The following is a 142,841-nucleotide window of genomic DNA, read 5'->3' on the forward strand; positions in this document are numbered from 1 at the left end:
TAATGCACCTGAAAGCTACTCAATGAGCTCATTAGACCCTTAACCACATTTGTCATTAATCACCAAAATCCACTAGGAGGATTAATGCACTTTTAATCTCCCCCTTTTTGGTGATTGATGACAACATGGTTAAAGCTTACAAAAGATTGATAAGAATTTTGTTTTGAATGGTTAGAGGTGAATGAAACTCCCCCTTAATGTATGCATATGGAAGATATGAGTGGAGCTCATATGCATATATATAAGGGAGCAACCGAGGAGAGTTTCCTTCGTCCCTACTCATTCGTGGGATGCAAAAAGCAGTAAGAATAGATATTATATGCAAAAGATACGACACGGTGAGCACTCAAAAAGATAAAATCAACATCACATCACAAACAACAAATAAGACACGCATAGCATAAATGAAGAGCAGTATAAATAAAGGGCAGCTAAGAGCATCTAACAGACATTACATTCACACAAATAGAGAATTAGAACATGTCTATGAGTTCATAAGAGTAGGGGCCAAAGGATTGCCAGGTCCGGAACTTCCGGATAAAATACTAGGAACTTCCGGACAAGCTGACATGACAATAAAGCGAGGGAGCTGCCAGGTCCGGAACTTCCGGATTAAACAGACAGCAGGCAGCAAGCATCAAAAACAAAATTTTGACCCCCTTCGATTGCAATTTTCTCCCCCTTTGGCATCAAGGCATCAAAAAGAGACAAAATCACAAGGGAAGAAGAGGATCAAGCCTCATCATTATCGCCATTAGAAGGAATGATCTCAGTGTCGCCGGAGTGAGGAGAGTCGATGTCTTGCCCGGCGGCATCCACTGCCTCATCGGGATCTGTAGGAACATTCTCAGTAGGGGCATCTGACTCCTCATCATCACTGCTCTCCTCGGAGTGAGAGGACTCCTCATTGAAGAAACAAGAAGTGCCAGAGGGACCCTCAGCACTAGCATTGTCTCGAGCAGTCTCATAAGCAGCAAAAGGATCAACAAACTCCTCATCATCAGAAATGTCAGAGACATCCTTGCCTGCTGCAATCCAATCTTCCTTTTGACGCCTCTCTATCTTCTTTACCTTCTTAGCTGTCTTGGCACACATGCAAAAGATAGCCCTGAGAGCCTTCTTTATGGGAGAAGAAGACTCAGAACGCTGAGGTGCAGCAGAGGAAGAAGGAGCAGCTGAGGTGGAAGCACGAGTCACTCTGGTGGTAGGAGTAGCTGAAGTAGTGGGAGCATGAGGATGGAAAGGCTTGTGTTGATTGTCCTTGAAATAACAAATCTCAGTCTTGGCCTCAATCATCTTCATGATATAAGGAGCATAGATGCAGCCCCTCTTTGGCTCACACACTGTCTCATAGATCTCACTCCAGATAAGCTTCATGATGCTGAAATCGGGCTTGTTGTAGCGCATGCGACTAAGGAGGAGCGCATGCCTACCTGGAAGAGCTGTAGCATCTCCCACTTTGGGGAGCAAAGACCACCTGAAGATAAAGTACATCACTCTATAATATGGACGCAACCCTCGAGTAGTCCCCAAACAATCCTTGGGAGCATCCTTCTCATACATAAAGGTAGTGCTGGTCGGTAACAGCATCCTCTACAAAGATATGTGGACGACTCAGGTCATCATCATCTAACCCCAAAGCTGCAGCAAACTGTGCCATAGAGACCCTATACTGCTGCCCCTGAATGGTCCACTTCACAAAATCAAGCCCCTTCTTGGTGGTGCCAAAGAAAGCAGTGGAGTAGAACTTTCCAATCACTTCCTCATTCCAGGAATACTGCAAGGCCAATAAATCTGCCACGTGCTTGCGCTCACACACCTTGCATACCTCATTGAAGACTATGTTGTTCTTTGAGGACCTGTACTGCCAGTCTAGCCACTTTATCTCTACCACTGGATGAGATCTTCCCATGATCACAGAGTTATACCAATCAACCTACACCAAGGTCCTGAATCTATCATCCTGAGAGTCAGCTGGCAGAGTATCAGGACTAACCATTCTGTCCTTTCCACACTTGAGTAGATTCTTTAGATAGTTCACTCTTGGGCGTTTAGGATCAGGATCAACAGCCCTTGTCTTGTACAGCCTCAAAGGATTGCTTTCAGAACCAAGCTCATCCTCATTGCCACCATCATCTGACTCAGATGCAGCTGGAGAGGGAGAGCGGGGTGCATCACGAATGACAATGCTACCAGCCCTCCTGGAATGGATCGGAATCTGACTCTCACTGTAAAAATCTCCAACTTTTTCTTTGCCCAATCTCCCCCTAGGACCACGAACTAGGGGCTCGAGTCAGCAGGAACATCTTGAGAAAGCTTCTGTCTTTTCTCACAAGGCATAATGACCACTACAACAAGAATCAACAAGGTTGGAGTGCAATGGTTAAAACAAACAGTAGCAGAATCAAGGTTACTGGCTGGCTGGACAGAGACCAGAAGTTCCGGGCCAAGAACACCGGAACTTCTGGCTAGCAAAACTGAACAACAGAGCATTTAACCAGGCCAGTGCATGTGACAAAATCCTATAGATCGGCAATCTACAAGGTAGCAGGAACAATTCTATCTAAAAGGTTTTCTCCCTAGGTTCACATATATAGAGATCGGGGCAAAAACATGATGAACCAAAAGAGAAGATCAAAAGTGCTACCTTGAAAGGGGAAATCGCAAATCGATCACGGGATGAACCTCCTAGCCACCAATGTGGTTGATTCCACGAAGAGGAATCAAATTTCCACTGTTGGAAGAGAAAATCGCCGAGAGGAGCATTGTAGCGGCGGCTAGGGTTTGGGAATCGGGGAGGAGAAGAAGTGAGGAGAGAGAGACCAGGCTTGGGCTCCCCCTGGGTATTTATACCCCCGACCCCCGGAAGTTCCGGACTGGAGTGACCGGAACTTCCGGCCTGACAGAACAGAGGGCAGTCAGGCCCAAGTTCAATAGAATAGATGAGAATTCAATGATTTGGAAATGAAAACCTATGGACATAAAGAGACTTATGATGTATATGACCAGCCAACAATCAACATTACATAACAATGGTCAATATACATCACAAGAAGGGATAAAAACCAAATTTTCGCAATAAAAACACACACAAAAATTTTCGCAAAATTTCACAAAAGGGTTTTTGGATAATAGAGGGAATGTTTGAGCTTTATTCCTGGTATCAAGATCATCTTCTACACAAGAAGTGATCTCAAGACACAAAAACTCAATTTTTTTTTAATTTACATTTTAGTGACACATGTTTGGCTATGAATTAGCCAACCACCCATCACCTAATGTTACGAGAGTCTAAGATATTGAGCTCACTCCTAAGCTCGCAAAATCTTTTCTCATCTAAAGGCTTAGTGAAAATGTCAGTTAATTGGCTTTCGGTTCTCACATGGGTAAGGCATATGTCTCCTTTAGTCTCATGATCTCTCAAGAAGTGGTGGCGAATGTCTATGTGCTTGGTTCTTGAGTGTTGGACGGGATTGTTGGCTATTTTGATGACACTCTCATTATCACATAGAAGTGGGATCTTGGTGAAGTTGTAGCCAAAGTCTTTTAGGGTTTGTCTCATCCAAAGGAGCTGGGCACAACAAAAACCGGCGGCAACATATTCGGCTTCGGCGGTGGATAAGGCAATGGAATTTTGTTTCTTAGAGGACCAAGAAACAAGGGACCGTCCAAGGAATTGACAAGTCCCAGTTGTGCTTTTTCTATCAACCTTACACCCGGCATAATCCGAATCGGAATAGCCCAAAAGCTCAAAGCCACAACCCTTAGGATACCACAAGCCAAGATTAGGAGTGTGAACTAAATATCTTAGAATTCTCTTGACGGCAATCAAATGGCACTCTTTAGGCTCCGCTTGAAAACGGGCACACATGCAAACACTAAGCATGATGTCGAGACGAGATGCACATAAGTAAAGTAAAGATCCTATCATGGAGCGATATACCTTTTGGTCCACACATTTACCATTATCGTCGAGGTCTAGGTGTCCATTAGTAGGCATGGGCATCTTGATAGGTTTGGCATCCTCCATCCCAAACTTCTTGAGTATGTCTTTCACGTACTTGGTTTGAGAGATAAAGGTGCCCTCTAGTGCTTGCTTCACTTGTAGCCCGAAGAAGAAGGTCAACTCGCCCATCATAGACATCTCGAACCTTTTAGTCATGATACTACTAAATTCTTCACAAAAAGAGGCATTAGTAGAACCAAATATTATGTCATCGACATAAATTTGGCATATGAATAAATCACTCTTAAATTTTTTTAGTGAAGAGAGTAGTATCTGCCTTTCCAATTTCAAAACCATTTTTCAAAAGAAAATCTCGGAGACATTCATACCAAGCTCTAGGGGCTTGTTTGAGCCCGTAGAGCGCCTTGTGGAGCTTGTACACATGGTTTGCCAACTTTGGATCCTCGAACCCCGGACTTTGATTTTGTACTTTTTGAGGGGTCTCCAAGCATCCATCTTTCACACCTTGGACTAATGCACCTGAAAGCTACTCAATGAGCTCATTAGACCCTTAACCACATTTGTCATTAATCACCAAAACCCACTAGGAGGATTAATGCACTTTCACCCATGACCCCCTGGGAAACAGTATTGGTGTTGTCTGAAAGCTGCTTCTCAATGTTTTCTTGTCCAGAAACTGGGTTCACCTCAATGCCTGCAATTTTCATCGCACGGGGAGCTATTCTAAACAATTCTCTAGAAATTCTATATAATGGACAATATATAAATTTTTGAATACGAAGTTTTTGGCCTGTTTAGGGGAGCTTAAGATTCTGATAAGTAGCTGGTTGGTAGCAGCTTCTGAGAATCTGGAAAAGCTAGGTTTTCCAACTTCTGACTTCTAGTTCATTATCTGGATTCTACAACTACAGCTTCTCAAAATTTGGACCAAAAGCTGGACTGTTTGGGGGAGCTTTTAATTATGGGAGAAGCTGCAGCAGCTAGAAGCTCCCCAAACATGCCCAAATGTGTGTTCTGGTAGAAAAGTTTGGCTGTTTTGAGAAAAGAGTTCAATAACCGATCTTTTTGGAGAAACAACTGTACAATACTAATTGTGGTGAAAGCTTGACAAACATATTTATACTTGAGTTTGCTATGTATATCCCTGATTGTGAGTTCATCACTTTTCCTCACCAGTAATATATCCGTGCTAATACAACAGATACGATCAATATTGTAAATGAGCAACCACAAAGTTGGTCATATGTAATACATTGAAGCCGTGAACTCCAGCATTCCAGCATAATATAATCAGTTCGAGTGCAAAGGTAATCACCGAGGAGTACGATGTGGCCGATTAAGTTCATCTGATCCATGGACAATCGCTATCACCATATAAACCCTCTAATGTAATATCGTCTTCTTCCCTCATAGATCAAATGGCTTCTTGTGGCGACTATTGTGGAGACGACAACTTTAGTGTGTATCGAGGCTGGTAAAGTTGTTAGAGGTGTATATTGAAGCTGATTAATAGAGGCAGTGCGGAGCAGAGTTCACCAAACCGTTTTGGGTGGGGTTACCGTCACCCCACGGTTTGGTGGTTATCACGGTAACCACGCGGTTACCGCGATGCATACCGTGATTTTAAAAACTGAGAAGCTTACTGCACGCGATAACCATGGTGATCGCACATTTTTGTAAACCTTAGCGTGGAGTAGATAGGTTGTGGAATGGAGCTCCACCACAACTAGGAAAAAGCGAATGGAGAATGGTGTCGCAATAGATATGTAAGGTGGAATATAGAGGACAGGAGGAGAGGTAGATATGCAAATTGACCGAAAGGAATAGCGGTGGATATGGGATTTGAGAGCAACACCTTAAACTAGTATAAGGCAAACTTTCATACTTTTATATGTCATTGATATGCGGGACCTACATGACGTGAAGGAATCTTTGATAAGCGCATCATAGACTAAACGAACCTCTAACTCAATCAAACTAGATTAACTTGACAAGGTAATAAGTGACATGAAGTAAACTCTTGGAGACGACCTTAAACTAATCAATTGGATCCTTTATAAAAATAAGGAAAAAAAATCAAATACCCCTTATAAGTCACGGTCTTTCTACCCTCTCCCTACATCTTACTTTTGTATAAAACTTCCCCTACAAGTTCAATTTTTCTTCCAGTTTCTCAACTTCCATTACTTTTCAATGATCTTATCATCATTGGCTCAATCCCTCGTGACGCGTGGGCTTCTAGCAAGACGAGATGAGGTTACCCCATGTCACCTCTAAAGGGCACCTATCTCCTTACCAACCATGAATCGCACTGCGCTGTATATGTTTCGAACACCACCATTGTGTTTTGCATCGAGGTTTGCCGCCATGCTCGCGGGAGGTAGGTGGAACCCACCCTTGCAAAAGATGACACGAGGTAAATCTATTATTTTTCCATGTCGGTTGCCCACTAAGGCACGAGAAATTGGAAAAAAACAAGTGAAAACTAGCGGCAAGTGGAAAGCAAGAAGAGATGGATCAAACTTGGGGGGGAGGGGAGTCTTTTGTCCAAAAGTGAATTTTATAGGGGTATTTGGATTTATTTTTTATGAGAAAATAAAAACTAATCGATTGGGGACCACTTGCCAGCTCCACGTCAGCCCCCATCCCCGGGCCCACAACCCGACAAAGATAAACCCCATGACGGAGAGGAATCAATCATCAAGATAACGAAGAGTCGAGGAGAAGAGCAAAAAAGCAAAACAGCAAAGCGAGGAGAGAGATGGCGGCGAGGCGAGGTCGAGGGCGCGGGCGCGAGTGGGAGGACGACGACCTCGGCGTCGGCGGCGGGCAGCCCCCGCACCTCGCCGCGCCCGTCGTCTGCCTCGCCCGCTCCGCCGGGGACCTCGCCGCCGGCGCCTTCGTCGGCTCCCTCGTCGGATACGGTCTCTCTCTTCTCTTCTTGCCATATCCTCTTTGTTTGTTGATGACTTGATATAGTCTAACTAGCGGTTAGTTTTGAGATGTTAGCTCGAGTTTTATTATAGGAAGAATTCTGGCTTTGTTTCTTTCTTCTTCTTCTTCTTGTTTTTTTTTTTTGGGGGGGGGGGGATTTTTTGGGATGAACAGCGAATCTGTTCTTGGTACTGGGGGTTAACTGTAGATGGCATGGAAAATGTACTTCTTTTTATATTATCTGGAGGTTCTAGTGCCGTTGCCTGGACACGGATTCTCAATTGAAATGGATAAAAGCTTGGAAATGACAATGCGAGTTTTTTTCTTTCCCCCAAAGAACATTGTCATAGGTCTGTTCTTAGTCTATCTGAAATGTCCTGACAAACCTGACCAGTAGAGAGTCCTACTGAAACTGAAGCAAGTTGAGGGGGGCATGTAACTAAAAAAAATTTGAGGATTGTTGTTAACCTGTGCCAGAATCTGGATAGCTCATTGGAGAAGAGGTGAGTACTTGCTTGTTTTTCCTCTTCAATATCGCAAGTAAAATAGTAAAGTGTACGGGCGGTCCTTAAACTTGTAGGGGTGTGTCATTTAGGTCCCTAAACTCTCAAAATGCATATCCAAGTCCCAGAACTTGTTATAGTGTATCATCTAGGTTCCAAATCGCCACAACCCCTTCAGGATCCTATGTGGCATTGATGTGGCATGCCACATGGACATGACGTGGTATTATTTTGACTGACAAATGGGACCCATTTAATTTTTTTCCTTTTTCTTTTTTTCTTCTCTTTTTCCCCTTTATTCTCCTTTCTCTAGCATAAGAAAGGAAAAAAAGAAGAATGAGAAGAAAATGGAAAAGAAAAAGAAAAATAAAAGAATAAAAAAAAAAGAAAAGGACACGTCACGTCCATGTGGCATGCCACATCAGCGCCACATAGGATCCTAGAGGGGATGTGTCGATTTGGGACCTAGATGATACACTTTGATAAGTTCTGGGACCTGGATATGCATTTTGGGAGTTTAGGGACCTATATGACACAACCCTACAAGATTAAGGACCGCCAATGCACTTTACTCCAAGTAAAAGTATGAGAGCACCTGATAGAACTATCTAGAGCGAAAATAACTTGGTTATAATTCCAAATTTTAGAAGCAGGATAAACATGAACTTTAAAAGGAATCATGTTGTGCGCTCAAACTAATTATGGTATATGGAATGTTAGCAAGACTAAAGAAAAAGATCCTTAGTTATATAATTGGAAAAAGATTATCCATAATGGCAATCAAATAGTAAAGTCTGCAAAATGCCATCGCGCAAGGTTCTTTTAAATCACTTTCAATTTGGATGCTAAAATATGCTTGAGTATTTAGTTTTTATTCTACAAGTGTTTACTTACAGTACCTGTATGACTTTTTCCCCAGGGCAAGGTTTGCTCACTAACAAAGGTATGAAGGGTTCACTCAGCAGTGCTGGATCTTCTGCCAAGGTTAATTGATCATAATTTATTCAATATTTGGATATAGAATTAGTGCTGTCCAGCCGTACATAAGGTTGCTCATGACAGAACTTTTGTATTAGACTTTCGCAGCACTGTCTGGTGTCCAAAGTTTTATCCTGTGCTTGCTGAGAAGATTGCGAGGGAAAGATGATAGTATGTGCTTAACTTTAATTTCATTACTCTGTTAGCATATAAAGAGTAAATATTTAGTTATGACTATCCCTTCTGTGGCAGTGATCAATGCTGGCGTGGCTGGTTGTTGCACAGGACTTGCTTTGAGCTTTCCAGGTAATTTACATAGAATTGTCTTTATTCAGTAGCTTATTTGTAGCACATTTATTGTCTGAAATAGTACTCCAGGACCCCTCAACAATTAGATGATTGATGATACTTTATATTATTTCTTGGAGATATGTCTAATTTCATCTACTGCTGAGTTTCATCAAGTAAATCTTTTGATATCTTCTTGCTGTGCAGACCTTTCTGTATATGATGGTCCCTAGAAAAATATTATTTCAATTACTGTGAATTCTGTGTCACTGTGTGTTACACATAAGTGGACATTAAAAAAAATCCTGTTTAATTACATGCCAAACCACATAAAATTTTATAGTGTTTAGGATGTCCATAAAATGCTTTACTCACATCATAACAAATGTCTTCGTGTGCTCTGATATTTTACATGATATCCTAGAAAACTGTCAATGCTTATGCAGCTTTATCAGTAGCCCATGCTCCGTTCATCAATCTGTTGTTGTTTTTTTTTACCAACTGTAAATCTGCCATTGATTCGGGGTGAAAATTGCACATTTGTCACCTTTTGTCTAAACTAGTGGATGAATAGATAGCCAAAAAAGCAATGGCAGATCTGCAAAGTCCAATAAGTATCATGGCCACTTGTATAGATTTCCCTTTTTGTTAGATTGCTTGTATGCTTTACTAGAGCCACTCAACAGAATTGCAAGCCTGCAATTACTTGTATCTTATTCTTCTGTAATTTTAGCCGAGTTAATGTAATTTCAACAGAGTTAATGGGTTAGGGAATGTGGACCTAAATCCATGCAGGCTGCCCTTCATCACACACCATATGCATCATCAGTCCAGTATTTCTCTCTCATTAAAACAATATGCCAATGGTCCCTCTGGTTTTTGATAAAGCCTTGCAGTCCATGAACATTCATGGAATATTGAATTGGTTTTTAGTCAATCTAATGAAAGACAATAATATAGTTCATGAGTTGATTTCTGAGTGGTCCTTTTGATGTCATATTTTGTTAATAGATTTTGCCAAAATGCATTTTCCATTAGTTTTGTACTACAGATTTTAAGTTGTAGTTTGGTTAACTTGTACAATTGTCTTTTATATTTTTACTATTGTGAAAAACAGGTGGGAGTGGTTCTCTTATCCTGGGTATTTATCCTATCTAAATGAATATTCTTTTAGGTTGTTAGAATCTCAATCACTTTAACAACAAATCTTATTTTTTGAACTTATGTGAAAATTTGATGTTCAAAGTTCAAACAACCCCTTAGAGAAAACCATTGACATTAAAAAAGTTGTACAGCTATTGTAGTAAAATTAGTTTTCCTACTATGTTTTTATAATTCCTATGTGGGTAGTTACTTTTGCTAAGCAAAGCTATTCATGACAATTAAGACACTCCAGAGCAAGTACATCATTTCCGTACATCAGGAGGAATATAGGACTGATGTGGACCTAACCAACTAGATAACTACCTCCATAAGAAAGGTGTAGTGTTATGGCATGTCATGTGCATGGAACAGTAGCAAGGCCCTTGGTGGTGAAATATCCTCATTGCCTGCCATGGTGGAGAGTGCAGTGAGCAATGTGGGAGGGCTGACTAGCGGAGATAGTGAGACATGAGGTGGGCCTGAAATGGAGGTTGATGTGCCTTACGGAGTGAGGCCAGGTCTGCACCTGGAGCGTGCCCTCTAGCTGCTGGTAAAGCAGATGGCATCCTGTGTCTGATGTGTGATGCGAGTCACATTTCTTCCTCCAATGTCCACTGCACCTTGAAGAATTGCTCAAAGCGATTCGTGCATCCCTTGCCATCAAAGGTTGGATACGACATGTAATTGAATCATGAAGCTCAGGACTTCATGAGATAGATGGTGCAGCACTTGACTCTTACACCAATTTTCTGTGGGCCAAGGATTAGATGCTAAATGGCATGGCTTGAGGAGAAAGCACCAGGGTAAAGAAGAGTCTCTAATATCCGTGCCTGATCTAATACATCCAAATCAGCCCCTTTCAATAGATACCCGTAGGGGATATCTTACTTATTGTATCCTTCAGGGATACACCCTCTGTCCTGAAAAAAACCAACTTCTGAGAATGAATTTGGACAAGCACTAGTCGAGGTTCATCTCCAGAAGTTGTCCATTTTTTTTTTATTTGGTATGGAGGGCAGTACATGAAAAATTATAACCAGAAATAATACTAACAACTGCCTTCATGACTCATGAGAAACCCATGCCTACTAGCTGTTTCCTGTCATGCTAGTGTCACGGCTACCATGTACTTGTGCAACTCCTTTATTGGTGCAACACCTAGGTCCTTGCTTCTGAACCATGCACATGACATGCCGCATAACAATAACAAGAACAATAATGTAGTACTGTGCTGCTGCTTTCTGTTTCCGAAATAGCTCATTAGGAAATCATTCGACTGTAAAAGAAGTGGAAAAACATGGGGATCTAACTTTTAAGTCAAGTCACCTGGAGAATGATTGGGGTCACTACTTTTTGGCTGACAGTATCTAAGCTAAAAGATGAAAGAATGGCAAGATTTGTTTCATTGCTTTCCACTGAATCACTGTAGGCCAGTGAACTCTGGCAGTTGTGGTGATCAAATACCAAAACCATAATATAGAATTACAAGGATATTCATATTCCCAAATTTGTTTCTTATTTCTCAATCTTCAATCCTCGCTCTGTTTCAGTACATTCACTTCTGTTTGACTCAGGTTACATGCCCCTTTTTATTGAATCATGAAGAGTAACAGTCACTATATGCTCATATGTTTTTCTTCATTCTCCTGAACCAGGTGCGCCGCAAGCGATGTTCCACAGCTGTGTCACCTTCGCGGCATTCTCTTGCATCATGGATGGACTCAATAAGCAGCAGGCTGCCATGGCAGCGACACTTGCCAGTAAACCTTCAACCATTAAGCATCAGGAGGGAGACGTCCTCCCACCGTTCACTCTTCCACCGCTGCTGAACGCTTCGGACGCTTTAGCTTCATGCTGCCAAGCCTTCCTCAAACCGAAGGACTAGACTGCTGAAGAATAATCACAAAGAAAATCTTGCTCCATTAGTTTTGTATCTGCCCTTAGTATTCGGAATTCATGCCCAGTTATGTGCTATGTTTTCCTGAACTTGCTTTAACTTTGATCCTGTTTTGGTTCTGTGGGTATCATACTCCCAATTTTTGTATCTATTTTGTTTACGCACTTTGTAACAAGCTTAATGAAAAAAGATAATAGCAATATGAGTGCTTATCAGGCTATCTGCAAATGTTTATAATTTATTTATGTCCTGTTTTCTAGTCAAATATGCAGAAAGGCACATGATACTGTACAGCTGCAGTTCAAACATAGTTTTAGCTTCAATTATGTGCCTGTAGCTCAAAGCCAGCAGAATCTGGCTTTTGACGTTTGTTCTACTATTTGTATCATCATTATTAAAACCTCACAAACAGGGGTGGATAATGAGCCAGCTCAGCTAGTTTGAGTCGTTAATTTTAATAAGCTAAAAGGTTAGCTTGGTTCAGTTTGCGAGTTGGCTCGTTAAGCTTATTAAGCTCGTATGCTGTGAGTCACAAATGAAGCAGACATGAAGGTAACACAACATTATCAATTATCATCACCACCTAGTACTTGATTGGCCCATTTCACTGATGCTGGTACAATTAATGCCACACTGACACACTGTTCAAGTTGACCTGACATCAATGATCACACGCTACAGAGGTACTAGTAGGAACAGATAGACATCCAAATTCCTAAACGTACTCAATAATTGCGAAGTATCAGTCCCAACAATTGTGAAATATCAACCATCTGAATCCTGATCCTAATGACCCCAACCCAGCAGCAGTGGAGGTCGTTTTTTTTGGCCCACCAGTTTGCTTTTTCCACCCTCCACTTGGAAAAAAGTTCAGCAGCTCACCACAGTGCAAAGTCACAGAAAGATTTGTACCATATCCACTTCTAGCTCTTCAACAACAATAATTCAGCCATTTCAGGAAGCAAAAGCTTATCTCCTACTTGCTATCAGTAGTAATAGAGACTAGAGAGAGACCAGCTAGAATATTCTCACTGTTCCAGAAAAAAAAAGGATATTTGCATATCAAGGGCGCATATAAAGCTTGGATGAATACCTGGAAGGGATGAAGCCATAAACACAACTCAGTTCCATGAGCATGTATGTATTCAAAGTACATCCAGAAAAAAAGTTTATTCAGACCAGGAAACTTTTTCTGAATAAGTTTATTCAATGAGCTTGTGACTCATGTGACTTGATCAGTACTTATTCTGCTGTCTGTTTTCTATGCCACCTTTTAGTCAATTGTTGCTGGCTGTAGTAAGGAGCGCATCAATTTAGGGCATGTTCAGATTGTAGTCAAACTAAACCTTACCAAGTTTTGGCAATGCCAAAATTTTGGCAAGATGGTAATATTGCCAAAATTCTTGCTAAAATTTTAGCAGGATTTCTTATGTATTGACTAAATTTAGCAACAAATTAAACATAGACATTTTTTTGATAACTTTGCCAAAAAATGGTATGGTTAAAATGACATCAAAGTGAACAGGCCCTTAATTATCTCTCTCATCAGATATATAGCAAAATCCAATAGCTTTTTATTAATACCACTTGAAATCCAAATCTCCTCAAAATTTTGACCAGATATTTCATCCCCTACAAGGAGGCTCTACAAAATCCCTACATATAGAAAATATTAGCCATGATATCTCTGCATGCCATGTGCCCATGCCTTCCTGCAAAACAACATGCCATTCAAAATTGCACACATAGTTACCTACCTTACCTACCTCTTCAGGACATGTTTTGAAGGTGGATTGAACCCAATCCATTTGGTTTGGCAGGGACTTCAGTTCTCAATTCTCTACCAATCCAAAGAAATTAGGTGCATACCATATTTCCAAACAAGGCCACACACTTGATTTCCCCAATTCCCCCACACAAGATACTACACAAGACAACTTTTTCAGGGAATCTAACATCAATATTTATTTCAATATGCAAACACATTTAAACAGAAGTCAGCATACCATATCTATGTTGTTTGGTCCCAAAGATGACCCTTTAGAAGGAAAGTGATAAATCACAAGTCACAATCTACACAAACACCAGGCAGGCAGGCAGCAAATTCAGGTGAGCAAGAGGACAAGTGTCCATTTTGAGTCTTTTTAGACTATTTTCTTTATTCTTATTATAATGATGCGCAGCCCTCCTGCGCATTCGAGAGAAAAAAAAGAAGAAAAAGGCAAGTGTCTGAACCCATCCAACCCAAAGCCCAAACCCTGTACTTTGCCCACAGGTATCCCAAAACCATCTCCAACTCAACTCAGGCTCTGAATAATTGGAGCCCCCAAAGTCCCCCTTCAGTGACACCTAACACCTTCCACCAAAAGAAGATAAGCCCACAGATATAATACTATCAAACATGCAGTGCTCCACCACCCCCAATAATTCAGGCTCTCACCTATAAATACACAGGTTGATGCACACACAGATCTCTACCCAAACACACTTAACCACAACAAGTCTGCATCATTCTTGTCCCTCTAAATCAGCATGGCTTCCATAGGATTCAGCTATGCACAGATTCATGTGCAGCAGGACAGGTGCAGGAGGACCAATGAAGAGAAGATGAAGAAGATGATGGCAGAAGAGGAGGAGAAGAGCAAGAAGGGCATGTGTGAAGGAGAAGAGGAGGAGAAGAACAAGTTCATGGCTGCTGATGAGAAGAGTTGCCACTCATGGACCAGTGAGAGGGTGCACCCATGCTCATCTCCGGCTTCAAAGATTGGCCGGTGAGGTCGATCGGCTGTTGGCCATGGAGCTAAGCTAGTAAAGCCGTGCAGGAGTCTAACTTTAGTTTGTGCTTGCGTGTGAGGTTTCTTTTTCTAAAAAAAAAAAAGCATTTCCTTCAGTCTTGTTAAGGAAATAAAGATGGTTTTTGTTTGACCTTACTGTCTTGTCCTTGGGTGTAATTGTCATTGGAAGGAACAGAGAAATGGAGAAAAGACTGTTGGGAATTGAGACATCTTTACCAGTTTCTGTACTTTTCTACCTGAGTGCAACCTTTATTAAGATTGATTGGTAGCAAGGATAAAAATGAAGGCCAGCAACTCGAAAGGCGGATGATGCACAATAGGCCTGACCATGTATCTGGAACACCCCCATCCGTCTCTAAAGTCTTGTGGGTTGAGGATCACCGTATGCCCAGCCAAGCTCACTGACATGGGAAGAACGATGGTCGACAATACTTTTCCATATATTCCTTCTGAAAACGGCTGAGGTGGCGCACATGAATGTATTATTTCTGAAAGGTGGCGCACTTGGGCCTTCCTTGAGTTCTCAAAAAAAAGAAAAAGGTGCAAACACGTCGTATTATTTTTTGGAGGAAAATACATTGTATTCTGAAATGAAGTAAAACAGGTCGCACGAGTTCTAACACGTGTATATATGGTACAACACACATGTATCCATATTACCTTGTAAGTCGTATGTAATAAAATCAATTTCTTGCTACAGTTTGGAAAGGTACATAATATAGATGATACCCTGTGTGTTGTTTGCATGGACTTTTAGTAATATAAAGCAATACAAGTTGTATATGTAAGATGCCTGCGAAAGGGCATGTAGTCTAGTGGTTGCAGTGACTTGCGTTGCACCGCAAGGTCCTTAGTTCAAATCTCCATAGGAGAGAATTATTAGGTTGTTTAATGGGCTAAGTTCCCAATTTAAAATGGCTACATACATCCGGTTGGATGTAGAGGCTAGGTAAAAAAAAAAAACCCTTCTCTAAAAAAAAGTAATATGGATATTTATCTAATTTGTTATGCATAATAGAAGAAATATGAAAAGTACTTTTATCCAGGTTAATATGAAAAGTATTTTATATTACTGTAATTAATAATGATTTTTATGTAAGATGGCTATTTATCTAATTTGTTATGCATAATAGAAGAAATATGAAAAGTACTTTTAGCCGGGTTAATATGAAAAGTATTTTATATTTCTGTAATTAATAATGATTTTTGGAAGAAGAAATTTTATGTTTGAAAGGAAGGAAATGTACGACAATCATAGAAAAGGAAAAAGAGGTCATTGCATGGCTATGGAACATTGTGGTCTTTGGGCTAGATTGTACTACATGTTATTAACATAGGAAGAACAAATGGTTTTTCATGAGGCTGTTTTGCCCAAGGAAATCCCCTTGGTTGCAAGAGGATTTTTTGGCTGAAACAGTAGCTTCACTAGACAATCACTTATTTAGATATATAATATTTTACATGTGGATTTGCACATTTCGGGATCACTTGTTCCATCATAAAACATGCATAATTTAATATTACAAAGATTCTGTTCCAGGAATGGTTGTCTAGCCAAACACCATTATGTTTGAGGAATGGCTGTCTAGTGAAACTTCTTTTGGTAGTGCAAAGGCCATCGACTGATATCAGCAGTGGAGGATAGGAAATGACTTCAATTATAAAATTCAAGGTCAAAGGACAATTAGGGGAGTGCACTACTCTGGTAAAAACCAGTTGATATTGGTCCAGTGCTTGTACTTTCAAAGTGCCAGTACCTACCAAATTTAATTTATCCATCTTTTTTTTTAGCCAGTAGCTCTAGGAGAAAGCAATGGTACGTTCAGGATTTGAAGATAAACAAATCCAGAATGGGTTAGCACTTAGCAAGAAATGGAGTGCATGGCAATGGTGAGCAGAGCACAGCCAAGCAAGTAAAGCTCTAATGGCGTGGTGCCCTGTCATGCTCTCACTGATGCCACTTGACAAGCTGCAGATTATATTGCAGTGAAAAGCTCGATCACTAGCTAAATTTTATTTGAGTTATGTCATGAACTACATTATAATTCGTACCAAGTGTATTACTAAAACTTCATAGAATCACAAAAAGCCTTCATTGGGTCCCCAACACAATCACCTTCTTAAGGATTTGGAGTATATATGGTGAAATACATAAAAGCATAAACAGTTTGGGAACGAGAAAGCATTGAGCTAAAAGCTTAATGTAGTATATGTGAATCTGGAGATGGAAAACAATCCATCTCATTAGAAGATTGCACCATTTGATTTTATTAAAGCTGGAGACTAGACCTCCAGCGTAAAACAATGTAAACATCATTTTGCCATATTTCCATGAGAAAATCAACTACATTTACCGGAGAAGCAGAGACTGCTATTTACCTTACGAGTTTGCTCACAATTTTCCTGCACATCTGTTTTTCTTTAAAAGAACTGCCAACATATGACATTTGCGTTTGCAGATCCATATTTTGGTAGAGCTGATCAGGCAGTCAGCAGAGTTGATGCCTACAAAAAAAAAGGATCACATATATAAGAAGAAAAAGGCGTTCAATTAATTCTACATCATGTGAATTAATTAAGCACTAAGCACTCTGACAGATACTTACCTGAAAGATATGTTTGAAAATATAGCAGTTGTGTTGTTAACTTGCGTGCTCACCAGCCTGGCGCACCCTGCCAAACATCTTGTGCATAAGAAATTGTAAGTTTTTAAACTAAACAGATTGCAAGTTATCATAATCAGTTACACATGCATCAATAACTATGAAAGACAGATATGCATGATAAAAATATTGACAAATTAAATGCTGAAGATTTAATGATCATTTTCCAATGAAATGAACTTGAGGTGTGCTTTGATCATTGAAGGGCTTACATGGCATGCACAATGTTGTACTCAATGTACCAATGCAAAGAAGTGCCACAGTACAAACACTAAGTTTGTTCTTCCCTCTAGTGTTTAGCACCCTTTAAAGTATAGAACCCACCTTTCACTGACATATGGGCCCACTAACACATTTTTGTTGGTACCTGTACTAGGTGTATTTCCTTAGAACACTCCTCCCCCATTTCCTGGTCTGATATATACTAGGCCACCATGTTAGCCTTGGTAGTGGTTGGAGAGGTACACTAAAGATAAAAAAGTGGGACAGGTTCATCCTATATCCTGGCCAGGGTATATTTTCCTCATCACCTCCATAGTTGACATGAATAATAACAAAATGAATAGTAAAAATTCTCCCTCTTTATAAGAAAGCTCTTCATTAAGGTATTTGAACTCTGAAGAACATTAACAGAATAGAACTAATAAGTTGGTTTCCCTATCAGAGAACTACTGCAATGCCTGCGTTGTTGTAGCCATATAGCATGGACTAGTCCAAGGTGGATCTTACCTGAAAAATACAAAGCAGTAGAATAAGTATCTGTTCTGTTTAGTATACTGATGCTACTTTTGAACATGCATTGGACTACAATAGCAATATTATAAGCTAAGGATGGCCTAACTTTCTCCATAAGGTCAAATTAGATTTCCAAAAGCCAAAAATAAAGTAGTTTGTGCCTCTACATGGGCTTCTACAATATTTACAATCACCTACAATACAGATGACTTCAGGTTATAAATCTCCAAACTGACCTAAAACAGCCAAAAGATAGGTCAATGTCATTTTGACAATTGCTAGCAGTAAAAGTTGTCTCCAAGAAACTTGCAGTCTCATAGTGTTTGTTAGGCATCCAATCCTCATTTCATTATCTAAAAATCCAATCCTCATTTCATTATCTAAAAATCCAATCCTCATCTAGTGGCCCAGGCAAAATAGACTCAGAATTGAATCTTTCCTGAAGTTATTGTCGATAAATCTTAACTGTTAGGATATCAATTATGCAGAAATATAGGAGGCTTAAGTAACACAAGAAATATACACACGCTTGCACTTATATGCCATAAGATAAGTGAAGTTTAACTGAACTTAGAGCTTATATTTATCCCCTACCGAAGGAAACATTCAACTTTGCCACAACTCGCAAAAGTAACCAACAACATGAATAAGAACATATTACCATGTTGCAACGAATGTACACGAACAATATAATTCTTATTCATCCAAGTCATTTATATTTGCATATTTTACAAGAATCTACTACTAAGCTAGATCACTGTATCTTAAACACGCTATTGACAGACATTGTGAAATCAAAGGGAGAACTAAAATCTGTACAGAATGTCGAACCAGAGCAGAATAGCCAAAAGAGAAGTCAATCTCATCATGATCCCTACCAGAGTAAGTTATCTACGAAAAGCTACACAATATTTAGTGTTCAAGGCTCAAAGAGTACACAATCCTCATATAATGGATTGCTGAACTCTTGAGCAGGAATTCTCTTACAGAAATAGGCATCACCTTCATGTTGAGCCAGGTGCCCATAGAAATCTTCGGTGTCAGGGTGCACCAGATTAAACCCTTCAATCTCACAGCCATAGCAGCCACCTAATTGCAGGAGAAGAGGAAGAACATGGAACCAAGTCGCTGTCATTGATTAGATCAGCCAACTCCATAATCTAAACTGGATGAAATCGATTAGAGGAGATAAACATGTACTACATACTAGGTGCTTTGGACAATGGCACTGGGCAGCATAGCATCAAATCAGTGATGAGGTACTGAGCGCAAGGATGAGCTGCAGCTATGAGCAGAGTGGGATCCCGGCGTGCTCGTCGATCATCCGCATGGCGTCCTCAGCCGACAGGTAGGACGGTGCGTAGTAGGCACGCAGGAATGCGACAAGGGCGTCAAGGGACCGGCACCGGCGGAGCAGCAGCGCCCTGGATGTCTCCCCGAATCACTCCGTCGCTGCAACGCGCCGCTCTGGGACGGACTGACCCCCCCCCCCCCACCCCAGCCGGGGAGGCATTTCGTCGAACACCTCGGCCGCACCATGATCCCGAGTGCGCATTGGCTTCATTCTACCTAAGCCCCCTCGGCCCGTAGGCCCCGAACGAGAACGGTGGAAACGTCGAGAGAGTTCGCCGTCCAAGCCACAGCGACGACCTGCCGTGCGCGGCGGGGTGGCGCAGTGGCGGCGACGACTGACGAGGCGGCGGCGAGGACGATGAGACACCGCGGTGGCGGTTTCGCGATTGCCGTAGCTGTGTACTTGCAAAGGATGCAAGAGGGCCTGCGAGTGTGTTAGCAGGCCGGCCCAGTTCGTATTTCTTGGACTTTCACGTGTCTTTCACCGTTTGAATAAGTTTACTCTAGGTCTCTCACCTTGACGTCGAATTTGAATAAGTTTCCTTGAACCACGAAACCAGACAAAACATGCCCCTCATTTTTTAAAGCCGGTACAAATATAGTCCCAAGGCGGTACTCCCTCCGTCCCAAAAATAACTCAACCTAGGAGGGGCATGTTTTGTCTATGTTAAGATTTTTTTGGAACGGAGGAAGTATTGTATAGGTGGTTTTGGCTGACACGGCATCAGAAGTAGAAGCAAATAATAAAAAACCTTATGGGGATGAAACATCTTCTTCCTCGTCTCTCACATTCTCCTCTCTCTTCCCCATCTCTCCAGTTCTCCGGCGTGCAAAACTGACGGGGGGCGGTTGCTGGTTGGTAGAAGGGCGACGGTTGGTGGAGAAGAGCTGACCGGCAGCAATAACTTCACCGAGCTCTATCGCCGCGGGGAGGTCAGGGACCTCCGCTCCCATTGCTCGTCCTCCAAGAACCACCGTCAACATTTGAACGATGCGTTCATGATGCTCGCCTGCAACTACATCCTTGTCGACGACCACCCGCTGTTTCCGAAGCTATAGGGGCTCGTCTCCTAGGTCAAGGTGATGCCGGCGGGTGGGTAATGGGTGGTGGGCCATGGCCCATTTATAGTAAGGCGATAATAATTTTGCAAAGATAGCTCTTTAGATACTCAATTTTCGTTGGCGGTTGCTTAATGACCACGAGCGAAAATCTATTTTTGCTAGCTGCTCGTGCCCTAAATCCCTGTGATAAATTTTTTAAAGCACTTGTTTTTTAATCCGTAAGTAAAAATAAAAGGATGGCGCCATGAGCCCATGAAAAATCGTTTAGTAGTATGAATTTGAAGGCAAGTAGCATCGTCGTTGCATCAAGAACAGTCAGATGATTCAGTTTTTTGCTCCGAATTTCCTGTGAACCGCCACTGCGCTTTCTTAATCTTTGATTATTTTGGTTTTCTCCTAGTTAGGAACTAATTTGGGATGATTGATTTTTTGTTTCAAACAAATTTTCGGCCAGTTGATTGGTTTTACAAATTTTTTTGGGTGATTACTGTATTCGTGATTGAATAATCTGTTCTCCACTTGCATTATGCAGAGTACACAAACTGATTCAGATTTCAGCAATGTGTCATCCATTATGTAGAGGAACACGTTAGCTAGGACCAAGATGTACTGATTTCAGCAATGCATCATCCACTATGCGGCGGCGAGGCGGGAGCGGAGGTCGCTGGACCTCCTCGTGGTGGTCGAGCTCGTAGATGTTGGGGCCGTCACCCATCTCCTCCCCGCCTGTTGCCGGCCACCACCCGGTCCATTCTACGAGCTGGAGACCTGGACAGAGATGGGGAAGAGAGGGGAGAGGGTGAGAGAGGAGGAAGAAAACATTGTATCACCCGCATGTGGGGCTCGTAAGATATTTTATTATTGGTTTTTGTTTCTGGTGCCACGTCTGCGGCCAAAAAAAATGCCTACTACTTGGGACTATATTTATACTGTTTTTGAAAGATGAGGGACGCATTATATTTGGTATTATGGTTTAAAAACATAGTTTAAACTCGATGATAGGATGAGGGGTTAAAATGAACATTTTCCTTCACCGTTTATATGCTAATTGGACTCGGTTTAAGAGTTGAACGTTGTAGAATGGACCTTTCCCTTTCCAAATCTCAGTTCTCATGCCTTGTTTAGTTCCAAACTTTTTCTTCAAATTTCCAACTTTTTCATCACATCAAAACTTTTGTAGACACATGAACTTTCAATTTTTCTATCACATCGTTCTAATTTCAACCAAACTTCTAATTTTGGTGTGAACTAAACACACCCTCAGTTTAGAAGTTAGAACATTGTGATTTCAAACCCCTAGAGGCCCAATCCCCTAACCATTTTGAGAGCCATTCAACCTCTAACCATTTTAAGATAACAAACGGAGATTGCACAAAGCCAAAATGCACCACGTGCATTGCAGCATTCCTGTAAGATGATGATGATGACGACAGTGACGCATTGGAAGATACATTCGCCTGTCCTGACATCACGGATGACGCAATCCACCCGCGGACTTCCCACTCCAGAACAACCATCTCGATCCAGCACCCGTCTATAACTAAAAATCCAATCCGCCCAACACGTGATCGCTCGATCGGCAGAGGCGCGACGACGATGGCCGCCGCCGCCGCCGGAGGAGGAGGATCACCGGATCACGAGCTGAAGCTGCTCGGCAGCACGAACCCTAGCCCGTTCGTCACCAGGGTGGAGCTCGCCCTCGCCCTGCGAGGCCTCACCTACGACCTCGTCGCCGTCGACCTCGACCGCAAGACCGACCTCCTCCTCGCCGCCAACCCCGTCCACGCCAAGGTCCCCGTCCTCATCCACCGCGGCCGCCCCGTCTGCGAGTCCCGGGTCATCCTCGAGTACATCGACGACGCCTTCCCCTTCCCCGGCGGCGGCGGCGCCCCGCTCCTCCCCCCCGCCGACGACCCCCTCGCCCGCGCCGCCGCCCGCTTCTGGGCCGCCCACGTCGACGACGAGTTCGTGGCGTCGTGGAGGCCGGCGTACCTGGGGAGCACGGAGGGGGAGAGGGCGGAGGGGATGGCGCGGATGGCCGCCGCGGTGGGGGCGCTGGAGGGGGCCCTCGCCGCCGCGGAGGGGAAGCCCTTCTTCGGCGGCGACGCCCCGGGGCTCGTCGACGTCACGCTGGGGTCGGTGATCCCGCGGACGAGGGCGAACGAGGCGCTCACGGGGACCAGGGTGCTCGACGCCGCCAGGACGCCGCTGCTGGCGGCGTGGGCGGAGCGGTTCGGCGAGCTCGACGCCGCCAGGAAGGTGCTCCCGGCCGTCGGCGACGTGGTCGAGTACCTGGAGACGAGGCTCCGGAGGAGTAATGTGGTTATCGCTAGGAAACAGTAGTGGAGGTTGATCGATTAAATTAAATTAGCTGCTGCTGCTGATTGGTTTTGGTTGACTTGGTATGTGAGTCGGATTAATAATGCAAGGGGGATATATATATATATATATATACATATATATATATATATATATATATATATATATATATATATATATATATATATACTGTTCTTGCCGCTCTGTGTTTCTTCTGGCTGCTCTGTTTATCCGTTTCTACGGCAGATGAATATATACTGTTCGTTCCAGTTATTCTATGGCTAAGAGTCGTGGTATAAAAAACCGGACCGGACCGGCGGTCCAACCGAAAGAAACCGGAACCAGCACTCCCACCGGTTCGGTTTGCTTTAAGGACCGCTCATGCAATCGATCCGGTGTGAACCGGATGAACAAGGCTATATTGAACTGCCGGTTCGCTAATGCCCACTTGGATTATTGTGGCCCAATTACCTTTTATTCCTTAAAATAGGAAAAATGGTGCGTCACATGGGGACCGATCCCTTTTATTCCATAAAATGGGAAAATGGTGCGTCACATGGGTGTCGGTGAAATGGGCCCGAGGGTACGCACAGTAGAGGGAAGTGTTCTTCCCATCTAGTGGCGTGGCTATGCGACCTCGCCTCCCCCCGCCCCTCGGTTAGCGCTGAGGTGGCCAGGGGGCCTTGGGGTGCCACGTCGCACCCCTCGGGCTTTCGGGGTGTGCTACCCCGAGGCCCTCGCCTGACCACCACGTGGCGGGGAGAGCGGGCGAGGCGAAAGGCGCTGCTCCACGCCTTCAATACGCGGCGCCCCAACCGCGGCGTGGAGGGACGTGCGGCGCCGCTCGATTGACCCATGTCAATCGAGCATGATCGGCCTGTGACCGGTCACAGGCGACGGGACGGGGGCAGTGCCCCCACGATCTGCCCTGTGTCAGGCGGAGTGGGGGCGGGTATGCCCTGTCCCATCGGCACGCTGCCAGGGACGCCGCATGCGCGTGGTGAGCCGCCAAAGTCTTCATACAATTAATAGGGAATGATAGGGATGTCTCCCGTGTCAGGCGGGGGGCGGCGCCGGGCCCCACTTGAAGCCAGGCGACCATGTTGCTTCCGGTTGAAGCAAAGGATAGCGGTATGAATAGGGCCATGTGGGCCCCCCTCCCTTGGAGGGGTAGGTGCAAACGGTGCATGTGGTATCCTTTTGAACTATAAAAGGAGGACCTTGTCTACCGAAAAAAGGGACGACTCTCAGACAACTTGAGCTCGGGAGGAAGGACAGCTAGGTTTCCCTCTGGAGCTCAAAACCTCTTGTAAGAATTCACCATAATCCCACACACAGAAGTAGGGTATTACGCTCGAGAGCGGCCCGAACCTGTATAATCCTTGATCTCCCACACAGCCACGCAAGTGATCTAGTGATTAGATGGCCAAGCGGAAGTTGACCCTTGATCATCGCGCCATTTCCCCCGGCCGAACTCACAAAGGGGGGGGTCTCACGACCGCCCGCTAGAGAGGATTACTCTTCGACAATGGGGATTGATCCTTGGCTGATGGGCTATAAGAGCATCAACCACACCACCAAGCTAAGTTGGTCACCTTGTTTAAGTAAAATTATGTATGATAGATATACTTTCCGGTTCAACAATTGAACCGTTCGACCTATCGGTCCAACCGGTGACCCAGTGAACCAAGAGCTTAAGCGGTTCAGTGTCCGGTCCAGTTTTTTCTACTATGCCGAGAGTATGTGACACAGCTACTCAAAACATATCTCAAGTGTGACCAGGGGCTTGTTTAGTTAGAAAAAAAACTTTGCCCCTCCATGTCACATCGGATATACGGACATACATTTAAAATATTAAATATAGTCTAATAACAAAACAAATTATAGATTTCGGTAAGAAACTGTGAGACGAATTTATTAAGCCTAATTAATTCGTCATTAGCAAATGTTTACTGGAGCACCACATTGTTAAATCATGACGCAATTACGTTTAAAAGATTCATCTCGTAATTTCTTGGTGAACTGTCTATATTTAATACTCCATATATGTGTCTAAACATTTGATATGATAGCGTGAAAAATTTTGTTTGTGAACTAAACAGGTCCAAATTAGAATGTAACACCAACCAAACATCCTCTTACGAGTTACGACAATACGGATCCAAACTCTATGTTAGCCAAGTTATGATTTAACTTTGCCCCTGCATGCCACATCGGATATACAGATATACATTTAAAATATTAAATATAGTCTAATAATAAAACAAACTATAGATTTCGGGAAGAAACTGTGAGACGAATTTATTAAGCCTAATTAATTCGTCATTAGCAAATGTTTACTGTAGCACCACATTGTTAAATCATGACGTAATTACATTTAAAAGATTCATCTCGTAATTTCCTGGAGAACTGTCTATATTTAATACTCCATATATGTGTCCAAACATTCGATATGATAGCGTTAAAAAATTTTGTTTGTGAACTAAACAGGTCCAAATTAAAATGTAACACCAACCAAACATCCTCTTACGAGTTACGACAATACGGATCCAAACTCTAAGCTAGCCAAAACGTTATGTTAGGTGTCAGAGTTTTGAACTACGAATTCAAATTCTGTAAGTCAAACTAAAACCAACTGGTGGTATGCTACCAGACTGTACTCGACGCTCATAATTCTGGTCAAACCAGTTTTAGAAAAAAAATGATGGTTTTTTCGTGGTATGCTACCAGACTGTACTGGACGCTCATAATTCTGGTCAAGCCAGTTTTAGAAAAAAAAATGATAGTTTTTTGCCAAGCGTATGTGTCACACGCTCGCACGCATGTCGCAACTGCGGTGGGCTTGATTTCTTCCGGTTATATTTGTTTTTGGGATCGCTACATATGCCTACCGCCGGGTGTGCCCTTCGTTTCGGCACGCCTCACATCCGGACTGTCGCTCTTATGACCCCGCGCCCGTGCGCCAGGCTCCCCGATGTGGGACTAAATAACGGAGAACCAAGACTTTTGCGTACGTCGCTAGCTGCTGATTCGAAGTGGCCGGTGCATGAAGTGCATCCCGTGCATTGCTGCTGATATGTGAAACAACAAACCATCATTCCAGTAGCACGTATGAGTCATGCATAAATGATTTAAATGGTGATGCACAAATGTATTGCCTCTGGTTGATGATGAACGGGTGAGCGTCACTGATCAGGTCTGTCATCGTAAGCAAAATACACCGCTGGGGAAAGGGACATTAGTCCCAGTTAGCAACCCTTTTGCATCCTGATTGTGCAACCGGGATGCTCAATCAAGGCTAATGATGGATATTTTTAGTCCCGGTTGAAATAACCGGGACTAAAAATCATCTTTGGTAACATCAAGGCTACCGTGTGGCTAGGGCGAAAGGGACGGTCTCCGGCCAAATTGATGGGCGCGGGAGCATCTACGACGGCTGGGGTTTCGGTTTTGCTAACTAGATGGAAAGGGGATAGCCCCCGGGATGCCTTGCCCACGGTGAGCTCAACGGCGGCATGGTGGCGGCCGGGGATGGCATAGCCACGGTGGCACGCACCCCAAATTGAGGAGGCCGCCAGCTACTAGGTCACTAGGAGGTGCTCAGGGCGCGAGGGCTTACCCCGAAGTGGAGCAACAGCGAAGGGTGGTGGCGCACGGTTGTGGTGCGGTCAACGCAGGGGCGAACGACGACGGTGGCTGCCGGAGGTGTTCGACGTGCGGTCCTTGGAATCCAACGGTCTTCGGTCTCCTTCCTCAGTGGCAGCGAGCTCGTGTGGATGCCTCCACCCTACCCCGCCACCGGCTTCGGTTGATGGAGTCACATGATGACAGCACGGCGCACGCACTCCACGTGCTCGACGCCGGGCGTGCGGCGCGGCCCGGCGATTGCTCGCGTGAAGTGGGAGGGACAGGAGGGTGCGAGTGAGGGAGAGGGTTGAGAGGGATGAGGCTGAGCCAGAGAGGGTTAGAAATGGGGGGGGAGGGAGGAGGGGGGGCGAGAGGGCATAATGGCGTCGGGTAGGGCGTTCGGCAAGATGCCCTAGCTGGCAGGTGAGCTGGAGGGGGGTTGGGGTACGGCGGCCGTGGTGTGGCAGGACGACGGGACATTGGCGCGGCACGGGGTCTTGGCTAAGCGCGATGCACGCGCGTGATTCGGTGCGGGGGCGCGGGGCTCAATGCGGGCGTGGGAGAGGCGCGGGTGCGGACGGGCTGGCTTGGTCGGGCGCAATGCGGCGCATGGTTGCACGTGTGCGGTTCGCACAGCGGCTGGAGCGGCACGGCTAGGGTGGGGGACCAACTCGAACAGATGGCGGATAATGAACAGTGCGCCTAGAAAAAGAAAAGAAAAAGAAGAGAAGGAAGAATGGAAAAATGAAGGCATTAATATGAAAATTTACCAAGCTACCCAAATTAATATTTAGTGTCCAAAATCTAGATTTTATCCAAAAGTCCATTATAAATATAGTGATATATTTGCTCAATTTATTAGTGTGACCAACTATTTTACATGAGTTGATTTTATGTCACAAGGGACTTGATGAAATGTTCCAAATATTAACTTACATATTCCAATGAAATACTCATTTACAAATAGGATCATTATAGTGGTGATCATCATTTCATTTCATGTGGATGGGTTGTCCTTTTTAAATTGGTTTGACCTCTATACAGCTCATTATAATTTAATATTTGGAACTCATATAATATATGTAATATCAAATTAATTATTCCTAGTGAAACTATTTCATAGATAGAGATCCACTTATTTGAATGGTTATTTCATATGCACTTAGATGTCATGACACACATCACATAATCCAAGTATTTAATATTTTATTTGTAATTTGTATCACAAGAATTATTAATTAACTTGTACTTTATTTGGCTTCATGTCTTGTGCACAAATGATTAATAATAAATATAATTGTAAGTCATAATTATTGCTGGGAGTATATCTTTAATTTGATTCCTCATTTTGACAATTCATGGTTTGGTAGGCAATCGCAATCTTAACAACCAACATGATGCAAAAGTATTAAAATGTTCGAAATTTTAGTGATTTTTATTGTCAGGAATTTTCAGAATGTTATGCCCCTGTAGTGGGTCGGCTTTACACGCTCCAAGAGGAGCACCACGTCGGAGTTGGCCTCGCTTGTGTTTCCCCTGGTGGAGAGGGGGAGGAGGCAGCATCGATCTTATCCGAGATGCGTTGGCAGCGACGCCGATGGAGTGCGAGCAATAATAATTGGCGGCAGTGGCGCTGGTGGAGGCGGTGGCTCCCTTGTGGTTCATGGCCGGTGCGGTGTGGAGCTTCGGGTTGGAGGGAGTCTGGTCACCGCCCGTCTCGTCGGCAGCATGTGTCCTCCGGGTTGGAGAACGTTGAAACAGAGGGAGGAGAAGGAGAGGTTGTGTCACTGACATGGGATCGACCAAATTTTATTTGTTTTTAAAGACCAAAACGCCCTGACATATGGGTTTCACACTGATTCAGCCACCACGTCAGCCAAAATAGAGAGTAATACTACCTTGGAACTAAATGTGACCAGGTTTTGTATGTTGCGAGATGTGTTATACCTTGTAGTGAAGGGACCAAATTTCAAACTCGGTGATAAATTGAGAGACCTGAAATGAACTTATTACTTTCGCAAACACCCATGGCCGAGCAGCCCATCATAGGTCACAGCCCAGAAGCCAACACTTTGTCTCCCACATCCTCTCCTCTCCCCCTGCCGCCTATCACGATTCACGCACCACCATTCACACGAGCGTTGCATCACGCTGCCTCGTCCTTCCCTCTCCTCTCGCAGCATCGATCACATCGGTGGAAGGGGGCGGCGGTGGCGCGCATTGGCATCGAGCCGGCGATGGGCCGACGGCAGCAGCCAGAAGAGCCTGATTCCTCAAATCCAGGTGAGTCTCCTCTCTAACCTTCGACCTGCATTCTTATTCTGCATTTCATAGCAATTAGTCAATTAGAAATTTGTTTGATTTCCTAGATGAAGAGGACCTGAACATTAATACCATTATTTTCTACCAAGTCCGGTGCAGTGAGTCCATCCAACCCCTAGAAACAGCAGGAACCGAGGCTAGTAACAATTGGCAAAATAATGTTGTGCTTGCTCCAAATGTGATTGTTGCTGACCCTGGGATTCTCACTCCAATCGAACAATTGGATGTAAACATTAGGGATGCTGCTACAAGGGAGTATTTGTTGTTGGGTCCATGTTAACAGGTTGATCATTTCAGCAATGAAATATTTAATGTGGTACTTGATCAAATTATTGTTGATTTAAACCATCGTGCTGAAAGGTTTACTCAGCTATTGAGATGCATTGTTTGCCTTGATCTAGGGAATTCTTTCGCCAATTATGATGAAGATAAGCTTATTGAACTTGCTAAGATTTATGTCACTTTTCTAAATATGATTGTACAGTCATTAGAGACCAACTGACACATTTATCTGTGACGGGAGATCTGATTTGGATTTCTCAAGCTGCTCTGACCTTGGTAGCCTTATTGCGAAGATGGTAAGAAGTGATAGACACGAGTTTTTCCATTGATATATATATATATATATATATCTCTTAATTGAATTAGTTTTGATTTTGCTCTTTTATTTTTTCTGTACTTTGTACTTCAGCATATGAATTATCATGGATATTACTTCGATTTGAGCCCTAAGCGTACTGAGATCCTGACTCCGCCATTGTAGACGCCGCCGTCCAATGGCTAGCAAACGAGTTCGCCCCATCGGCCGGTGCCCGATGTGAGCTCTGCCGGCGGTGGAGGCGGAAGCGACAAATCGGTGCTGAGACGACGCATCGTTGGGTTCTACAGCGCTGCAATTGAGCGCCTCCCCCGTGGACGAGAAGCCGGAGCTGCTGCCCGCCGTCCTTGACGGCGGCTTCTGCTTCGGCCCCCTGGATCCCGTCTCCAACATCATCACCAACGCCATCAGGCACCTCACCACCGGTGAGGATTCCGGTGCAGATGTGGATGAGATTGAGATGCGGCGAGGCTTGAAGACTAAGGCGCGGGGGTCACTCAAGGCCCTCGTGGGGTTCATGACCTCCTGCTTCCGCTACCTACCCACACTAGAGGCGCTAAACTTCCTGTGCGCCGCTGAGGGGGACCTCCTCGCCGCTGTCCACCTCGTCGAGGCAGAACGTTGCATGTCGTGCGCGTTCGACATCGGCTCATGCACCGCCAGGACTGCCCTCCGGTGCGCCGCGGGGGCCGCGGGTCACCGCGACCCGAGCAGAGTGGCCTCGGAGATGCTCTCGCTCTTCTCCAAGGCGTACAAGATCGCCTCCCATCTCCTCTCTAGGACGGCGGATCGTCTCACCTGCTCAGCCGTCGAGCATCTCCGCCACTTGCTCCTAGAAAAGAAAGCAATGACCAAATTTGTACTCAACGACAGATATTGGTTCTCGTCCCTCCACGGTTGCCACCCGAGCTCGCCGCCTTCTCCCCACTTGCCTCACTAGGTGTCACCGTCAAGGACGAGAGAACACTCGAACGATGCACCAAGTCTCTCCAAAGCGTGCTCGTCGACAAAATCCACGGCTTCTACCTCGAGGCACTCGCTCTCCTACCTCAACACCTTCTCCGCGGCCGTTACCACCGCAGCGTTGTCATGGCCGGCCACTGCTACGGCCCACTCGACCCCGTCTCCAACATCATCCTCAACACCATCTGGTACGATGCCGCGTTCCCGGTCCCCAAGGAGCAGCACCTAGACTTGGACATGATTGGCAGGTGGGCGCTGGTCCGTGCTGAGCGCTATTCCGTTGCTGGCCTCGTCGCTGGCCTCATTGCCTTTGCCGGGGACTACAACCTCTCTGAACTCCAAGCCATCCGGTGCCTCCTCTACGCCAACGGGGACTTTGCCACTGCCATGAGCGTACTGCAGCAAGCACTCCTGAACCAAGAACTAGAATGCTGTCTGACTCCGAGCTGTGCCGCTTGATGGATGTTATGGCTAATAAGCGCTTGGAGCTGTACAGCGTGATGGCCATCGCGGCTCAGCACCCGAGCGCTGATGGACTACTTGATTTCCTCGTGTCTGAGCGTGCTCGTGCTATGCTGCCGAGGGAGTCTCGCAGATTCTCCCGAGAGGATGTGCGTTCCGTCATCGAGTCGCTGTTACAGGAACCTCCACCGTCGCTTGGGATGCCATCGGAGCTGGTACGTTTGGGGCTGGTGGCTAACGCACCATTGACCAGTTCCCTGGTGCTACCAAGCGCTTCTGGGCTGACATGAGCTCTTTCCACAGCAAGGCGAAGGCCGCATTGGAAAACTATGTTCAGGTTGTGTGTGGAGTCTGGAACAAGAAACTCCGTCTTAACACTACCTTCCCCCATGAGACAGTTTCCCTCACACAGACAAAAAAGTACCTATGTCTAACATTAACGCCTATCATCTAGCCACCTGGGCAGACAGTGCCAAGACTCGGAATCTTATTGAGCCAGTTTCTTTCCATGAGAACAATGTGGTTGCATGTTAGGCTCGGATTAATGGCTTATGAAGTGAAGTCCTAAATTGACAAGACAACTTGCCAAAACTATAATAGCACACAATATAAGGTAACGGCTTAAGAACACGAAGTTGACCCTTTGAGCAACTAAATAGCACATAGCTTGATAGTAGACTCACACAGGGACCATACTTGATAATGATCACACATATACATCATCACCTAACTAGGTTCACACACAGAACCACCCATCAGCCTAGTCCAAATCATTTTATCCACCTATTGTTTATTACACGGCGCAACACATAAAACGGGAAGATATCACACAATCACATAGTTCATATAAAAATAACTATAAGTATATGATTAATCAAAATTAGATTTTGCTTATAAAACAACCTAGAGAGTGGCTAAGCATAGCTACTCTATCTTGAGTTGAGCCCAAGATAGAGGTATCATAGTGAGTCAATATTAATCAAATACGGGATATTATAACGATTAGGTCATCAAGAAGTTATAAATAAAATCATGCATGTTCAAAACAAAATATTTTATAAACTAGGTTCAATACGTTCAAAGAGTGCACTTGCCTTGCATCCAAAAACTGTCCCTACACTGCGTCTTCTGCAACGAACAACACCTTTGGTCCAACGTCTACATGATGACAAACGAGAAACAAATAAAAAAAAAGAAAAGACTAACTAATTAACATCAAACAAAACAACAAATGTAACCAGGAGGTATATCTCAATTTTAGAAGAATTAAGAAAGAAGACTGGTTGAATCGGAGTTCGGACAGAAAAGTTGTGACCTCCTGAAGTTTGAATTTGGAGAAAATCTTTGGATAAGAAAAAGAATATCCCAATAATATTCTCTGGATATTTAATTTCAGAAATTTAATTACTTTTGTGAAAGAGAATATATGTGGGCCCATTAGTCAGTGGTATGGCTCACGGTGGACTCGGTGTATGATGGACCGGCTGATGTGGATGCCACGTGGGGATGAGATGGATGACATGGTGATGATGTGGATAGATCTAGGGCTGAGATGGATGGGATTTCGTAGATCCCATCGCTAGGACTCGATCAAGGGAATTGGATGGTTGAGATTGCTTTGAATGGTATTGGGCCTATTTAGGATGCCCGGGCTCGGGGCTTGGCCTCCCCGGGACGGGCTGGAAAGGGAGAGAGGTAGCTTTGGCTCCATGGCCAAAGGAAAAAGGTGGAAGAAAACAGAAAAGGGAAGAAGAGGAGGAGGAGGAGAAGAAGAAGAAGAAGAAGAAGAAGAAGAAGAAGAGAAGTGGTAAAGGGAGAGAAAGGAAGGAAAAAGGAATAAGGGAAAAGTCTGGAGACTTTTCTGGAATATTTGAAATTTTTAAGGAGAATTTAGGATATTAGGAATTGAATTTGGGTGGAATTTTGATTAGGTATTGAGCTCCACTTTTAAAAAAATTAAATCCAATTAACTCCAATGAAAAACAACAAAGCCAACGATGTAATTAATTAATTAATCATATTAAACCATTTTGATTTAATGAAGTTTTCATTAAGCTATTTAAGACGAACAAATCAAATGTGAATTTTCACAAACAGGCAAAAAAAAACGGAAGACACAAAAGTCAAGGTGTGACAGGTGTTGCAGAGCCAAGGAGGCAAGGATGACATCAAGCACGAGGAGGAGCACATGGTGGGTTGACACTAAGGCGGTGCCTGAGGGTGGCGAATGAGGGGATCGGCCGATCGGGATAAGGAGTGAGGAGGACTAAGGGGATGCAGTGTCGGTTTTGCTAGTTAGCGCATACACGCCAGATAGCTTATGCGCGCATACGTCCACCAGGGGCGGAACCACCCATTAGGCAGAGTGGGTTGGCCAGCCCTGCTACGGACTGTGTCGCCCCACCTCCCCCATATCCCTCTTGGACCGCCTACCACCACATTCTATCCACAATTAGCCCATAAGTGAGCAGTTAGCAGCCCAAGTGTCCAACTTAATTAACTTCTGCACGGAGTCATGGTCAGGCGGACGCCGCACGCGACACTTCGTCTTCTGAACGCGAAATCGTGAATCACACCGCCGAGGCACCAACGCTCGATGCCGCCGTTGAAGCCCGAAGCTGTCTCGCCAACGCCCCTCGCTGCGTGGTGCTCGGCGCCTCGACTGCTTCTACACCAACATCGTTGCCCATAGCGCCGCCGTGACGCCGTGTCGTCGTCGCCGGTCTGCCGTGCCCTAGCCCCGTCCCCGCGCGGCGCGGCCAGCGCTGGCACGCTGCATGCCTGTGCAGCGGCAGCGACACTGCAGCAGGCCGGCAGCAGCCAATAGCTCCACTGCTCCTGCCGTTGCCCGGTGGCTAGGGCTAGCCACCAATCCCAGCGCCTTCTTCATCTTTTATCCTAATTTCTAAGGTATATCATGAAGTTTATGGACGAACGGTGAATAATAGATTTGCCTAGTGATTTATTAGAGGTGCATCTCCTTATATAGTTATATATCAACCAATTTTTAAAGAGATTTGATGATTATTTCACTATCTCCCATGTCTTATCAATGGACTTGTGTTTGCAAATTGACAGGTTTTCTGTTATCAGCTTGGTGTGTGATGAATTATAAATGGTGGAAAGGTCATTTCTTTCTTTTAAAATGAAAGGTACCATCCTGAATTTCTTTGTTGCCCTTAAATTATTGAATGTACTATGCTTCTTATGCAATTGCAATATAAATATAGTACGTGGTACGTATTGTGTTCGATTGTTTTTATCGAGTGAATATTTTTGCTCCTTCTTTTTTTAAAGCTGCATCCGCCACTGACCGGATCCACGTGTCGTTAGCGCGGTGGTCAAAATCGGAGTTCGAGGAAAAAAAACGCGATTAGCACGGTAATAGGAAACGCACGTCATGATTAGTCTAATTTTTCGCTTTTTAATCCGTATCAGAATTAGACTAATCACGTTGTATTTTTTTTCCTTTTTCATTCCGTTGCACTTTCAATTAGAATTTTTAAAAAAAACTCTACCTGAAACTTAAAACTTTATATCCAAATTTAAAAGTTTCAACATGAATTTGAAAACTTTCAACTTAAAATTTAAAAACTTTTAACTCAAATTAAAAACTTTCAAGACAAACTTGAAAACTTTCAAGTCAAAATTTTAAAACTTTCAGTTAAATTTTAAAAACTTTCAACTCTAAATTTGCAAACTTTGAACTCAAATTTAAAACTTTCAACTCAAAATTTGAAAACTTTTAGTTAAATTTGAAAACTTTCAAGTCTAAATTTGAAAACTTTCAACTTAAACTATGAATACTTTTAACTGATATTTTAAAATTTTCAACTCAATTATTATTTATTTTTTTATTATACAAATTCCTTAATAACACTATTATTAACGCTAATCACACTATTAATAGATTCGTACTTGACGTACGGGCCACGTGCCGGTGTGGGGAGTGCATGCCGGTTCCGCTCCTCGCGCGTACGCGCTGATTAGGAATCCCCATGCAGTGCATGCCTAGGGTTCTGCTAGTTAGGCTGATGTCTTCTGTATATTGTATTGGGCCTATTTGGCCGAATTTAGTTTATTCGGTTAACCAAGGGTGGTGGCCGAATTAACGGAATAACATTCGGTCACTTAGCAGCTAGGACCAAACTATTAAGGACATGTACGATGGTTGTCAATACATTGCTAATTAAGAATACTTGTTGACATGGAAGAAAGAAAAAAGGAGAGACAAAACATCGTTGTCATGCATAACAATAGCTTAACAACGACTCTTAATCACTATAATATAATATAGAAATATGGTTGTATGAGGGTAAAAGAATGGAAAGAATATTAAAAAAATAAATATTTTTTGAGTTAATGATTGGAACCTTTGTCGTCTCAACTATTGTAAAGACATGGTCTCTAAATAATCTTGTATTGTTTAAGAGACCATACTCATCTCTACCATTGAACATGCCCTAACCGTGTTTCTTGGTTGCGGTTTATTTTTCTCTCGATCCTGATCTTTTTAACTTGTTCTAATTTTGTCTACCACTCCCTTAGATCGAGCATGGATGGAAGCTACGGGGAGAAACAAGTGGCAAAGCCATAAGGATTATATGCATACTATAAGGATAAATTGAATATTTTAGGAAGTAAAATTAATAAGGGATTGTCTACATATCTGTTGACAGAAAATCCACCTCCTATCTTTCAAATTTTGGACCATTGGATATGCTTCAAGATTCGTGTAGACCCCTTAACCCTAACTCCTCTCCTCCTCCCCCGTCCAGATCACACTGCCACCACTCCTCCTGTCCCTCGCGCGATCCCCCTCCGCCACCACCCCATCGTGCCGCCACTCGCCTCGTCGGTTGGCCGGAAAGAGTCAACGGCACCGGCGAGCCCCCTCCCCCTCCCCTCTCCCCCTCCCTCGTCTCTTTCTCCTCAAGGCGGCGATGGCAAGGTGCCCCTGCCCCGCCGTCTTCCCCGTCTCTGGCGGCTCCCCACCGCCGGATCCGCAACCACCGCCACCACCGCGCCACCACCCGCCTCGTCGGCTGGCCGGAAAGAGTCAACGGCACCGGTGAGCCCCCTCCCCCTCCTCTCTCCCCCTCCCCCGTCTCTTTCTCCTCAAGGCGGCGATGGCGAGGTGCCCCCGCCCTGCTGTCTTCCCCATCTCCGGTGGCTCCCCGCCGCCGAATCCGCAACCACCGCCCGCCGCCTTCCCCGTCTCCGGCAGCTCTCCGCTGCCGGATCTGCCGGATCCGCAACCATCGCCCGCTGCCTCCTAACCAAATGCTTGCTTTGCCCCTGCCACCAACGCCGGCCCACTACCCTCCTCCATCCCGTGGCTCCGCCGCCGCCGCCTGCCCGATCTACCGCCCACCGCTGGGCTGCCGCCTCCCACGGCCATCCCTCTAAAACCAGCGAACTCCTCCTCTTCCTCCTCCCCCTCCCACCCCTCCCACCCCCACCCTACCACGAGACCCTAGCCCGTAGGGTCCTATGTTAGGAAACGATAGGCAAACAAACGATAAAGAATAATAGATCAATAACAGAAGACACGAGATTTTAACGTGGAAAACCCTTCCAAATTAGGAGAGAAAAAACCATGGGCGCTAGCCAACAAAATATCTTCACTATATCGGGGTGAGGTTACAACGTCGCACGGCGGCTTACAAGAGATATATATATATGAGGTGGAACCCTAAAAGGGAAGACGATCCGTACCGCGGGGGCTCCACACCCGCACCCCTGGGCGTCTCTAGGTGCACAACCCAATGGGCCAGCTTCAAGGCCCAAGCCTCCGGCGATGGGCTTCCGCTTTGCTACGGCAGAAGTTGTCATTTATTAAGTGCAAATGAATTTGGATCACAACTCAACATCCTAGGGTGTCGCCAGCGCTGGAGAAGCAGCAGCTGGAGCACGAATCGCGAAGCATATCTAGTGAACCAAAATTTGCAAGATTTGGAGGTATGTTTTCTGTCAACTGAAGTTTAGCAATTCCGAATTAATAAATGTAATAATTTAGAACTCAAAAAAATAGAACAAACGAGGGGCCTTTAAACAATAATAATGTAATAGAAAAAGTTTTTTTTGCGAGAAATCGTATTTGTATTTTTAGTAGCAGATGGAGGATATGGAGCAAATACTCCACGAAACGACAATATCGGTTCATCAAGGGTTTGTTTGGTTCCTGGTCAAGGTTGGATGGGATATGGTGGTCCATATTTTGTTGGATATGGCGGTCCAGTTTTTTATTTGGTTGTGTGAATATGGCAATCCAGTTTTTTATTTGGTTGTAGGGACGAAGGTGGATTTGGTGATCCAATTTTTTAGTGTGTGGTCACCTCTCCACTTGAGATGGTGAATATACTCCATCAAATTAATACATAATACAATTTTACACCACTATTTCCATTATAAATACACGTAGAAAAAAGAAAAAAAGAGAAAAGAAAAAAGAAAAAAAAACACGGCCGGATCTGGGGCTCGTCGCCGCCGCCTCTTCCCGCCGCTCGCCTCCTCTCACCGTCGCTTCCTCCCGCCAGCCGCCTCCTCCCGCTGGCGGTGGCCGCCGCCACCTCCTCACGCCGACGCGGCGCTCGCCGTCCGCATCGTTGTCGTCGTCGTCGTAGCGGCTGTCGAGCTCGTCTCCTCTCTTGTCGCCCGCGGCGGCTGCTGAGCTCCCCTTCTCTCTCGCCGACCGCCGCGCTCGTCACCCACACCGGCCGCCGAGCTCGCCTCCTCTCTTGTCGCCCACACCGGTTGCCGAGCTCTCCTTCTCTCTCGCCGGTCGCCGCGCTCGTCACCCCCGACAACCGCCGTGCTCGCCTCCTCTCTCGTCGCCCGCGCCGGCGCCCGCGCCGGCCACCCTATCCGCCGTCTCGCTCGCGTCGTCGTGGTGAGGGGTGACGCGAGTCACATGACTCGCTCGCCCGGCTCGCCCGAGCCTCGGGCGGCTGCATCCGGCCAAATCGGCCGGATCCCTCTATCCAGCATCTGAGGGGAATATTCTCCTCCGGGCCGCCCTATCCCACTTTCGCCCAGCAACCAAACAACCTCCAAAAAGCGGCGGCCATGTTCTATCCGGGTATATCCCACCAACCAATCACACCCCAAGCTGAGCAAATACTCCACGAAACTCAAGCTGAGCCCAATCCCAAGCTGGACCACCATTGTAGAGGCTCGGCTCAAGTCTAGGTCCAGCTCGAGCTCGGCTCATCAACAGGCACACACAAAGCACACTTGCGGATTCGTCGCCCATACAAACTGGAGAAAAGGGCCTCTTCCCAAATCCGTAGGCAAACCGAAACCCCCCGAATCCAAATCCGCCAATCTCTCGCCGCGGACGCCGTCCTATGGCCAGCAAACGAGTTGGCCCCGGTCAGCCGGTGCCCGATGCCGGCGGCGGAGGCGACAAATCGGTGCTGAAACGATGCATCATTGGGTTCTACACAAGGGCGATTGAGCGCCTCCCGGTGGAAGAGAAGCCGGCGCTGCTGGCCGCCATCCTCGACGGCGGTTTGTGCTTCGGCCCCCTGGATCCCGTCTCCAACATCGTCGCCAACGCCATCTGGCACCTCAGCACCGGTGAGGATTCTAGCGAACATGTGGAGGAGGTTGAGATGCGGCAGTGCTTGAAGACGATGGCGCGGGGGTCTCTCAAAGCCCTCGTGGGGTTCATGACCTCCTACTTCCGCTATCTGCCCACTATGGAGGCGATGCACTTCCTGCGCGCCGCCGAGGGGGACCTCCTCGCCGCCGTCCACCTCGTGGAGGCAGAACGTTGCACGAGCGCGTTCGACATCGGCTCCTGCACCACCAAGACCGCCCTCCGGTGCGCCGCAGGGGCCTCGGGTCACCCCGACCCGGACAGATTGGCCACGGCGATGCTCTCGCTCTCCTCCAAAGCCCACAAGATCGCCCATCTCTTGTCTAGGAAGGGTCGTCTCACCTGCTCAGACGTGGACCACCTCAGCTACCTTCTCCTAGAAGAAGGAACCAATGACCAAATTTGTACTCAACAACTGATGGCTCTTGTGCCTCCAAGGTTGCCACCCGAGCTCGCCGACGCTGCCGCCACCTTCTCCCCACTCGCCCCGCAAGGTGTCACCGTCAAGGACGAGAGAACACTCGAACGATGCACCAAGTCTCTGCAATGCGTGCTCGTCGACAAAATCCACGGCTTCTACCTCGAGGCACTCGCTCTCCTACCTCAACACCTTCTCCGCGGCCGTTACCACCGCAGCGTTGTCATGGCCGGCCACTGCTACGGCCCACTCGACCCCGTCTCCAACATCATCCTCAACACCATCTGGTACGACGCCGCGTTCCCGGTCCCCAAGGAGCAGCACCTAGACTTGGACATGATTGGCAGGTGGGCGCTGGTCCGTGCTGAGCGCTATTCCGTTGCTGGCCTCGTCGCTGGCCTCATTGCCTTTCCCGGGGACTACAACCTCTCTGAACTCCAAGCCATCAGGTGCCTCCTCTACGCCAACGGGGACTTTGCCACTGCCATGAGCGTACTGCAGCAAGCACTCCTGAACCAAGAACGTACAATGCTGTCTGACTCCGAGCTGTGCCGCTTCATGGATGTTATGGCTAAGCGCTTGCAGCTGTACAGCGTGATGGCCATTGCTGCTCAGCACCCGAGCGCTGATGGACTACAAGAGTTCCTCATATCTGAGCGCACTCGTGCTATGCTGCCGATGGAGTATCGCAGATTCTCCCGAGAGGATGTGCATTCCGTCATCGAGTCACTGTTACATGAACCACCACCGTCACTTGGGATGCCACCGGAGCTGGTACGTTTGAGCCTGGCGGCAGAACGGACCATTGACCAGTTCCCTGATGCTACCAAGCGCTTCTGGGCTGACATGAGCTCTTTCCACAGCAAGGCGAAGGCCGCATTGGAAAGCTATGTTCTGGAGAACGGGGTATGGCTCACTTTTTTCTCTGATTCTGTGTTCTCATCACTAGTTTTTTTTTTTTTTTTTTTTTTTGTGCTTACAAAATTGAACTGTTTTGTATGTTTGCAGGGCCCTCAGTATGTGATCCATGTCATCTGTGGTGCGAACGAAAGTGTCGCGGACCGCAATGGCCCAGAGCTTAGCAGGATTAACTGGCCAAGATCGCACAACAAATTTCACTATTCCCACATTAACTTCTTGGCGAGCCCTACTGGGCCAAGTGCTGTGGGTGTGTTGCCAACCCTTTTCTTTGCAGAGTGCGTAAATCACAATGAAGAAAGCGACCGTGCCAGGAAGAACAATTGCTACCCTGTTGTCGTGCCACCAACAAATGCTGGTGCGTCTCTCATTCGCTTATCGGTGATCGGTGCTTTTGGTTTGACATGTCTTTAACTAGTCTCATTTGCCAAGGAATGTTGCTAGTAACTGAACTGCAACTGGTACCCCCCCCCCCCCCCCCACACACACACCCAGAAAAGAAGTCCACCTGCATGTTCTAGCTTACACATGTGCTTGCTTTGCAACAGTTGTCTCTTGAATGTTCGCTTAATCTTCCTCTCATTCATTGCAGAGAAGGTCCGGTGCTTCTACTGTGAGTATAAAGGCATTAATATCATTCACCCGGCTGATGGGAACTACCATGGGTGCGACACAGACTTCGAGAAGATGGCACGCCGGAAGCACGTTTTGACCAATAGCATCGAGAGCGTCTTCAACAATGGCCTCTTGGTCTCTAATTTCAGGGGTGCGGTGCAAGAAGATTTCTTCTACTTTGACCATGCCAGGGACCATGCCAAGGGGCCATCATCTTGTTCAGATGGTTAAAAATTCATCACAACATCAGACGTGGTCGCGTCCTAGTTGCTAGTTTAATCTGTTTGTTGTTTATGATTAATGATGATGCTTGCGCAACTGAGTAGCCCAAATTAGCAGGCAGCGACTAATTAACTTTGACTCTTATTTATGGTCACTGGTGTAGGTCTGATGGCAGCATTTTAAGTTTGTGTTGATACTGAAATATTGGATGTGTTTTTCTAAATGTCGCATGCTGGCTACTCTGAAATTTCAGCTGTTTCTATTTTTCTGTTTACTACTTTCTCCCCAGGAGTAGCAGTAAGGGGATGTTTTGGTTCTCGGCCATACTTTGCCATTACTTGCCAATAAAAGTTGCCACACTTTGTCTAAGGTGAAGTGATCAAATTGTTAGCCACAACTACTAAGCCTAATAGAACCTTGCCACACTTTTTTGAGCCATTGACACGTGGGACCTAATTTATTGGAGGGGAATCTTGCCACAACTGTGGCTACAACCAAACACCTGTCAAATTTGCCTAACTTTAGGCATGGCAAACTGTGGCAAAGTGTGGCTTGCAACGAAATACACCCTAATTCTTTTACTAGGTATGCTTGGTTTGTTCTTCTCCTTACCCTTTGGTTCAATATATGTTATGGCAGGGGTCCAGCTCCAACTGCAACTTGTAAGGCCGCTTTATGTTGGAGTTGGAGTTGGAGCTGATGTGTAGAGTGTTTGGCTCGATATGCTGTGTAGCTCTCTTCAAATAACTCTAGAATGCGGTCTTGACAGGTAAGTAGAAAGGATCACGAGCTGCGACACGTGCGCGAGTAATGTGTTTAGTGCGATCGATCAAAAAGACATCGCAGAAAGTGAAAAGCATATATACGTGACTTCAAATAGGGCGTGCCCAAGATAGATATACTTGTGATGAATATCAAATATGATTTTTTTTTTGATCAGTTAGTTCAGACTAGAAGGACATAACATAATGGCATAATACGGGTTCTGATGGTTTTGATAAAAATCATAGTTATCACCACTCGAACAGAAATGTACTTAATAAAATTAACAGTGCGTATATAACCTAAAATGAGCACACATAATCAACAAATTACCAATCGATACAGTGACATATTTTTGCAAAATATACACCACAATTTTGATCAAAACATACACTACAACGATGACTTGTTTTTGCCAAAACATGAATATACAAATAGTTATCATCATCAAGATTACATAACAGAGGTAATGCAAGTGTCTTTAAACATGGTAACAGAAGTATCATGCCATTTGCTCAATATTCCATGTTTCCAACAGAAGATGATAAGTCTTGTCAGCTTATTTTGCCTATTAGGTCCATGTGAAGTCACTCTACTGCAGGCAACAATGACATGGGTACAAAAATGAGCTTGCCTCAAGCGCAAATTGTCACATATATTTCTTATTTCTCCAATGTGTTGATCGACCTGGCATTTAACAATGTGAAATGTAGCATGTATGGAAACTAAAATCATTGCAATGTTGTGATGCAATGTTTAATGTCAGAATGTAAATTAACTATCTAGTCTCCAATTCTTCATCAATATATAGTGTACTAAACATATAAAGTAATGACAGTGCAAATCCTCCGGGGCTCAAAATAACCTGGGCTGGTGAGTCACTAAACAACTTTACTTCATGCGTCTGTATTGGATTCATACAAATGATATGGATTGGCTGATTTGGACTCTTTTAAAAAAGGAGCAAAGAATCATTCTAAAAAAACAAATAAAGTGTACTCCCCTCATCGATGTCAACCAATCAAGTTCAGATTTGAAGGAGGGGGGCCGCGGCGGGGGGGGGGGGGGGGGTGTTACTTGTTAGTGACTCTGCAACTACCATAAATCATTCCATTTATGCCACACATTTTTTGAATGGAGTCCTGAAATCAATTCCAACCATAGAAGTCCTGCAAAAATCAACAGAGAAGACAAAACAATATGGTATTTATAAAAATATTGCTTTTTCTCATGCATCTAGTGTACTACTCCTATATATGCTAACAGAAAATCTACTATTATACCTGCCAAAACAAGTGTTCTGTATGTTTCAGTACAACGAAGGTAAAAGGAGATGGCATCATATTAATGACACGTAACCCAGGGGGACAACATGGCAGCATACGCAGTTTCTTAATCCAAAGCACATATTATAGTAGGTAAAAACAAAACCATTTCCCAATTACACTCTAACCGCAACGAAAACCAGTCCACACAAGTTGATTAATTTTCGAATAGCAACTCCATGAGTAGCCATAGTAGAAAAAAATAAAATTAATTTGCATTTTAATGACCTAAAAAGTCTGGAAAAAGGCAAACTAATCGATATGCATCTAAACTTGCAAGCAGAAGACAGCATGAATGAGCATGCTCACAAGCTACTTCATAAATGCCACCACTTCTTAATGCCAAAGCCTCAGAGAATTCTTTTACATCAGAGTGACAGGGGACATTTTCCATAGTCAACTTGGAAGCTGCTGGCCTGAAAGCATTTGTCAAAAAATATCAGGCGGCTAAACAAGCAACTGAAGAGACAGGTTGCAATCAACATGAAAGAAGATTGTAAGGCACTTACGAGCCACAATATGTTACACCCTTGATTTCAATGAAATCAGATTGGCCAAGGCAGTAACTTTGCATAACCATCTATCTCTTCTGCATTCTAGCCTTTAACCAATGTCAGCCGGTAGACTGTTCATTGATCTTTGTGATGCAGAGACTTCAGTGAATCCTAGGGCAACATCATAAAATCAAGGTAAATAGCACGGAAAACAATACAGATCAGTATACGCAAACCTTATGTTCATGGTGTACATCTGGAAGTACTTTTGAATTACCAGAAAACGCTCCCGGAATTCTGAAAATAATAGTCTATCGACAGTTTTCAAGGTTTCCTTTGTAGCTGCGTCCACACTGACATACAGTTGCAACCATATAAACAGATATCTTTAAAGCTTGTTGCTTTGAGCACTTAAATGCCAAAACATATCTTAATTCGAATATGACATGATTGATTGGTTTCAATGTCTTAATCTTATCAGGAAACTGTGCATTACTGACAAGAAATGTAGATATGTGCCTACGGTGTAGATCAACAATCAGAACATTTATCTCTGGATACATATTTGGTTCCACAACCAGAGATAATGCACAATATCTAGGAGATAGACCCTGTACCAGCCTCTCTGGCTTTACTCCTGAAAAAGCATGAAGCAGCAATTCAACATTTTTATTTTCAGCCAAGAAGGACTGCAGTAATATTGCTTGCAGATCCATCATGACTGGCAAACCAATTATCTTACCAGAAACTCGGTGTATTTCATCCCGTTAGAACTTGATAGGCTCATCCTACCATAGGAAATTTATTGCCTGCAGGAGCTCTCCGCCTGTCATCTTTCATTGATACGGTGATACATATAAGGATACAATAGGACTTAAATCGGCCTAAGCACGCCAAGGTAAAAATTAAGCATCAATAACCCTATCTAAGCACAATTTCTACTTCCAATCCATGAAATATGGCGCATGCAAGAACCGAAGCATGATACTAACCATGAGAGAAGTTATAAGGGCATATAGTTGAGAAAGTTGTTCTCGAACAAAAAAAACTTGTTTGGTTCATAGAGGGACCAAATCCATCCTTGAAAGGAGGATGTATATGGTGGTCAGTTGGTCCATGCGCCTGCATGGATGATACACCTCCAGCAAATGTGGTCATCTAAAAGAAACCGTGTAATATTATAATAGGAAAATCAGTAGGAGAACAAAAGTAAAAAAAAATGCATGAAAATTATCTCAATCTATACGTATTTGTTTGCAAATGGGTAACAATTCAACCTCTTTATGAAACATCACATGGGAGGCTCCCTTAGTGGTTAATCAAGTGAAGTGCCAGGTTGATATCTATGGTCGACCAAATATAGTAGTTGGCAAAGAGGTAGAGCTGTGAATTCTTTACTACATAATAGTCGACCAAACAATTATTGTCTAAACGATGAATAATAACTGTTAAATATACAACCTACTCTAATTATGTAGAACAAAGGGCCATATTGATAAATATTCGAAAAATCTATGTTGCATCACATTCACTTTAGGAGGTACGGAAGCATTACTATTCTCAGTTGCATATATCATAGGATTTCCACATCTCTTTCCTACATAATTAAGTGATTTCCGGTGGTCCCAATGAAAACCGCATTGCACAAAAATACTGAAGTGGTATCTAGGATTTTGTCTGAAATGAGAGAAAGGATTAATGTTTGTTTAGAATACGTTCCATAGGAAAAAAAAACTAGTGTTGTTACCTTGAACCAATGGTAATGAACTGCAACTTCTTTATCCACTGCTCCCATCTAAGATATGTCCTGAGAGCACAAACTTTTAAACATTACCTAATTAAATCAATAGGCACCAAGAACATCATGAACCTAGATCATAAAAAAAAACCTTTGTTTTCTGTGAAAACCTCCATTTACCTCTTTTGCCTCCCTCCCCATCTCGCCCCTCAATCTATACAGTAGAAGATTCTCATGCATAATTTCCAATCTAAGAGAGTAACACTGGTGGAGAAGTGCTTTTTACTACCGGTTCATAACCCTTTATAGTCCCGGTTTTCCAACCGGGACTACGAATCCGAGACTAAAGATCGTTATCTTTAGTCCCGGGTGAAATAACCGGGGGTAAAAATCCATTTTTAATCCCGGTTGGGGTTACCAACCGGAACTAAAGATAGAACATTTTTAGTACTAACAATAGAGCTAGGCTAGCTAGATCCGGTTGCTCCATTATTCTATTCTTTTCTTCGTTGTTTTTAATATATTGATTTCACTCCATCCCTATCCCAAAATCCTAAATCAATCATCCCCAAATCCTCAAATCCTCAAATCGATCATATAAAATACATCACAAAATCTTAAAAAAAATTACATCACAACTTCTACAAAATTCATCACAAATACATCACATATTCACATCACACACAAATCAAATACATCTCAGATCCGAATCACGAATTCTCAAAAAAAAACAAAGAAACGCCTGCTGCTGCTGCTGCGCCACCCGCTGCGAGGCCGCCCGGCCCTCCACCCGCCGGAGCGCCGACCGCCGCTGCGAGGTCGCCCGTCCCTCCGCGCCGCTGTGAGGCCACCCGGCCCTCCGCCCGCCGGCGCACCGCAGCAAGGCCGCCAGCCGCCCGGCCCTTCGCGCTGCCCGGGCCTCCGCGCTGCAAATCAAGAGTGGGGAGGATGGGGGAGGGAAAGGAGGAGAGGCGCCGCCGGGCCTCTGCGCTGCAGATCAAGAAGTGGGGAGGATGGGGGAGGGAAAAGAGGAGAGGAAGAGATAAGGTGTAAGGAGTCAGAGGATAGGAGGAGCCGGGAGTTAAAAGGAGAGAGGAGCGGGAGGGAGGAGGAGACCTCGATCCAATCCGCGCGCACGGTTGGTGTTACCAACCGGGACTACAAATAGATCTTTAGTCCCGGTTGGTAACACCAACCGAGAGTAAAGTGTATGTCGATCTTTTTTCCCGGTTTGTAACACCAATCGGGACTATAAATAGATTTTTAGTCCCGGTTGGTAACACCAACCGGGAATAAAGATCAAAAAAGTACCTCTGAGATTTTAAACCGGGACTAAAGATATTTTTAGTCCCGGTTTTTAATACAACCAGGACTATTGTGAAATCTGTCCGACCGACCAAAGATGGTTTCTCCACCAGTGTAAATAGCAGGACTGTTCTTCTTCCTTCCATGAAATGAAACAACAATGAAATACATTTCTTTATTCTCGCCGGGCGAACAAACTTATTTATTAAATGTTCCTTCTCTTCTCTTTAGTGAGTCAAAGTAAAATACAATGATTAAGTTGAAATTCTCCCATGCTATAGCCTGCATTTACCATTTTCAACTAAAGCTTGCACACCAATTCTATTTTGTCTACAAACTTCGATTTTTTTCTCAAGTATCTTTCTAACCCAACCACCTGGTCATTGAGTATATGACCAAAAGCAAGGGAAAACAATGAACATTACATCTCTCACAAGAGTTATTACTTCGATTGAGGTCGTATAACGCGTTCAATCCGTCCTCATGATTAGAGTGAACAGCCAAGCTGCCATAGTAAAACAAATCCATACTTTTCCATAGCTAGGCTGGCCGGCAAGTAGAAACCGGAAGATGAAAGGCAAAAGATCCAAAGTGATGGCGCTGTCAGAACACCAGGACCTACAGTCCAACCAAGCAACAATAAACACAAATACTACATGATTCTGAGCCAGAGAGAGAGAGACCACCATAGGCTAGAAAATTAAGATTATGCCATTATTAGAATTGGGTTTCACCAAAATGCCATCCTCGGGAGATGTGTTCGCTAAAATTCCATTTTTAAACAGTGACCAAACACTAGAATGCCATTTTAGACGAAATTACCCCTCCATCCACATCTTCTTCCCTTCCATCTGACTCCTTCAACTTTGCTCGCTGGCCAGCAACCACGACATGAACGGGGCAAGAACTTTGGCCAGCCACCGCGTGATTCCCGACGATCCCGCCGGCACTTGTGCTCCGCCACAGTGGCACCGTCTTTTCCTCCTCGAAAATCACAGTCCCCATCTCCCTTTGCTCTTCCTTAATTTTTTTTTGTCAATCTCCAAATCACCTCGCATGATGTTGTTCTTGCTCAATTGTTTGGTTGGTGTTTCTTTTGTCTCTAGTGGGTGGTGGCAACTTTTTGTGACAAGTTGACAACCACGATCGCAGCACCTAATGCTAATGCCTTGCGGTGATCCTAGAGTCATCAACCACCTCAATCTAGCAAAAACTAGACCAAGATGGGTTTTGATAACTAAACCGGCTAGCAAAGCCGATTTCTAGGTAACTACCCGTCTCGTGGGCAAAACGGAAGGTTTTCAGGATAAATCTATAAAGAGGTGTCAAAAAATCGTGTTGGCAACTTTTTGTGACAAGTTGACAACCACGATCGCAGCACCTAATGCTTTGCGGTGATCCTAGAGTCGCCAACCACCTCAATCTAGCAAAAACTAGATCAAGATGGGTTTTAATAACTAAACGGCTAGCGAAGCCGATTTCTAGGTAACTACCCGTCTCGTGGGAAAAATGGAAGGTTTTCAGGATAAACCTACAAAGAGGTGTCAAAAAATCGTATTGGTAACTTTTTGTGACAAGTTGACAACCACGATCACAACACCTAATGCCTTGTGGTGATCCTAGAGTTGTCAACCACCTCAATCTAGCAAAAACTAGACCAAGATAGGTTTTGATAACTAAACCGGCTAGCGAAGCCGATTTCTAGGTAACTACCCGTCTCGTGGGCAAAACGGAAGGTTTTCAGGACAAATCTATAAAGAGGTGTCGCACTCTCGCAGCGTCAGCGGATGGTTTACGGCACAAATCGACAAAGATGGACAAACTAAGAGAAAACTAAAAGCAATATGAAAAATGATTCGATTGATTGTAGATTGGTTAGTTACAATTGAACCGGCCATATCCCTTATACAGGGGTTGGTCTTGCCCTCTACAAGCCCTCCTCCACGTCCAACTCGGGATAGAATCCAGAGGAAACCTGAAACATGCCTTCCCGAGTAAGGAAACTTCAAGACCCGGCGAAACAGACCCGGACTCGGACTTTGCCGATCAGACCGGCCACATACCGCCGGTTTGACCGGCCATCAACCAGCGGTCTGACCGGCCCACACACGACGGTCAGATCGGCCCCACAGAGGAAAACCAGCAGACTTTCAAATTTTGGCAATTTCTCCTATTTTATCTCTAGGTGCCAAATTTGGGTGTAAACAGTGGGATCAATAAGAACGGTTGTGCTTGCTTTCTCTGTCCCTGAGATGGATACACGCTTGTACTAGTTTGCAAATCTTGGTAGCGCCGGAGGAGTATGTCGGAGTCGAGCAGGGTGTTTGGGGTGAATTCGTCAGGATGCGTGCGGTAGTGTGCAGCAGGTCGTTGTGTAGGAGCCGGCGATCCGGTGAGGCGCGGGATAGCAAGGCGGTGGGACTCGTGGTCGACGGCGGCTTGGCGTTGAGCCAAACCGGCGTCGCAGATCGTGCGTGCCACTGCTCACCGGCTCGTTGCCTCCATCCCGTGCCACCCCTTTTCTGGTCGTCACCGGCGAGCAAACAAGGGAGAAGCTTGGAAGAAGTTAAAGGGTATTTTCGTCCGAGATAGCATTTTAGCAATGATGCACCGGTTGAAAAGGATAATTTAGCGAAACCCATCTCCACAATGACAGTTTTAGCAAAACCAACTTTTTTCCCTTTTTGCAATGGTATAATATCAAATTTCTACAAGAGGCAAAATAGCAGCCAAGGTTCTAACTTAACTCGATACATGTACAGAACACTACTCCTACTTTCGAAGGGCAGCAAGCAGATACTATGCGCTGCAAGGCGGTTGGCAATTGGGAGGGAGTGGGAGGCTGGCAAGCAGTACCTGATAAACGAAGAAGGCGACGCCAAAGACGAGCCGTCGAAGTTGGCCCAGGTGACCTCCGCGTCGTGACCCGTGCTTCCCATCCCAGCAGTGACCACGGCGGTGACATTGGGGCAATCTCAACAGGTCAAGTCAGCTTGGATCAGAGGAGGTGTGGCACCGTTGTCCGTCATAGGAGATGATTAGGGTGGCACCTTTGGCTAGACCGGGAGGACGAGGAGAAGAGCCGGCCGGCGCCGTTTGCCCCTGGCCCATTCGAGCACGATTCCCGCCGATCCGGCGTCGGCGGCGCAAGTACTTGACGCGGCCGTCGTTGGTGACACGGACAGAGCAGATTGGTGAGGGAGGTCCGGCGGATGCGCGGAGGAGATCGACGACGCCACGTTGGTTGGTGACGCGGCCGGGAGAAATCGGTGTGAGGAGCAGCTTGCAACTGGGGTGGCGTTTGGTTAGATCAAGATAACGATAACGTTAATGGGAGTGGTTCCGTCCGTAATCGATAAACCCTAATGGGCGATCGATCCTCTGGAGACGGGGGTAGCGATCGATCCCCTCCCTCCTCCCTTTTTCTTTTTTGGCACCACATTACTTTCTTATTTTAGTAAATTTATACACATCAAGTTTACACATCTAAAGTTTAGAGATCAAAAGTTTATATATCCGATTCAAATTTGAATTTGAATTCAAATATTTTTTATATATATAGTATTTCTATACATCTAAAGTTTATACACCTAAGTTTATAGACCTAAAGTTTATAAGTCAAAAGTTTATATACCCGTTTCAAATTTGAATTTGAATTCAAATATTTTCTATATATATAGTATTTCTATACATCTAAAGTTTATACACCTTAAGTTTATAGATCCAAAGTTTATAAGTCAAAAGTTTACATACCCGATTCAAATTTGAATTTGAATTATATCCGATTCAAATTTGAATTTGAATTATATCCGATTCAAATTTGAATTTGAATTCCAATATTTTCTATATATAGTATTTCTATACATCTAAAGTTTATACACCTATAAATATTTATAGACCCAAAGTTTATATGTCAAAAGTTTACATACCCGATTCAAATTTGAATTTGAATTATATCCGATTCAAATTTGAATTTGAATTCCAATATTTTCTATATATAGTATTTCTATACATCTAAAGTTTATACACCTATAAATATTTATAGACCCAAAGTTTATATGTCAAAAGTTTACATACCCGATTCAAATTTGAATTTGAATTCAAATTTTTTATATATAGTATTTCTATACATAAATTTTTCTAACTTTTTATTTTTTAAATTTTTTTTGTGGTTTACTGTAGTAGGAAGAGAAGAAGGGGAAGAGGAAGGGGGAGAGGAGGGAGGAGTGTATCGAGTAGTACAGGGGAGGGGCGCGGGCGGGTGATCGCTAGGCGGACGGGGGAGCGATCACCCGCCCATTAGCATTTCCGCATTGTATATCAGGTAACGTACTTTGTTTGTTTTTTTCTTTTTTGGGATTCCGGCCTCCGTACGGTCCATAACAGTTTGTCCGGAATGGGATTCTGGCCCACCCTTCGTAAGGTCTGGACGGGATTACGGCCTGCGTGCGGTCCACATAAGTTGCTCCGTTATCAAAACTAGTAATATGCCCGTGCTAAACGCTACGGTGTATGTCTTTAATAATTTTTAGAATTTCATGTTAGAAAAAGTTTATATGATCTATGCATTTGAACTTTAATTCAATTCATATCCTACATAAAATATATTTCATGTAAAGTGCAGTACTATGATATTGCGCGGGCACAATAAAACTTTACAAGATAAGGCCTACATGTAAGTGATAGGAGAAAAACTAAAAAGCGTAGGGCCCACTTGTCTGCCCTATTCTCCCTCTCTGTCTTTCCCCCCAAAAAAACAGCAGAGCAAGCAGCGGCGACAGCGATGGTGATGGTGATGGTAGTGGTGCAGGCTATATGCGGTGGATGGCGATGGCGGTGGTGCGGGCTATCTGCGGTGCATTATCCATTTAAGTTGTATGATGAACCATATAGAAAAATAATAATCCAGAACAATTTTGTAAGCATATGTATCCCTTTATATAATACAAACCATATTTACAATCTCAAATGACAGCCTGGTGAAAACTGACGCATCTAGTGTGAGATAGTATGTAGAAGATAATCACACGGCATTCCATATAAAAGGTGATGGCGTGCTGTACCAAACAAGAGGTCGATGTGAGTAACATTCGATGAGAAATTTACTATATTCAATATTTTTTGAATTAATTTAGATAATGCGAACCTACCTTTGCTCACCAGTCAAGAACGTCTTTATACACGATATTTCTAGTGCTCTTCCCTGTTGAATCAACTTCTTTCTTTGGCTTTGCCAAAATCCTTGTTGTTAGACTTGACACACCCCTTGACAATGCGACATATAGCTGACCATGTGAAAACACGGGCTATGGAAGATAGATCCCAACATTTGGGATGGTTTGTCCTTGTGATTTGTTAATAGTCATTGCGAAACTGAGACGTATTGGAAATTGCTTCCTCTTGAATTTGAAAGGTAGAGATATATCATCGGAGGAAGACAAAGGGATCCATGGGATGAACACCCTTTTGCTGGCATGTTGTCTACCAACAATCTTAGCATCAATTGCATTATCTTGAAAAGCTCTAACCATTAGTCTAGTCCCATTGCACAATCCATTATTTGGGTCAAGGTTGCGAAGAAGAATCACGGGACAATTGATTTTTACTATTAGCTCGTGTGGTGGGAGACCATTTGGAGTGATAGAGTTCAGGTAGTCTAGAGGATAACTGTTGTGAGGGTCATCATCAACAGAGTCAAAACTGTGATAAACCTTGGCCTGCCCTGGAAATCTATCAATCATATTTGCATTCAGCTTGTCCACATAATCATTTTTAGTGGATAGAATGGCACGTGTGCTCATATAAGATGCAGAGCTTGCATTCTTTTCATCATCAAGCGAGGGAAACACATGATTAATCAATTTGTGTACTGAATCCTCGCTATCCCCATAAGCAATCACAATTTCATCAGGCAAGCGAACGTAATCATCTCTAATAGTATTTTCAGTGCCATTTCCAATTCTAAGGAGATATTCCGAAAACCATGGATCAGATTGAGCCCTCATGTTACGCGACAATCTGATCTTCCTAATATTTTTCCCATAAATACGACCTCTGCAATGTTGCATCAGTTATCTGGGCCCTTGTCCCACGTGTAACCATGGGAAGTACCTGTCTGAAATCACCGCCAAAAACAATAACCTTTCCTCCAAATGGCAATGAACAACCCATAATATCTTGAAGATACCTATCAAGTGTCTCTACGGCTTGACGCTTCATCATTGCAGCTTCATCCCAAATAATTAAGGATGCCATGCGAAGCAATTCCATGGTGCCACTTTGCTTCGTGAAGTTGCACATACTGTTGTGAGCAATATTAATAGGGATTTTGAATCTCGAGTGTGCGGTACGTCCTCCGGGCAAAATCGACGCTGCTATACCTGACGTCGCAGTTGCAATGGCTATTAATCCCTCAGACCGCACTCTAGCAAGAAGTGCCTTTTACATAAATATTTTGCCAGTGCCACCTGGGCCGTCGATAAAAAATACCTGGCTCTTCTTATTAGTTACATGATCAATGATCTCATCAAATCCTGCACGCTGCTCATCATTAAGGGTTGTGTATATGTCTAAATGGTCTTGGTCCACTAGCACGTTAAGTTCCTCTATAATCTCTGTCATTACGTCATTGCAACGTTCACCTGAGATTAGTGAAAACAAATATATGCATCATGAAACTATTGGTGGGTGGTGCAAATGTAAACCAATAAGAAAAAGATGTGATAGTATAAAAAAACCTATATCAATGACCTCGGGAAGACCATACTCCGTGATATCCTTCCCCATGGAATAAAGCAAATCACGTATGTCTCGTAGCACCATCTGCTCTACTGCTGCAGGGTTAGTGTTCCCTCGGCTGTAATCTTCAGACATTGCAGCCTTGTGATTGTCCCATAGTGCACGGATATCAGTGACTTCGCAAAATACCAATATGGTTGCAAATAATCGATGCAGAGCAGATGGCATTTGGAAAGTGGATGCCTCATTCAAACAATCGTCATGTGACTTATCCGTCTCCACAAGCCCTCTCTTCTCGCATGCCTCTCTAAAGGTAAAGTACGTTGTACCTGACACTGTCCTCAAATCTTCAGGTTGCACCTCGCATGTGGTTGAGAAGCACTCTCAAGTAGTATCTCTCCTCCTCTGCAGGGTGAGTGTACACAATCCGTCCAACTTGGCGTCTCTCCGTTTTCCTTTTCTGTCACACATTCTGTCCGGTTATCCAACGGTAGTGTTCAGGGAACTCCTTGTATAGCAGTTTCCTTGCTTCCGGGTCTACTTGATTCATTTTGAAATACTCCGTAAGAGTTGTCCTGGTAGAAGATGGACAATTTACAACATTCTCAAGATTACCATCCTCATTATACGTGACATACTGCATGTTAGGAAGATAAAGTTGGAGCTGCAGAACAGCTGGATAGATACCGAATAGTGGGAAACCAAGCATCCTATATATAGCCTCTGGTGGTGGCACGTATTTGGCATTTCTATACTGTTGTATCTCATTTATTTCCCCAGATGGATCAACCGAGAAAGATGCACCGTCGTGTCCTTTATACACATACTTATAGAGGTACTTCACAGATTTGATGCTTGCACAAGCCTCAACATTGATGTGACAGTTATACCGCATAAGCAGTCCAGGATTATATGGGATCACCCACCTATTGTCTAACACTGCACCTCTAATCTTGACACACCATCCGTCATTTCTCCTCCTGTACAAATGGTACGAGTCCTTCCCTTGTTGTGTTGCTTGGTTGAACTGTCGAGGAAAGTCAAAGGGACACACTCCATCCACCATACAAGCACAATTCATGTTTAGTGCGCCGCATGGTCTGTGCAGCATATGCTTGATGACAAGGCGATGTAGCTCAGGGTATTTGACCTTGTCTGCTATCTCCGTGCAAATAACTTTATCGTACTCATCTGGGGTTGTCAATTTACTGCCTGACTTCATGATCAACAGGATGTGTTCATGTGGTAGTCCCCTCTTCTGAAACTCAGTGACGTGCGTGTAAGTCTGAACCTCCCCAAAATATTTTTTCTTCACAATAAGATCCAGCACATCTCGCAGCTTAGCCTTGAAAACTCTTGTGACAAGGTCTGGTCGATCTTGAGGTTGCTGGCCGGGTTCGAGATGTTCTGTTATCTGTCACGCCCAGAAATTTAACCCAAATTTCCAGACTATTTTGCGTATTAAATCCCTGTCCAGGACCAGCCAGGGTACACAAAACGATAAGTAATATACAGTTCCAAACGTAAATAAAGCGTAAAATACTTACGGAAGAGGCACTTAGTCCTCACACCGAAACAGAACGACAGCAGCGGAAAAAGGTGATCCTAGCGGGGCTTCAGCTCCACTCCACAGGCAAAACTCAACTGGGGTCTGAGCCTTGGTCCTCTAACTCCATCTTCAGCTCAGAAGCACTACACCTCTGAAAAGGGGGAATAATAGCAAGACTGAGTACAACCACCGTACTCAGCAAGCCACACCAACGATGCAGACGTGCAAGGGGATACAAGGAGGGGTTTGAGGCTATTTGCATAAAGGCAGTTGTAAAACATTTTATTGAGCAAAACAGTAAAACTGTTGAGTAATTAAAGTAATATTGAATCTCCACTGATCAACGCTACACCACGTTGAACAGGCCCAACCAACCCACCTGAACTACAGTGTATTGAGTCGATTTATTAAGGTGGGACTAATCATGGTGAATCTGGTCAACCGCCCATAACCGCGGGCACGGCTATTCGAATAGCTTTACTCTGATCAGAGGTGTACAACTGTACCCACAAGACACAGCCCCACGGCACATTTCCGTGCGCCGACATGCCACCACGACATACCGGAAAGAGGCCGTGACAGGACCCTTCGCATAACCCCCTCTAGCCAAGCACACCACACCTCAGGTTTCACCCCCGTCCCCAGCGGGCAACGGGCAGTCCCCTCTCGTGCCTAGGTGAATCCGGAAGCGACAGAGGCCGTCGCAGGGCCCGCCCCGCTCCATCACGCCCACCCTTGCCTGGATGCGTCGACTAGAGGAAAGCTACACTACAAGCCCAGCCGTTGCCCACGCTGGCTTGTGGTAAGTACGATAAGTTCTTCCAAGGCATCCCGCGAACCGGTCCTTAATTGCCATGGGTGCGACTAGCAAAACCATGCACCCACAGCCCACCATTCAGTCGCATTTTAGTTGGATAATTACGACCATGAAGCATGGCCAGATGTCTCAAGCACGCAACTCACTCTGATACTAAAAAGGTCTAATACTGTAATTATCCCATCAACTGAGCTAGTGGTAGTTAAGCATGGCTAAGCATATAGTTCTAGCTAGGTCACATAAGTAACACCAGCTAGGCGATTTATTACCCAAGGTTGACAAAGAACAGATATCAAGTAAACATGGCACAAGCGAGCAGATAGGTAATACCCAGATCCCATGTAATTAGCAAAACATGCATATTTATTTGTAAACGGTAAAACATTTATAAATTGGGATCAACATGCTCAAGGGGAATGTGTGACTTGCCTTGCTTCTTCACTTTGATCTTCCGAACTCTTTTCCTCGCGACCGCGGACTTCCGAAACGACGGATTCTACACGCTGGCACGCAAAATGAGGAAAAACTCTAATAAAAACCAAGGAAACAGTACATAAAAACTAAACAAACATGTAGAGCTCAATTTTAGATGAATTTTGCAAGTTGAACGGCTCAATTCGGAGTTCGAATGAATTAGATATGAATTTTAGAAGTTTTGAGCCATTTAAATGAATTTCTAGAATTATTAACGAATTATGACGCAAATATTATTTATTTTTCCAAAGGAAAAGAGGGTTGCTGACATCATCAAAGGGGAGGGGCGGCGCCGGCAAGCGGGCCCTACCGGTCAGTGGCACAAGGGCGCCGGTCCACCGTGGACCGGGACCACCGAGGCGGTCCACCGCCGGTCCACGGGAACCGACGGCCCGGATTGGCCCCAGCCGATCGGACGGCCACGGGGCGCGCGGCTGGGGCACGGTCACGGCTCAAAGCCGGCCAGCCGAGTGATGGCGCACGGCAGCGCGGCCACCGGCGACGACGGCCGACGACGGCGCGGGAAGCGGCAGCGCATGCGGGCGGTGGCGGCGCACGCTAGGGAGCGGCAGCACGGGCTCCTCGGGAAGACGGCGCGATGGAGCTCCGGCGACGGGCGTCGCTCATGAAGGGGCGGACGGGCTCGGCCTCGGTTTGAGGAAAATCAAGGAGGGGCTAGGGAGGTGAGAACTGGTGCGAGGTAAATGGAAACGACTGCCGACCACGACAATACGAGGAGGAGCTCACCGGCGACGAGGGAGGTGGAGCTCGGGCGGATTTCCGGCGAAGAGGGCCAGTGGCCGAGGATCTCCCCGTCCCTGTGGAGCCGAGGGAGGCGACGACGCGGGTCGGCGAGGACCGAAGCGGCGTTGCGACGCGGCTGGAGGTGGCCATGGTGAGGGAGAGAGGTGGTGCGCCTGGCGGCGGCGTTCCGGAGGCGAAATGGGAAAATGGAGTAGGGACCGGGGTGGAGCTCGGCGGGGCGATGCCGGCGGTGGCGGCGGCACGGCGCGGTGGTGGCTGGAGCGGCGAGGAGCGGCGGCTGGAGCTCGTCGGTGAGTGGTGGAGAGGGGGAGCGCGGTGGGGAGGGGGTTCCGACGATGGAATGGGGAAAACGGAGCGGGGCCGAGGTGCGGCAAGGCACGGCGAAGCCGCAGGTGGCGGCGGAACAGCACGGCGACGGCTGTAGCAGCGGTGGCGAGCGGATGGAGAGTCGCCGGTGAGCGGCGGCGATGGGAGCAGCGAGGGGAGAGCAGTACAGGGCGCGAGAAGCTCAGAAAAATTGGGGGAAATGGAAAGGGGAGGCCGGGGATGCTTTTTATGGGCTTGGAATGACGGGATCGTGCTCGAGAGAGGTGGCAACCGGCCGGCGAGATGGGCGGGGCATCGTGGGGGTGGTGGAGAGGTTAACCGGCGGCGAATTTTCGTGGGGAGAGTGGGGAAAAGGGTGGAGGACGTGGGGCGACGGGGTCCCACGACCGGCGGGCTCGCGCGCGGGGTGGAGGAGGTCGGAAACGGCGGTGTCGTGGGGTGGCTCGGGCGGCCCTGGCGATTGCAGCCGGCCAGCCAAAGGTAGGAGGAGGAGCTGACAAGTGGGGCCTTGGGTCCCACCTGTCGGGGAGAGAGAGAGAGAGGGGAAAACGGGCGAGGGAGGTAAAGTAGACTTGAGGGAGAGAGAGAGCCGAGCGGGCCGAGGGAGAAGGCCGGCCCGAGAGGGAGAGAAAAGGGCGCGTGGGCCGCGGGAGGGAAGGAAGACTTGGGCCGAAAATGGCCCAAAGAGAGGAAGGGGGATTTTAATTGTTTTTCTTTTTATTTTAATTGATGCAATGATCTTTGTGCTATTAAAACTATTTCTCGAGCTCTGAAAATTCACGGAAAATTTCGGAGAGTACATTAGGGCACAAAGAATATTACAAAATATTCTCGGCCAATAATTTTTAAAGGGAATTTTTAATTCCCTCAATAATTCACTTGATTAAGTTGATTTAACTTTTATTTAATTTCTAGAAAATGCATTATTAAATGATTTTTAATCCCGAACGAAAATCGGGGCGTTACATTATCTCATCCCAGTATGGGTTGCACGTCATTGTGATGAAGTAATCTGGCCTCCCAAAACACTGGACAAGAGCCATCGCATTGAGAAACCTTCATTGCATGTCGCTATCACCACCCGGAAAAGATCGAGGTAGCACAACCCTCTTACCAACTGCCAAACCGCTTGTCTCTCCAGAAGAAAGCACGTCAACCACACCCTGCAATCATTAAATAACACTATGATCAAATAACCAGTATGTTGAATCATAGATGGGAGACAATGTCAATAGTTGTGGAAATATGTTATACCATTTACCTGGTATAGCTCAGCCCGAATCTTTTTTTGGTTCTCAGGTTTTGAGTACCAATCGAGCCTCATAGACTCGATTTTGATGTACATGGCAACAACCCATTGTTGGAAAAGTCGTCCTCCAAACAAAATGATGTTTAGAAGTCCCCTTCTAAACTGCAGCCTGAAGCAATAGTACTCCCTCGCTGTGACAAACTTGTCCTTTTTCCCTTTGCCAGATTTACTACTATCGTCATTATCATCTTCATTGTCTAGATAATTGTCAACAACCTCGTTCTCTGCGTCCAAACTTACATATTAATATACATAAACAATGCATAAGGACATAAAGTTTAGAAATTATTCGATAAAAGCCACGAGTGTACGTACCCGGAAGATCATCAAAAGTGCTTTCTTCGTTGGTACGTACATCACCTAAAGTTGATGTCTCACAATGTTCATCCATTTCCACATCACACGGAATCTGGTTGGGATCGTTGTATGGCATTTTCAGGTTCCACTCAGTCTCCCATTAGGGTTAAATAAAGGATACGCTAAAGGGTCATAACAACCATGGTATACTTGGATGTAACAGGGCTTATCACCTTTTGCATGTACCAAGACATGTCTATCAAAAGTTCTCATTGGATTATCCCCCTCTAACCAAATTGCAGCAACCTGGGATGCGGTGGGTGCATTATATCTTCGTTGGGATGCGGTGGGTGCATTATATCTTCGTTGGTCAGGTGTTACATTAGTGTTGAGCTCAATCATGTAGTCATCTATATTGGGCATGGATCCAACTCTGCTGAAGGTTTGTACGTACGGGTTTTGCGCCAAAATACATAGAATGACCCGAACAAGGTTGATATCAAGGTCAGGAGACCTGCGAACCCTATGGGCTAGTGCATCAGCATCTTTTGTATAATAAAAGTAAAGCTGCATATGGCGCGGCCCTTGAGAACCTGGAACCAAATTATCCAGGCGATGGTACAACGCACCATGCACACGAAATGTATACACACCAGTTCCTGCTGCAGTGCTGACTTGTTGGTCAAGGGTAACTCCAAGGCTCGTGAATGAGAAATGGGAGTTGAAATACCGTATGTGCTTTCTGAAATATTTTGCATCATTATGCACTTGGCTGGTAAACAACCGTATTAACTCGGCAAGGATTTTTGGAACATGTACATTTATTTTCTCTTGCCTGCAACAGAATCCAGGAGACTCATACTGAAACCTTATCGCGTCGCAAAACTGACAATCAGGTACTTTCTTTAAAATGTGGTGTGTCTTGGGCAGTTTTTTGTATACACGGTCGTGTGGATCATTGGCTTCAATACTATTAACACCCTTAACATCCACACGATATGACTCGTACCCATCATTTATAGAGGAAAAATGTTTGGTATTAAAATTTGATGATGCATAGATAATAAGGATAAAGTGAACAATATTGGTAACTTACTTTGCTGGAATTGCATATCTAACTCATCAACATTATCTGCGATGTCATGGATTTCTGCGGTCACACCATGATCTAATTCACAGTAGGTTATTGTAAATGAGATCAAATGGTTCATGGGTTAATAAATAATAAAATGATATCTCACAACTCACCTTCATCGACAAAATCAATTAGTGGAGGTTCAAATAATCCACTATCGAATTCAACGTAAGTGTCATCTGGGATATGCACTTTTGCATCTTGCACATGGATAGTTTCTTCTTGCGTAACTCCATCTGGTCAGAAAAGGTATTATTTATTAAATTATATGTAATTATAAGAAATATCAGGCACACTTATAAACAATACCCGACACACTCAACCGTGTTTACCTATGGTAGGGGAGTCTTTATCTTCTTCAATGATCACTGGTTTCCTCTTGCATTGTCGTTTGTAGGTAACATTTCTATGAAGCCAGTCCGTTGGATCATCTATGTTGCCATTTTTATTATCAGTAACACTCGATGCTTGCAAAATGGTAGAATACGTAGTCCCAAATGATGACCCTAGGACAAAATAATTGTTAGAACAATATATAAAGATATAGTGTTGTTTGTGATAGTAAACTTTACCAATAATAGGGGTGGTTGCATCAAAATTTGCTAAGATAGCATTGTTTGACTCAGCCTTCTTCCTTGCGCGATATTCACGTTGCTTCCGGTTTCTATCTTCTCTTTGTTTCTCGCGCTTTTCGTCTCGACAGATGTTGCCACCATCACTTTGCATGGAACTGGAAATTGTTACCGGTTGCATTGGGATGTTTGATAATACACTTATGTCAACATTGTTCATCTCATCCCTCTTCCATTTGCGATATTCATGTTGTTTTCTGTTCCTTTCTTCTCGTTGTTCATTTGACATTTTAGTTGGCTGGGAATTGCCAGTTTCATGATTTACAGAAACACAAGCAGTTGGCTCCGTTGGTTTTGCCGGTGTGATTGGGTTGTGAGCATCTTCTATAACGGAATTCTTTCTTGCGCGGTATTCACGTTGCTTTATGTTCCTTTCTGCTATGTGTTTGTCAGGTATTGGCACTTCTGAAATTAGGAGTATGTTGTAATTGACATATACATGTACATATTACAAAAGAAAACTATATAAACAGATAGTTCAATGTACCATGATATGGATTATTTGCTTCTACCTTTTTCCTTGCACGGTATTCACGTTTTTTGCTGCTAGTTTCTCCCTTCTTGTTTTCTACCTCATTACAAGGTGTTGTTTGCCTTACATTTAATCTGTTAGTTATATCTCCGAATACAAAGCGGCCTTCGACAGGTGATCCATTTGCATCCATACCTAGTCAGTAAATTATGCTATTATTGAGTGCCCTTGCATGTATATTAAATAACACTTATGATAATTAAAACATTATTTTCCACCGAAACAAGAAAGTAATGGAAAACATCAGCCACGTGCAAGGCATTATAATGACAAGGTTATATATACACGTACGCACGTCACACACAAGAAGGACGCACATGAAATGAATAGATATTTTTATCAAAACCGTTGTAAAATGTTATGCATGACATATGCAAGAAAAAATATGTGTATTGTATAGAATATATCGTGAGACACCAATAGTGCCTTTGGTTCACATAATTATTAAAATATTTGGGATGTCAATTATTTTGTAGGAATAACTATATCGGTAAATAGAAGGTGTAAAAGAATAATTAATATTTGAGGGAACAGAGAATCAAGAGAATAATTACATAATTAATTAGTGGAAAATAGCATGCTGATGAAATCAAAACTCATTCAGCTACAATACTGTCTAGTCTCAATTTTTTGCCAAAAAGAAAAAACTAAAGGCATTTCATCACTTCTGCTCCTTTCTATACATGTTTATAATTAAAGCTACCACAAAAGAAATGCTCCATATATTTACAAAATATGTCCACTCATAATTGTTTTCAGTGTTCATGTACGAGGGAATAACAGATTAAATGTCACGCCCGGAATTTCTATCCAAAATTCCAAACGCTTACATGTGTGTTAAGCCCTCGTCCAGGAATCAACCGAGGCACACAATGACAATATTGATAATAGAGTATAAATATTTAACTATAGAATATTCGCAAATAATAAATTATTACAGAGGTGGATAGTTCCTCTCAAAGAAAAACATTCTACGCAGCGGAAAAAAAAAACTATAACAAACTACGGAACAGCTATGGCAACTCCACTCCACAGGCATCTTAACCGAGAACAAGCCTAATCCTCCAGATCATCACCTTCACTGAGAAACTCCTCTTCTGATGAATGAATATTGCAAGAATGAGCATATAACATACTCAACAAGCCACACAGCAAATATGCAAGTGCACAAGATAACAAAGGATGGCATAATATAGTTCATTTGCAGAAAACAGCATTTAATAAATATTTAAGAGAATAATAAAACAGTTGTATAATTGATCAATATTAAATAAACACCATACAACACACCCGTGTTGCATAGGCCCAACCCCATTTGAACAACCAACCCCAGTTGAACAAATGAAACCCTCCAAACCAGGAATTAACCATTCCAAACCAGGAATTAAATTAATTAACACATTATTACCATTAATGAGTAGTGTGAGACTAATCACGAAAAACATTGCTCAACTCACCCATAACCGCGGGTACGGCTATTCGAATAGATTAAACTTTGATCAGAGATGTACCACTGTACCCACAAGACACAACCCCACATCATGTTACCATGTGCCTCAATACCACCACGGTACCTCGGAAAGGAATTGTGACAATACCCCTCGCATAACACAATTCACCACAGTGCACCTTTCCTGGATCATAATCACCCCCTTTAAAACAAGGTATGGACTCCCCAGCGACCCCCATGGACTTCTCGCCACTTCTCAGTCTGGCACACTATAATGAATCATGCTATACAAAAGATAAAGCCGTTGCCCACGCTGGCTTGTGGTTGGCACGATAAATGTTTCACAACAGTAGCTCGCGAACCGGTCCTTAATTGTCATGAGCACAACCATCAAAACCATATGCTCACAACCCACCTTGTCCAAGTTTTAATTATCAATCAATTAACATCACACGATTGACCATCGTGAGCTACCATTATATAAAACCATTATTAACAGTAATAATTATGTAATATAATTTATATTTAACCCCTTTTAATTAGCTAATGTTTCTAAGCATGACTAAGCAAACCTATATATAGCATTTAGCTGAACCAATCCAATATATAAGGTTCATGCTAATCAAATTATAACCCATAGGAAAATAAAGTCATCTTCGGCCATTAAATAATAGGGAACGGCTCACCACCCGATGACATTCGAAAACAATGCATAGTTGAAATAAAACAATAGCTTTAAACGGGATCAACATGCTCAAAGGGTTGTTTGGGATCTGTGTGACTTGCCTTGAGCCTCCACAAACGCTTCGGAACCTTCCTCAACGGAAACGCTCTCCTCCGGAACGTCGGAAACTAAAGCAAATAAACAAAATCAACAAAACAGTACAAAAACAAGCATAAACAGTACATGTGGATATTTTTATCATGTAGATCTTGATTTTAGAAGAATTTAGAAACTTGAACCACCTAAAACGGATCTACGGTTATTTAGTTATGATTTTTCAAAGTTTTAATCTATTAGAAAATCGAGAAAAAGGAAAAAGAGAGAGAGATGACGTCAGCCCTGGCCCTGATGACGTCAGCCCTAGGGTTGACGTCGGCATGACGTCAGCACGACGGCCGGCTCGGGACCGTGATCTCGCCGGCGCTAGGGACTTCGGCGGCGGAAACGGAGACCACCTACGCGTAGAGGGCAACGAGACGAACCCGTTGGTACTCACCACGTAGTCAAAGGATGCACGACGGCGGCCGGCGACGAGCAAAGGCGGCGCGGCGGCTCGGGTTAGCAGCGACGGCGGCGCTCCGGTGGTCGACGGCGGAAACGGAGGGGCGGCCGAGCTTCTTCTCCTCACGGCGCACCTAACGGTGATGGCGGCGACCGACGGCGACGACGGAGACGGCGGCGCGACGATGCCGAAGATGACCGGCGGCGGCGGCGGACTTGGGGAGCGTCGCGACGGCGCTAGGAGACACGGGAGGACTCGGGAGAGGGGGCAAACGAAAGAGGAGATCACGGGGAAGGTTTATATGAGCTCGAATCGAAGAGATCAAGCCGCAAACGTGAGGAATCGAGTCGGGAAGATCTCGGACTCGGTTTTGGAGATAAACTCGAAAACGAATTCAAATCTCATCCAAACCTCAACCATTTGCTTTGATTCTTGGGGGAAAAGGAAGAGGAGACCGAGAGGAACAAAACCCCTCAATCAATCGGAGAAGACGGAGTCGGATTCGGCCGGATTTGGGGCGGGAAACGGCGGCTAGGGTTCGGCTCGGCGGCGCCCGGCCGGAGGTTGACGAAGGGCCTGACAGGTGGGCCCCACCTGTCAGCGCCTGGAGGAGAGAGGGGCGCGCGGGCGCGGGCGGCTTGGGCCGACCTGGGCCGAGCGCGGGGAAAGAGAGAGAAGGAGGGAGGAGTTGGGCCGGATTCGGCCCAACGGCCTAGGAGGGGACTTTTTGAACTTTTTAAACAAAAACAATTTGTAAAATGTTGTTTCAATTATTAAAAATACTTCCCTTGCTCAAATAATTCCCAGAAAATTCTAGAAAATAGTATTTAATAAAATTTTATCTAGCTCATTTTTATATTGAAAATTTTCCTAGAAAATTAGGGTTTAACTTGTAGGCTTTTAAATAATTTCTAAAAATTCCCATTTAAACAACAATTTATACATTTAAAATTTTTAGGGTGTGACAAACCTACCCCCCTTAAACAGAATCTCGTCCTCGAGATTCAGAAGAACTAGAGAACAGTTGGGGATGAGCTGACTTCAATTCATCTTCTCGCTCCCAAGTGGCTTCTTCTTCTGAATGATTACTCCACTGGACCTTACAGAACCGTATAACGCGATTCCTGGTTTTCCTCTCGCTTACTTCCAAAATTCTGACTGGCTTCTCAACATAAGTTAAATCTTCCTGAAGCTCTATATGATCAGGATCTGCTTCCTCCGTAGGTACACGTAAACACCTCTTCAACTGAGACACATGAAACACGTCATGTATTCCTGCCATTGACAGAGGCAACTCTAACTGATAAGCTACTTCACCTCTTCGACTCAAAATCTTAAAAGGTCCCACAAAACGCGGTGCCAATTTCCCTTTGATTTGGAAACGATGAACTCCCCGTAACGGCGTAACCCGTAGATACACATAATCTCCCTCTTCGAAAGCTAAATCTCTACGACGATTGTCGGCATAGCTCTTCTGACGTGACTGGGCAACGCGCAACCTTTCTTGGATAATCTTTACTTTTTCTTCTGCCTCTCTCAATATGTCTGTCCCAAAAACTTGACGCTCACCGGTTTGATCCCAAAGAAGCGGCGTACGGCACTTTCGACCATATAATGCTTCATTCGGAGACATTTGCAAACTAGCTTGATAACTGTTGTTATATGAGAATTCCGCATACGGCAAATTCTTATCCCAACTTCCACCAAAATCTAGAACACAGGCTCTCAACATATCTTCTAAAATTTGGTTTACTCTTTCCGTCTGACCATCTGTTTGAGGGTGATAAGCAGTACTGAAATTCAAACGGGTACCCAATTCTGACTGTAACGTCTGCCAAAACTTCGAAGTAAACTGGCTACCTCTATCTGACACTATGTTCTTAGGAACACCATGCAAACATACCACTCTAGCCATATATAACTCTGCAAGCTTATGTCCCGTATAGGTTGTTTTGACCGGTATGAAGTGAGCAACTTTTGTCAACCTATCAACCACTACCCAAATAGAATCATGTCCTGCCGACGTTCTGGGTAGACCGGTTATAAAATCCATTCCTATTTCTTCCCACTTCCACTCTGGAATCTTCAACGGTTGTAACAAACCAGCTGGCTTCTGATGTTCTGCTTTGACCCGCTGACATACATCACATAGAGCCACATATTCTGCTATCTCACGTCGCATGCTGGCCCACCAGAATTGTTGCTTTAAGTCTTGATACATCTTAGTGCTCCCAGGGTGAATAGAATACAAAGTTTCATGAGCTTCTTTCATGATAGTATCCTTCAACTCCTTATTTTCTGGGACGCAAATTCTTTCTCCTAACCACACAGTACCCTGCTCATCTTCTACAAAACCAATGGCCTTTCCTCTTCGCATGTTCTTCTTTATCTCTTGTATATCAGGATCATTCACTTGAGCTTCTCTAATTTGATCAAACAGAGTAGGTTTAGCTTCCAAAGCAGCCACAAAACCTTTGCTGACTATTCCCAAGTTCAACCTTTCAAATTCCTTGCATAACTCCCAAGGTAAACATCTACCTTCTGACATATTGCAGTAGCTTTTCCTGCTAAGAGCATCGGCTACAACATTTGCTTTTCCCGGGTGATAGTGGATTTCCATATCATAGTCTTTAATCAACTCTAACCATCTTCGCTGACGCATGTTCAAATCAGGTTGAGTGAAAATGTATTTCAAACTTTTATGATCCGTATACACCTCTGTACGGTTACCGAAAAGATAATGACGCCAAATCTTCAATGCATGCACCACAGCTGCCAATTCTAGGTCATGCGTTGGGTAGTTATTCTCATGAGGACGTAATTGCCTAGATGCATAAACAACCACCTTTCCTTCTTGCATCAACACACAACCCAAACCGAGTCGAGATGCATCACAATACACTTGGAAACCTTTCCTCGAATCAGGCAAAATTAGCACAGGCGCAGTCACTAGCCTTTTCTTCAGTTCTTGGAAACTTTGTTCACAATCCTCTGTCCACTTGTACTTCACATCCTTCTGAAGCAGACGAGTCATTGGTCTGGCGATCTTTGAAAAGTTCTCAATAAACCTGCGGTAATATCCTGCAAGTCCAAGGAAACTACGAACTTCTGAAACCGTCTTGGGTTGCTTCCAACTTAATACTGACTCCACATTTCTTGGATCTACTGCCACTCCTCCGGACGATATGACATGACCAAGAAACTTCACTTCGGACAACCAAAATTCACATTTACTGAACTTGGCATAAAGCTGATGCTCACGTAGTTTCTCTAAAGCTAGACGAAGATGCCCTTCATGTTCTTCCTTCGTCTTGGAGTAAATAAGAATGTCATCAATGAACACCACGACAAACTTATCCAGATATTCCATAAACACCTTGTTCATCAGATTCATGAAAAAGGCTGGGGCATTAGTGAGTCCAAAAGACATAACGGTACACTCAAACAAACCATACCGAGTTGTGAAGGCGGTCTTTGGTATGTCTTCCTCACGGATTCGGAGTTGATGATATCCAGAACGGAGATCTATCTTAGAGAAAACTGTAGCACCTTCTAGTTGATCAAACAGGTCATCAATTCTAGGTAGAGGATATTTATTCTTGATAGTAACCTCATTCAACGCTCGATAATCCACACACATTCTCTGAGTATGATCTTTCTTCTCCACAAAGATGACTGGTGCTCCCCATGGCGAAGTACTGGGTCTGATGTATCCTTTCTGAAGCAAATCATCCACCTGTTTCTTCACCTCAGCTTAACTCATTAGCTGCCATTCTGTATGGTCTCTTATGGATAGGGTTAGTTCCTGGTACCAAGTCTATCCGAAACTCTATATCTCTCTTAGGTGGCATACCTGGCAAATCCTCCGGAAACACATCTGGGTAATCTTGTACTATAGGTATCTCTTGTAGAGCAACTTGGTTTAAGGTCATACCATGAGATTTAGGAGAGGATGCAAAGAAAGAAACGGTTTCCCCATTGCTATTGGTTAAGGTCACTTTACGGTTGGCACAATCTATAACTCCTCTGTGACGAGATAACCAGTCCATCCCTAGGATAACATCTAGATCTTTGGATTCTAGCAAGATAAGAGAGGATGGGAAAGGAACTTCTTCTATTTCTATGGTAACAGAAGGACAATACTGTGTCGAAAATACTTGGTTGCCTGGGGTATTAACTAGTAAAGGTCTCCCAAGACTAACAACTTCCATCCCATGTTTGCTTGCAAAACTTTTAGACAAAAAGGAATGTGTAGCACCGGAATCAAAAAGCACAGTTGCGGGTATAGAGTTAACAGGAAACGTACCCAAAACCACATCTGGTGCATTCTGAGCTTCTGCTGCTGCAACATGATTGACACGGGCCTTTGGTGCTGGAACATTGGAGTTGTTCGGGGCTGGAACGTTCTTCACACGCCGAGGCTTCGGACACTTATCAGCATAATGTCCTGGATCACCACAATTGAAGCATATCACTGGCTTGTTTCCCTGTTCCTTCCTAACGGGCTGATTCTGAACTGAAGTTGCTGCAGGACGAGCGACCACGTTGCGGTTGTCATTGCCACGATTACCAGTATTGTTGTTGTAGAACTGGCGTTGAGGACGGACAACTGATGAAGATCCTCCTTGAGGGTACGATGAAACTTGAGGCCCAGTAACAAGACGCGGCCTCTGGTTACTACCCTGTTGTGTCTTGAATTGGGCAGCCCTGCGCTTCTTCTGCTCCATACGGTTATACTTGTCTTCCTGACGAATCGCCTTGTCCACCAACTGCTGGAAATCCCGGAAATCCGTAGACATCAAAGCATAAGACAACTCATCATTCAGTCCCTCCAAAAACTTCTCCTGACGTTCTTCATCCGTGTGATCATCCTCTGGAGCATAGCGAGCTAAACGGTTGAAATCATGGAGGTACTCAGTGACTGAACGAGATCCTTGGTTGAGTGCTCTAAACTCTCTCTTCTTTAGAGCTACAACACCCGTTGGTATGTGCGTCTTCTTGAAAGCAGCTGTGAACTCCTGCCAAGTAATAGGTTCTCCTCCCGCTCTGCCTTGGCGAAAATGATCCCACCATTCAGCAGCGGGTCCATGCAACTGATGCGAAGCAAAAGAAACTTTCTCCTGCTCAGTACACTGGATCAAGTCCAACTTCTTCTCCACCGCATGCAGCCAATCTCCTGCTTCTACTGGATTGGTGGTGCTTGAAAAGGTAGGGGGTCTAACACGTAAGAAATCTGCCAACTTGTTTTGGGGAGGTGGGGGTGGATTCTGGTTCTGATTATTTCCCTGCTGATTCTGTGCCTGCTGCACTAACAGATTGATAGTTGTGTTTGTTGGGCCAAAATCTGAGCTAGCGTTGGTTCTCCCTCATTGTTATTGGCTCCACTTCCACTTCCACTTCCAGTGCCAGTGCGCGTGTTCACCATCTGACGAAGCAGAGACAACAGGAAAGAAAGACAGAGAGACACCCTTAGAACGGAGTTATTTAATTAATTTAAATTCTATATTACTCTTAACTGTGTATGATTACATTTAAGTTGCATTAACACTATCTCACCAACTATCTTACACTCTGACAAACAAAAGAACTAGACTCATGCTGTTACATCCCACCCATGATGTAAGCAACAACTAAAACCCACACACTCACAAGCAAACTTAAACAAGCAATCTAACACAACGAACTACGGCAACGACCTAACTAAGCGACTAATTCCGCCTTGCATCGGAACGAAGCGATGAATCTTCTTCCTCTGAAGTAGCTGGCTCTCTTTCTTCAGGATCTTCCTCTTCTTCCTCATCACTTATGATGTCGATGACAGGTTCAGCACGATTGGGCACAGCTTCACCCATCACGCGAATCTTCGAAGCTAACTGGAGACGAGGGGGCGGACAGGTTCTCTTCCTTGCAGTGAGGCGAAGCTTGGATGTCGGCGGCGGCGTTTCTCCTTTAAGTTCAGCTAATTCCTTCTGTAGACGGTGCACCTTGCTCTTCAACTTGCAAATCTTGCCTCGATTCCAGTTTTCCCTGTCATGAGCTGCTTTGTCTCGCTCCACACTTACTGTATCCATAGCATTAAGCATATGCACCACATGCATCAGAGTAGCACTCTCTTCACCATCAGGACAGGTATAAGATCCATAGTCCTGACCATGAGGCTTGTGAGGATGATACTGGAAAGCTGATGAATCCAACTCTTCTTCAAAGTGTTGACGCAACTCTCCAATGGCCACCAAAGCTACTTCTTGACAAGCATGGCAGTACGATCTTCCTCCAGCTTCAAACTTAAAAGACGGAAGGTCTTCACTATCACTAGCCAACGTCACACGAACACGACATTTCTCCTCGTCGGGGTCATGGGGAATCTGGCGATACTCAGGAGCAACTTCATAGCCTATCTCAAAAGCCATCAACCTCAGCTCCCTGACGAATCCTAACACCTTGATCAAATTTCTTGGTGAATGGCGAGGCATCTAATGAGACATAGAAGAGAAGAATTAATGCATATTTTTCTAAGTTAGCTGCACCAACTAGACTTAACTGATTTTGACCAAAAGGAAGAAAAGAAAAGAAAAGACACATACAAAACTATTTTATAAATATGTTTAGAATGTTACTTTTTGGACAGAGACAAATATATTTTGTTTGACAAATAAATAAAATAAAACTGAAATAATTATGATCTATTATAAGCACGGTACAGTGTCACCATTAAAAGGGATGAGTAGTACTAGTGCCAACATGATTAAATCGATACCATAATAAATGTACAGTGCCGACTAATCAATAAAATTTGGTAAAAAGAAAAGGAAATATTTCGAAAAGAACAACTTTTTGCTTTTGAAAGAAAAGAAATTGAATTCAATAAATTTTGTGCATAACCTTGCATGTGCTGCCAGCTTAATTAATTTATAAGAGAATAGAGAAGAGTAGTTCTATTTTTCAAAATATTTTGAAGGCTACTTAAGGTTTACCATTTGGCTTATCCTAAGGTCAAGGTGGCTCTGATACCAACTTGTCACGCCCGGAATTTCTATCCAAAATTCCAAACGCTTACATGTGTGTTAAGCCCTCGTCCAGGAATCAACCGAGGCACACAATGACAATATTGATAATAGAGTATAAATATTTAACTATAGAATATTCGCAAATAATAAATTATTACAGAGGTGGATAGTTCCTCTCAAAGAAAAACATTCTACGCAGCGGAAAAAAAAAACTATAACAAACTACGGAACAGCTATGGCAACTCCACTCCACAGGCATCTTAACCGAGAACAAGCCTAATCCTCCAGATCATCACCTTCACTGAGAAACTCCTCTTCTGATGAATGAATATTGCAAGAATGAGCATATAACATACTCAACAAGCCACACAGCAAATATGCAAGTGCACAAGATAACAAAGGATGGCATAATATAGTTCATTTGCAGAAAACAGCATTTAATAAATATTTAAGAGAATAATAAAACAGTTGTATAATTGATCAATATTAAATAAACACCATACAACACACCCGTGTTGCATAGGCCCAACCCCATTTGAACAACCAACCCCAGTTGAACAAATGAAACCCTCCAAACCAGGAATTAACCATTCCAAACCAGGAATTAAATTAATTAACACATTATTACCATTAATGAGTAGTGTGAGACTAATCACGAAAAACATTGCTCAACTCACCCATAACCGCGGGTACGGCTATTCGAATAGATTAAACTTTGATCAGAGATGTACCACTGTACCCACAAGACACAACCCCACATCATGTTACCATGTGCCTCAATACCACCACGGTACCTCGGAAAGGAATTGTGACAATACCCCTCGCATAACACAATTCACCACAGTGCACCTTTCCTGGATCATAATCACCCCCTTTAAAACAAGGTATGGACTCCCCAGCGACCCCCATGGACTTCTCGCCACTTCTCAGTCTGGCACACTATAATGAATCATGCTATACAAAAGATAAAGCCGTTGCCCACGCTGGCTTGTGGTTGGCACGATAAATGTTTCACAACAGTAGCTCGCGAACCGGTCCTTAATTGTCATGAGCACAACCATCAAAACCATATGCTCACAACCCACCTTGTCCAAGTTTTAATTATCAATCAATTAACATCACACGATTGACCATCGTGAGCTACCATTATATAAAACCATTATTAACAGTAATAATTATGTAATATAATTTATATTTAACCCCTTTTAATTAGCTAATGTTTCTAAGCATGACTAAGCAAACCTATATATAGCATTTAGCTGAACCAATCCAATATATAAGGTTCATGCTAATCAAATTATAACCCATAGGAAAATAAAGTCATCTTCGGCCATTAAATAATAGGGAACGGCTCACCACCTGATGACATTCGAAAACAATGCATAGTTGAAATAAAACAATAGCTTTAAACGGGATCAACATGCTCAAAGGGTTGTTTGGGATCTGTGTGACTTGCCTTGAGCCTCCACAAACGCTTCGGAACCTTCCTCAACGGAAACGCTCTCCTCCGGAACGTCGGAAACTAAAGCAAATAAACAAAATCAACAAAACAGTACAAAAACAAGCATAAACAGTACATGTGGATATTTTTATCATGTAGATCTTGATTTTAGAAGAATTTAGAAACTTGAACCACCTAAAACGGATCTACGGTTATTTAGTTATGATTTTTCAAAGTTTTAATCTATTAGAAAATCGAGAAAAAGGAAAAAGAGAGAGAGATGACGTCAGCCCTGGCCCTGATGACGTCAGCCCTAGGGTTGACGTCGGCATGACGTCAGCACGACGGCCGGCTCGGGACCGCGATCTCGCCGGCGCTAGGGACTTCGGCGGCGGAAACGGAGACCACCTACGCGTAGAGGGCAACGAGACGAACCCGTTGGTACTCACCACGTAGTCAAAGGATGCACGACGGCGGCCGGCGACGAGCAAAGGCGGCGCGGCGGCTCGGGTTAGCAGCGACGGCGGCGCTCCGGTGGTCGACGGCGGAAACGGAGGGGCGGCCGAGCTTCTTCTCCTCACGGCGCACCTAACGGTGATGGCGGCGACCGACGGCGACGACGGAGACGGCGGCGCGACGATGCCGAAGATGACCGGCGGCGGCGGCGGACTTGGGGAGCGTCGCGACGGCGCTAGGAGACACGGGAGGACTCGGGAGAGGGGGCAAACGAAAGAGGAGATCACGGGGAAGGTTTATATGAGCTCGAATCGAAGAGATCAAGCCGCAAACGTGAGGAATCGAGTCGGGAAGATCTCGGACTCGGTTTTGGAGATAAACTCGAAAACGAATTCAAATCTCATCCAAACCTCAACCATTTGCTTTGATTCTTGGGGGAAAAGGAAGAGGAGACCGAGAGGAACAAAACCCCTCAATCAATCGGAGAAGACGGAGTCGGATTCGGCCGGATTTGGGGCGGGAAACGGCGGCTAGGGTTCGGCTCGGCGGCGCCCGGCCGGAGGTTGACGAAGGGCCTGACAGGTGGGCCCCACCTGTCAGCGCCTGGAGGAGAGAGGGGCGCGCGGGCGCGGGCGGCTTGGGCCGACCTGGGCCGAGCGCGGGGAAAGAGAGAGAAGGAGGGAGGAGTTGGGCCGGATTCGGCCCAACGGCCTAGGAGGGGACTTTTTGAACTTTTTAAACAAAAACAATTTGTAAAATGTTGTTTCAATTATTAAAAATACTTCCCTTGCTCAAATAATTCCCAGAAAATTCTAGAAAATAGTATTTAATAAAATTTTATCTAGCTCATTTTTATATTGAAAATTTTCCTAGAAAATTAGGGTTTAACTTGTAGGCTTTTAAATAATTTCTAAAAATTCCCATTTAAACAACAATTTATACATTTAAAATTTTTAGGGTGTGACATTAAAGTGGTAATGCTGAAATAATCCATTGTAGTATAGTAGCTTATAAGACATAAGCAACCCTTTGACATGTTCATCAATGTGCTATTTATCAGAAACATCTATTTTAAATCGTGAAGTACTATTTCTCATCTTGTTCTTGGGGACTATCTGCTCCTGGTACTGGTGATGGCATTCTCTGTCCTTGTGCTGAAATCTTGCTTAAATCAATAGAGTTGCTTTAGTTTTTTTTTTCTGTTTCTTGATTCCTGTATTGTTCTTTGGGAAGACGAGGGTTCAGTTGGGTTCCATTGGTTGTTGCCATGCATCTCTCTTCTTGATTTTTATGTGTGTGTGCAGTATCTTTCGTGATGATTCTGTACCGGCAGTTTGTGGTACAAACAGGGGAGGAAACCAAAATTAGCTTTCTAATGTGTAGTAAATAAATTTCTAGTATTGCTGGAAGTTGACATGTTTAATTAGAAAGAGTAAACAAAGTAACTCCAAGAATTAAAAAAAAAAGGTAACTACAAGAATTAAAAAAAAGGCAGCAATGTGCATTTCACATGTTATCCTCCCACAATCATGTATTTAAATGTAATGAGTATCCCTTCAGCAAACTTTAGTAAGAGGGTATCTATAGAGGGTATGCACAAACATATAGGCACAATATGCAATACCTGAGTATGCAGTCCCTCCTCCTTGAAGAATTTGTGAGGGAGATTCCTTGCCCCGTGAGCCTATTAAGGAGCAAAAGTTTGAAAAAAAATTTAGCAAGCTTAAGAGTTAGAAATGTCCAACATCGCCGCAATGATAAGATGAGATAATTCTGAAATTCAACTTAAAATGCAGTTGATAGTGAGTGATACTGTCATGGCTATTATGTGTGCATGCATACCCCAATTCATAGATCTGGCTGATGCAAAGTATGGTTCTATGTCGTTTGTATATAATAATATAGAGTGTTCAATTAAATATACAAGTTAAATTTATAATGTACCAGAGTTTTTCTTAGCTGTGCACTTATCCATATTAAGATTATAACCCCAGATTATAACTACGGGTATCTATAGGTAGATAAGCAAAATAGAGTGAACCGACCACAGCATAGACCGTTTTACATTAAAATGAATAGTGCTCCCATAGACCATTTGTCCCATAAGATGTATACTCCCCTGAATTTGTTAGCTATAGAATGTGAGAATACAATTATTGTGGACTGTAAAAAAGAAACCATTTTTATTTTGGTCATAGATTCAGAAAAGAAAATGAGTCTGAATGAATATTTGTTAATTAAATTGGTCCTAAGTGTATTTGTCCCCTAGGTACGTATTATTTGAGGGGCAATATTTTTATGAAGATAGGTAGATAAGCATCCTCCAGAAAATCAAATGAACACCTAAACATCACAGAGGATGCAAATGCCGTCAAGAGGCAAATTCGCTAAGCAAACCGTTGCTTTCCTGGCTATACGACTTGAAGAATGATACATGGTGTCTACTTCCCACAATGATAAAATCACACCCGGGGAAGATAGCTAATTGTCTGGTTAAATTTCAGCAAATGAAAGCTCTATTCGCAGGAGCGGAGTTGGCAACATCGGGGAAAATGAAAGGTTGGCTACCTGCGCGAGCGCTGGGCACATCCACGTCGGATAGATATAGTGCGCGTGGTGGTGGAATTTTGCTAAAAAAAACCCTCCGGTTTGTGCGTAATTCGGTTGAAGCCCCTCGCGAACAGTTCATGTGAGGTGGTACTATACGTGGAGGCACTTTGGAAATCCAGATATTGCACATGAAGGAGAGAAAAACTGCGAATAAGGACTACAGATCCACCAACATGTTCTCTAAAAACAAAGTAAAATAAAACATATACACACTTTACATCAAATGCCTCTAAAACTATTATCTTTAAAATAACTAGTTTTACATAAGCTGAACTTTAGAGGTTTATATAAAATTCATCTTAGATCCTTTTCGAGTAAACCCAAGTTATGTAGAATCACCAAAACATATACTTCCAAGTTATAAAATAAAATTATACACTTACTGTATAATAAAAGCCTCTAAATATTTATGTAAGGAATAACCAATATTGAACAGCCTTTAATTTGTAAAATTTATAGAAAATTCATCTTCACTCCAAATGGAGTGAACAAAGTTTCTATAGAACCATCAAATAGTGGGCTCAACATAGTAAAATAAAATATGGCACCTTTTATACAGATTATAGCTCTAATCTTTAAATAGATAACCTAGGAGTTAATCACCTAGTATTGGTTAAGCAAAATATATGTGTAGAGGTATTTAAAATGCACTCTAGCTATGAATAAACCAAAATAAAACTTATTAGACCAGAGAGGTCATAGTTCCAGCCTTAATTCCCAAAGACTTAGTAAACTTAACTCATATAACAATTTGTACGTTAAGTAACTAACATAGAACATCCCTATTTATAAAATGTGTAGTAAAATAATATAAACTCTAAAATTATGAACTAAGATTAGATTAGTTAACTAAAATACTCATTTTAAACATCACTAGAAAGATGGAGCAAGTTCTAGACCTAAATCTCCAAAGCCATGTGCACATATAGACTCTATGCCTAGAACACGTTATAACTCGTAAAATACATAAAGAATTCATATTAACTCTAAAAAATATGAAACCAAATATGTTAGTCTTAGAAAACACTGTGAAGTCAAACTTAATAAACATCACTTTGCAAAAATATTTTATAACACTACCTAGGTAAATACTACCCTATACTGAGCAGACTTTTTTAAAATTCATAAATCTCAAATAAAAAGAGATAAAATAGAAACTCTTTCACCTAAATTCATCTTAGACCAGTACCTATCCATTGTGCACAAATCATGCATTTTAGAGCATTTTGGATTTTTCGCATATTTCGGTGTTTAATTGCATATCGTGTAGTTTGTATAGATGAATACTTAAACGGTGAAGAAGTGATCTAGGTGCTGACATTTTCTAGTTACAAGGCAAGTCCCACCTCCCTCTCTCTTTGATCACTTTGAACCAATGTTTTGGAGGTTATTGAAAATGTTTGCAAATCTTGTATGTTGATTGTACACTAATAAATTAAAATTTTGTTAAACTTGTTAGACAAACTCCTATTACTTGCACTATCACCATAACCCCACATATATCCATAACCATCATTCCTAACCTTAGGAACAATATGACTATGCCACTCTATATATGAGTTTAGATGTCACTAGATTGCTATAATGCTTAACCATGCTTAGAATGGTTTTTCTTGTCATTATGGGCTCACTACAAACATGAAAATTGTTTTTGAAATAATCTGGACGGGACTTGAACAATCGTGATTTTGACAAATAAAATGTTGGAAAATGCGGATTTTAGGTTTGGGCCTCAAGTGGTGCACATATGGTGATTAGTTGGATACCGATAGGGGGAGAGTGTGCCTAGACTTCACTCAATGTCAGTTCATTTCGTATATAGTACAACCACATGTGCTAGTATGGGATAGCCCAAGCTTAGTAAATTATTGATGGTTTAGCCTTACATTCTGGTAGGCCGGTGTGTATCAGTTCGGATAACTCAAAGGAACTTCATATTTACCCCGACGTGGTAGTTTAGGTGACTAAGTCTTTCCAATACAACATGGTGGGTTCCCGTTGTGTCCGCCACCATGTTGTTAAGTTTAAGGCATGGGCCCGCCACTTAACGGCTCGAGGTCATATTTCCAGTATGACTAGGATGGAGGAACACATATCGTGCTGGTGTAAGGCTAAATCATGAATTTTGGAAAAGCTTTGTTGTGAGTAATAAATCGGATACTTATGTATCGCATGCCATGCTTTTGCATGATTATTATTTCGCATCATGTGGGTAAAGTGTACAAACTCTACAGAGTTAAAACTAATCGATTAGCCGTGCTCGCGGTCATGAGCGGCGTGTAGATATGTATTGAGTATAGACTTGTATTTATTCTTCTAAATGCTGAAATTTACCATTAAATTATGTTGAAATTTGAGAATGAACTCCTTGCTGCCATGCATGGCAATGAGGTGTATATTTATACATGATTAATGACTACTTTGATGCCCAATATGTCAAGTACTAGCTTGCTGAAATTTTTTTGAAAGCAAAATCCGATTTGGAAATTTTTATGTAAATAAAACTCGCTTTATGCTAAAAAGATCCATATTATGCCTTCCTTGATTATATGCCTTACATAGTTACATGTAGAGTGTTAGGCTTGTCGTGGTGCTTGCCAGTATATTATTTCTAATAATGTACTAACTCTTGCTATTGGATTAACTATTTGATTGCAGGTCTTAGACTTAGTCTTTTGAGTGATGCGGGTGATCGAATGCTTCTTCTAGGACTTGAACTTAATGGGGTAAACCCCTAGTCGGTGTGCTTGAGGATTGGGTAGTCAAGCTTCCGCTGTTCTCTGATATATTTATTTGGCCGGACGGCCTATGTAACGCTAAATTAGTTGTAAATTTTAATCGCTTTCATCTTAAATGTGTTTGCTATGTATGTCCATGCTTAAGATGAAAGTGTGAATCTAGTGCACATCCTGGGAACTAGATTCACATGAGTATGAGTTAAGAATATTTGAGATGTTGTAGATCTTTAGCCATTTTTGTCAAGTCTCCTGAATGTGTAACACACCTGGTCGCCGCCTTCGAGTGGTTTGACGGGCACATCTCGGGCTGAAGTTGACTGGCAGGCTAAAGGCCCAGCAATGTCTCCAATATTCTTCTCTCGAGGCGTCGGATATTTCATTATGTTTGTTTGATGACTTGAATTATTCACTTCATCCCTCAAATATAATGGAAGGTCCGGAGAGCCTACGACATGGTGATACCCGGAATACCCATCAAGGAAACAGAAAAAGGAATGATTTGCTAGCTGTTCCAACATTTCATCAATCAAGGGTAGCGGAAAATGATCCTTTTTTTAGCCTTATTAAGTTTTCTGTAGTCTACACATCCTCCATCCAGTTACAGTTCGTTGCGGGATAAGTTCATTTCGAGCATTTGCAACGACCGTCATTCCTCCCTTCTTTGGCACAACCTGGACCGGGCTAACCCACACACTATATGGTACGGGATAAATAATCTCGGCATGCAGGAGTTTTAGGACATCTTTCTTTACAACTTTTCGCATCGCATTATTGAGCCGTCGTTGAGGTTCCCTAGAGGGAGTACTCTCAGGATCAATAGGGATACGATGAATACAAAGCGCGGGATTAATCCCTCTGAGATCTTGAAGGGAATAGCCAAGAACAGCGCGATGCTTTTCTAACACAAACAGAAGACGTTGAGTCTCGTCTTTAGAAAGCTTGTCACTTATGATGACAGGGGCTTCTTTGTCATTGTGCAAGAAAGCATAGCGTAGGCCTTCAGGTAGAGGTTTAAGCTCAAGCGGAGATCGAGACGGCGGTTCCATGATTGGAATTTTGGGAGTCTCTCCGTGTTCCGCTTCCTCCTTGATGAAGTCAGGGACTTCATTTTCCAGAAGGGTCTCGGGAGACTCGTGAGGGGGAACTGCCGTAACTTCCTCCACAGTCTAAGGCGAACCTTGCCCGTGAGAATGGAACTAAGAATTCATTCCCTCCAGAGTTATCTTGAGGCTATCTAATCAGGGTGTATTTATGAGGAGTTGCTCAATGAGAAGCCCGATTAGAATGTCGAAATCTTGGATTTCAAAGACGTGGAAATCCAAGACTGCCTCCCTGTCTTCAAAGTAGACAGGTACGTCTTGCACAATCCCAAATCCTTCAATGATACTTCCGTTCGGGTTCTTGAAGAATTTGTTTGTCGGGGTTACTGCCTTATCGCTTAGGTAAGCGAATGCAAATGACTTAGAGATGAGATTAACCCCGACAGTTGGACTGCATAGAATAACAACGTCGTTCCCTTCTAGGTGACAAGGAATAACCCGGGGAGCGGTATTTATCTGAATAACTTCGGATGAAAGCTCTGCCTCCCTTAGCCATTTGTCACTTATTATGGATGTCAACTCCTGGACAGTTTCTCTTAGGAACCCAAGTTCCATAGGATTGGGAGGTGGCAAGGGAACGTGTGGTTTGTTTTTACTGAAATAGTTCAGGGTGTTACCAAAGTCTTTGTCAAAACCGTCCTAGAACAGGATTGCGGCATGATCCGGAGTCTGAATTTCTTCATTCTCAACGGATGGCGGTTCGGGAACTTTTTCATTAATCGAGTCGGTAGAGGTGGAAGGTTCAGATTATGACTCGATTGTTGAAGGTTCCCCTATCTTGGACATGGATGCTTCTGGTAGGGGTTCATTGCATTGCATCATGAAGGAAGTTTTTTCTAGAATGCGGTCTAGAATTACTTTTCCTTCCGACGGCGTTTTGTGCATGAACGATCCTCCGGCGGTTATATCTAGATAGAATGCAGATTCCTTATCCAGACCCATATGAAAATGTTGCAAAAGCACATACTCCGGTAAGAACAAGGTTGGTCCGGACTGCACTAAGTTAGTGAATCTGGACTAGGCTGCACCGATTGATTCGTTTTTAATCTACTGAAAACTTAGGATTTTTACTCGAAGGGTAGTAATACGAGTAACAGGGAAGAAGGCAAGACAGAATCTGTCTCGCTACTTTTCCCAATTACTGTTTACACATCCAACGATAGATGTGCACCATTGCTTCGCTCTCTCTTGAAGGGAGAACGGAAACAATTTCCACCGTACAATTTCTTGCTTCATGCCTGTTGGTATTTCTTAACGACATTACTAGAAATATAATTCCCAGCAATGGCGCAGAAATACTCCTGGTATATTATGGTTACAGAGTTCATCCGCAAGCGCACGGATATACCATTGTAGCATTTTATCCGAGAGTATTCCAAGGGTATCGTATTTATTTTATCCCATGGGAAGATCATGTAGAGAGAACTTGACTAATAATTTATATATTACTTGTAATAATCATATCTTAAGCAGGGGTTAAGATAATACAAGGGTAGAGTGACACACAAGCATTGAAGCTACTCATTCTCATACTAAATTATATAAGCTAAATGGAAAGAAAAGAGAAAGATAATCTATTCCTATACTTCTAGTATACAAAGTATACATACATTCCAGTCATCTGATATACTAGCTAATACCCTCTATCCGATACCCTCCTGGTACTTCGAGAAGCCACCCCTGATTGTCGAGTTCCTTAGATAGCCCGTCATGACCATAGAACCGGGGCTAAATACGGAGGAGTACCCTCCCCAGGGAATTAACTTAGGATTATAAACACGCTGGAGGAATACCCGTACTGAGCTGTCACCATCAGTGGCCCACCTCTCATCCGCAGCATATAACCCCAAATAATGATATCCCGTAATCTAGACACCATGTCTAAACTACCAGATACTACTCTAATATCATCGTCACGACATAGAGTAATTGCATAAGCAAACATTATACCCGCACCAAAGCATCTCCCAGATAAGCTAGCAGTATATTCAGTATAACATGAACATAATGTAAAGTTGGCATTCATATACTCGGAAAGTATTTCAATACCATAAATGTATAAAGAAGAGTAATCTAATAAAAGTACAAAGCTTACAAAAGAATGAAAGGAAAGCTACTAGAGCCATACCTGAACTCTTCTGAAGACTTCCGGACTCCCGATTTCTACTCTACTTCTATTCCACTAACTTAATAACACTAAACTAACTTGAGAGAATATGAGAGAGCTCTTGCTTGAGGTGTGTGAGTGAAGTGAGAAGATGAGCTTCTTTTATAGCTGAACTATGACGGTTATGACAGTTGGAATGGTCGGTAATACCCTCCAACCATCATTGGGGCTTCATCTTCACCGTCCAGCCAAAACCTGGATCCAACGGAGGCGAGAGAGGTTCGGCCGAACCCGGCCCAGTCTAGCCCAATCTCGGCTGGCGGCCTCCTCCATTGTTCTCCTTCGCAGACTTGTGAATTTTGGCCTAATTCAGCATGTCAACTTTGAGTTCTTGGCCCATTCATACATAAGTATGATTCTCGACATCGTCCAATTGATTTATCGTCTGTGTTGATGTCGATTCTCCTCCATTTTTTATAGTTATTCTCTGCAAAAGGTTAGTAGACCTAATACTAGTGGAATATTATTATTCTAACATATATATGCATTGCAAGCATAACTAATTCTCCTCTATTTTGGTAATATTGACGGTCGAAACTGATTGATAACGACCGTCAACAATGCTATGAATCTTAAGGCATGAGCAGACTTTCTCAAAGTCCCGCAAATGATGGTAGGGATTTTTTAGATCAAGGCTAGAAAAAGGATTCTCTCTAAGCATACTGATTAGTTCGGGGCGAATTTCATAGCCAGTTGTATAAATCTGCTCCGATGAAGGAGGTGCCTCATAGAATTCGCCCCTAGGAGCAGACAGCTCGAAGAGAGGTTGCTCCATAGTCGAGAAGAGTTTGACAGGAATACTTCTCCGGGTAGCAGGGATGAAGGTAGAATAAAAAAAATGAAAAGAGATACAAGGATGAACTGGGTTCGAAAATGATCAGCAACTGATCCCCGGCAACGGCGCCAGAAATGCTTATTGGTAATTCTTACGGTCACAGATAAAATCCGCAAGTGCACGGATATACCGATGTAGCACTTCCCCTACGGAGTATTCCAAAGGTTATTGAATCCAAGGGAACATGTGTGGTCAGATCTTCCTTCGGTTCATCCAAGGGCACCAAGCAAAAGATAGGCTAGGATAGAGAGGATTTACTAGTGAGAAACAATGTCTAGGGAAAGCTTAAGTTTAATCCTAAGGCAATACTTCAGGCACTAGCAACCCGTTGTTCTCGAGGGCTACGTACCCGGACAGGGAGGACTTAAAGTGATCTCGAGGGCTGTCACCACCTCTACACCTACCTCAAACGTATGTGGGATACACAGCAATTACTGGATAACAATTACCTAAACACCATGTCTAAGTAATTAATATCTACTTTAGTGTTTATAACTCACCAAAGCAATCACTATATTTTAGTTGATTATAGTGAACAATAATCCTGTATGCTATTTAGGAACTAACCAAGAGATAATTCTTACAAGATAAATCTAAATTACTCAAGAAGATAATTCTATTGAAATCAGTAATAAACAGAATAAAAGAAATGAAAGAAGATTACCTACAACTCCGGAATTCTTCCGACTTCTTTTACTCTACTCTCTTCCTATTCTAGTATACAATATAGTACAATAGAGCCTCTTATAATTTAGCTCAAGCTTAAAAGTGTGTGTGAGAGTGAAGGAGTGAAGCTCCTTATATAGAGATAGGTATGACGGTTGTGCAAGGGGAAATGTCCGAAGTACCCTCCAACCGCCATCAAGAGTGCAACTAGGACGTCCACACCAAACCACAGGATGGACGGTGGAGATGGTGGTTCGGTCGAACCAGGGGTTCGGCCGAACCTGGGCTGGGCCCTCCTGGCCTAGCCTTCGGCCCATCTCCTCCCTTGGTCCTCCTCTATCCATTTCTCTGAGTTTTGAGCTGATTTTCTAGTATTTTGATGAAGTTCCCAACCCATCCTTGTATGGATACATGTTTCTCCCACACTTTAGTCTGATTTTCCTCCTAACTTCTGGGTTTATTACCTGCATCAAATAAACACCAGTGAAATATATAAGTTTTAACACCTATCACTATGTTGGATGTTTTATTATCTGAACTTCATGCATAGGTTGGCGGTATAGAATTGGCTTTAATGACCACCAACAATGCCCAGATAGTGATACTTAATAATCTAGACACCACGTCTATATTGTTAAATACTACTATATATCCCCCGAGATGACATAGAACAACCGAGTAATCGGACACTAAACCCACACCATTGCACCTCTCTGGTAGGCTAGCTACACAACTATATTGATACAAGTATAAAGTAAAAGTCAGTACTCGGATAATATAAATGGAATAAATTACCGAAGATGTATGAAGAAGAATATTTTATCAATTCAATGAGTCTTACATCCTCCGTTTCATATTATAAGACTTTCTAGTATTGTGCACATCCTATCTTACTATAAAGTTATCCCCCACTAACTCCTTAAGCTTAACATGCAAAGATGCCACATCATCATCCACTAACAATCATCACATTTAAACATCATATAAACATGCTATATCTTTATAATTTTTATAATTTAAGAGCTTTTTAAATACAAACATGTTAAATTATCATCCAACATAATTCACATAATGTTTCAATGTATATCTTTATTATGTTTTATGATATCCTATATACTTATATAGTTCATCATGACTTAGTTAGTGCTTAAATGATTAATCTATGGTCCAAATTATCTTTCTCCTTTTTCCTCTAATTAAATTATATCACATCAATTGTTTTTAGCTTTTAGATGATTAATATATGGTCCAAACTATCTCCCTACTTTATCTACTAAAAAGTCATACCCCCCTTACTTTTTACGTTTGAATCACCATTCTACATACTGTTTAAATTTAAATTATCATAAACCACATTAATTTACTTAATCTGATGTTATCTAGCTATCTTACACGTTATTTTCTTATTGTTATCATACTAAATTCCCGCAGCGTTTCACCTAGTTCATATATATGTTAATGAATCTAGACATATATATGTATCAAGATTCATTAACATCTATCTATATGCGGGCAATGCTAGAAAGTCTTATACCTGAAACGGAGGTAGTACAAAAGAAGAAAGGAAAGCTACTTGAGCCATACCCGAATTCTCCTGAAGACCCGAGTACTCAAATACTATTCTAATTCCTACTCCACTAGCACTAAGATACTACTAAACTCGAGAGAGGGAGATATCTCTTCTTCTTGAGTGTGTGGAGAGAGTGAGGATGTGAGGTCCTTATATAGGGCAGTTATGACGGTTAGGAGATGCAAAATGTCCATTCTTCCCTCCAACCATCATTGAGGGAGCATCCTAGACGTTCACGCCAAAACCTGAGATCAACGGCAGAGATGGGGGTTGGGTTCGGGCGAACCAGAGGATGGCCCAAACGACCTAATTTTCGGTAGGCCGTCTCCCTGTTGGCTCCTCAGTCCAGAAGGCCTAGTGGATTGTGTGAATTCTATGTTCTTGGCTCATTTATCCATAAGTCTGGATCTTGACAACGTTCGATTGATTGATCGTTTATATCTGTCGATTCTCCTACATTTATATGTGCTTCTCCTGTATACATGTTAGTAGCATAGTATATAGTGAAAGTAGATATTTTATTTAAAAATTATGCATGGCAAGTATAGCTAGTCTTCATTAATTGGGTAATATTGATGGTCGAAATTGGTCGATAACGATCGTCAAGAAGATAGTGAGGATGATGAACAAGAGAGAAAGGGGAGATGGAAGAAGGAAGGTGTGAAGATGACACGTGGGGCATGGCCCCCACCATTTTCATTTCTTTTAACAGACATGTGGATCCACGGTTTTTTATTATTTTTTGGAATAGGATTGCCATATAAGCGCCACATCAATGCCACGTGGTACGAAGACCTAGTCAAACAAGCCACGTAGGTACCACATCAGCCAAAACTGCTAAGATATCTCGTTTGCACCGATTTTGATAGTTGGGGAATCGGTTGTATCTGTTTTTTTTTTGTGGGTTAAGAACGAAAATCGGATTCGGTGTAAATGCAAGGGACCTCAATGAACTTAGAATTTTTTTTATTTATAATTTTTTTTATTAAAAGTTTTACAAAAATAATTTTCCATTTTGAAAATTGACGGAAATAGTCGCCTACCGCCCTCTGGGAGGGCGATTTTTAAAAATCGCCCTCCCAGAGGGCGGCGAAAATGACGTGGCAGCCGGCCGTTCGCTCTCGGGCGACGGCCGTCAAAGAAATTTGCAGGCGGCCCCCTTGCCGCCCTCCGCTAGGGCGGTTTTATACTGTGCGGGGGGCCGCCTGCAAATGGGCGGCGAGGGGGGCATGGAATTTTGCAGGCGGCCCCCTTGCCGCCCTGGGGGAGGGCGATTTTGTACTGTGGGGGGCCGCCTGCAAATGGGCGGCGAGGGGGCATGGAATTTTGCAGGCGGCCCCCTTGCCGCCCTGGGGGAGGGCGATTTTGTACTGTGCTCTATATTTTTTTTTATATAAATATCAATAGTTATGAAATCTTTTTATATTGAAAACTATACAAGATTAAAATCTCCAAGACTGGTAAAATACAATTTTATTATTTTTTAGGGCATATTTGGATTGTTACCGTACAAATATTTTGTTAGTGCCAAAATATAAGCAAGTTTTGGCACTACCAAATATTTGGTAAGGTAAAATTGCATTTGATCATATTTGGTTTGCTGCCAAAATGTAAAATTGTAGTGAAGAATGTTGTACATAATCTCAAATCTAGATTACGTATTACCAATGAATAGGCTTCCATTTTCGTGTGTGGTGTGCTAGTGGGAAAGAAGATATGAAGAGGTTGCCTTCAGATTGTCAATTATATAGCGTCGTTTTCACTGCAATATATGTGAACTCAATGAGATGCATTATTCATTAGATGTGACAAGACGATCACGCGTGGGTGTGATTCACTTTATGTCAACAGGCAGCGACGAAAGTTGATAGTGATAACTCGAGCTGCCGCTTTTCATGTGTGCTGTTGTGGACTGTGCGCGCTACTGGATATGGCACTACCGTGAAGCGCCGAAAGTGTGATGTTGTGAGCATAAGTTGTGCAAGCACCATATGAATGAAAAGAACTACTTAGACGAGACAAACACAAGTAGTACTGTAGTAGTAATAGCAAAAGTAGTACTGCTTTACAAGTTTGTAAGCCAAAAGAAACGGTCACATAAGGACTGAAGAGGTAGAACACTACTGACGAGGCCTCTTACCCCTGTCCCTCCTACCCTGCGCCCTAATGTGCCCCTGGGAGTACGTGAGTCGGTCCGGGGGTACGGCACGGCCAACCCGACCTGCCTGTACAGGTGTGACCTCTGGCTGCTCCTGAGTGTGCGCCTCTGGAGCTCCTCCAAGCTGAGAGGAGCCTAGTACGTCCTGGTGGTCTGCACCGTGCAAGTCGTCGTCGTAGAACTGGCTAGTAGGACCAGTCCTACCGGCGTGAGACGAAGAGGGCCCAGTACCGAAGATCCCGGCTGTATATCCTGCTGGACAATGACCATCAGATTCGTACAAGTATTTAACAGTAGTAATAAAAAGTAAAGTACCGTGTGGGCGAGGGATCGACGCTCCGTGAGAGGAAGAGCTGGCGAACGCGCCCGAAGAGGTGGCGAACGGCCCTGCGGAGCTCGCGGAAGCACCGGTCGTGCCTGCGAACGCGCTCGAAGGCAGACGAGGTCCTGCGATGAGGAAACGTGCAGTTAAAACATGGTGACACATTCGTGCAAAAGCTGAAACAAAAATGAACTAATATCTGGGCTGAACTGTACCGTGCGAAACCGGTGCTGTAGGTCGCACTGCTCCGAAGCTAGGGGCGCTCGAAGGCAAACGAGGTCCTGCTCCGACGGTAGGCGCGCGAGGCCGTGGGTGTACCGGACCAGCTGGAGGTACGACGTCCACGGCGCTGCGACAGGAGAAGACGCGCATGACCGCACGCATCTTCTCCTGCATCCGGTCGAAGGTCGCCCTCTGCTCAACGTCACTCAAGTGCAAACCTCTGTTCAACCTCACCTGGACTGCGGTGATATCGGCACTGATATCCCGTGCGGCATCAGCCTATGCAAGATGGAAATTAAAAATTCAGTAGCTGTCCTATATTATGCAAGAGAAATGAAATAATTGTTGGAAGTAATACAAATTGTACGTACCGCCACGAAGTAGTCTCGGTCACGGTGCGTGGGATACGCGTCCGTGACAGCGGCAACGTGCTGCTCTGGGGCGTCTGGAGTGAAGGTCACACGCGCACGAGTGCGAGGAAGGTACCAGCGAAGGTAGTCACGGTAGTTCTCCTCCGTGTGTGGGAAGAGCTCGTTGATCACCTCCTCTGTAGCTAACACCCAGTCGTCAACGTACTGCTGTACACGTGGAGCCCAAAGTGCGCCTGCTAGCTGTCCCCGTCGAGTCAACCTGTGAAGAGAGGTAAATTATATGGCTCGATGATGTAATTGTCATAAAAATTTAGAAATGAACAATCCGAACTCACGAGTGGTCGGAAGGGGGGACGGTCGGCTGCACGTTGCCCGGAAACGCCTGCCTAAGTCCGAACTGTCTCATCACACGCTGCGGGCAGTGGGGCTCAACGAAAATGTCGAACACCATCGGCAGGATGGTGAGCCAGTACGCCTGGTCGCGTGTGCACAAGGACGAAAGTCCTAGCGGTGCTCTCGCAGCGACGGCCTCCTCTGTGTACGGCTCCCAGATGACGTCGCTCGGCTGGAGACGGTCAAACTCGAACACGAAGTCCGGGTAACCACGTCTCACCTGGACGTGAGCGTAACGACGCTGCAATAAACATGATCGGAATTAGACATGTTATGTGAAGGAAAAAAGAAGAAGAGGACTGATAAACTTATAACGCAGCGAAGTTGCACTAACCCCACGTCGACACCAGTAAGTCCCCATCGTGGGACCGTCCTCAGGCCACTGCGCGCTGCGACCAACCCCGTAGGGTGCGCTGTCCACCACTGGTCGCCCTATGGCAAACCTCTCGGCTGCCCAAAGCTGAAGCAACATAGGGCAGCCAGCGATGATCGCGCCCGCGTCAGTCTTCGTGCACGCCTCACAGAGGGCACGGTACGTGGCTGCTAGCACGGCAGAACCCCAGCTCCACTGCGGCACGTCCTGTGGCTGAGCATCCGCGATGGACCGTGCGTAGTGGACCAGCCGGAAGTCCACAGCGTGCCCGTGGGTGCTAGTGAACATCACCCACCCGAACAACCACAACAGGTACGCCTCAAGGGAGCGTCGCACCGAGTAATCATCAGCGTCAGGGTGCAGAAGGTCCGCCTACAGTTAAGAATGAAATGTTAGTACAAAACACTCATCCGGTCGCAAATAAGCATGTATGATAATAACAACCTATTTACTTACAGTGAACTGGAGCAACCAAGCCTTGCTAGGCCCGACTGTAGAGTACGGAGGAAGGGTGCTGGTCGGTCCTAGGTGTGGAAGGCGCATCACCTGCTCGAAGCGCGCAGTGATATCCTCCTTCCACCCAACAACACCGTCCACGGGACCAACTGGTGCTCCCGCCAGCGGTAGCCCAAGCAGGTACGACACGTCCTGCAGTGTCGGAGCCATCTCCCCACAGGGAAGGTGGAACGTGTGCCTCTCAGGTCTCCAGCGGTCTACAAGAGCGGCAAGGAGTGACCGGTCTGCATCCCACCGCTTCGCTGGGTCACGGTCGTCCGCCGCCGCCTCAACAAGCCTACACAGTGGTAGAAGGCCTGCCGCACGCAACCTGTATAGAGCAAACTTCAAACATAAGTACAACACAAAGCAAAGTTGAGTTGAAATGTGAACATACGCGTACCAAGGAACGTGACGGGGGTCGACACGCAACCACTCGCGCGACGTGCGTGGACGGAAGGTGCCGAGCTGTGCACCCTCGACTGCTGACAGGAACGAGCGGTGGTTCCTGTCAATAGCACGGTTCAACAGCGCCGGTGTGTCGTACGCCATACCTGCATCAAATAGGTTTATCAGAAACATGTAAATAATTAGTTCAACATAAGTAATAAATGTTCATAAGCGAATTACTAACACATATTAAACAAGAGTACAAAGAAACAAAAGTAATAAATGTTCATAAGCGAATTACTAACACATATTAAACAAGAGTACAAAGAAACAAAAGTGTTTAGTCCGAACACTCATCACGATAACGTTATGATGCAACTCGGAATAGTTCGCAATACTACTAGTACAACAATAGTCGGAGGTACTCATTACAACAACATTGAATTGAAATTACACGATAGAAGTATTTAGTCCGAACACTCATTACATCACAACAGTATTTTATTTCCTAAATCGAAAGCATTGTTACACCATGGAATCGCCTGCTGCGCGACGACGCCTTGGCCTTGCGCGCCTGCTTGTTGTTCCTTCACCAGGTGGTCGCCTACCATCACTTGCCTGTCCAGATGGACTAGCATCTGCGCCGCTTGGAACTTCTGCGTTCTTCGGGCATTTCTTGTAAGTATGGCCGCGCAGATCACACTTGCTGTAGCGTAAAGTCCTCCCACCTGCTTCTGACTCATCCATATCATTTCTGATGCGTCTAGTTTGGCGTCGACCCTTTTTCACCCTTAACTTAGATGGATCTGGAATATAAAAAACTTGGGCACTCAGCGTTGTGTAAGATCCTGAGATCCCGAACCCATATATCTCCTCACTCCATGTATGAAAGATTGCTTCTTTCCTGAAATAATTTGAGACGTACACATTGGGAGATATGCCACAATCACCGGCAGCAGCAAGAACGTGTGAGCAAGGAAGGTGAAGAAGCTTCGGCTTCATACAACTGCAGGTACATCCACCATCCGCCTTCAAGACATATTCCTGCACGGCTTGCTTGCGATAGATACCACGCCTGCTCCTATCAACACACATTATTTCATACCGATGCACTTGTGTGCCTTGAGCAACAACTCTATGTCTCCGTGCCTTTTTGATTTTATCTTCCATGTACTTTGTCACTACGTTGCCAAACACTATGTTGTTATCGGCCATGGACGGACCAATTTTCTTGTATCGATCCCTAAAGTAGGCTTGCGTGCCGTGAAGGATGAATTCAATAATAGCAACCAATGGAAGTACCCGAACTCCTCGCATTACCCAGTTGTACACCTCTGCCAAATTGGTTGTCATTATGCCATACCGAGATCCATCGGTGTCGAACAATAGAGACCACTTCTCCTTAGGCTCATTCTCAATCCACTGAGTGAAATTTCTGATGGACGACCCTGACCTCCTTCTCATTGTTGGTGGGTCATCATGTAATGCACCAAGAGGTATGGGAGGCTCGTCACCTTCAACTTGTGGTCTGCGAGATTGCTCATCTGTTTGCTTCGTTGTCAACTCATCCAACTTGTCCCACAACTTATTAAATTTCTTCTCTTGGTTCTGTGCACAGAGCCTCTTAAAGAGCTCCATAAGATGCTTGTTCTTGAATTGCTTGTAGAAATTTGCACCCATGTGACGCATGCACCACCGACTCCGAACATCAGACCACTTAGCTGGAAGTCCCTTCTCATCCCAACCGTTCTTCAAGTAGTCAATAGCCCGCAACATACCCGCATGACGATCATGTATAAGGCAAACGTTGGGCCTCATTCGCACCACTGCAATGTGCACTCTCTCTAGGAACCAGTACCAGCTTTCAGTGTTCTCACTCTCTACAAATGCAAAAGCCATAGGTAGAACCTGGTTGTTCCCATCACACCCAATTGCTGTCAATATCTGACCTCGGTATTTACCAGTCATAAAAGTTCCATCTATGCATAGAACAGGTCGACAATGCACAAAAGCATTGATACAAGCACCCAATGAGAAAAATGCTCTTTGCAGCACACTCTTTGTTCGATCATCAACCGATGTAAATGTATGTAGGTCATAGTAAGTATTATTATTCCTCTGGGCAATTGTGGCTAACAAACGAGGCAAATTATCATAAGAAGCTTCAAATGTGCCATACCTCATCTCAATGATCTTTTGTTTGGCTCTCCAGGCCTTTGCATAGCTTATGGTGTACTTGAATTTGTTCTCGATGTGCCTAATAATTGATTTTGGTTCAAAGCCAATGTTACAAACAACACTGCTGTACATCTCACTTGCCACAAAAACTGAAGTGATGTTTCGGTGATACTTCTCCACCCCTTGTAAGTAGCACTTGTGCTCGGTGACAATGCTAACTTTCCAATAATCATTCCATTTACCCTTATATGCATGGACACGCCACGGACAATCTTCCTTCATGCACCTCACTTCATACACATAATTTGTTGACTTGACCACCCTAAACTCTCTCTGCAATGAAACTGCCCAATGCTTCACCGCCTCCTTCATCTCATCCTTATGAGCATACCTTGCACCCTCAATTACCTCGTTCTCCTTATACTCCCAGGGTACATGATCACCCTCTGATATAACAAGTCCAGAGAAGTCCTCATTTGACCAATCAGTGGCCATTACATCACCTTCCTCATCGGATGATGCGTCGTCCTCCACTTGCTCATTATCCGAATCTTCCCTCTCCATTTCATCAACAATTATACCGACTCTCTCCCCCTCATCCGCCATGCCCATGGCCTGCTCCTCCCTTGGTTGATTTTCCTCATTTCCCATCGATGGTCCAACAACATCCCCTGCATTGCTAGTACCCTCCACATCTTCGGTTCGCATTGAAACATTTGTATCTTTCTCCTGTACCGACACAAATATAACGAGGGGCCATGACCGTTCAAAAGCCATTTCCACATACCGTCTCCAAGCAGCCGTGCTGTCCATCGGCATTAGTTCCCAAAAATAACCTTCTGTTGCACGACTCACTACAACAGATACTGACATTGTGTAGACTTCTTGGTCTATTCTAAATCCTCTCAACAACCAACTATAAATTGACTGAAATGTTCTCTCCGCAGGCCTATCGATGCCCTTAGATGTCATTACAAAATCTGACAGATCAACACCATCTGGACCAAATCTAATATTTCCTTCACCGTGAACTATCTGAAATGTGACCTTACTTGACATTGTGCCTGATGAAAACATTAACTGCGTTAACCTCACATTTCTGTACTACGCCCTAAGTTACATTCTCTACAATATTGTCCTCTAAATTTCTAAAAGTTCGTTACATTCTCCAGATCAAACTAAACTACATCTTACAATTAACACTACTGTCTATGTCTCAATTCATACTATTATATTCTATGCTCTGGATCTACACATATGTGCTGTGTGCTACAGATGTGCTAAAATATATAGAACTAAAACTAAAACGCAACATATATACTCAAACATAACATATTAGTACAAATGCAAAAGATGTATGGGAGCATACCTGTGATGAAGTGAGCGAACCAGCAGGGCTTCGCCGCTCTGCTTCTGCTGCCCTCCCCTCTCTCTTTCGTTTTTTTTGGATTTTTAGTGAATGTAATGAAATTTCACAGAGGAGGGACTGGGCTTTATAGGGGGGGGGCCAAAAATCGCCCTCCCCCAGGGCGGCAAGGGGGCTGCCTGCAAAATTCCATGCCCCCTCGCCGCCCATTTGCATGCGGCCCCCCACAGTACAAAATCGCCCTCCCCCAGGGCGGCAAGGGGGCCGCCTGCAAAAATTCCATGCCCCCCCTCGCCGCCCATTTGCAGGCGGCCCCCCGCACAGTACAAAATCGCCCTCGCGGAGGGCGGCAAGGGGGCCGCCTGCAAATTTCCTTGACGGCCGTCGCCCGAGAGCGAACGGCCGTCTGCCACGTCCTATTCGCCGCCCTTTGGGAGGGCGATTTTTAATAATCGCCCTCCCAGAGGGCGGTAGGCGACTATTTCCGTCAATTTTCAAAATGGAAAATTATTTTTGTAAAACTTTTAATAAAAAAAATTATAAATAAAAAAAATTCAATGAACTTATTCCTAAAAAGAATTCCACGGCACGGCCCGGTACAGAGCCGTGTCTAACGGCCCTCTTCGTTGGTGGGCCGAGCCGCCCGTTTCGTTCTATCAGACTCTTCTTTATCCAGTACCTTTTAGGGTTTGTCCCGCCGACGCCAATCGCCGCCGCCTGTCGCCGCCGCCGCCGCCGCCTCCATATTCTAGGTATACTCCTCCGTTTCCCCGTTCTATCCCTCCCGGCCTCAGTTTTTCTTTGCTTGCTACGAGGTTTTACATTTGTCCTTTTCACCTTTATTTTTCCGGTTCTTTTGGTCTCGTGGTTACAGCTCTCGGTGATCTCTGATGGAGCCCGAAGGCGGCGTCAGGCTGCCAACCCTAGATCGCGTCAGGCGCGGCGTCAGAAGTAGCTGTGATACCGAGAGCTGGGAATGCTTTCAATGCGGTTCGATAAACCTCCCTGTTGAGAAACTACTGTTTGATCTACCAGCATTCCATTGTCGTGGATGCGAAGCTCCGTTTCTTGGTGAAATGAACTTCTGCTATGACCTCGTCAAGGCAAACAAGCGTTCTCTGATTGGTGGGCTCGACAATATCAAGAATCAATACGATAATCGTGAGTGTCCTCCTCGTATCTTTGATTTTGGCCTGCATAGTTCGTCTTGCTTGGTTTAGGATAAATGGAACACTTCTTTTTTACTGCAATTTTCATTACCGATTTGTTGACTATGTGGCTTGTACTGGCTTCGTGCTTGGTGTAGTTATTGTTGGATTTATGATGTCATAACTAAGGTAGCAACGTGGATGCTATATTGGTTTTTCTTTTCAATTAGTACAAATAACACTATTTTACTATGCTGGGATATTCTGGTTTGATTTCATAGGGAACATCAAATCCTTTACGCTTTCAATAAGTTGAAAACAGTTTTCACAGCCAATCCAATTCATGGTCATGCCTAATTTGTTTGACAGCAAAATGGTTGATTGTCTGCCAACATGATCTAGCACGCTATTGAGCCTCTTCTTTCAAGATAGGCTGCTAAGCTGTGCACCAAATTATTTCGCTTCATAAATTTGATTTGTTTGATAATTGTTAGCATCTGCTGAAACCCATTGCTCTTGCCTTTTGTAGCTGAATGTATCGCCTATTCTATAGCCTCTTGCCTTGAGATAGCAGACAGGATTAAGACGGTTCTTCAGGGAAAAAATCCCGACTCCGTAAAAGAGATAGACCCAACTGCCATTGTTGACATGTTTGATGGTAAGTGCTTGGCCAACTGTTCTGATGGCACATCGGGAATCGGAAAACTTGTTACAATGGCGCTTGCTGTCCAAACTGATGGCATACAATCTGCCGTGAGTTAATTCTGCTGGTTATTTTTCTAGTCCATGTGTTTTGTCTAGTACATTTCCAAGATATTAAATGTTTGTCTATAACTGTAGGATCATTCAAGGCTTTACACTGCTGTAGCAGTGGAAACAATTGATAAGTATGACTTTGAAGGGATATGTGCCACACTTGCTGATGGCATTCCGCTTGTTGGTGCGTTTTACTGCGGCAGCAGATTGGAAAAGCTTGAGTATTGCCAAATTTACAGAGTGCCCAAACTATCCAAATTCCTGGATAGAAATCTGATTCCTACTGGCCATGCTGCTGTTATCATTGGGGCTGGAATGCGCTGCGGGATACAATATTTGTATTTTCTAAATTCGTGGGGTAACTTCTTTTGCCCACGCTATGACAAAGATGGTAATCTTGTGAAAGCTGGAGTTGGAAAGTTGAGGTTTTATGATTTGCTCTGCAATCCGATTATGTTCATAACAGATTCTGCCAAGCGTGGTATGAAAGCTACAACTTTTTTTTACGCTTGTAAATTATTTATATGCACTCTTTTGAACTTCCTGTTAATTTTTGCAGTTGGGTTGAATAGGCAGCTACTGCCTATGGGCACTGGGAAGCTGTCAGATCACAACAAGAGCATGCTGATGGGCCGAAAACAAACTGATGGTAATTAAGCACATTTTTCACCCAAACTACACATGCTCACAAAAATAGGTGGTGTCTAAGATGGGGGGATCAGAACCTGGGTGTGCTGATATACAATTAACCCACAAGATAATTCATGTGCTTCTTTTACCTACTAACCATTCAATCTTTAATAGGCATATGTTCTTATATTTCAACTGAGGTCCTGTTTTTTAACTGCACTATCATATGTTTCCACTTTCCAGTTATACCTGAAGACCTATCTATTGGCGTAACCTCCGAGTTTGTTGGGAATCAACCACAAATTTCTTCAAAAAGAAAAATGGCTAATGCCACTTTGGATGGTGATGGTCAAACTCAAAAGGTTGTAAGCCTGCCTTCCCTTTATGTTAGTAACTCTACTTTGGATATTTAGTGTGCCATTTTATTTTTTATGACTACCAGTTTGGTGTTCATGTGGATGATTGTGTGACTTTCTTTTTTAACTTTTACCATTTGTTTGTTTGGCGTTATTTAGATCATAGACAGTTGTCCAATTGACATTATTATAAAGTGAGTGTGCAGCCAACTTATTTGGATTGCAGTGAACATATTATTTTATTGTCTTGCATATAGTTTTTTTTTCTCTTTTGAGGTTTGATCTATGTGTTTTTACTTCATTTGTATTGTATTCACACTCCCTTGTATAACGGTTATATTTGATGTGCTCCTATTTGAGGTATTGCCAGTGTTTAAAATGTCAAAATTGTTGTGATATGTGAGGATGATACTTTGTTCCTTGCATTTTTTTTGGTACGCTATAAAACTCAAGTTCTACTCTTAAGTACTCCCTCCATGGCTCCATCCCAGTATAGCTATGGAAATAACTGGGATTGAGGTAGATACAGTACTGAACTAATAAATCATATTCAATACTCTAATCACAAAAGGAACTATTTTTTGTGCTCCTTATTTATCCCTATTTACTGTTCTAATTCTGCTCTTCATTATTTTTCACTGTAGAGAAACAAGTGTAGAACTTTCGGCCGAAGTTCTGTCGATCTCAATGAAGCCAACAACAAACGGAATGCAAAGGTTGCATTCTTTATCTTTATTTTGTTCTAGCTATATTCTAGTTCTGTAGCTAAATGTGATTTTCAGTAGCTATGCCATTTTATCAAACTCTACTAATAAATTTCAGAACTTTTATCTACATGGGTTAGGTTAAATATGCATGCATATTATTTTACAACGACGCACTATTGGAAACCCGAAATATTGCTAAACTAAGATGAACCCATGCTTGCTGCAAAAGCTCTAGGATGTGAAGAACAAAATATACGATGATAAAGAATATATTAGAAGTGAATGCTATATGCATTTAGTTGACAAAAGAAATCCACATTGTTAAGTGTAATAGCTTTTGAATTCTCAAATTTTCTGATATATATTATTCTCCTAGAATATATTTTTTTTCTATTTTGTATTACAGTGCAAACCTGAAGCTGCCTTTTTGAGCTATCATTTATAACATGATAGAAGATTCTGTTTAATATAGTAAATTTTCGGATTTGAAATACTGATTGCACAGTCCACATGACAGATAAGTTGATTGAGAAGAAATTAGAATCTCCTCTTTCTTCTTGAAGCAATATAACGGAATGTTTGTAGAATACTTCTGACCTATTGCTTCTTGTAGGAAGATGAGATGTGAGGTCATGGGGATGAAGAACCCTGCAGACATACTTTTGCTTTGTGAAAAAGGGCCTGATGTTTTTTGCTCTGAGAGTTGGTAGGGTTTGTGAGCCACCTCACCAAGCATCAATGATGCATATTTTTCATTATGCTACACTTGGATGTCTCAATTTAATCTACTGAGACTCTTTTTCGTTGATGATCACTGGCTCACTGCTCATGTAAATCCTGGAGAGTATTTATTGTTGAAACGAAGACATGATCTTCTGTGTGTTTGAGCAGAGGAACGAATTGGATCCTCTCTGTGTTTGAGCAGATGAACGAATTGGATCCCATTCGTTTACCAGATAATGAGCTCTAGGTACAACAAGATATTTGGAATATATAGGAGGAATATCATCCCATTCGTTTGCCAGACAAATCTTGAAATATTAGTGACTAGATGGCTATGCAGAAATACGAACTTAGGGTACAACAAGATTGCCAGATAATAAAAGCTACAAGGAAATAACAATAAACTTAATTAGTTGGCTACTCGGCAATTAATCTGGCTGGCAAGTAGGCATTAGCGGCTACCAAACTTCGGGTAATGTTCTTCTGGCCTCTAGTCCTGAATACTTACGGGGAATCAGTATCAGGAGAGCTTGGGCATACTGTCAGAACCTCCGGTCTCCAGTCTTCTATGTCAAGTGTGATTCTTCCTACACATTTTGCAGTAGGAAGATGAACATCCTTGGCCACTACAATAGTTAGAAGTAGAAAAAAAGGCCATATCAGAGTTGAGAGATCACTACTTTCACTACCTTCAGTATCGTCCACCATCATATTCCTATTTGGTTGGTTGTCCTCCCTTGTGGGAGTTGGTGCCCAGTCTTCTGCAGCAAGCAGTGTTGTATTTAGTCGATAGATAATATATGTACATATATGCAACAGCTGGAGAAGTGTACTTCTATTAATGTGAATTCTTAACTTAATATAGTAGCAGCAGACGGTCGTTTTCTCAGAATAACACATGATTTAGCCTAACTATATTATATATGATGTCTCGAAATATATATTTTTTCTTTCAAAAAGGGCAAGCTATTATATAAGAAACGGTCTGTCCTAAATCTGCCATGGAGAAAGTACATATAACATGACAAAAGAAAACAAGAGGGATGTCTGGCTAGGAGTTAGTAATTAACAGGGGGGAGGGGATGGGGGAGGGTAAGATAGCTGATAGTACCTTCATCAGATTCAGATGAAGGAATATCAACACAACATCCCCTTTTCTTCTTCTTTGATGTGCCTGCGGGACCTTTCCTGTTAGATTCCACATTGCTACAACAAACAAGCTACATACTCAACGTGTAAAAAGATGGAAAAAGAGGTTTATCATGGGATAGGGAGCTTGTGACATGCATCCAAGTATACGACGGATCAAATCGAAATTAAGGGTAAAACCAACCATAATAATCAGAAAATAGTACCCGTGCTCGATGCTGAACCACCAATATCTACCTCCTCCTCATCGTTTTTGCGCTTGAGTTTTTCTTGATCTGAACATCCTTTTTTTTAATGCATTAATTAATCACTAGTAAGCTTAATTTTGCCAATATTTAGAAGATGTGCGTGAGAGTGAACGAAATGCTTTCACCTTGGTCTTTTGCTGGAGACACTTGGATCTCCTCCTTGGAAGGATCGTCTTATTGATAGAGCATAAAAAATCATCGCTTGGTAGTCGAATAATGAATATTTAGAAAGGGCAAAATAAGAGCTAGAAATGCCAACCTCCATCGTCCATCGATCGAAGGAAAACGAGCAGGATATCCAAGCTGCGGAACACTCGCCGTGAGGGTAGAACGTGCACATAATCTGTTGGGGGTAGTGAGCTCTTTATACAGAGACCATGCTGCACTTCGGCCCGTACTAGAAGTTGAATTATTGCTGCTCGCTTGTTTGTTGACCTGTTTTTATTCTTTGAATTCAGTTTCTGCTTTATACTATATAACACCCAACAAAAAAATCCAATTGCACACTTATGAAACAGGGACCCATGGTTAGGGAAATCCACATACCTCGATTATTAATTAGAATCATTTTCATAACATTATTATATAATAAAGATGTGTGCTTCCTAAATGGACCTTACTTTCACTAATGAAGAGTTTCTACAGGAGAAATGGTCAGGGAGGTACATAATGCATATGTGTAGCTCTGACATGGGACATATACTTCCTCTGAAGAGAGAGAGAGCAGTTGAGAGGAAGTTGACCACACATCATGTAGTATTTACTCATCTATTTAAATATTGTTTCTTTTCTGTTGTTATCCATGGAATTTTAGTATACATGACCATTTTGGAAATAACACACATGTGATTTTTTTTTAAAATTTCGATACATACCAAGTTATATGATATCATTTTGTAACATCATGTTTTTGGACATCACTCTCCAAAATGATATTTTCGTTTTGTTTCATTTTCGGCGTCAACAAATTGTAGTGTACATTATTTTCTTTGTCGATTAACGAAATTATATTTTGCAATGTAGCATATATATGTAAAAATAAAAATCATATGTTTTTTATTTTAATATATGCCAAATGATGTATCATTTTTACAGTGTCATTTTTGGACATTGGTTATATTGTATTTGCGCGGTGACTGGACATTAATCTTGATATATAATGTCCCAATAAAACCAGATATAGATTAAATTTCGGACAAAAAGATGCTTGGACTAATTAAAAAATCAACCTATTTGATGGCTAATCACATGGAGTAATGTGATTGTTGCTAAGAGATCTATTAAATACGGCATGTTCCTCTCTCTCTATCATTCTCTCTCATGGTCATATTAGTGAAAAGTTGCAAGCTAGTACACGGGTGAGGAATGCATGGCTACAGCATCAAGTTGTAGGAGTTTTGGTAAAAATGATGCCTTCGCTCCACCGTAGTCAAATCCTTGCTAGTAGTAATCAAGAAGTACAAAGATTCTTAGGCCAAGCTCATCGTGGCAGTTCTTTGACCGCTTGGATGCTCCTGGCACTGAACATAAAGGAGGAGAATAATAGATAACAGGCACGGGTTGGGGGATGGTATAGCAGCAGTAGCAACCATGCGCACGGGCTACGGAAAATGGCCAAATAGAAAAATGGCCAATACAAAAGTTGTAGATTTTGATAAGTTATACAACTTTGTTGTTGACAACTTTTCTATTTGAAATCATTTACTATGTGAAAAATTTATTTGAATTTCTTATATTATAAAGTTCAAAATTTATATAGTTTAATCAAACTCGGATGGAGAAATGACCAAAAGAAAATAGGTAGATCTCAATGATTTCTACAACTTTTTTTTGGCAACTTTTTCATATGAGTTCATTTAATATCATAAGGTTTGATTCGAAGTTATCATATTTTTAAATTAATTTTTTAATAACTATTTTCACATACGGTCCACTTAAGGAGCCGCATACAAAAATCTATTTACGCATGAGGCTCCTTAAGTGGTCCGCATGCAAAAATACCACCCCAATTTTTTCATCTCCCTCCACTATCTTTTCCCTCCCACCACTTCAAATTTTTTCGACCTCATCTCCTCTATCCCTCTATTAATTTATTACTCTCCCCTCTCTCTCTCTTTCTCTCCTTTCTCTCCCTCTCCCTTTCTCAGAGTGGCCAGGCGGCGGATGGTGATGGCGTCGGCGGGTGGCGGATCCGGCGGCACCGCCCTCGGGAGGGCCGGATTCGCCGCCATAGGGAGCGGCTACAGCGACAGCGGGCGGCGCGGCTACGGCGGCGGCTCGGCGACCCGCCATCCTCTCAACGCCGTCGACAACGACGACGATGAGGTGACCCTCCCCCCTCCTCAACGCCGCGGCGGCGGGGGCGGCTTGGCCGCCTCGGGTGGCACCGCCGCACCGTGCGGATCCGGTGCTGCCGACGACGGCGGGCAGCAGGGGCGATGGATCCGTTGCCGGCGACGACGCAGGGCGGCTGGGGCGACGGATCCGGTGCCGCCGCCGCCGGGTCCGGTGGGGGTGACGACGGCAGGCGGCAGGGGAGACAGATCCGCCGCCGGCGACGACGCCGGACGGCTAGGGCAACGGATCCGGTGCCGCCGCCGACGGATTCGGCGGGGGCGATGACGATGGGCGGCGGGGGTGACGGATCCGCCGCCGGCGACGTCGTGCGGCGTGGATGCTGCGCTCCTGTGGCGGGCTAGGGTTTAAGATTTTTTGGATTTTTATTTTTTGGGGTTTTTTGGACTTTATTTTTTTTATTTGCTGAATTTATTTTCGCATGTGGCTGGCATAAGCGACCGCATGTGAAAATCTCATTTTCGCATGCGGATGCGCCGGCCGCATGCAAAAAGGGTGGTTTTTACAGGTTGGGCAACTGCATGGAAAGATGCTTCCGAACCGCATGGAAAGACCCTTTCTGTGGTAGTGACACACATTGGACACACATTGAATGAGTGCATGAGTGTCCAACTCCAATGGGAGCTAGCTTCTCCCGCGTGCTTGCTGCCCACCACCGCCGTGCACCTGCCGTTGCCGCCGACACCGCCGCCCACCACCGCCGCCGCTGTCGACGCTGACGCCACCACCGCCGACGTCGACGCTGCCACCGCCGCCCAACGCCGACGCCAACGCCGCCGCCCGCATCTGTTAAGGCTCGGGAGGAGGACGAAGAAGGAGAGAGAACGGGAGGGGGAGGTTGGTAGGGGTAGTTCAGTGGTATTTTCGTGTAAATAGACTAAAATTTTAAAGGGTAGTGGGTCTTTTTTAGTGTGTAAATACACACTAAAAAACCCAGCTCCACCCCTGCAGTACAAATTTATGGAGTAGCTCTGCCAACTCTGCTAAAAAAAATGAAAGATCTGAACTGTTTAGCACAGCTCCGGTTCCAGGTAAGTTAGAGTTGGGAGCTGGAGTTGTGCCAAACGGGGCCTATGCGTGTGCATAGGATAGGTTGCCTATATATATAATAGCTCCATATAATAAGATTAATCTAACTTTTTAGTGGAATCGCATATTCTCACTTGCTAAAAATTGACGAGGAAGGAAACCACGCCAGCGGCTAGCTATCTCAGATTTAGAGTCAGAGATCTAACCATGGTTTGAAATTTTAGTTCGAAAAATTCAAAATTTCAGCCCCCACAGGCAAGCGCAAATATCCCTGAAATTATTGATATTTTTCAAATATTTGTAAATTTAGTCATGTTCAAATTCAGTCAAAACATATTAAAAATTCAAAAATAATTGGCCAAAAAATTACGAAATTTCGGTTCTTTCGGTCCCCACTGGCAAAAACCCATGTTTCGAAATTCAAAACCCTTAGTCTAACTGCTGAAAATCACCAATGGTAGAGAGTACTATAGCTCTATGCCATTCTAGTATCAATGGGGAGGATACTTTCCTTATTTTTAATGTGTTTATGGTAGGACGCTACAGCTCCTCACACATTTTATTGTGCGTCTCCACCATTACCTCTCTAACGTCGGAGGATGCAAATCCTCCCCCAGGCGAGGCCAAGCATGTGTACGGCTTGGAAAGTTAACAGTAAAAGCTTTTGTGTGCTACTCTCTCTGTAAAAAAAACGAATCTAAAATTAGATGCAACATATTTTATTACTCCCTCCGTGCTGATAATATTTGTCTTTTTAGACAAGAGTGAGGTCAAACTTTAGAATTTTTGATTATAAATCATTTTTAAAATATTTATCTTTCAAATATCGTAACTACATGCATAGATTAGTCTTAAAATATACTTTAATAAAATCATATATTTGTTAACACTTTTATACATATTATATTAAAAAATAATGGTCAAAGTTGTTTTTTAAATACCGTGCCTTTGTCCAAAACGATAAGTATTATTAACCTGAAGGGAGTGCAATGGGTACGTAGAAAGAGGTAGATTTAGATTTATAGTATTAGATAGAGGTAGGTTTAGATTTATAGAATTAAGGATGTGTGACATCCAGTATAATTCTAAATTGAATTTTTTTTATGGAGGGAATATATTCTCCTGCTAGTGCCACTGTGGCAGTATAGCTTACGTATGGATGCATGTGCGTAAGCCTGGCTGTTCACCTTTTCCTTTCTTTTGAATGCCGAGTACTGTTTCATGGGCTCGCGGCTGGGGGGTGGCTAATGGCGGGTGACCGCTCTGGGCGATCACCCCCATGCCCCATATATACTACTCCCTCCCTTCCTCCTCCCCTTCTTCTCTTCCTAATACAACATAAATTTTAGAAAAACAAAAAATCAAAGTTGGAAAATTTTATGTATAGAAAATACTATATATATATATAAAATATTTGAATTCAAATTCAAATTTGAAACGTGTATGTAAACTTTGACTTATAAACTTTGAGTCTGTAAACTAATATTTGAATTCAAATTCAAATTTGAATCGGGTATGTAAACTTTTGACTTATAAATTTTGGGTCTTTTATAGGTGTATAAATTTTAGATGTATAGAAATACTATATATAAAAAATATTTGAATTCAAGTTCAAATTTGAATCGGATATAATTCAAGTTTAAATTTGAATAGTATATAATTCAAATTCAAATTTGAATCGGGTATATAAACTTTTGAATTATAAACTTTGGGTCTATAAACTTTAGGTGTATAAACTTAGATGTATAGAAATACTATATATAAAAAAATATTTGAATTCAAATTCAAATTTGAATCAGATATATAAACTTTTGACTTATAACTTTAGGTGTATAAAGTTTAGATGTATAAATTTAAGGTGTACAAACTTTAGGTGTATAAATTTATTAAAATAGGAAAATAATGCGGTGCCAAATGGGGGGGGGGGGAGGGGGGACGGCCCTGATCGCCCCGGGCGATCGTTCGTGCAGTAGCATAACCGTCGCGGCTGCGTGAAGACCGTGGCCTGTGGACGCAGCCAGCTCTTCTCCAAGGTCACCCACCTCCTTGGTCTCCGGGTCTTGCCGTTGCCGCGCCACCGGCGGTGAGGGATCGGGAGAAAGCTGGTGCAGAGGATGGAGGAAGAAAAGAAAGAGAGAAAGAGAGGCTATGCGAGATTGACAAGTAGACTCATAGACAAACTTGTTAACTAATGTTTCTTAATCCGTTTCCACCGAAAATAATAAAATAATAAGGCGGGTGTCCAACAGCTAATTATTATATTTTTACAGTGCCCACAAGAAAATACACGTTCTTTGGGTGGTGTAGTTTTTTTTAACGACTCGCACGAAACGGTGCGAAGTTCTATTGATAGAGCAGGAAAAAAATTACAAGATTACAACCCTGGAGGATCGTAACCAGGAAAAAGGAAAAAATATATCACCACCCACACATCGACAATGTCAACACACAAGCCCACGAGAAGGCAAGCACCGGACCGGCCGCCGCTAAGCGTGACCGACCGCCTCTAGACCAACAAAGGAACACAGACGAGATCGCCCCCTAGGGATGCCAAAATGACGTCTTCAAGAAGAGAAGCGGCGGAAGAATCGCTGACGCCATCCGTCGGGGCTCAAAGGAGCCAAGACTGGGCTTTCGCCCGGCAACCACCCTTGAGGGGTGAGACAGCACGACAACGCCCTCAGGAGGGGGAATCATCGTTGCCGGTCTGGCCAAGGCCAGACTGGGTTTTCACCCGCTGCTCACCACCTACGAATCCACGGCTAGTGCCCCGATGCTCCACCACCACTCAAGCTCGGCCGACATGTGGGACCCCTGCACCAGCGCCCCCGCTGGCCAGCCTTCGTGCACCGAAGACCGCGTCACATCCACCAGCAGCTCCTCCTCACACCGAGGTCGCCTCCTCCACCACCGGCCGCGCCTCTCGCGCCAAGCCGGCCTCCTCCACCGGACGGGCCTCTCGCGCCAGTCCGGCCTCCCTCCATCGGTCGCGCCTCTCCCGCCAAGCCGATCTCCATCTTCGCCGCTCGTGCCTCTCACGCCGAGCCGGCCTCTGCTACCATCGGCTGCGCCTCTCTGCGCCAAGCTGGTCTCCAACCCCTCGTCCAAATGATGCCGCACCAGCCAGAAGTAGCCGTCTGCCACGCCCTCAGCTAGCCGACCGAAGCCGTCATGCCTCCAGTGACCGTAGTCGCGGTCACCACCACCGCAGCCGCTGTTGCTGAATGCCCGTCGCCATCCACACCTCACACACGACTCCTTCCCTGCCTCCACTTGCTGTCGCCGGCGATCGTCTGCACGACGTCGCCAGCCGCTGCCGCATCCGGCGACATCGCCACCGCCTCACAGTCATGATCGCCGCAAGCCAGCCGCCGTAGCCGCTGCCGCTGTCACCAGCCGCCGACGCTAGCCGCCGTCTCCATAAACCGCCGCCACCACCAAAGCAGCCGTTGCGTCGTCGCCCTTCGCCACCAAAGCAGCCAACAAACCGGCCTGACGCCGTCGCCATGTCCTTCGCCGCTGCCTCCAGCTGCTACATCCACCGCCGCCGGCCACCCTCAAGATCCAGCCAAGTGGCACGGATCTGGGGGACACCGCCGCCGTCGTCACCGAGCACCGCGCCACCACGACCACCACCAGGCGCCACCGTTGCCTCCTTCGCTCCCATGACCAAACCACCGCCACTAGCCATCACCCCGCTGCCACCAGTGCCATCATGTCGGCCTCCGCCTATCGTGCACCACCGCCACCACGCCGGCCTCCTCCGGCCATGCACCGCTGCCACCATGCCGTGCCAGGTTTCGCCATTGCTGGCCGAGCCACCCGCCAGTGCTACGCCAGCCGAAGCCGCCGCCGTCGCACGGGCTCCGCGCGCGCCTTCACGCGGAGTCGGCCTCGCCAGCTGCCGCACCACCGGGCGCCGCCCACGCCGTCACCAGCGTAGCTAGCCGCTCCTCCTTCCCCGTCGCCTGACGCCTCCGCCGCGTGGGGAGCGCAGGGGAGACCAGATCCAGGTGGGGGAGCGCCGGATCCGGCATCGCCGTACGCCGGCGAGCCCGCCGCCAACTTCGCCTCCTATGCCCTCGCCGCCACTACATCCTCTGCCGCACCGCCGCCTCCTTCACCCCGCCGCCGCCTCCTCCACCCCGCCGCCTTCTTCACCTCGCCAGCCGGCCGGGCAGGCCGGCGCCGCCGTCTTCGCGCCCTAGGCTGCGTTGTTGCCCCCACTGCCGACGGGAGGGAGAGACGAAGCCCTACCGCCGCTGTCCTTGTGGCCGCGTGGCTTTGCCGGCGGCGAGGCGGCAGAGGTAGGAGGGGGGGGGGAGCGGACGATGGCGGCGGTGGTTTCCGCCTCCCGTGTCGCCCGTGAAGGAGGACGACGCGGGGGCCTTGGGTGGTGTAGTGAATTAATCGCCCACGTGGTGTAGTAAATTTCCAGCTATGGTCACTAGTAAAATGGAATGATGAAATATTCCATAGTGACGGCAACAAATGGATACAACAATTAAGCCAAAAAAGAGTAAATTGCGTAGAACACCACCCAGCATCTCTGAAGTCTCTAATTAATCCAACAAAACACCAGCACTTGTAACCAATTTCCTCCACAATTACTTTATGCGTATAATGCAGTGGCAGGTGATACACATAGTACTACATTAATTAAATTTAACTAGAGCCGCCGCCGGAACCACCGGCAGTAGCCGACCTAGAGCTGGAGCGATGGCGCATGCGCGGTGGGTGGGGACGGGACCATGTGAGGCGGCGAGCAGAGGGCGCCCGACGGTGCGTGGAGGTACACATGGATGGGTGGCTAGTAGCGCTGGGAGGATGAGGGAATGGCTTGTGACCCTCTCCTTCCTCTAGGTGGTCGGATTTGCTGGCGAGGATGGCGGCGCCCAGCCGGTTGTGTGACGATGGGGGGAGGCGGCGGCGACGGCGGGGAGAGGGCTGTCACGCCCTACGTCAGGTAGGTGTTAGCCACGATTGCGTCGGGCCTCCGCTCTAGCCGGTCGAACAGCTGCTCGACGGCCACCCCTATCTTGGCATCCACGGCATCGAAGAAGCTGGTGGGGTCAGCGAGCTGGCCGTGCTCGGAGGGGATGATGGCGAGGCGGATGCTGTCTACCGACAGCAGCGTGGTGGGCTCCGGCCGGGGGAGGAGAGCCAAAGGGAGGCAAGCCATCGTCCATGGCGCTCCGGGACGGTGGTGGCGGTGGGGATGTGGGGGGGGGGGGCGACGGACGGCGGCAGTCCCACGTTGGCGCTGGCGCGGGGTGAGTGTGGCGGCGGCGTTGAGGTGAGGGAAATGGGAAGGGAATGAGAGGATAGGGGTTAGGGTAGGATGTTTTGCCCTATGGTTTTCTTGTTTACAACGCTACCCCTAAAAGAGAAATTTTCTCTCTTTGTATTGTATTTTTTAAGAAGATGAGGGGTTATATGCAAGAAATGCAATGGGGGTGGCAGGCGGTTCGAGGACGTATGCGATATTTTGTGCAAGTACGGGGAGCTTTTTGCAAAAAAAGCCTAACACGCGTAAACCTCTCAGAGGAGAAAAAAAATCTGAAAAACGAGAAAATCGCAACGAAGTTAATAATTTTGTTTATACGATAACAGAGTATTTGTGAACTTATCATAACAACGTATCCATGCAAATAATTGAACCCTTGGAACTACATGTTTAAATTAAAGCAGATACGTGGAAGAAAGTACTGTGTTTATCATGAGCATCAGAGACACAAGTACATGATCAGGTGCTCTTCAGCCAGCTGGAATTGTTTCAGAGTAGTGCATGTGGTGACCAAATGTATAATTTTGTTTGCTTTGATTGTGGCTTGAATTTTGATGATTAGTTTGGCACATATGGTCTTCAATGCATCAGCTTAGCGTGTTAGGACAATTATTGAAATGCATTACACATTTTCTTATATATTAAAGGTATTCTCTCTTGTATGTACCGTATATGTACACAAAGACAGAAATACTAGATGTAATTATGCATTGGATAAGGGCAAATTGCGCTATTTTGTAGCTTGTGTTTAGCAAGGTTATCTGCCACGTCATTTTCCTATCACTTAGCTTAATTGATAGATTCCTATTTGATGACTTCATTTAATGGTTAAAATCAAGGGGCGCCACAAATGAGCTTTAAAGAAAGCTAAAGAAAGGCTTTGGGAGAGTACATGTTAAGCTAGCTTCACTACTACTGGATTGTTTTTCATGGACGCTGCCCCCTTTTGTTTCCTTGCGGTTTGTAAGTGGAACCGCACGGAAAAATAGGAGGACCGGCGCCGGGCTGTCGCCCGCACGGGAAAATCGATTTTCCCGTGCGGTCATCTTGAATGAACCGCACGGGAAAATAAGCTGATTTTCCCGTATGGACCTATTAAGAGAGAGCCGCACGCGAAAATAGTACTCTCTGTTTTCCCTCCTACCCACTTCAAAATTTCCTCATTTTCCGCGCGCCTCGGTCCCCTCTCTCTCTTTTATCTGGCCGATTCTCTTAGCTGATTGAACTCCCAAAGTCTTCTCTCTCATCTCTCTCCTCTCAGCCGATTCTCCTCACCTCTCCTATGGATATTCTCCTTACTCACTGCCTCTCCTCACTACCTCTCGGTGGCAGCGGCAGCCCACGGCAACGGCGACGCGGTGATGGCTGAGCGGCGACAGTGACGACGGTGCGGCAGTGGAGGCATGGGATCCGGCGGGCGGCGGCCGTTGCCGCACGGGTCCGGCGGTGGCGGCGGTGGAGCGCGGCGCGGCGACAGCGACGACGGCGTGGCGGTGGAGGCGCGGGATCCGACGGGTGGCGGCCATCCCTGCACGGATCCGGCGGCGGCGACCATTTGTTGACGACCAAATTTGGCAAGATATGAACCATGTTCGACATTGGAATCGAAGCGGATTCGGCAGAGTGATGGATTCGAAGAACAGAGTATGCATCGGCTGCGAAGGCATCGGCTGGAGTCTTCATCGGCTGAGATGGGTCGGACAGAGGACAGCCTATAGAGGTGATACAGCCGATTCCGATGGCGGTGGCTTCGGGGCTGTTTCTAGAGTCTGTGAATGTGCTTCACAGGGATTGCATGATAGAGATAAAGCTCTCAGATAGGCAATTGTATCTATTAATTAGGATATCTTATGTAAATTCCTTAGAGATATGTTTGGGCAAAAGCCTGCCGCAAAGACTTATGGTATCTTAGAGTTTGTTAGAGATAAGTGTCGTATCCGGCAAGGACATATTTTGTATCTCAGGTATAAATATGACCCGAACCCATGTAATCAATTAACAACAGTTCAATACAATCTCGGCGCATCGCCACCCTTTTTTACTTTCGTTCTATTTCGACGAGTTCTTGCTTTCGGGTTGAGATGCATCGATTCGATCTTCAACTAGAGGTAAACTTGTCATGGCGGCTTGCGTTCTCGGGGTTAATGCTTCCATCTTTATGACACTTTAATCCTGTTTATGCAATTCGTTAAGTTATCATATACACGTTGCAATCTTTGTTAGTTGCGCTATATAACTTGTTATCGGCTGGTTCTTATTATTAGGAAGCAATCAATAGAGTTATGTTCTGTCATTAATCTAGATTATACCGTGTATCTACCATCTCTTAGAGGTTTTCATCATCTTGCCTAGATCTTGTACCTGTCTTTATGCTTAATACTGCATCGGTTGAGTTCGATCTATTAAGTAATATCTATAATTATAATATCTGGTTTGTTTTACGACTACCAAGAGAGATAGTATCGGGGTTTCAGCCGATTTTACCTGATTTAGCTACTTTACATATTATATGCTTGATTGATATGCTAGATCCGCCCTTTATATTAAGATCTTATTGCATTAAGGTATATTAGGCTTCTCGTTTGATATATTCTACCTGTTTTAATATCTTAATATAGAGTGATATCAGAGTATTAGCTGATACATGCTAGATCTATCTGATCGGCTATGCTATAAATGTCTATAATCTTTGTGTTAATGTATACTTCGATCTAAGTGATTTATACTGTCTCGGCATGGCGACCATCTATCCCAATCACTTGGTTTAAATATACATCGACAAAAGGATTATATATCGTTAATATCTACAGCCAATCGAGTAGATTTAGTCTTATCTTATTCACTTATAACCATCGATCGATTCCAATATGACATCGGCTCAAAGATAAATGATATGTCATCGGCAACTAGCCGATCGGCAATCGTTTATGGATTTATCTGTGGTTTTTCTTATCTTTTTTTCTTGTTGATTGCAGGATCAAATCAACTGGCACACTCACGAACCTAAAAACAAGATTTTGGACCTGCACTGAAGTTAAGCAGATCTTCCAGGCCAGTGTATGTTTTTCGCATCAACACCGTCCCCACACGGATCCGGTGGCCGGCCGCCCTCCCCCCGCCACGGATCTGGCGCGGGATCCGGCTCTCCTCCCCTCCCCTTCTATCCGTCCCTAGATCCGGTGGAGGGAAGGGGCGTCGGCGGCGGTGCGGAGATGAGGTCGGGGAGGCGACGCCAACGGGCGCTGACGATGATGAGGCCGGCGGGAGGTGGGCGCCGCCGCCGATGACGACGAGGAAGTGGCGGCCGAGAGCGGCGGCGCCGCCTCGTCGATCTAGGGTTTTCATTTTTTTTGAAATTTTATTTTTTTTCAGATTTTTGTTTTTCCGTGCAGGCAACATAAGCGCCCGCACGCGAAAATTGCGATTTTCCCAGACACTTTGGGGCATGCGGGCCGCCCACCCGCACGCAAAAATCGTTTGACCCGCACGGGACAATGGGTATTGTAGTAGTGCTTTTGTTTTATTAGTAATACCTAAAAAAATCTACTTAACCGTCTAAAAAAATGAGTATTTTCTGGCTCTACCTCTTGAAAGGTAGTTTTAGAGGTTTGTTTTAACCATGACAGGTAGAACGTGCCTATGATACAATACTTGATGGTTGTGATAGTCACATGTTCCGGTTAGGTGCAATCTTTTCAACAGTTGGTGATAGATATTCAGCAGCACTACACGAAATGTGACAAGATATTAGCATATGATTAATCAAGTACTCTCTCTCTCCTACAATATAAGGGATTTTGAGTTTTTGCTTGCAACGTTTGACCACTCGTCTCATTCAAATTTTTTTTGCAAATATAAAAACGAAAAGTTGCGCTTAAAGTACTATGGATAAAAAAGTAACTCACAAATAAAATAAATAATAATTTTTAAAAAAATTGAATAAGACGAGTGGTCAAACGCTGTAAGCAAAAACTCAAAATCCCTTATATTATGGGACCGAGGGAGTATTAATTATTATAAACTTGAACAATGTATTTATTTTCCCTGAAAAAACAAAAATGGATTTATTTGATTTTTTAAAAGAAACTTCTATACATAATTTTTTTTTCACAAAATGCATTGTTTAGCGGTTTGCGAAGCGTGTTAACAAAAAAGGGGAAAGTTGTGGTTTGGAGTTGAAAAAAAAAACTCATTCTTAGTTTGGGTTGGTGCCGACTGAGAAATAAGAATACGCTAAGGTGCCGACTGTGTGGCTAGTCTTCACCATTCACCACACCATAAAAACATCAGCTGGTACAGTGTCAAGTGACAACATCATTTCACAATCATCCCGGATATTATTTGAACCACCTATCATACTTTGCACTTTAGAATTTATTTTCTTTTGTGTTCAATGGAGAGGGTCATTCCTCCTTGGAACCCAGCTAGGCGAGCTACTTCTCTTCTTTGCATAATTATTAAGCTCAAGTATTTACACGAGATTCAAATCAATATAATGCAAACCGATATTAGTTCTTCTTTTGTGGATATAATCTCACTAATGGAATCGTTGAAAACTATAGCGAATAAAATTGGAAAAACTGGATACCTTAACATAAAGTATTCATAGCTTGTTTGGTAAATCATGCAATTCTTCTCTTTTGTTGAACAATGTTGACGGTCGTTACCGACCAGTTTCGACCGTCATTATTACCCAATATATAAAGACTAGCTATGCTTGCAATGCATAATTCCAAAATAAAATATCTACTTCCAGTATGTGCTATGCTACTAACATGTATACAGGAGAAGCACGCATGAATGGAGGAGAATCGACGGAAAACAAACGAACAATCAACCGGAAGCCGTCAAGAAGTGATCAACTACCAAAGTTGGGAGAGAATGAAAGTGAAGAATGTGAATATATTTTGCGCCGATAGACTCACATGGTTTTGAGCTACAACATATAAAATGAGCAATCATTCTGAGCCAAACATGGTGTACCATAAAGCGGGGTCCACATGTCAGCATCCTGAAGAAGGTTGTGGGCCTTGGGAGCCAGCCAAGGTTCGGCCGAACCCCCAGTTGGCCCAATCCAGCCCATTTTCCACCGGCAGTTATCTATAGGTATCCTATGACATTTGGGAGCAATTCTACCGGTAGAAACCGTCATGAAAGTGGACACTTGTGAAGAGAAGGGTGAAAGATACTCTTTGGATGCTTGCCCATGTCACTTGTCATGAGGAGAGCAAAGATGCTCATAGGATGCTTGGAGCATCTCCACACTCCCAAGGCACCTCATGGCCTATAAATACCCCTCCTCTCATTCATTCCCTCACACACTCAAGCAAGGATCAAAGCTCTCTACAAAGTTAGTAGTAGTATTAGTGGAGTAGAGTTAGAATAGTTCCAAGTCCGCGGAGGCTTCGGGGAGTTCGGTAAAGTTCTACTGCTTTTCCTTTCTTCTTTGTAAGACTTTCATTTATCAATATAATATTTTTCTTTATACAAGTTCGGTGCTTTATTCCAATCATAGAATATGAGTACTAGTTTTAGTTTATTCATGAGTACTATAATATGTGTGATTAAACCTTATGGGATTTGCATTGATGCTGGTATAATGTCTAACTCCTGGATCATTAGTCTGCTTAGGCTAAGCCAAGAGCTATGGCTTCAGGACTTAGTTGCTCTACACCGATTGCAAGGCTGTAGAGTAGTAAGTAGTAATTTAAGCATGCATGGAGCTTAGGTTACCGCTTATCATTATTTGGGAGTATATTCGCCGGGAGAGTAGCGAGCCGTTGATGGTGACAGCTCAGTACAGGAGTCTTCCCCGCAGTTTATATTCCTACGTACAATTTCTTGGGGTTGGATACAATTTCTTGGTTGGATGGCTATGATAGGTTGTCGTAAGGAACTCGGCAACCCGGGGTAGTCTTGCGATGCATCGGGAGGGCATAGCTATGCTGCATTGTTAAAGGGGTTATACTATATAGTGTATACTAGTTAGAATATACTAAGATGTTGTATACTAGAAGTACAGGAATATAACATATCTAAACTACTACCACTTAGCCATAATTAGAGATGTAAGAGTTAGCTAAATCCTTAGCCATGTGTCACTCTACCCTTAAGCTTAACTTACCCCTGCATAGACCTTGATATATACAAGTAATATATGAACTATTAGCATAGTACTCTCTTATCATATCTTCCCTTGAGATTAAACAAATACGATACTGTCGACGAGTGATACTCGCGGACCGGATGAGTAGAGTATTAGGGTAAGTTGGAATGAGGGTCTACGTAGTACGACATCAAGCAGACAAAAGACAAGGATTATACTGGTTCAAGCCCCTTATCAGGTAATAGCCCTAGTCCAATTTATATGGGATTAACAATGACGAGAACAGATTACAAAAAGAGTAGTCGAAACAGATGATACCGACTAGATCGTAGTTGAAGGATTCGACGAGATCTCCCGTCGACTTGGCTCCGCATACTCCGGCTTCGTAAACTTTGGTGGGTGTGTTGATGATGGAATTGGATGCCCGGAACCCCTCCCAGGGGGTCCTTTTTATACCTTGGATCATCTTGACCCCCAAGAAAAGGTCGTAGGACATAGGACCTGGTACGGTATAACAGAAACTCTGTCCCTTCCGAGTAGGACTTTGGAAATGACTTGACTTGTAGAGATATTTTCCATAATTTGAAACGAATTCCATGCGATAATTACGGGATCAATCCGCATACGTGAAGGTATACCTTATCGGTATATTCCATAAGTTGTAGGATAGGAGATATGTCTTATCCGTAACCCTGACAGTATCCCCTGACTTCAACTCAAATGAATTTATGTTGTCATCCGTGACTTCTCTCACCAGCAGCTTGTCATACTTACTTGATCATTCTCGGTGCGGGACCGAAAAGACGAGAAGCTATTGAAAACGCTAACGGAAGTCCGACTGCTTAATCATGAATTTGAATTGAAGTCTGAACAACTGCCTTTAACGGGCCTCAGGATTTTTCGGCAGCAATCTCTCTCCTTCCTTGAAATTCGAACCGCCAGGTAGTGCACTTATTTAAAGGGATTTTGGGATCCATTTCAAGTCTGTTTACCAAAAAATCCTCCGACTCTCCAGCAGCCTCGAACCTTTTGTCTCCACCAAAATTCCCAAGGTTTCTTCATCCTCCCTCGGCGATCCTCATCCGATGGCAGATCTTGGCAAGTCGACCTCCGATCTGGCGACGCTAGCGAAGCTGTCTACTGATGGAGCTCTCCCTCCAGAGCAAACCATGGCCCGAGAAGAAGGAGGTATTACTCCCTCCCTGTTGGTATTTCTTACGATCAAAGATAAATCCGCAAGCGCACAAAATACCGCTGTAGCACTTCACCTTCGGGTGACCCCTAAAGGATATCGAATTTAGGGAAGATGTGTAATCTATCTAAGGCTAAGACTATCCAAGGACAACAACTGATGGTAGGCAGGCTAGGCTAGAGAGGATTCTATGTGTTTTAATTATCTACGCTAAGCAAAGTTAATTTCCTATCTGTTGCTTCGGGCACCGACCCCTGCTGGTCTGCCAGTGTGGTTCCGGCTATAGCTCTATGATGTACCCGAACGTGGAGGATTACTAGGACGGGATTCAGGGCCGTCACCACCTGCCGCCTACCTCTAACAAATCCGTGGGATACACAACAAACATAGGTAATCTCTAACCTAGACACCACGCCTAAGTTATTAATTACTACTCTAATACTTGTGTAGGAATTTCCTTCTCTATCCGGAGTCCTAGTACTAGAGCACTTAGTATAAATGCTAAACAATAAACCCGCAAAGATGGAAATCTATCATACTTAAATAGAGTAATTAAATAACATAAGAAAGGAACACGAATGCTTACTTAATTGAAGAAGTTTCTCCGAACCCGGAGCAAAGTGTACAGATAGCTCCGGTACTCCTCCAGATTTCCTCCTAGGAAGCTACACTCGTCGAGGTAGAAGTCGGATGAGCGCCAAACTTCCGAGCACTCCTCTAGAGCTTCCCCTCACTCTCTACCTAATTCCAATGTACAAAAGATATAATAGAGCCTATTGTAATTCAGCTCAAAGTTGTGTGTCATTGAAGTGAGAAGGAGACCTCCTTATATAGGCTCCAAATGACGGTTACAGGCATGGGAATTGTCCAAAACACCCTCCAACCGCCTTTGGGAAGGAATCCAAGCCGTCCACATGGAAGCAGATGGTGCGCTGCCGGCCGAACCCAAAAAGTATCCTCCCGGCCTCTCCTTTGGCCGGTAGGTTGCTTAATGGGCCCCCAATAACCTGCACTATGTTTTGGCCAAATTCTAAATGGTTTTTATTGACTTATGGGGCCTCCAATCCGTGTAAATGTGTCCCGAATGTGTAGAGGTGCATTTTGTCGCATGACGGATGTGTTTTCTCCTCAAATTACCTGCATACACATATTTCACCAACACTAGTGGAAATGATTAGTAATAATACCTACCACTAAGTTGGATACCATGTTTTATTTCATATATGCTGGTATTGACGGTCAGATTTTATAATTTAAGTACCGTCAACAACACCCCTACACTTAACCTTCGCTCGTCCCGAGTGAAGGGTATGGACTCTACAACAGAGTTATGACTTCCTTACTAATAATCATGCAAACAAATTACTCAAAGTCATACCTGTACTTGTGGATCTTTGTAGTGTCTAAATCCAGTCGCAACCCTGCATCCAACGGTGCCAGGGGGGTTTCGGCCGAACCCCCTGGTTCGTCCGAACCAGGGGCCGGCCCAACCAGCCTAGGTTTTGGCTAGCGGCCTCCTCTATTGATTCTCTTTGTAGACTTGCGAATTTTGGCCCAAATTCATCGTGTCAATTCTGAGTTGTTGGCCCATTCATACATAACTATGATTCTCGACATCGTCCGATTGATTTATCGTTTGATTCGATGTCGATTCTCCTTCACTTTATGATTATTCACTGCAAAAGGTTAGTGAATCAAATACTAGTGGAATATTATTATTCTAATATGTTTATGCATTGCAAGCATAGCTAGCTCTCCTCTATTTTGATAATATTAACGGTCGAAACTGATCACTAATGACCGTGAACACTAGGCTCAGTGAGGGACAAGTCTAACTAAGCAACTAAGTTATGTTTTAAAATCCTAGGGTGAAATTGGCTCAAGTATATCACTAGGAAAGTAAATCACACCTCCTAAGTCTAGTTTTGCAATCCTAGGGTGAATTGCACAGATGTAAATGCAACAAATAAATGAGACAAGGAGACAAGAGATTTTTCACCGAGGTTCGGAAACTCGCCGGTTTCCTACTCCCCGTTGAGGCGAGCCCAACTCCACTGCTCAATCACGAAGCCACCGCACGCCCCATTCGTCAAGGGGTGGGTAAGGCGGGAGCCAGCCCACAGAGAGGACTACCCAAGCCTCGATCACTCGGGTTAGTTCTTCCTTCACTCCGAAGGTGGTGAACTCCAAACCACTCATAACCGGCGCCGGGCCTCCTCCACAACCTTCTCGGAGAGGTCACAGGGCAACTCCTCCACAAGCCGTCTAGGAGGCGGCAACCTCCAAGAGTAACAAGTAATGACGCGGCTCGGAGATGATCAAGTGCCACACTAGCTCTACAATTAATGAAGCAATGCACTTGACTCTTGGCTAAATCAACCCTCAAACACTACAATGGATGAACACTAAGCTCAAATGTGTGTGAGAGAGGTGCAAGGGGTGTATGCAATTGAAGTGGGTGCCAAGAGAGACCCCTTGCTGCTGGTGGGGGAGTACTAATACTCCCACCAACCAAAACTAGCCGTTGAGGGTGAAATCCCCCAACTCAGTGTACTGCCGGTCTGACCGGAGGTGTGTGGCCGGTCAGACCGTGCTACTCTGCAATGGCTAGAAAACTAGCCGTCGTAGCCTTGTCAAAGGGCCCCATCGGCCTGGCCGGTCAGACCGACGTTGAGTGGCCGGTCAGACCGGCCTCGGCTCGGTCAAACCGCCCTCAGCTCGGTCTGACCGAATACGGCTCCGGCGGCTCTGTATTGCCCAACCTAGAGCACACCATCCCGGCCTCCGGGGGGCCGGCCAGACCGCCCAATTGCCGTCGGTCAGACCGGCCTTGTGCACCGGTCAGACCGGCCTGGTCAGGCTGAACTCAGTGAATAGAAGGTGTGTGTTGTGAAATGTGAGCACAAGTCTAGATGCATAATGACCTAATGTGGCAATTAAAATCATGTCTTTGCTAGGTCATTACCCCTCTTAATAGTACGGCAAATCTATAAATAAGCTAGCACAATTTTGATCGCCCAACGCCTTGATCAATTTAAAATGAAAACACTAGTTTACCGTCTTCTCTTCCTTTTGCTTTGCGCCGCCAATTTTAATCCATCGGTAGACATCCATGCGCACACATAATGTGAACCTAACTTAAAATATATAGCTCAATAGAACGGTTAGTCCACAATTAGCGCTTGTCATTAATTAACAAAATTAACACCGGGAGCCTAGATGCTTCAATCTCCCCCTTTTTGGTAATTGATGACAAACACCTCAAACATATATAATCAAACATGAAACACATGGATATATTTTGCAATGACAATCTAAAGCTCCCCCTAAACATGTGCATATCAATCACAAATAACAAATATGGAACAAATGCACTTTCATTCACATTTCAACATAGCACTAACACATATGGAATATATAATGTGAACTTTACATATGGATCAACCAATTGCATAAGATGGTCACACATATATCAATCTCACATTTACCATCCATCATAGCACAAGTTCACATTAAGTCCATAAACATCCAACTTACAAGAGTTCATCCATAGAGGGCTCACAAATAAACATAGGTTATTACAAGACCACAAAGGGTCCAAATGACATAGAGTTCAACAAAATGACAAAAAACACACAAGATAAAGTAATAGTCCATACTCATACATAATATAGCCCCAAACCCCTTAACCTACTAGATATGAGGTAGCTAACCTCACTACTCCTAGGCCCATCCCACAAAATAAAATGCAAGCCTAGAAGTCTTCTCCCCCTTTTGACATCAAGGACCAAAAAGGCTTCACTCTTGTGGAGGAGAAGGAGGACGAGGAATAGGATAGTGTGACGTAGAGGAAGGGTCACGACGACGAGAGTACACATATGCATGAGAGTTTTCCATGGTCGTCATGCACCGATCCAAAGAAGAGACTTGAGATGAAATCCTTTCAACCTCAAACCGAATGCCCCTCACATCCTCATGCATGGCCTCATGCCTGGTGGATAGCCTTTGAATGCTTTCACTTAGGGTATTTATAGCCCTAAGCACCGGGTTGAAGTAGTCATTTGGTTGCATCCCAAAGTAAGCATATTGAGGATTAAAGAAGGCATTAGGATCAACAAACCCATGAGGATGAGGAGGTGCCGCACTTGAGCTTGCGCCTTGATCAAAGATATGTTGGTGCATTTGGGGAGCTCGAGGAGTGGAGAGTTGGCGGCGAAGCTTGTACTCCTTGTGTTCTCTCAAATTGTCGCCAACTTCCCCCAACTTGCTTTGAATCAATCGCATTATGTAGGGAGCATAGTAAATTTCTTGTCCAATTGTCCCCTTGGAAATGGCTATCTCCTTCATCGTTAGGTTGATGACATCAAACCGACGACCGTCCATGATGGCATCAATGGCATGGCATGCAACACCGCGAATGTCTTCATTGTTGCCACACCTTGGGAGAAGGGTGGCTCTCACTATGCGGTTGACCACTAGGGATGATCCTCAATCCCGCCACCTTTTCATAGGTGTGCCTTCCCCCTTCTTCATAAAACTGAGCATAGTGATCAATGGGGAAGGGGTTGTGAGTGTGCTCATCATGGAGGTCATCCCCGTTGTTGAAACGGATGTGCAAGAGCTCCTTGAATTCACGCCGGTTGATGGAGCATTGAATGGTCCCCGACATCCATTTCATAGCATCACAGTCGCTGGACACCCACACGGTGGCATAGAAATGTCGGATGAGATCTTCATCATATGGTTGCTTCAAGGTGACAATCCTATCAATGCCCACCGCCTTGAACATCCCTTGAAGATCCACAAATTCTGGTGTCTCACTAATGTGCCTCCAAGAAATCCACTTGTGGTCAGCGAAGGCTTTGTTTGCATATACTTGCTCATACACAGCTTTCTGATACCGTGTATGAAACTGAGGATTGGCGCAATCATTGGGCCTCCGGAATTGGTTGTGATGATGGAGGATAGTGTACTGTTGGGCATTCCTCAAATTGAGCGAAAAATAGATGGTAGGATCGAGAAGACCCTCATCATCACTTTCCTCATCTTCTCCACCACCACTGCCACTATCATCTCTACTTGCTTCCTCCTCAGCCCCCTCAACTTCTTCCACAAATTCTTCCTCACTTTGAGCATATTCCTCTCCGCTCGATTCATCATTCTCACTCATGGGCTCCGGAGTGGGCTCACGACGACCACGGCGAGTGCGGGAAGCCATCACTGAATCAAACAGCAAAGAGTGGAATATTAGCAACAATTTTAGAAGACACTAGGTTAGGTGGAAAGAAGTTGCATACTGCTTAAGGTCAGACCGTGGACCAGGGGCCGGTCAGACTGAGGGCACCGGGCGGTCAGATCGCCATCCACCGGCCGGTCAGACAGCCGGCTATCAGCCAGTCAGACCGGCAGCATGCGCCCGATCAGACTGGCGGCATGCGCCCGATCAGACCACCCTATGGGCTGCTCAGGCCGCCACTGACCGGAGCAAAACCAACTCCCTTTAACCTTCACACAAATGACTCTAAAAATTTGCTAAAACAACATTGCACAAGGATGGAACATGAGCAACAAAGGGGGAGACTAGGTAGGACTAAATTTAACAAGCTACCCATAACCTAGGTTGAAAGAGATCGATTTGGAGTAAGGCACAAGGGAGAGAGGGATTTACCGATTGAAGGGAGTGATTCACACAAGAAAACTACCCTCTATTTGTGCAAATCGAAGAACACCTCTTGCTTCACCTAGGATTCCATGCCATGGATCAAAAACTCAATAAAAACACGAATCAATCCATGGAATAGAGAGAGAAAACGGAGGAGAATCGTGTAACCGTTCAGAAATCCACAGTCAAATCGAGAGGATTTGATGGAGGGGAGTGACTAGGGTTTAGGAGAGGAGAAAGGATGAGGTTTTTCGAGTTGGAGAAGTGAAGGGATGAGACGGGATGAGGAGGAGTCGGGTGGAGATGAAAGGATAAGGCAGAGGGCCTACCTGCTAGGCCAGTCAGACCGGCGCTATGTGGCCGGTCAAACCGCCAGCACCAGGCCGGTCAGACCAGGCCTATATGGCCGGCCAGACCGCCTGCCCCAGCCGACTGTGCACACCTCTCGCACAGTTCGGCTACCCCCACATAATAAAATTCAATAAAAAATTGATTTTTGGAGCAATTTTGAAATGTATGAGTTCAAATATTGCCAACCATTCATAACATTTGAAATTTATGAAGATTTACAACTAAACTCACTTAAGTGCTAGGAGGTGACCTTTTATGGTCTATAGTGGTTTTTGGGCCAAATTGGTTTTCAAATAACTTTTGAATGATTTGGTTTTTGAAAATGATTTGAATACCAAAAACATTTCAAATCCACCTCTCTACCAACTTTGTTTTGAAACTTTTCTCAAATTCCTCCTCAATCACATTTTGGCCAAAACTAAGAATCTAGTTTCTTCAAAAGATGGCCAAAAGGGCATTTTCATTCAAAATTCATTTTTCTTGCAATGTGAGGCTTGGAAAACAAATAGGGAACCTTTTGAAATATTTTCCAAGAGATAGTTTTCAAATTACATTGATTTTGCAAAAGTTTTGACTTATGTTGACTTGGGCATTTTGAAAGAACTACTAGCACTTGTAGTTGATTTGCTCACACATAAAAGGAAGTAGAGCACATGCAAGAGTGCAAAACTCCCCTTTAATGTGACACGATCCATTTTTTGCAAAGAAGAACCAAATGGTAATAAATCCAATACATAAGAGCAAATGAGAGCAAATATACAATATGAACAAGAAACAACCATGGTGCACAATGTCAAGCCACATTAGAGAAATCTATGACATTTAACTCATTCATCAATTTGCAAAAGCAGGTTTCATCAAGAGGCTTGGTAAATATGTCGGCTAGTTGATGCTCGGTTCTTATGTGGCTAATGACAATGTCACTCTTGGCAATATGGTCTCTTAGGAAGTGATAGTGGATGTCAATATGCTTGGTTCGAGAATGTTGGACCGGGTTATTGGCTATCTTTATGGCATCATCATTGTCACATAGAAGTGGGGTTTTGTTGAAGGTTATGCCATCGTCTAACAAAGTTTGTTTCATCCAAAGCAATTGGGCACAACAACTACCCACCGAAACATATTTTTCCTCGGCGGTAGAGAGGGCTACGGAGTTTTGTTTCTTGGATGACCATGACACCAGGGATCTACCGAACATTTGGCAACTACCGGATGTGCTCTTTCTATCCACTTTGCAACCAGCATAACCCGAATCGGAATAGCCAACAAGCATAAACTTAGCACTTTTTGGGTACCACAAGCCAATAGTAGATGAATGCTTTAAATATCTTAGAATACTTTTCACGGCCACTAAGTGACACTCCTTAGGAGCGGCTTGAAACCGTGCACACATGCAAACACTAAACATGATATCCGGCCTAGATGTGGTAAGGTAAAGCAAGCTACCTATCATGGATCGATAAAGCTTTAAATCTACCAGTTTACCTTCCTCATCAAGGGCGAGATGCCCGTTGGTTGCCATAGGTGTCTTGATGGGCTTCGCATCCTCCAAGCCAAACCTCTTGAGTAGATCCTTGATGTACTTGGTTTGGCTCACGAACGTCCCATCCTTGAGTTGCTTGATTTGAAGTCCAAGGAAGAAGCTCAACTCTCCAATCAAGGACATATCAAATTCCCTAGATATCATATCACCAAATTCCTTGCAAAATACCTCATCAACATAAATTTGACACACAAAGAAATCATCACTAATGATTTTTGTGAAAAGGGTGGTGTCAACTTTTCCAATTTTGAAATCCTTTGATAAAAGAAAATCTCTCAATCTTTCATACCAAGCTCTAGGAGCTTGTTTTAAACCATAAAGAGCTTTTGACATTTCATAAACATGGTTAGGCTTTTTAAGATTTTCAAAAACGGGAGGTTGTTCAACAAAGACAAGTTCGGCAATTTCACCATTTAGAAAAGCACTTTTCACGTCCATTTGAAATAGTTTTATATCAAAGCATGATGCAAATGCTAGAAGAATGCGAATAGTTTAACCGAAGTCCAAACCTTCAACTTGTGTGAAATCTTGTGTCACCAATCTTGCCTTATTTCTCACCACCAACCCGTTCTCATCTTGTTTGTTCCTAAAGATCCACTTCATGCATAGCATTAATCCAATCTGGATCACAAAGAGTTTCATCTACATGTTTTGGCTCAAGACAAGAAGCAAATGAGTAATGTTCACAAATCGAAGCGACACAAGATCGAGTTTGAACACCCTTACTAATGTCACCCAAAACTTGGTCAATTGGGTGATCCTTGGAAAGAGCGGTGTGTATCCTTGGTGGCATAGGTGGATCTTGTGCCTTCTCCTCCTCCACTTCAACTTGTGCTTGACTTGGCGTAGCGGAAGTAGATGGCTCATCTTGAGTGGAGGTTTATGGCTTATCTTCCACTTCAATAGACTTGACATCTCCAATAGACATGTTCTTCATAGCTCTCATCAATCCTTCATCACCTACATCATCCAAATTCTCGTGCCCCTCTTGGGTGCCATTAGTTTCACCAAATTGAACATCGGCAGTTTCTTCCACAATACCTCTGTTCTTGTTGTAGAACTGGTATGCCTTGCTATTTGAGGCACAACCTAGAAGAAACCCTTCATCACATCGACTTTCAAATTTGGTTAGTCTAACACCCTTTCGGTAAATATAGCACTTGCAACCAAAAACTCGAAAATAGGCAACATTTGGCTTTCTCCCAACAATTAGCTCATAGGAAGTCTTTTTTAAAAGACGATGCAAATAAAGCCTATTGGTTGCATGGCAAGCGGTGTTTATGGCTTCTGCCCAAAAGGAATCGGAAACACCATATTCATCAAGCATAGTTCTTGCCCAAATGTACGTTTTTTCCTCTCCACTACACCATTTTGTTGAGGTGAGTAGGTAGTGGAAAGTTCGTGCTTAATACCAAGATCATCACAATAGTCCTCAATATTGGTATTTTTAAACTCGGAACCATTGTCACTTCTAATTTTCACAAGAGTGCAACTAAATTCATTTTGGGCCCTTTTTGCAAACTTCTTGAAAAACTCGGCAACAATAGACTTATCATGCAAAAAGAACACCCAAGTATAGCGAGAATAATCATCAACAATCACAAGACAATGACTATTACCACCAATGCTCTTGTAGGTTGTTGGGCTAAACAAGTCCATATGCAAGAGCTCCAATGGTCTAGATGTGGACATGATATTCTTAGTAGGATGAGAGCATGTAACTTGCTCGCCGGCATGACAAGCACCCTTCTCAAACTTCAATTCTTTCAAGCTCACAACTAGATCACGTTTTGAAAGTTTGCTCAATTGATTCATGCCAACGTGGGCTAGCCTCCTATGCCAAAGCCAACCCATTGAAGTTTTTGCAACTAAATAAGTTTTCAAATTTGCTTCACTAGAGTTGAAATCAACCAAATAAAGATTTCCGTATCTAGAACTTTTGAACACACAAGACTTGTCATGAAGACTAGAAACAATAACCTCTTGCGGGAAGAAAGCACATGACAAGCCAAGATCACAAATTTGTGCAACCGAAAGCAAATTGAAATTTAGAGATTCAACAAGAGAGACATTTTCAATTGACAAATCATTGGAGATAGCAATTTTTACCTAACCCAATTACATTTCCTTTGCTATTGTCTCCAAATGTCACTTTCTCTTTTTCTTTCCCTCCTACTTCAAATGTGGTGAACATAGCCCTATCACCGGTCATGTGTGTAGTGCATCCACTATCAAGCACTCAATGGCTCCCACCGGTGTGGTAGTTCACCTACAAAAGAAGATCAAGCTCTTTTAGGTACCCAAACTTGTTTGGGTCCTTGGAGGTTAGAGACCAAAGCTTTGGGCACCCAAATGGCTTTTTTTTACCACCAAGTATAGGGGAACCAACATATCTAGCAACAATACTACCATCATGAGCCTTCCTAAGTATATAATGAGAATCAAACATGCATGTCTTAGAAGGCTTACCACCGGGGCAATCATTCACCAAATGCCCAACCTCACGACACTTGGAGCAATACTTACCATTGCTCTTGACAAAACGGGTGGCACGGTGAGAAGGTCTCTTACCCTTCTCTGGAATGAATCCAAGTCCCCCCTTGTTAAGTGTTGGTATTTCTTAACGACATTACTAGAAATATAATTCGCAGCAATGGTGCAGAAATACTTCTGGTATATTATGGTTACAGAGTTCATCCGCAAGCGCACGGATATACCATTGTAGCATTTCACTCGAGAGTATTCCAAGGGTATCGTTTTTATTTTATCCCGTGGGAAGATCAAGTAGAGAGAACTTGACTAATAATTTATATATTACTTCTGATAATCATATCCTAAGCAGGGGTTAAGATAATCCAAGGGTAGAGTGACACACAAGCATTAACTACTCATTCTCATGATATATTATCTAAGCTAAGTGGAAAGAAAAGAGAGAGAAAATCTATTCCTATGCTTCTAATACACATCGTATACATACATTCTAGTTAACCGATATACTAGCTAATACCCTCTATCCGATGCTCTCCTGGTACTTCGAGAAGCCACCCCTGACTGCCGAGTTCCTTACGACAGCCCATCATGGCCATACAACCAGGGCTAAATACGGAGGAATACCCTCCCCAGGGAATTAACTTAGAATTATATACACGCGCGGAGGAATACCCGTACTGAGCTGTCACCATCAGTGACCCACCTCTCATCCGCTGCATATAACCCCAAATAATGATATCCCGTAATCTAGACACCACGTCTAAACTACCAGATACTACTCTAATATCATCGTCATGACATAGAGTAATTGCATAAGCAAACACTATACCCGCACCAAAGCATGTCCCAGATAAGCTAGCCGTATATTCAGTATAACATGAACATAAAGTAAAGTAGGCATTCATATACTCGGAAAGTATTTCAATACCATAAATGTATATAGAAGAGTATTCTAATAAAAGTACAAAGCTTACAAAAGAGGAAAGGAAAGCTACTAGAGCCATACCCGAACTCTTCCGAAGACTTCCGGACTCCTGATTTCTACTCTATTCCTATTCCACCAGCTAGATACTATTAAACTAAACTTGAGAGAAATGAGAGAGCTCTTGCTTGAGGTGTGAGAGTGAAATGAGGATGAGAACTCCTTTTATAGCCTCCCAATGACGTTTGTGACGGTTGGAAAGGTCAGTAATACCCACCAACTGTCATTGGGGAGCCATCTCAGCCGTCTAGGAGAACCCTGGATCAAACGGAGCTGCGGGGGGTTCGGCCGAACCTTGGGCTGGGACGACCTGGCCGAATTTTGGCAGGCAGCCTCCTCTTTTGCTCTCATACACAGACTTGTGAATTTTGGCCCAATTCATCATGTCAATTCTGAGTTCTTGGCCCATTCATGCATAAGTATGATTCTCGACATCGTCCGATTGATTTATTGTCTATGTTGATGTCGATTCTTCTCCACTTTATGGTCATTCTCTGCAAAAGGTTAGTAAACCTAATACTAGTGGAATATTATTATTCTAACATATTTATGCATTGCAAGCATCACTAGTTCTCCTCTATTTTGGTAATACTGATGGTCGAAACTGATCGATAACGACCGTCAACAAAACCCCCCAAGCTTGAACCTTTGCTCGTCCCGAGTGAAGAACGAAAGGAAACAAAGACTTGGTTGTTGATCAGGAGTTGCTACTATGCTGCATATCTCAAAGATATAGGTGCAAGGTATATGTACTCTCTCTCGGATTAAATAATCTTTGGCACGGTGGCTTACCCTTACCCCTGATCCCACGAGACACTGCTTCTCCTTGCCTTGGGCGGTTGAAAGACAGAACAGTAATTAGAGCACCAATCACCCAATATTTATTCAACTCTTATTCCAGAAGTTTTCAAATGATTTTTGCAAAAGAAACCCAAGTTCCTCAAATGATTCACTCGGTCTCTCCAAGTCTATCAATTTAATTCCTCACCTGTTTTGCCTTTTTGATTCCTACTCTAAGGTTTGATATGTGGAGCTCGGTAGGGATCAAACATGGCATACTTGCATTCACATTTTTTACTAAGTTAAAAACTTAGACTAAAGCAGATGACTAATCATACTCAAGATCAAGATCGTGCAAAGTGTGTGTCTGGTATATGATGGAATGGCACATGAAGAAAAATAAAGAAAATGCTTCTCCTTTGTGCTTACTTTCTTCTCCCAAAAATCCTTCTTTTATTGATTAGGAGAGGGCATGGCTATATTTTTTTTTCAAAATCATGCTCATACTTCTGAGAGCATAACTTTCTTTTTTCATAACCATGCCTTTTCCACCTTTTCTTTTTAGGAGAAGAAAGCTCATGAAAGCATGGAGAACTTATTTTGGTGGTAATATGGAAATGGAGTGGAATGGAATATTTGCTTAGCTCCCGGTGTAGGAGTTTAGCATGTGCATATATGTGGGTGTATGATCTTGATCATAGAGCATGAGAAGTATCTACACAAGTCTCAAGAGTTTGACAAAGTTCAATGGAATGGCAAGTAACCAAAATGTATATGGTTTAATCATGATGGCACATTTTTCGCTCTAGTAGGAATTTACATCAAATGAGGAACTCTCAATTTTATCATTTTGAGAAACAAAACATCCGGAATTCAAGTCAAACTAGTATCAGGATCTTAGTAACTCATATTTACTATCTCATATATTACCACAACTTAGACTCAGATCAGCAAGTGCAGCTCATTTACCTCAGGTTCCCAGATAATTGTTGGCTACTTATAGTTAACCTTTGAGAGAGCACTTACCATGAACCCATATATAAGAGATATAAAACAGAGCAACTATTCATCATTTCAACAAAGAGAACTAGCTTGTCTTACCTAGCATGACTCAAACCTATCCTATCTTTTTGGTATTTTCTGTTTTGCAAATTTTTATGTTGTTTTCAAATTTTATAAGATGCAATTGGAAAGCAAATATGCAATTGGAAAGGGAAATATGCAATACGATACAAGTTACCTCAGTGGGGGGAGAGATGCCTCTCCCCCAAGCTTGGCTTTCGCTCAGGGTCCTTGATAGGGATTGAACCCCTGAAAGTGAAAGCGGAAGTACGCTTGAAGGTCATCGTGCTTTGCTGCATCATGTTGTTGAAGTTGGTGAACTGAGCATCAGCAGATTGTTGCCATTCTTGCGTATGTGCTATGTGTTTCATGAGGTTTTACTGGATCTCTCTCGTCTGCATATCAAGGGTATCCATTGTCCTAGTGATTTCACCCAAGTCCCAACGAGAGGAACTTGAGCGCCATTCACTTGGAGATGGAGGCACACCACTTGATCTGTAAGGTTGGTTATCCCCCCAATGTATGTCATGAGGCGCACGCCATCGGTCCTCACTGGCACTCTCCTAGTCTAAGACTCCGATGCTGCGGCATGGAGCTTGGGTCCATCCGGGTGCATCCCCAGTTGGTTCCCAACCTGCCTCATACATCTGCACGGGTGTTGAGGATGATGTACTTTTTCGTTCATTCCTTGTCATGTTGCGCGTCTCCCTGTATGCTCCACCTGCATGAGATTCTTCTATGATCTGCTGGGGAATGGTTAGTTCACGGCAGCTGTACAAATGATACCCCACATTTGGCAACGAGATTTCATTTGTACAACCGGGGAAAAAGTAAATTAAAGATCCATCTTCTCAATGTTTCAGAATATGCCCTTGCACTAGATAAGTCTCATCAATACACAGACGAGCGGCTGAGATAAAAGAAATTTGATCGCTAACGACCCCTAGCCCTTTTGCTATCCGAGTAATTAGAGCAGTGCACTCAACAGGAGCAGAGAACTTTATACTTTCTAACCATTGTCTTATCATACATTTCACAGGAGCAATTTTTATCTTTCTAACCATGGCAAACATGATAATCAATTCATGCCCCCTAATGAGTCTAAGATCACCTGTAGGAAACAAAGTCATAGCAATCCATTTGTGCATGAGCGTAAGTGTAGGATTATGGATATCATTCGTCCTAGGTTTCTTGCAAATTGGAGCACCAGAAAAATCTTTCCAAAACCTATTTTTCTCGAACCCAGAAATTCCTTTCTGGAGATCGATTTTACAGGAATTGTGAAATCCAAGAAGTGTGCTTAAGCCTTTCCATGTAAGTGTAAACTCCCCACGAAAAAAGCGAAAGGAAATTCCATCTTCTATTTCTTTCAAAGTGCACAGAAATTGCAAAGTAAGCAAACGAGAACCAGGCTCATCTACCACAGCAAATCTCTGCCAACCAACAGCTTTCCAAATAGCACGAAATTCAACATCCATACCTATTTTTTTTAGCAGCTCCGGTGAGTATTCTCGCGTGTGAGCATACTCCCGGTCGCTCAGAATGTAGTAGGCTTGTCTCTCCCGATCACTGACAAGGTCGAGGTCGGTGTCGTTCAGGAGTCGTCGCGGAGCTTCGGCGTCTTCCATCGAGACATCGACTGATGAACGACTACTAAATTTGTCATGACGACTTGACGAAGAGTCGGACCCCTTGAACAGACGAGATAGTCGCCTCCTCATTCTGCACAATGGAGCAAGAACGAACTAACTCGGCGGGGGTTAGGAATGACAAGAATTTCACCCGCCGGTTAGTTTCACCAAAGCAACTTGTATATGTGCAACTAAGTGTTTGAATATTGAGGAAAAACTATCAACGCTTGAATGAACTCGAGAGCAAACTTTGGAGAGGGAATGGAAACGTGTTGAAATGGGGTGGAATTTCCTCTCCTGGCCGGTTGGCTTAAGTAGTGCACCCACAATGGTCAAAACTGACCTATGGGGCCCACTAGCCGTTGCCTCAAAAAGGGAGGCAGCCGACCGTTGGCCTGGCTGGTTCGGCCGAACCAGGGTGTTCGGCCGAACCCCTGGTGGGCCCAACCAACCCCACTTTCGGCCGTTGGATTCCAACAGTTACTGTGGTCGTGGTACAGTAAATTTTCATTGAAAATTTTATTTTGGTTTGCTCTGAAAAATTTATTTGAAGGATTTCCTAAAAATTCAAAAATCCTAAATGCAATTTTGAAATTCAAACATGTGATGATGCAAAAATTCAAATTGTTGAAAACAAATATAAGGTTACATACCAATTTACCTGTTGGCGAAGGTCGCGTCATTTAAAGTCCGATGTGCAAGACTGTACCTCCTTGCAGTTTAGTGTACGGATTTTCTACTCGTCTCCGGAGGTGATGGAGCGGGCATCTTTGGCTTTTCCTTCCATACCTTCCTTGGCTTTGGTGCGGAAGACGGCTTCCTCTGAGTCGGCTGCAGTATGGTTGGTTTTACCGGCGTCCTCCAATAACGGTTCCTGGGCATCATTGTTTCCTTCTCCAGGAAATTCTGCATGAACTCCACCAGGCTGTCCTTTTTGGATGAGTCAGGTTGCCCCGGAATTCTCCTAGTTTCATTTGCAGGGACTAAGGATGCCAACTGAACTAGCTGGGTTTCTATCATTTTATTAAAGCTCAGCTGGTTTTGAAAAGCAGAAGCAAAGCATCTAACTTGACGTTAATGTTCTCTAGGATATTGTCATTGGCAGCAAGCTTTTTGCTTAATGCATCAGTGGTTTTAGCTTGCGCAAAAACTAGATCCTTCAAGGAGGGCTGGTTAGAAATGTTATCGTTGTTGTTTCCTCCTTTATAAAATGGGCGTGGTCGGTTCCACCCCTAACCTCCTTGTGGACGGTACCCGTTGTTGTTGTTGCCCATGTACATCGCCTCCTCACGGGTTTCCGGGCAGTCATTCCCAGAATGGCCCGTGTTGCTGCAGACCTCACATGTAACGTGTGAGTCCAAGGCCTTGACGGTACCTTGTGGCCGTTTCTCCTGGTCAGCCAATCGTTTCATGAGGAGGTCCAGCTTGGCAGCAAGCAGTTCCGTCTCCTTGATTGTGTGCATGCCTCGCTGACGGGTCTGGAGTCGTTCCTCGCTCCAACCCATGTTGGAGACCATCTTCTCTATTAAATGAACGGCACCTTGAACCGTTTTAGAGAAAAAAGCTCCTCCAGCTGCCGCATCCAGGTGATTGCGGGACATTGGAGTCAGCCTATTTTAAAAGTTCTGCAGGATTAGCCAGTCGTCCATCCCATGATGAGGACAGGCGGCCACGTACTCCTGCAATTGTTCCCATTCTTCCGGAATTGACTCATCCCTTGTCTGCTGGAAACTGGAAATCCTTCCACAAAGGGCATTGGCTTTGTCCATCGGAAAGAATTTCGAGAGGAATGTCCTAGAGCATTTGTCCCAGGTATTGACAGCAGCACGGTTGGCATAGAACCACTGCTTCGCTCTCCCTAGAAGGGAGAACGGAAACAGCCTTTGCCTGACAGCATCTGGACTGACGCCCTTGATGGTGTACGTGCTACAGATCCCCAAGAACTGTTGCAGATGAGCGTTGGCATCCTCATTAGGCTTGCCACAGAACGGGCTAGCCTGCGCCATAGTGATGAGGCTGGACTTCAAGTCGAAATCCACGTCTCCCATGTTGATTTGCGGCCCAATGGCCACAATGTCAGCAGAGGGAGCAGCGAACTCGCGGAGAGTCTTGTTAGCCATAGTCTTGAAGGTCGGTGGCAATGGTACGGCTGGTTTCTTTGTCGGTAGAGTTTTCTGTGGAGCAACGACTCGCGGCCTGACGCTCCGGAAGAAAGCTTCTGGATTTTCTTTGAAGTTTTCCGGCAAGTTGAAACCAGTCATGCACTACCCTGTTTCCACAACAAAAGTGAAAACAACCAAGGTTAGCCTGCAAAGGAAAATGATTATACAGAGGTAAATATAAAGTATTAGTTTAGGCAATCTCTATTATGAATCTTCCCCGGCAACGGCGCCAGAAATGCTTGTTGGTATTTCTTAACGACATTACTAGAAATATAATTCCCAACAATGGCGCAGAAATACCCCTGGTATATTATGGTTACAGAGTTTATCCGCAAGTGCACGGATATACTATTGTAGCATTTTACCCGAGAGTATTCCAAGGGTATCGTATTTATTTTATCCCGTGGAAAGATCATGTATAGAGAACTTGACTAATAATTTATATATTACTTGTGATAAACATATCCTAAGCAGGGGCTAAGATAATCCAAGGGTAGAGTGACACACAAGCAGCAGCTACTCATTCTCATAATATAATATCTAAGCTAAGTAGAAAGAAAAGAGAAAGAAAATCTATTCCTATACTTCTAGTGTACATAGTATACATACATTCTAGTTATTTGATATACTAACTAATGCCCTCTATCCGATGCCCTCCTGGTACTTTGAGAAGCCACCCCTGACTATCGAGTTCCTAACGACAGCCCGTCATGACCATACAACCGGGGCTAAATACGGAGAAGTACCCTCCCTAGGGAATTAACTTAGGATTATAGAACGCGCGGAGGAATACTCGTACTAAGCTGTCACCATCAGCGGCCCACCTCTCATCCGCAACATATAACCCCAAATAATGATATCCCGTAATCTAGACACCATGTCTAAACTACCAGATACTACTCTAATATCATCGTCATGACATAGAGCAATTGCATAAGCAAACATTATACCCGTACCAAAGCATCTCCTAGATAAGCTAGCAGCTTATTTAGTATAACATGAACATAATGTAAAGTTGGCATTCATATACTCGAAAAGTATTTCAATACTATAAATGTATATAGAAGAGTATTCTAATGAGTATTCTAATAAAAGTACAAAGTTTACAAAACAGGAAATGGAAGCTACTAGAGCCCTACCCAAACTCTTCCGAAGGCTTCCAGACTCCTGATTTCTACACTAATTCTATTCTACTAGCTTGATATTACTAAACTAAACTTGAGAGAATATGAGAGAGCTTTGCTTGACGTGTGTGTGTGAAGTGAGAAGAGGAGCTCCTTTTATAGGCAGGTAATGACGGTTGTGACGGTTGGAATGGTCGGTAATTCCCTCCAACCGTCATTAGGGATCAATCCCGACCGTCCATCCAAACCCTGCATCCATCGGTACCACGGGAGGTTCGGCCGAACCTCCTGTTTCGGCCGAACCAGGGGCCGGCCCAACCAGCCCACCTTTCGGCTGGCGGCCTCCTCTATTGCTCCTTTATGTATACCTGTGAATTTTGGCCCAGCTTGTTGTGTCAATTCTGAGTTCTTGGCCCATTCATACATAAGTCTAATTCTCGACAACGCCCGATTGATTTATCGTTTGTGTTGATGTCGATTCTCCTTCACTTTATGGTCATTCTCTGCAAAAGGTTAGTATACCTAATACTAGTGGAATATTATTTTTCTAACATATATATGCATTGCAAGCATTACTAGTTCTCCTCTATTTTGGTAATATTGATGGTCGAAACTGATCGATAACGACTGTCAACAGTTCCTCAAATGATTCACTCAGTCTCTCCAAGTGTATCAATTTGAATTCCTCACCAATTTTGCCTTTTTGATTCCTACTCTATGGTTTTGATATGTGGAGCTTGGTAGAGATCAAACATAGCATACTTGCATTCATATTTATTACTAAGTCAAAAACTTAGACTAAAGCAGATAACTAAACATACTCAAGATCAAGATCGTGTAAAGTGTGTGTGATATATGGTGGAAATGGCATATGAAGGAAATAAAGAAGGTGCTTCTCCTTTGTGCTGACTTCCTTCTCCCAAAAATCCTTCTTTTATTGATCAGGAGAGGGCATGGCTACCTTTTATATATATATATATATATATATATATATATATATATATATATATATATATATATATATATATATATATATATATATATATATATATATATATATATATATATATATATATATATATATATATATATATTTCATGCTCATGCTTGTGAGAGTATAACTTATATTATTTTTTTTTCATAACAATGCCTTTCCCTCCTGCTCTCTTTTTTTTTTCAAAATGACTTTTCTTTTTAGGAGAAGAAAGAGCATGAAAACATGGAGAATTTATTTTGGTGGTAGTATGGGAATGGAATGGAATATTCACTTGGCTCCCAGTGTAGGAGTTTAGCATGTGTATATATGTGGGTGTATGATCTTGATCATAGAGCATGAGAAGTATCTACACAAGTCAAAAGAATTTGATAAAGTTCAATGAAATGACAAGTAACCAAAATGTATATGGTTTAATCATGATAGCATATTTTTGGCTCTGGTGGGAATTTATATCAAATGAGGAACTCTCAATTTTATTATTTTGAAAAAAACAAGACATCCAGAATTCAAGTCAAACTAGTATCATGATCATAGCAACTCTTATTTACCATCTCATATCTTGCAACAACTTAGACTCAAATCAGCAAGTGCAGCTCATTTACCTCAGGTTCCCAGATAATTATTGGCTACTAAGGTGGTGTTTGGTTAGATCGTGGCAATGCAAACGTTAATGGGAATGGTCCCGGCGATAACAGAAAACATTGTATCAGTTTACCTACTTTGTTTGCTTTGCTGCTGTAACATACACGGATTCATTCACGTTGTTTGGATGTGACCTTACAGGAGATGGTTGTCTGGTGGTCACTGGAGTCGAATCCTAACCGCGAGTTTGCCGGTGACGCTCACCGGTGAGGAGATCGGGGGACAATGGGAAAGGAAGAGGCTCACAACGGCGTATCGCGTAGGGTGGAGCTGTCGAGAGAGGGATGGCGCTAGGAGGGGCTCGGGTGTCGAACTCCCCGTTTCGGTAGCTGTTACCGCTCGATTTGGGCCGTATCATCCTAACGCTATGCCAGAATTGGATCCCGCAGTATGCGATTACAGCCCATCTGAAACAAGCATGCTTAACGTTTTCAGTTTACACCGTGATCTGATACGGGCCAAAAGTGGCTGAACCAAACACCTCCTAATATTTAACCTTTGAAAGAGCACTTACCTGTGAACCCATATATAAGAGATATAAAACAGAGCAACTATTCATCATTTCAACAAAGAGAACTAGCTTGTCTTACCTAGCATGACTCAAACCTATCCTATCCTTTTGGTATTTTCTATTTTGCAAATTTTTATGTTGTTTTCAAGTTTATAGGATGCAATTGGAAAACAAATATGCAATTGGAAAGGGAAATATGCAATGTGATACAAGTTACCTCAGTGGGGGTGTTGGTATTTCTTAACGACATTACTAGAAATATAATTCCCAGCAATGGCGCTGAAATACTCCTGGTATATTATGGTTACAGAGTTTATCCGCAAGCGCATGGATATACCATTGTAGCATTTCACCCGAGAGTATTCCAAGGATATCGTATTTATTTTATCCCGTGGGAAGATCATGTAGAGAGAACTGGACTAATAATTTATATATTACTTGTGATAATCATAGCCTAAGCAGGGGTTAAGATAATCAAGGGGTAGAGTTATCTAAGCTAAGTGGAAAGAAAATAGATAGGAAATCTATTCCTATAATTCTAGTATACATAGTATACAAACATTCTAGTTATCTGATATACTAGCTAAAACCCTCTATCTGAGGCCCTCCTGCTACTTCGAGAAGCCACCCCTGACTGCCGATTTCCTTACGATAGCCCGTCACGACCATACAACCAGGGCTAAATACGGAGGAATACCCTCCCCAGGGAATTAAATTAGGATTATATACACGCGCGGAGGAATACCCATACTAAGCTGTCACCATAAGCGGCCCACCTATCATCCGCAGCATATAACCCCAAATAATGATATCCTGTAATCTAGACACCACGTCTAAACTATCAGATACTACTCTAATATCATCGTCATGACATAGAGTAATTGCATAAGCAAACATTATACCCGCACCAAAGCATCTCTCAGATAAGCTAGCAGTATATTCAGTATAACATGAACATAATGTAAAATAGGCATTCATATACTCGGAAAGTATTTCAATACCATACCCGAACTCTTCCGAAGGCTTCCGAACTCCTGATTTCTACTCTATTCCTATTCCACTAGGTTGATACTACTAAACTAAACTTGAGAGGATATAAGAGAGCTTTGCTTGAGGTGTGTGAGTGAAGTGAGGATGTGACCTCCTTTTATAGCCTCCCAATGACGGTTGTGACAGTTGGAAAGGTCGGTTATACCTACCAACCGTCATTGGGGAGCCATCTCAGCCGTTCAGGTGAAACCTGGATCAAACGGCACTGCGAGGGGTTTGGCCGAACCCAATGGTTCGGCCGAACCATGGGCTGGGCCAACCTGGCCCAATTTCAGTAGGCAGCCTCCTCTTTTGCTCTCATACGCAAACTTGTGAATTTTGGCCCAATTCATCGTGTCAATTCTGAGTTCTTGGCCCATTCATACATAAGTCTGATTCTCGACATCGTCCGATTGATTTATCGTCTGTGTTGATGTCGATTCTCCTCCACTTTATGGTTATTCTCTGCAAAAGGTTAGTAAACCTAATACTAGTGGAATATTATTATTCTAACATCTATATGCATTGCAAGCATCACTAGTTCTCCTCTATTTTGGTAATATTGATGGTCGAAACTGATCGATAATGACCGTCAACATTAAGGATGCACCGTTACTCACTCAAAATCTTGTCAAGAGTGTTCTTACCCTTTAAGCACCTCTCCAAACTCTTGTTGAGCTTGGCCACTTGCCCCTTAAGCTCATTGTTCTGAACAACAAGTGAGGCATCACAAATAGAAACACAAGAGCTAGAGCTAGAGCTAGTCATATCCATAAAATCATCTGTCACACCCTAAAAATCCTAAATATATAAATTGTTGTTTAATTGGAATTATTAGAAATGATTTTAAAAGCCTTGAAAAGAATATCTAATTTTAAATAATAAATTCCAATATAAAATGGGGCCAGATAAAATTTCATTAAATACTTTGTTTGATTCTATAATTCCTAGATTTTTCTGGGATTTATTTGAGCCAAGGAAGTATTTTTAATAAATGGAATTGCATTTCATGAATAATTTAAATGGAAAAAGGTTTTTAAAAGTCTCTTTTGGCTTTGGGCCGAAAGTCGGCCCAATCCATCTCTCTCTCTCCCTCGGCCCAAGCCGGCCCACAGCCGCCGCTCGCGCGCGCGTCCGCCCGCTGATAGGTGGGGCCCGCCTGTCAGGGTCGTCGTCTTCCTCCCGACGAAACCCTAGCCGCGCTGCACCGCCGCCGCCATTCCAAATCCGGCCGTCCCTTTCTGTTCCGGTGAAATTGATTGAGGGGAAAGGATCCCCGTGATCGTCTAAATCGCTTTGGAAATTCGCGGATTCGATCTCGAATCGGATTCGTCTCTCTCTCGAACCCTAATCTTTCCTTCGCGTCGCCGGTCGCCATGGGCCTTCGCCGCCGCCTTCCAACCCCTATAAAAGGACCCCCAAGCCCGCCGCTACCCATCTCCACCCTCGCCTTTGCCCGCCGTCGTCCGTAGCGCCCTAGCCCCGTGAGACCTCGCGCCGCCGTCGTCGCCGTCGCTCCAGCTGTGCGCCGCCGTCGCTCTAGTCGTCGCCGTCGCTCGGGAAGACCGCCGTCGTGGTCGCCGTCGCGTCGCCGTCCTCGTCCGCCCCTCCATCGTTGCTGTCAACCGCCGGAGCACCGTCGCCGTCGTCAAGCCGAAGAGTGCCGCCGCCTTTTCCTCGACGCCGTCGCCGTCCGTTGATCTTCCGCCGCCGTTTTGGTCACCGGTGAGTTCGCTGTGCCGTCCGCTACCCGTAGGTGCCCTCCGTTCGCGTCGTCGCGCCGTCGTTCGCCGGCAAGCATGCACGCCCGAGCCGCCGCCGGAGGTGATGTCATCGTCGTCGTTCCCCGTGGCCCGGTCGTGGACCGATGGATCTTGGTCGTCCGTTTTTGATGGATGGATCTCGGCCGTCCAATCTCGTGAACCGCCGCCGTCCACCCGGTCCACCGCGAACCCTAGCCGCTGACGCAATAATTCCCTTTTCCTTTTCAAAAATAATTCATTATTGCGTCATAATTCAATTAAAATCCATATAAGTGTTTTAATCCGATTTAATCTTTAAAAATTCATAACTAATTCATCTTAGCTCGGATTTAGTTGGTTCAAGTCTCTAAATTTTTCTAAAATTGAGATCTACATGTTAAAAATATCCACATGTACTGTTCATTCTTGTTTATGTGCTGTTTTGGTGTTTTTGCTCTTTTCTGTTTAGATTCCGACGTTTCCGGAGAGTCCGTTTTCGCAGGAGAAGAATTTGAGGAGTTCCAAGGCCAGCAAGGCAAGTCACACATATCCCAAACAACCCTTTGAGCATGTTGATCCCGTTTAAAGCTATTGTTTCTTTTCAACTATTGCATTTATTTTCGAATGTCATTGGGTGGAATTAACCTATTGTTTGTTATAGCCCTTTTTGTTCTTGATTGCTTTATTCCTTGATACCTTGGGTTATTATAACTTGACTAGTTGGGCTTTATATATTGGTTCAGCTAGATATTAGATATGATTGCTTAGCCATGCTTAGAAACTTTAGCACACTATTGGGATAACTTATGACTCACTATTATTTAATGATGGCTCATGATGGTTAATCATGATTGGTTAATTAATTAAATTGCCAACTAAAACCTGATAGTGGTGGGTTGTGAGCACATGGTTTTGGTGGTCGTGCTCATGACAATTAAGGACCGGTTCACGAGTTTCGATTGTGAAACATTAACCGTGCCAACCATAAGCCAGCGTGGGCAACGGCTTTACCTTTTGTATAGCATGGTTCATTGCGGAGCACCAGACTAAGAAGTGGCGGAGATAAGCCCACGGGGGTCGCTGGGGAGTCCATGCCTTGTTTATAAGGGGGTGATTATGATCCAGGAATGGTGCGCTGTGGTGGATTGTGTTGTGCGAGGGGTACTGTCACATCTCCTTTCCGAGGTACCGTGGTGGTATCGAGGCGCATGGTGACATGTCGTGGGGCTGTGTCTTGTGGGTACAGTGGTACACCTCTGGCCAGAGTAAAACTATTCGAATAGCCGTGCCCGCGGTTATGGGCGGGTCTAACAATGTCTTTCGTGATTAGTTTCACACTTCTCACCATAATAAAAGATGCTATAACTGGTAATAATTTGATTAGCTACTGGTTTGGAATGGCATATTCCTGGTTTGGAGATAGAACTGTGCAGCCGGGATGGTTGTTCAGAATGGTTGGGCCTATGCAACAGGGTATGTTGTATAGCGTTGGATTAATATTGTTTAATTATTACTTAACTGTTTTATTAAATTCTGAAATGTTTATTAAATGCGGTTTATGCAAATGAAACCCTACTATGCCATCCTTTGTTATCCTGTGCACTTGCATATTTGCTGCGTGGCTTGCTGAGTATGTCATATACTCACCTTGCAATCATTCATCAGAGGAGGAGTTCTACAGTGATGCTGATGGTGTGGAGGATTAGGTGTAGCCCTGGTCAAGCTGCCTGTGGAGTGGAGTCGTCTGCGCCAATTATCTTATTTTTTTCGCTGCTTAGATCTTTATTGATTGAGAGGAACTATCTACCTCTGTAATGACATTTTATTCGCTTATTAATTAGAGTAATAATTGTACTCTATTATCAATTTGTTATTGTGTGCGTCGGCTGATTCCTGGACGAGGGTTCACACACATGTAAGCGTTTGGAATTTTGGATAGAAATTCCGGGCGTGACATCATCACAAGCGGTAGAAATGCTAGATGATGCAACATGGGGAATATGACAAGAAGCACTATCATCAAGCAAGTCACAAGATATGTCAACATCAATGTGAGCTCCATGTTGAGTAGTGGAAAGGAGGTTGTCATGAGCTTCCTTAAGCTTCTCATGAGAAATGGTGAGTCTCTCACGAGAGGTCTTTAGCTCCTCATACAAGACTTCCAAAGAAGCATGATCCTTCTTTAGGGCCTTAAACTTGACAATCTCCTTCTCACTATAAGTATTGAGATCCTCAAACATACTAACAAACTCATCATAGGAAATATCATCACAATCATCATCACTCTCACCATCAGTAAGAGATGTTACCTTAAAAGAGCCCTTTGCCATAAGACAAAGTGGAGCAAAGAGTGATGGAGCCTCCTTGATAGCAACCACGGCCATCTTCTTCTTCTTAGAGTTTGCATCATCATCACCTTCTTCTTCGGACCCGGATGAGGCGGAGCTCTCCTCATTTGAGTCCCACTGCCCAATGAAGGCCTCAATCTTCTTCCCTTCCTTCTTGAGCTTCTTCATAAGCTTGTAGCCCCCACTCTTCTTCTTGGATGACTTGTCTCCATTATCATCCTTGGAAGGGCACTTGGATGCAAAGTGTCCCTTCTCACCACACTCAAAGCATCTCAAGTTGGAGAGAATCTTATTGGGTCTTCTATTTCTTCTTCTATTTGAGTTGGAGCCCCTTCCTCTCCTTTCTTCTTCCCAAGAGATCATTGAACCTTCTAGCAAGAAGGGCAATCTCTTCCTCCAAGTGTTCAATGGCTTCATTCACCTTGCTCTTCCCCCTTGTCTTCAACTTCGGCTTGGAGAGCAATGCACTTCTTGGATGGTGAGGCTTCCTCCATCTCCTTCTTCTTCAACTTGTATATGTCATTGGTGTTGATCTTCCCCAAGAGTCTTGCGGGTGTCATCCTTGACATGTCGGAGTTGATGAGCATGGTGACTAGGGTCTCATACTTCTCCGTTAGAGCTCTAAGCATCTTTTGAGCAACCTCAAGGTCGGTGTAGATTTCCCCAAGCCCCTTTAGATCATTCACAATGACATTGAGCCTCCCATACATGTCATTCACACTCTCATGAAGCAACAAGGAGAATATCTCATATTGGATCTTGAGGAAATGAAGCTTGGCATCCTTGTACTCACTTGTGCCCTCATGGATCTCCACAAACTTGTTCCAAATCTCATATGCGATCTCAAGGTTGCTCACTCTATCGAACGCCTCTTTGCTCAAAGAGTTGAACAAATCATTCATAGCTTGGGCATTGAGTTAGAGGTTGCGGTGATCAATCTCCGTCAAGGGCGTGCCGGTGATAGCAAAGCCTACATCCACAATACTCCAAATATGGAATCTCGTAGCTTTGAGGTGAGTAGACATTTTAATTTTCCAAGTGGAGTAATTTGTGCCATTGAACATGGGAGCCTTCTCTACATGGTTCACCTCGTTCGATATCTTCTCTCTAGGCGGTGAAGCCCAATCAAGAGAGACCAAGCTCTGATACCACTTATAGGATCGAGATGTCGACTACAAGTAGGGTGAATAGGCTATTTAAAATTAAATGACACAAAATCAAAACTAACCTAAGTTGCTAGGCTCGGTGAGGGACAAGTCTAACTAAGCAACTAAGTTATGTTTTGCAATCCTAGGGTGAAAGTGGCTCAAGTATATCACTAGGAAAGTAAATCACACTTCCTAATTCTAGTTTTGCAATCCTAGGATGATATGATCTCAAGTATGTCTCTAGGAATGTAAATTACACAAATGTAAATGCAACAAATAAATGAGACAAGGAGACAAGAGATTTTTCACCGAGATTCGGAAACTCGCCAGTTTCCTACTCCCCATTGAGGCGAGCCAAAGTCCACCGCTCAACCACGAAGCCACCTCACGCCCCCTTCGTCAAGGTGTGCACAAGGCGGGAGCTGGCCCACGGAGAGGACTACCCAAGCCTCGATCACTCGGGGTAGTTCTTCCTTCACTCCGAAGGTGGTGAACTCCGAACCACTCACAATCGGCGCCGGGCCTCCTCCACAACCTTCTCGGAGAGGTCACCGGGCAACTCCTCCACAAGCCGTCTAGGAGGCAACAACCTCCAAGAGTAACAAGCAATGATGCGGCTCGCAGATGATCAAGTGCCTCACCAGCTCTACAATGAAGCAATGCACTTGACTCTTGGCTAAATCAACCCTCAAACACTATAATGGATGAATACTAAGCTCAAATGTGTGTGAGAGAGGTGCAAGGGGTGTATGCAATTGAACTGGGTGCCAAGAGAGACCCCTTGCTGCTGGTGGGGGAGTATTTATACTCCCACCAACCAAAACTAGACGTTGGGGGCGAAATCCCCCAACTCAGTGTACTACTGGTCTGACCGGAGGTGTGTGGCCGGTTAGACCGTGGTACTCTGCAACGGCTATAAAACTAGCCGTTGTAGCCTTGTCAGAGGGCCCCATCGGCCTGGCCGGTCAGACCGACGTTGAGTGGTCGGTCAGACCGGCCTCGGCTCGGACAGACCGCCCTCAGCTCGATCTGACCGAATACAGCTCCGGCGGCTCTGTATCGCCTATCCCAGAGCACACCGTCCCGGCCTCCAGGGGGCCGGTCAGACCGCACAATTGCCGCTGGTCAGACCAGCCTTGTGCACCGGTTAGACCGCCCGCTTGGGGCCGGTCAGACCGGCTAGGGCACGCCGGTCAGACCGCCACTATGTGGCCGGCCTGACCGCCCCTGGTCAGGCCGAACTCAGTGAATGGAAGGTGTGTGTTGTGAAATGTGAGCACAAGTCTAGATGCATAATGACCTAATGTGGCAATTAAGAATCATGTCTTTGCTAGGTCATTACACCTCTTGATAGTACGGCAAAGCTATAAATAAACTAGTACAATTTTGATCGCCCAATGCCTCGATCAATTTAAAATGAAAACACTAGTTTACCGTCTTCTCTTCCTTTTTCATTGCGCCATCAATTTTAATCCATCGGTAGACATCCATGCGCACACATAATGTGAACCTAACTTAAAATATATAGCTCAATAGAACGGTTAGTCCACAATTAACGCTTGTCATTAATTACCAAAATTAACACCGGGAGCCTAAATGCTTCAGCTTTAGGCTGCCTATCTCATGTATAAACAGAGAGGGAGTGTGAGGCTTCCCGTATCACTTTTAAGAGCAATTGAGTTGATAGTTTAGTTAGGGTTTCGAGTTTAGTCGAGATTTTTGTAAGGAGTACGGTTGTTCTACTTTGTAAACACAGAGAGAAGCAATAAAGTTGTCATCTACTTTGAGAGTTCTTCAATTTGTATTTTCTAGGGTTCGGCGGTCTAACCGACGGTGGTTTTAGGCGACGACAGCTGATCAGGCGGTCGGACCAGAGATACAACCTCGGTCAGACCAACGGCTTTCAGGCGGTCAGACCGGCGCAACACCTTCGATCAGACCGCTGTGGAGATTATGGATACTCCATACCCACATGGCATGTATATCCGACTGGGTATAGGGATACCATATATAGATAGAATATCCTTAAGGGGCTCGGGTTATATTCCTAACTTGTGTATCAAGGAAATACCTGGGATCCTAGTCGGTTACGATTGTATTTTATCTTTACTTACTTATTCCGTTAGGAATATGGGCTATATGTTGTAATACGGACTCCTCTCACTATATAAGGAGGGGTCTGGGTGCCTCTTGGGGCATAACTTTTCTCCCAGATCATACGATCAATAACACACTCGGCGGATCAATCTCCGGACAGGATTAGGGTAATACTTCTCATTGAGAGGTCCTGAACCTATATAAAATTCCTTGTCTCCAAACCCATCCACTTTTCCTGCTTGATAGCCACCCCTTTTCGTATTGCCGAAACCTTGTTTCGATAGTTGGCGTGCCAGGTAGGGGTTGCGTCTAGCTTTTCGCCGATTAGTGCGATGGGATTCGTCTCCGGCATCGACGATTTCGTCTTCCCTCCCGGGCAGGCATTCCGGTTCGGCAGCCTCGACTTCATCACCAACAACTTCGGCAAGATCTCTCTCCTTGACTCGAATTTGAACCAGTCAGGAAGAGACAAGGTCTCCGCCCCGTTCGGTCTCCCGAACTCGGCCGAGATCTACTCCAAGATCATCTCATCCGAGTTGGCTTCAAACCACTCGGACGAGATCTCATCTACTCCAACACGACCTCATCAAGATGATGGGGCCTATCCTTCAATCCTGATGAAGCTCCTCGATGATCTGGCTGCGGTCTTCACCACAAGGATGTCTTCTCCCCGTAGGTCTAGACGGGATCCGGCCTCGGCCCTGATCCAATCTAGCTTGAGGGAAGTCGGCGTCAT

The 142,841-nt window shown here is 44.1% G+C and overlaps 9 protein-coding genes, 3 long non-coding RNA genes, 1 other non-coding gene and 1 pseudogene across 15 annotated transcripts; 7 read left to right on the top strand and 7 right to left on the bottom strand.

Moving 5' to 3' along the window:
- The first annotated feature begins 6,666 nt into the window (after positions 1 to 6,666).
- LOC9269551 (mitochondrial import inner membrane translocase subunit TIM22-3) lies at positions 6,667 to 11,930 on the top strand. The gene is made up of 5 exons (XM_015759010.3): positions 6,667 to 6,891; positions 8,324 to 8,388; positions 8,481 to 8,553; positions 8,635 to 8,688; positions 11,469 to 11,930. The coding sequence occupies exons 1-5, from the start codon at positions 6,729 to 6,731 to the stop codon at positions 11,696 to 11,698; spliced, it is 585 nt and encodes a 194-aa protein (XP_015614496.1). The 5' UTR covers positions 6,667 to 6,728; the 3' UTR covers positions 11,699 to 11,930.
- Positions 11,931 to 16,696: 4,766 nt separating this feature from the next.
- On the bottom strand, positions 16,697 to 19,632 carry LOC9271028 (uncharacterized). Of its 2 annotated transcripts, none has more exons than XR_010736904.1 (4): positions 19,111 to 19,632; positions 18,906 to 18,992; positions 17,112 to 17,178; positions 16,697 to 17,010 (listed from the first exon to the last, which is right to left on the bottom strand). It is a non-coding gene; the product is annotated as an uncharacterized lncRNA (long non-coding RNA). The 2 variants fall into 2 exon arrangements; XR_003238936.2 differs by having other exon boundaries at positions 16,872 to 17,010; positions 17,112 to 17,189.
- A 2,252-nt stretch (positions 19,633 to 21,884) lies between these two features.
- On the top strand, positions 21,885 to 22,910 carry LOC9268428 (probable glutathione S-transferase GSTU6). Its single transcript, XM_015757616.3, has one exon. It carries the CDS (start codon positions 21,915 to 21,917, stop codon positions 22,659 to 22,661), a length of 747 nt encoding a protein of 248 aa, XP_015613102.1. The 5' UTR covers positions 21,885 to 21,914; the 3' UTR covers positions 22,662 to 22,910.
- A 5,461-nt stretch (positions 22,911 to 28,371) lies between these two features.
- On the top strand, positions 28,372 to 29,036 carry LOC107279183 (uncharacterized). 2 transcript variants are annotated; one of them, XR_010737048.1, is made up of 2 exons: positions 28,372 to 28,547; positions 28,676 to 28,915. It is a non-coding gene; the product is annotated as an uncharacterized lncRNA (long non-coding RNA). The 2 variants fall into 2 exon arrangements; XR_001540521.3 differs by having other exon boundaries at positions 28,375 to 28,547; positions 28,634 to 29,036.
- A 355-nt stretch (positions 29,037 to 29,391) lies between these two features.
- LOC107278446 (uncharacterized) lies at positions 29,392 to 31,063 on the top strand (annotated as a pseudogene).
- Positions 31,064 to 37,866: 6,803 nt separating this feature from the next.
- Positions 37,867 to 40,632, top strand: LOC4348459 (uncharacterized). The gene is made up of 3 exons (XM_015759501.3): positions 37,867 to 39,536; positions 39,639 to 39,906; positions 40,141 to 40,632. The coding sequence occupies exons 1-3, from the start codon at positions 37,959 to 37,961 to the stop codon at positions 40,392 to 40,394; spliced, it is 2,100 nt and encodes a 699-aa protein (XP_015614987.2). The 5' UTR covers positions 37,867 to 37,958; the 3' UTR covers positions 40,395 to 40,632.
- Positions 40,633 to 42,596: 1,964 nt separating this feature from the next.
- LOC107279179 (uncharacterized) lies at positions 42,597 to 49,271 on the bottom strand. The gene is made up of 6 exons (XR_003238908.2): positions 49,060 to 49,271; positions 48,866 to 48,983; positions 43,709 to 44,773; positions 43,244 to 43,603; positions 42,982 to 43,137; positions 42,597 to 42,888 (listed from the first exon to the last, which is right to left on the bottom strand). It is a non-coding gene; the product is annotated as an uncharacterized lncRNA (long non-coding RNA).
- A 2,044-nt stretch (positions 49,272 to 51,315) lies between these two features.
- On the bottom strand, positions 51,316 to 60,717 carry LOC136353529 (uncharacterized). The gene is made up of 12 exons (XM_066304535.1): positions 60,540 to 60,717; positions 59,993 to 60,457; positions 59,753 to 59,926; positions 59,534 to 59,656; positions 59,382 to 59,453; positions 57,941 to 58,212; positions 57,786 to 57,842; positions 53,237 to 54,161; positions 52,747 to 52,923; positions 52,499 to 52,650; positions 52,062 to 52,291; positions 51,316 to 51,970 (listed from the first exon to the last, which is right to left on the bottom strand). The coding sequence occupies exons 1-12, from the start codon at positions 60,715 to 60,717 to the stop codon at positions 51,316 to 51,318; spliced, it is 3,480 nt and encodes a 1,159-aa protein (XP_066160632.1).
- A 3,522-nt stretch (positions 60,718 to 64,239) lies between these two features.
- Positions 64,240 to 67,987, bottom strand: LOC136353530 (uncharacterized). The gene is made up of 5 exons (XM_066304536.1): positions 67,567 to 67,987; positions 67,114 to 67,380; positions 66,246 to 66,467; positions 65,404 to 65,840; positions 64,240 to 64,506 (listed from the first exon to the last, which is right to left on the bottom strand). Exons 1-5 carry the CDS (start codon positions 67,985 to 67,987, stop codon positions 64,240 to 64,242), a joined length of 1,614 nt encoding a protein of 537 aa, XP_066160633.1.
- A 17,872-nt stretch (positions 67,988 to 85,859) lies between these two features.
- On the bottom strand, positions 85,860 to 88,736 carry LOC136353796 (protein MAIN-LIKE 2-like). The gene is made up of 8 exons (XM_066305024.1): positions 88,588 to 88,736; positions 88,146 to 88,515; positions 87,651 to 88,061; positions 87,259 to 87,557; positions 86,924 to 87,182; positions 86,546 to 86,831; positions 86,324 to 86,455; positions 85,860 to 86,260 (listed from the first exon to the last, which is right to left on the bottom strand). The coding sequence occupies exons 1-8, from the start codon at positions 88,734 to 88,736 to the stop codon at positions 85,971 to 85,973; spliced, it is 2,196 nt and encodes a 731-aa protein (XP_066161121.1). The 3' UTR covers positions 85,860 to 85,970.
- A 4,023-nt stretch (positions 88,737 to 92,759) lies between these two features.
- Positions 92,760 to 96,615, top strand: LOC4348460 (uncharacterized). The gene is made up of 8 exons (XM_015757451.3): positions 92,760 to 92,870; positions 92,993 to 93,279; positions 93,796 to 94,019; positions 94,107 to 94,503; positions 94,582 to 94,671; positions 94,896 to 95,014; positions 95,653 to 95,724; positions 96,329 to 96,615. The coding sequence occupies exons 2-8, from the start codon at positions 93,009 to 93,011 to the stop codon at positions 96,341 to 96,343; spliced, it is 1,188 nt and encodes a 395-aa protein (XP_015612937.1). The 5' UTR covers positions 92,760 to 92,870; positions 92,993 to 93,008; the 3' UTR covers positions 96,344 to 96,615.
- Positions 96,346 to 98,199, bottom strand: LOC107278983 (uncharacterized). Its single transcript, XM_015757454.3, has 6 exons — positions 98,095 to 98,199; positions 97,961 to 98,008; positions 97,794 to 97,871; positions 97,550 to 97,612; positions 97,128 to 97,199; positions 96,346 to 97,025 (listed from the first exon to the last, which is right to left on the bottom strand). Exons 1-6 carry the CDS (start codon positions 98,105 to 98,107, stop codon positions 96,943 to 96,945), a joined length of 357 nt encoding a protein of 118 aa, XP_015612940.1. The 5' UTR covers positions 98,108 to 98,199; the 3' UTR covers positions 96,346 to 96,942.
- Positions 98,200 to 129,952: 31,753 nt separating this feature from the next.
- LOC112936718 (small nucleolar RNA R71) lies at positions 129,953 to 130,059 on the top strand. Its single transcript, XR_003239142.1, has one exon. It is a non-coding gene; the product is annotated as a small nucleolar RNA R71 (small nucleolar RNA).
- A 5,323-nt stretch (positions 130,060 to 135,382) lies between these two features.
- LOC136353531 (uncharacterized) lies at positions 135,383 to 139,762 on the bottom strand. Its single transcript, XM_066304537.1, has 3 exons — positions 139,282 to 139,762; positions 138,558 to 139,207; positions 135,383 to 135,478 (listed from the first exon to the last, which is right to left on the bottom strand). Exons 1-3 carry the CDS (start codon positions 139,760 to 139,762, stop codon positions 135,383 to 135,385), a joined length of 1,227 nt encoding a protein of 408 aa, XP_066160634.1.
- Positions 139,763 to 142,841: the final 3,079 nt, after the last annotated feature.

The sequence above is a fragment of the Oryza sativa genome, chromosome 10 (genome assembly GCF_034140825.1).
Source record: "Oryza sativa Japonica Group chromosome 10, ASM3414082v1".
Classification (NCBI taxonomy): domain Eukaryota; kingdom Viridiplantae; phylum Streptophyta; class Magnoliopsida; order Poales; family Poaceae; genus Oryza; species Oryza sativa.

Bases quoted from the DNA above. Each gene is read 5' to 3' on its own strand.
- LOC9269551 (XM_015759010.3), top strand. From the start codon at position 6,729: ATGGCGGCGAGGCGAGGTCGAGGGCGCGGGCGCGAGTGGGAGGACGAC. The intron at 6,892-8,323 runs GTCTCTCTCTTC...CTTTTTCCCCAG, and splicing joins CGGCTCCCTCGTCGGATACG to GGCAAGGTTTGCTCACTAAC. The intron at 8,389-8,480 runs GTTAATTGATCA...CTTTTGTATTAG, and splicing joins GTGCTGGATCTTCTGCCAAG to ACTTTCGCAGCACTGTCTGG.
- LOC9268428 (XM_015757616.3), top strand. From the start codon at position 21,915: ATGGCCGCCGCCGCCGCCGGAGGAGGAGGATCACCGGATCACGAGCTG.
- LOC4348459 (XM_015759501.3), top strand. From the start codon at position 37,959: ATGGCCAGCAAACGAGTTGGCCCCGGTCAGCCGGTGCCCGATGCCGGC. The intron at 39,537-39,638 runs GTATGGCTCACT...GTATGTTTGCAG, and splicing joins GCTATGTTCTGGAGAACGGG to GGCCCTCAGTATGTGATCCA. The intron at 39,907-40,140 runs GTGCGTCTCTCA...CATTCATTGCAG, and splicing joins CGTGCCACCAACAAATGCTG to AGAAGGTCCGGTGCTTCTAC.
- LOC136353529 (XM_066304535.1), bottom strand. From the start codon at position 60,717: ATGGATGCAAATGGATCACCTGTCGAAGGCCGCTTTGTATTCGGAGAT. The intron at 60,458-60,539 runs GTACATTGAACT...TCCTAATTTCAG, and splicing joins AGCAAATAATCCATATCATG to AAGTGCCAATACCTGACAAA. The intron at 59,454-59,533 runs GTGAGTTGTGAG...ACTGTGAATTAG, and splicing joins AATTGATTTTGTCGATGAAG to ATCATGGTGTGACCGCAGAA.
- LOC136353530 (XM_066304536.1), bottom strand. From the start codon at position 67,987: ATGGAGCAGAAGAAGCGCAGGGCTGCCCAATTCAAGACACAACAGGGT. The intron at 66,468-67,113 runs GTATGCCACCTA...GGTTGTCCGAAG, and splicing joins GTTTCCGGAGGATTTGCCAG to TGAAGTTTCTTGGTCATGTC. The intron at 65,841-66,245 runs GTGAACAAAGTT...CAAATGTTGTAG, and splicing joins GTACAAGTGGACAGAGGATT to CCGATGCTCTTAGCAGGAAA.
- LOC136353796 (XM_066305024.1), bottom strand. From the start codon at position 88,736: ATGGCGTACGACACACCGGCGCTGTTGAACCGTGCTATTGACAGGAAC. The intron at 86,832-86,923 runs GTACGTACAATT...CATCTTGCATAG, and splicing joins ACCGAGACTACTTCGTGGCG to GCTGATGCCGCACGGGATAT. The intron at 86,261-86,323 runs GTACTTTACTTT...ATTGTCCAGCAG, and splicing joins GTCGATCCCTCGCCCACACG to GATATACAGCCGGGATCTTC.
- LOC4348460 (XM_015757451.3), top strand. From the start codon at position 93,009: ATGGAGCCCGAAGGCGGCGTCAGGCTGCCAACCCTAGATCGCGTCAGG. The intron at 94,020-94,106 runs GTGAGTTAATTC...CTATAACTGTAG, and splicing joins CTGATGGCATACAATCTGCC to GATCATTCAAGGCTTTACAC. The intron at 95,015-95,652 runs GTTGTAAGCCTG...TTTTCACTGTAG, and splicing joins GTGATGGTCAAACTCAAAAG to AGAAACAAGTGTAGAACTTT.
- LOC107278983 (XM_015757454.3), bottom strand. The intron at 97,872-97,960 runs GTGAAAGCATTT...ATTAAAAAAAAG, and splicing joins GTCTCCAGCAAAAGACCAAG to GATGTTCAGATCAAGAAAAA. The intron at 97,200-97,549 runs GTACTATCAGCT...TGCTTGCTGCAG, and splicing joins TTCATCTGAATCTGATGAAG to AAGACTGGGCACCAACTCCC.
- LOC136353531 (XM_066304537.1), bottom strand. From the start codon at position 139,762: ATGAATGATTTGTTCAACTCTTTGAGCAAAGAGGCGTTCGATAGAGTG. The intron at 139,208-139,281 runs GTGAATGAAGCC...TCTCTTGGGAAG, and splicing joins AGACAAGGGGGAAGAGCAAG to AAGAAAGGAGAGGAAGGGGC. The intron at 135,479-138,557 runs GTTGACATATCT...CTTGTTGTTCAG, and splicing joins AACATGGAGCTCACATTGAT to AACAATGAGCTTAAGGGGCA.